The sequence below is a fragment of the Salvelinus fontinalis genome, chromosome 13 (genome assembly GCF_029448725.1).
Source record: "Salvelinus fontinalis isolate EN_2023a chromosome 13, ASM2944872v1, whole genome shotgun sequence".
Lineage (NCBI taxonomy): Eukaryota > Metazoa > Chordata > Actinopteri > Salmoniformes > Salmonidae > Salvelinus > Salvelinus fontinalis.
The window spans coordinates 13,037,076-13,156,932 of NC_074677.1; the positions used below are offsets into that span (position 1 = coordinate 13,037,076).

At 40.9% G+C, this 119,857-nt stretch overlaps 5 protein-coding genes and 1 pseudogene across 10 annotated transcripts; all 6 read right to left on the minus strand.

Moving 5' to 3' along the window:
- Positions 1–988: 988 nt before the first annotated feature.
- tbcelb (tubulin folding cofactor E-like b) lies at positions 989–26,449 on the minus strand. 3 transcript variants are annotated; one of them, XM_055941756.1, is made up of 9 exons: positions 26,231–26,315; positions 25,795–25,948; positions 24,722–24,861; positions 17,891–18,072; positions 16,884–17,146; positions 13,620–13,746; positions 13,047–13,163; positions 12,237–12,307; positions 3,276–3,488 (listed from the first exon to the last, which is right to left on the minus strand). In XM_055941756.1, the coding sequence occupies exons 2-9, from the start codon at positions 25,934–25,936 to the stop codon at positions 3,373–3,375; spliced, it is 1,158 nt and encodes a 385-aa protein (XP_055797731.1). In that variant the 5' UTR covers positions 25,937–25,948; positions 26,231–26,315; the 3' UTR covers positions 3,276–3,372. The 3 variants fall into 3 exon arrangements, with proteins under 3 accessions (XP_055797732.1, XP_055797730.1, XP_055797731.1); XM_055941757.1 differs by lacking the exon at positions 12,237–12,307 and having other exon boundaries at positions 989–3,488; positions 26,231–26,449; XM_055941755.1 differs by lacking the exon at positions 12,237–12,307 and having other exon boundaries at positions 989–3,488; positions 25,795–25,944; positions 26,231–26,320.
- On the minus strand, positions 19,934–24,715 carry LOC129868110 (general transcription factor II-I repeat domain-containing protein 2-like; annotated as a pseudogene).
- Positions 26,450–43,703: 17,254 nt separating the features above from the next.
- Positions 43,704–56,182, minus strand: riox2 (ribosomal oxygenase 2). Its single transcript, XM_055941758.1, has 10 exons — positions 56,041–56,182; positions 55,432–55,860; positions 54,748–54,867; positions 53,216–53,344; positions 48,662–48,765; positions 48,223–48,328; positions 47,710–47,881; positions 44,512–44,600; positions 44,285–44,434; positions 43,704–43,936 (listed from the first exon to the last, which is right to left on the minus strand). The coding sequence occupies exons 2-10, from the start codon at positions 55,852–55,854 to the stop codon at positions 43,778–43,780; spliced, it is 1,452 nt and encodes a 483-aa protein (XP_055797733.1). The 5' UTR covers positions 55,855–55,860; positions 56,041–56,182; the 3' UTR covers positions 43,704–43,777.
- A 90-nt stretch (positions 56,183–56,272) lies between these two features.
- On the minus strand, positions 56,273–61,389 carry tiprl (TIP41, TOR signaling pathway regulator-like (S. cerevisiae)). The gene is made up of 8 exons (XM_055941760.1): positions 61,297–61,389; positions 60,544–60,671; positions 60,134–60,313; positions 59,840–59,939; positions 58,142–58,273; positions 57,804–57,899; positions 57,386–57,448; positions 56,273–57,148 (listed from the first exon to the last, which is right to left on the minus strand). The coding sequence occupies exons 2-8, from the start codon at positions 60,666–60,668 to the stop codon at positions 57,017–57,019; spliced, it is 828 nt and encodes a 275-aa protein (XP_055797735.1). The 5' UTR covers positions 60,669–60,671; positions 61,297–61,389; the 3' UTR covers positions 56,273–57,016.
- Positions 61,390–61,528: 139 nt separating this feature from the next.
- Positions 61,529–67,777, minus strand: LOC129868113 (tapasin-related protein-like). The gene is made up of 6 exons (XM_055941759.1): positions 67,189–67,777; positions 66,596–66,653; positions 65,326–65,676; positions 64,848–65,147; positions 64,037–64,132; positions 61,529–63,506 (listed from the first exon to the last, which is right to left on the minus strand). The coding sequence occupies exons 2-6, from the start codon at positions 66,651–66,653 to the stop codon at positions 63,370–63,372; spliced, it is 942 nt and encodes a 313-aa protein (XP_055797734.1). The 5' UTR covers positions 67,189–67,777; the 3' UTR covers positions 61,529–63,369.
- Positions 67,778–75,962: 8,185 nt separating this feature from the next.
- On the minus strand, positions 75,963–100,326 carry LOC129868115 (uncharacterized). 4 transcript variants are annotated; one of them, XM_055941764.1, is made up of 5 exons: positions 99,956–100,326; positions 81,540–81,857; positions 81,279–81,395; positions 80,719–80,814; positions 75,963–76,589 (listed from the first exon to the last, which is right to left on the minus strand). In XM_055941764.1, exons 1-5 carry the CDS (start codon positions 100,011–100,013, stop codon positions 76,450–76,452), a joined length of 729 nt encoding a protein of 242 aa, XP_055797739.1. In that variant the 5' UTR covers positions 100,014–100,326; the 3' UTR covers positions 75,963–76,449. The 4 variants fall into 4 exon arrangements, with proteins under 4 accessions (XP_055797739.1, XP_055797737.1, XP_055797740.1 ...); XM_055941762.1 differs by having other exon boundaries at positions 81,111–81,395; positions 99,956–100,321; XM_055941765.1 differs by having other exon boundaries at positions 81,111–81,395; positions 81,540–81,641; positions 99,956–100,318.
- Positions 100,327–119,857: the final 19,531 nt, after the last annotated feature.

The window sequence follows — 119,857 nt, forward strand, 5'->3', positions numbered from 1 at the left end:
ACAACTATAAATACCTAGGTGTCTGGCTAGACTGTAAACTCTCCTTCCAGACTCCTATTAAAGCATCTCCAATCCAAAATTAAATCTAGAATCGGCTTCCTATTTCGCAACAACGCATCCTTCACTCATGCTGCCAAACATACCCTCGTAAAACTGACCATCCTACCGATCCTCGACTTCGGCGATGTCATTTATAAAATAGCCTCCAACACTCTACTCAACAAATTGGATGCAGTCTATCACAGTGCCATCCGTTTTGTCACCAAAGCCCCATATACTACCCACCACTGCAACCTGTACGCTCTCTTTGGCTGGTCCTCGCTACATATTCGTCACCAAACCCACTGGCTCCAGGTCATCTATAGGTCTTTGCTAGGTAAAGCTCTGCCTTATCTCAGCTCACTGGTCACCATAGCAACACCCACCCATAGCACACGCTCCCGCAGGTATATTTCACTGGTCATCCCCAAAGCAAACAGCACCTTTGGCCGCCTTTCCTTCCAGTTCTCTGCTGCCAATGACTGGAACGAATTGCAAAAATCACTGAAGTTGGAGACATATCTCCCTCACTAACTTTAAGCATCAGCTGTCAGAGCAGCTTTCCGATCGCTGCAGCTATACACAGGCCATCTGCAAATAGCCCACCCCATATTTGTTTTTCTGCTCTTTTGCACACCAGTATTTCTACTTGCACATCCTCATCTGCACATCTATCACTCCAGTGTTAATTGTTAACTTGTAATTACTTTGCCACTATGGCCTTTATTGCCTTACCTCCTTACTTGATTTGCACACACTGTATACAGATTTTCTATTGTGTTATTGACTGTAGTTTGTTTATCCCATGTGTAACTCTGTGTTGTTGTTTTTGGTCGCACTGCTTTGCTTTATCTTGGCCAGGTCGCAGCTGTAAATGAGAACTGGTTCTCAACTGGCCTACCTGTTTAAATAAAGGTGAAATAAAAAATAAACATTAAAAACAACCATGTGACGATATGGTCCTTAGCCTCTTTATGTTAGCATACAGTTCATTTAAAAAGTCAAAGAAACACACAATACTTTTTTCCTTAGTACAATATTTACTTGTAAATAATATAAAACAAACCTAATTATATAACAATTTCCTCCTGGTTTCTTTGGCATTCATTGATACAAAGAACACTTCTACCATTTGGTGGAAGTTACCAACTATATTGAATTCCTTGAAGTACATACAGTAAGTAGCAGAAAATATCCATTGTTATCACGTAATACAAGAAGTTCTAGGTAAATAGGATGTGAATTAGCGCTGTAAAATAAAGCATTGCCAAAATAAGAGAAAACCATAAAACATCACCATAATAAAGCAAAACGTCCTCATAAAACCAAAGTATCTAAAACATTTATTTCCAGATATCAAGGCGATGGTAAAAGGTTGTAGACAGAAGTGAATTACAGTGCTACGAATAGTCAGATTTAACAGTCTGCAGGAAAACATTGGTACATAAATGATCTATTTGTGTGCATTTAATTTCATTTTAGCCAAAGACAAAATAACATTTTTTTTTTTTACTGGAGGCATTGATGCTTTCAGAAACAATCTTAATCACTAAACAATACTTATCGATCTGATCATCCTCCAATAACTTCATGTAACATCAGATAAACATATATGTACTATAGTATACACTTTTAGCGTAGGTCCCACTAATTTGTTAAAAGTCCATGCAATCCCAAATATTAAATGGCCCACTAAAAAAAATCCATGATCCCAGCCCACATACAGTATTACACACTTTACCATTACCGATCATGCAAACACAACATATTAAATGATCAAGAAGCACCTGAGATTCACCTAAAATAATTCCCAAAGGACAAAAGTCATCCAGTTATTTAAACAAAGCCTAGCTGTGACAGATAGTCACGTTTATTCAGCTTTTGCAAACGTTATTTTCTTAAGTTTTTCCACATAATATGTAATGTAAAAACAGAGGAATTTAGAATAAAAAGGGAAATGTAATTGGTAGAGTAATTGGTAAATAAACCCAGTATGTGGTTCACCTTGGTTTACTGATTTCTCCAATCTATAAGAGTAGATAGCATTTGCATCAGGGAGAGGTTGAGTGAAATGAACCATAGGACTGGGCAACAACAAGATGTGATTTCCCATTGGCCATTTCTCACATCAATCCGCCAATTGGAGAAGGTCTCTGAATCAGAAGACACCTATTGGACAAAATGCACCAATCGGAGAGCACAAATTCTGGGGGTGCATCATTGACCCAGGGTCGACTAAAACAATGGACACTGGTTCCAGTGCAGGTGTGAGACGGGGCGAGAGGACGAGAGAGGGAGCGATAGAGAGAGGTGAGGAAGGCCACAGCCTGTTGGGCGAACCAATTGAAATCCAAGCACAGAGGAAGTGACCGTGACACAGTGGCCGGTGTGTGGTTACCCAGTGAGGTTGGCCTGGGGTTCTCCTTCCAACACCCACTCCCCCTCACATCCCATCCCCACTCCCCTCAGCAAGGGGGTAGAGAGCTGCTCCATTCATGAGGAAACAGACAGCAAGACGACCTGAAGCAACCTGAGCGCAGTGCACCTCCCCTCCTCCTACCAGGTCACCTGTGTGAGTTGAGGTCAGTGATGTTCCGTGTGGTCTCTGTGTGTCACAAGCTCTATTATCCTCAAAGCTCAATGGAGCAAGTCTCTCAGTGCACCACCCTCCAATTCTGACTCAGAGGTTATCTCAGGACATCTGAAGCACGTGGTTCAAAACTGAGTGGGAGAGAGGGGGACTATGCTATTGTGTTAACATTAACTTAAAAACCATAAATATTTCTGATAAAACACTCTTCTGTGCTCTCTTTTGACAGACCAAACGCAATGGAAAATCACAGTGGTGATAATAGCGGTGCTTCGCACCTAGCCATAACTTGACCCCTCAGTGTGATAGTGTGCGTGTAGCATACATGTGTGAGTCGTGTGTGTATACAGTAAGAGGCTTTGCTAATAAACATCTTTACAATCAATGTAATTTAGGAAACAGAATAAACCCATTTAAAAAAAAAGAGACTGCATAGAAAGTTGGTGGCCAGAAGCTGGTCAGTCTGTAATTAAGTTCTGAGTTCTCCACACACGCCACTTCTTAGGAGTCTGAGGAGGTGGATGAGATGGTGCGGCTCTTGGTTTTGGGCACCACCAGGATCTCATCCCCGTCTTGGATCATGTACGAGTGGAGTGCCCGGCTGCCGTACTTCATCTCCTCAGGTCCCAGTGCAGAGCCCAGCTCGCGGGCAATGTAGTACAGTCGCATGCCGTTGGCTGGCAGCCCCACCAGCGCCCTGAGCTCCTTCTTGAGCTCCCCAACCGTCTGCTCCAGCCGCAGGCTCAGCTCCTCCGTCCGCTCGCCCCAGCGCACCTCCAGGGTGGCTGTGCAGGGCGGACGCAGGTCCACCTCTGCCAACGGGGCAAGCTGCCCGTACTTGGACACCAGGACGTGGTACCTTTTGAGATAGGACAGGATGGATGGGAGGTTGGGATTGGTCATTCGTTCGAGAATAGTAGTGATTGGTAATTTGACCGGCACTCTTGTATATACAGTGCCTTCGGAAAGTATTCAGACCCCTTGACTTTTTCCACATTTTGGTACGTTACAACTTTATACTAAAATGGATAAAATAAATAAAAGAATCCTCAGCAATCTACATGCAATACTCCATAATGACAAAGTGAAAAATAGATTTTTTTGAAATGTTTGTACATGAATAAAAAAAATAAAACAGAAATACCTTATTTACATAAGTATTCAGACCCTTTGCTATGAGACTCGAAATTGAGCTCAGGTTCATCTTGTTTCCATTAATCATCCTTGAGATGTTTCTACAACTTCATCGGAGTCCACCTGTGGTAAATTCAATTGATTGGACATGATTTGGAAAGATACACACCTGTCTATATAAAAAGGTCCCGAGCTGGCCGCCCAGTGAAACTGAGCAATCGGGGAAAAGGGCCTTGGTCAGGGAGATGACCAAGAACCCGATGGTCACTCTGACAGATTCTAGATTTCCTCTGTGGAGATGGTTTCCTTCCCAAAGGTTCTCCCATCTCTGCACACCAATCAGGCCATTATGGTACAGTGGCCAGACGGAAGCCACTCCTCAGTAAAAGGCACATGACGGCCCGCTTGAAGTTCACCAACAGGCACCTAAAGACTCTCAGACCATGAGAAACAAGATTCCCTGGTCTGATGAAACCAAGATTGAACTCTTTGGCGTGAATGCCAAGCATCACATCTCAAGCATCACATCTGGTGGAAACCTGGCACCATCCTTACAGTGAAGCACGGTGGTGGCAGCATCATGCTGCTGGGATGTTTTTTAGCGGCAGGGACTGGGAGACTAGTCAGGACTAAGGCAAAGATGAACCGAGCAAAGTATAGAGAGATACTTGATGAAAACCTGCTCCAGAGACTCAGGACTCAGGACCTCAGACTGGGGCGAAGGTTCGCCTGTCAAAAGGACAACGACCCTAAGCACACAGCCAAGACAATGCAAGAGTGGCTTCGGGACAAGTCTCTGAATGTCCTTGAGTGGCCCAGCCAGAGCCCGGACTTGAACCAGATCGAACATCTCTGGAGAGACATGAAAATAGCTGTGCTGACAAAGCTTGAAAGGATCTGCAGAGAAGATTGGAAGAAACTCCCCAAGTACAGGTGTGCCAAGCTTGTAGTGTCATACCCAAGAGGACTTGAGGCTGTAATCGCTGCCAAAGGTGCTTCATCAAAGTACTGAGTAAAGGATCTGAATACTTATGTAAATGTGATATCCGTTTATTATTTTTAATAGATTTGCAAACATTTCAAAAAATCTGTTTTTGCTTTGTCCTTATGGGGTATTGTTTGTAGATTGATGAGGGGAAAAAAGACAATTTAATCAATTTTAAATTCAGGTTGTAACAACAAAATATGGAGAAGGTCCAGGGGTGTGAATACTTTCCAAATGCCTTCAGAACATATTCACACCCCTGGACCTTCTCCCCATTTCGTTGTGTTACAGCCTGAATTTAAAATTGATTAAATTGAGATTGTGTCACTGGCCTACACATAATACCTCAATGTCAAAGTGGAATTATGTTTTTAGAAATTTGTATAAATTAATTAAAAACGAAAAGCTGAAATGTCTTCAGTCAATAAGTATTCAACCCCTTTGTTATGGCAAGCCTAAATAAGTTCAAGAGTAAAAATGTGCTTAACAAGTCACATAATAAGTTGCATTGCATTGACTCACTCTGTTGCAATAAGTGTTTAAGATGATTTTTTAATGACCATCTCTAGCTGCTTGCTACTTTCAGTCTGCTACTCTGTGGCAATATACACCGCTGTCCTGGTCCAAACAAGCTAAAGAAACTATGCCCAAACTGTGGTAAGACCGAAGAACTCAAAAGCGGTGGCCTGTGACATTTGTGATTTGTTTGTTCACATAAAGTGTGGAGATATCCAACCCTTGTCATATAATGAACCTGTAAAGTCTCAAAGTAACATTTAGCTTGTTTGCAATGTATGCTGCTTAAATGCGGTGCCAAACATTGGGTTGCTGGACACAAGCAGGGATGATGAGTGCAATCTAGATGAGATAGTCGACTTGTCAGTTGTGGGGACAGAAAATGACATGTTTGACTGTTTCAATCGGAGAGGACTTCACTGTATCCATGTGAACACATGGAGCCTGCAACCGAAATGAGAGGAATTAAAACTCCTGGCTTCTAACACCTGGGCTGCAATAGATGCTGTGACTGAGACATGTCTTGAATGGTCAATTGAGGACAATGAGGTTGAGCTAACGGGTTATAGCATTCACCGAAACGGTGGCGGTGTGTTTTTACTAGGTATTAAGTGTTTTTTAACCCTTGTTTATAACTGAAAATAGGTCTTGAAGTTGCATGGGTAGATATACTTCTTCCTAAATGTCGTCCTGTCACTGTTGGTGTCTGCTATTGGCCTCCTAAGCAGAATAATGTCTATGATTTACTTGAATGGAATTGATGTGATCACACTGTATTTGCTGATAAGGAATGTATTCTGCTTGGCGATTTCAATACAAATGTGCAGTTATCACCTAAGAACAGTACACTAGTAAATGCCCTGTATAACTTTCATCAGTTATTTGGACTGAAACAACTGATTGTTGAGCCAAACCGGGTGTGTATTGACAGTAAATCAACTTTGGACTTGATTATTGTATCAGACCAAGAGAACATATGTCAGTCAGGACTTTTAAATATTGGTTTTAGTGATCATATGGTAACCTACTGTACCTGTAAGCAATCCAAAATGCTGCTTGGGCCAGGTAATAACTACATGAAGGTACAGTCTATGAAACAATACTTAAAGGAACGTTTTGTAGAAGTACTTGGGAATTTGCTGGTCTCAACCTTGATTAATTTTGATTATGCCTGCTCTGCTTGGTATAGTGGGCTATGAACAAAGTTGAAAAAGAGAATGCTGGTCATGCAAAATAATGTTATCAGTTATATGCTTAATGTCCCCTCTAGGACCCATATAGGGGTACAGGAGTTCTGAGAGGTGGGCTTGTTACCTTTGAAGTGCAGAGTGGACCAACTTAAATTTAATCATATGTTTGACATCTTAAATTATCGTGCTTCAGGCTATATGAAAAACCACATTGATATGGGTCTTTAACCAACACAGTCACAATACCAGAGCTGGTGTTATGTCTTTTAAAATCGCAAGAGTAAACAGTACTGTGAGGAGCATACATACGTTTTTCCATACAGGCATTTGTCTATGGAATAGCCTTCCCTTGGAGATCAAGCAAAGAAAAAGTATAAGCTTTAAAAAGCAGGCAAAGGTTTTTCATTTGGACAAGGTTGTCTAACATGCTGACCAGACTGTACACGTCGCGTGCGCGAGCGTCGCAAAATACATTTAGAAATCCATGTTATTCAATTATTGCGCGCGCCAACGAGCGTCTGCGATGCCAAGAGCAAAAATAGAACTCATTCCTATTTCTGACGCAGATCGTGCTGCAAGTCCTGCCTCTCCCATCTCCTCATTGGTTTATAGAAGCATGTACCCACGTGCCATCTCCTCATTGGTTTATAGAAGCAGGTACCCACGTCCCATCTCCTCATTGGTTTATAGAAGCAGGTACCCACGTGCCATCTCCTCATTGGTTATACCCACGTGGGTGATAGAAAGACAAACTGTTTTGTAGGTAGTCGTGGTAATACAATGAAAGTTTAGATGCGATCCCCATATAATTTAAACGATGAAAAAGCCTGGAAGGAGGAGAGATGACTAGAAACGATTCGGTTGGCCGTTTTATGTGTGGATTAATTGTCGGAGTAGAGATCCTTGTGCATTTCAGGTAAAAGAAAATGTTTATATCCCAGGACAAATTAGCTAGCAACAGCAAGCTAGCTAAATAGGACAAATTAACGTTAGCTAGCAAGTGCAAGCTAACTAGCTAAATTACCATACATGTTTAATGCTTTTCGACCTGTCCCCAAATTAATGTCATTGGTTCAGAGTTTGTTTTGATATTTTAACCTGCGTGTCGTGATCCTGCGTTTGGTGTGGGGGGGGGGGATTAATTCATGCACGGTGGCGCACGCGCGCAGCCGGTTTGGGCAAGGTGTAAGTAAGAGAAACCACTCCACTGCCCCTTGTGCCCCCTACTGCTGGTCAGGTGTATTTATTTGAATGATAGGTATGATGTGCAATGAAGATTGTTTTTTAAGGTTGAAATGTGAAATGAATATGGTTGATTTTTAAGGCTAGGGAAAAGTGCAGTGAATAGTGCCACTTTTTAGGATGTCAATATAAATGAATGTATTTATGGTCGTTTGTAATTTTGTCTAGCCTTTTATTCTTTTTTGTGTTATTGTATTTGCCAATCGAGGACCACGTTGGAAACAAGCGTTTTAATTAATAATTTTAAGTGATATCCTCTGGGTCCACATTGTACATTTTGTTGCATGTCTGTTAGCCAAAATAAATTCAATTCAATCTCATCTCTGTACCCCACACATAGACATGTCTGTAAGGTCCCCGAGTCGAGTAGTTAATTTCAAACACAGATTCAATCACAAAGAACAGTGAGGGTTTCCATTGCCTCGCAAAGAAGGGCACCTATTGGTAGATGGGTTAAAAAAAAGCAGACATAGAATATCTCTTTGAGCACGGTGAAGTTATTAATTACACTTTGGATGGTGTATCAATACACCCAGTCACTACAAAGATACAGGCGTCCTTTAATGACTGTGATAAGCGATAACCGAGGATGGATCAACAACATTGTAGTTACTCCACAGTACTAACCTAAATGAGAGTGAAAAGAAGGAAGCCTGTATAGAATAAAAATATTCCAAAACATGCATTCTGTTTGCAATAAGGCATTAAAGTAAAACTTTTTAAAAATGTGGCAACGAAATTAGCTTTAGGTCCTGAATACAAAGCTTTATGTTTGGGGCAAATCCAACAACACATCACTGAGTATCACTTCATATTTTCAAGCAGGGTGGTGGCTGCATCATGTTATGGGTATGCTTGTCATCACCAAAGACTAGGGAGTTTATTAAGATAAAAGAAACCGAATAGAGTCAAGCACATGCAAAATCCTAGAGGAAAAGTCTGCTTTCTAACAAACACTGGGAGACATCAGCTTTTCATCAGGACAATAACCTAAAACACAAGGCCAAATATACACTGGAGTTGCTTACGACACTGAATGTTCCTGAGGTGCCTAGCTACAGTTTTGACTTAAATCGGCTTGAAAATGTATGGCAAGACTTGAAAATGTCTGTCTAGCAATGATCAACAACCTACTTCACAGAGCTTGAAGAATTTTTTAAATAATACATTTTCAAATATTGTACAATCCAGGTGTGCAAAGCTCTTAGAGACTTACCCAGAAAGACAGAGCTGTAATTGCTGCCAATGGTGATTCTAACATGTATTCGCTCAGGGTTGTGAATACTTATGTAAATTATATATTTCCGTATTTAATTATCAATACATTTGCAAAAGTTCATACTAACAAATTTTCACTTTGCATTATGGGGTAATTGTGTATAGAAGGGTGAAGAATTTTTATTTATTTAAATCAATTCTGAATTTGTGGCTGTAACAAAATGTGGAATAAGTCAAGGGGTATGAATACTTTCTGAAAGCACTCTTCATTATGGGAAACAGACCATTTTAATCCCACATGTTTTGCAGACGTTGTGATGTACTCTGAGACAAACTGTCTTCTCTCAAACAAGCATATTATTTTTGAGTTTAATACACAATGAATATATCTGCAAGATAACACCAACAAAAACAGTGAAAAGGTTTGCAGTTTTTAATAGTCTAATCACCATCTAAGAAAAATGCTTTATCTAACACTGTGGGGGTAAGTTGGGACAAATGTGTTAGTGAATGAGTGTGTGCTCGCTAAGAGTGGTGTGCTCGTTCGGAAAACACAGTGAACCCTCTACCCCTCTCTCAGCCGTGAGAAAGCCCCCCCCTCCCCTCCCCTCCTCAAGGGAACACTGAGGTAGAGATAAGGAACGATTAAATAAAATCCCAGAGAAAAAGCCTTTCTCTTTTCAAAGCTACTATACCATCTGGGCCAATCAAAGCAATTTCCCCTTCCCACCCTCAAAACCCCGCCTGGCCAGGGTTTCAGTGCGTGTGTGTGCCACCGCCATGGGAATTCTACTCCAAGGCCCCAGTCAGTGCACAAAGTGCCATTCTGTGAGAAGCCCATTTCTACTCTCACTTAAAGGTCTCATTTAATGTGGTAACTAACCACTCGTACACCTCTGTAAATAACATTGCGAGAGATAATGGAGGTATGGTAACGCTAAATGCCATTTTTAATGGTCCTAGCTTAGTGTGGTGCCTGAAAAAAGCTGTGGCATTCATTTAATACCCGTGTTTCTATACACGGACAAAAGTATTGGGGCTAATACCTTACCTTGTATCTACCCTAGATCTCTTAGGGACTTATCGTCTGGCATTTCATGCCTCTCTCACTCCCTGTTCTTTAATCCTCCTCAGCTGCCTGGTTGAGAGATGACATGCTAAAAGGTTTGTGTTACGTTGCATTTCCTCACTTCCCCCGGTATGCCCTCAATCCCCTTCCTCTGTCTCTTAATGACCCCAAGCCCCATCTCTACATATCACAAGCCCCTTCCTCTGTCTCTTAATAATGACCCCATGCCCCATCTCTACATATCACAAGCCCCTTCCTCTGTCTCTTAATAATGACCCCAGCCCCATTTCTACATATCACATGCCCCTTCCTCTATATAACCCCCCCTTCTTTACCCAGACCCCTCTGTAGCCCCTTCTTTCTCTCCTTACCTCAAGTGCACTCCTCTCTCCACACCACACCCCTCTTGTAAACCCCTCCCTCTCCTTACCCCAAGCCTCCCCAGTCTCTCCACTCTCCAGCCTCGCATCGTTTCAATCTTCCCAAGCTGTTTCAGAAAGCCGCTTACGACCACCAAAGAGCTCTATTTTCATGTCACCTGACCATAGCACTGGTTCAAATCCAAGTGCCAATTCCGTTTATCAAACTCCAAACTCTATGATCAGTTGACATGAAAATATTTATCTTTGGCCACGCACAACAGCAGTGGTTTTGGTGTTGAAAAACAGAAGCATATGCAGAAAAGTAGCTCGTACCTACTGTAAAATATGGTGGTGGATCTTTGATGTTATGGGGATTTTTATACATTTTTGTTTTACTTCCACTGGCCCTGGGGCCCTTAAGGTCAACGCCATCATGAACTTTACTAAGTACTAGAACATTTTAGCCAAAAACCTGGTTGCCTCTGCCATGAGACTTACACTTGGCCACACGTTTGTCTTGCAGCAAGACAAAATCCACAAAAAAGTGGTTAATTGACCACAAAACCCAATTTTGCAATGGCCATCTAAGTCTCCGGTCTTGAACCCCATTGAAAACCTGTGGTTTGAATTGAAGAGGGCTGTCTTTAAGAGCAGACGAAGGCTATCAAGGATCTGGAAATATTCTGTTTGGAGGAATGGTCTAAGAACCTTCCCAACGTGTTCTCCAATCTCATAAAACATTGTAGAAAAAGGCTGTGTCGTTATCCTCGCAAGGAGAGGGTGCTACAGTATTGCAAACAGAATCTCTTTCTCTGAGCAATTGTATTAGTATAATAATATATTATTTTTAGGTGATCTGTATATCTATAGCTATGACTAAGACTGAGAGACTAAGCCAAGGCTACGGTTATTCAAAGGCAGCTGTCTGTCAAATCTGTGCAGGCTGCCGTGTTCACCAGTGTTCACCTGGAAGGCTGTGACCCGCTCCCCAGGCTCTGATCTCTGAGGGGAGCCGGGGGCAGGCATGGGTTACTCTGGACCCGAAAGGGGATAGCCCGGCCGCCTAAGTCCTGTCCACATCCAACACACACTCGTGCACACGCAGCAGCCTTGGTCAGCTCAAAACCATACACCCCCCCTACACACACACACACACATCCCCCCGCTCAAAGAAACAGGCTAACCACGCTGATTGCGGGCGTCAGCGTGGCCAGGCGCTAAAATACAAATTGGTTCTATTTGTGACGCTCAACACGCCTCTCCCATCTCCTCATTGTTTTTTATGAGCATATACCCACATGCCATCTCCTCATTGGTTTTAGGAGCATATACCCACGTGGGTGAATGAAAGATGAACTTAGGTCCACACTCCGGTAGGTTGTAGTAATGCTGTAAAGTTGGTTGCCAACCGCCATATAAAGTACAAAGAAGAAAAATAAGCCTTAAAAGGAGATGACAGATGACGAGAGATGAATTAGGTTTACCATTTTATCTGTGGATTAATTGTCGGGAATAGAGGACCTTGTGCATTTCAGGTAAAATAAAACAACCCAATTTTTATATACCATGACAAATTAGCTAGCAACACCAAGCAAGCTAGCTAAATTGCCATAAATGTTTAATGCTTTTTGACCTGTCCCCAAATTAATATAATTGGTTCAGAGTTTTGATATTTTGTTCTGATATTTCAACTTGCGTGTCGTGATCGCTTCTGGTGTGGGTGAACAAAATCAACGTGCGTGCGTCCGGTTTGGTCAGCATGTAAGACCCAAAAGCAAGTAAATGCTGTTTAAAAGCAAGGAGAGAGAGAAATATAATTAAACAGAGGAAAAGGGAGCAAAAGAAAACCAAGAAAACGGTTTGCGGCTTTGAAACACTTCCATTGCAGTACCCTGATTAATCTGAGACACTGTGGGGACGCTGTGTTGGTTTGGAGTCATTGGTCCACTGGCAGAAACACACCTGCAGAGAAAAAGAAAACCCAAGCACTCCCCCACCAAAAAAGGCACTTTCCCCACATAATTAGGAGGACAATATTCACACAGAGCCGAGCTACAACAGGTATGGTTACACAGGGAAATGATTCAAGCTCTCAATCTCTCCCTTAAGGGAAAAGAAAAGAGAGAGCGAATGAACGAGTGAAGGAGGAGGAGGTCAAAAAAATAATCTACCTGCCACCTTGTGTATCGGTTTTCCGATCTGAGTATTCAGAGGCACAAAGAAGTCATTGAGTAGGCAGTGACTGGTGCCATTGTCTCGCAAAGGTTACTTTCCCCCAGTCAGGGAGCGCGCTTTCCCCCCCGAAAACCCTTCCCTCGCATTCTCCTAAGGTTAAGTGGAATGTGGCTGGCAAAAAGCGTGGGCCGATTCATTTTTATGCATGCCCCCCCCCCCCCCCAAATAAAATTCCCATCATTGGGAAGTCCTGAGATGACAATATGTTACGGGATGTCAGGTGTGTTAGAACACTGAGGGGAGTGTTAACATAAGCAGAGAGTACCTCTCAGATACCGCCTACCTCTGACTCAAAGTGATTCCTGTCCGCTGTTGAGGTTGTTGTCTCAGAGGAATGCTAGTGCTATTATGAACCAGATGGAGGTTGTTCTTATCAGAAGAAAAATGTGTGCGTGTGTTTACAGTTCCTCTGACATACAGTAGCTCTACCTCAACAGACTGGAGTGTGTATGTGTGTCAACAGTACCTCTGAGGCAGCGTCTCTTCAGAACAGTCCAGGTAATGTCTGATGAAGAACCTCTCAGCGTCTTCCCTCTCTCCTTCCGTCACCACACTCCCATTCAACACAGTCACAGATGGCAACCTGCAAAAGGACAAAGATTATGAGTGTGTGTGTGACACATTTACACAAATCAAACAGGTGTGTATTCAATTGTGTTTGTGTGAACCTCTTCAAAAGGTTGAATACCCCCCCCCCCCCAACTCAAACAAATAAATTATTAACACCCTACCATTGTACTTGTACTTTTCTTGCACTAACACCTGTACTTGCCTTTTCTCACCAGTAGTGACTTTGCCGATAGCTGATTTATTGAAGAATTGTTTTACTTGCTATTGTGACTGTGATATGTGGTTGTCTTTCCTAGCTACCTTAAGATGAAGCACTGACTCAATCACTCTGGATAAGACTAAAATGTAAATGTGTGTGTGTGTGTGTGTGTGTGTGTGTGTGTGTGTGTGTGTGTGTGTGTGTGTGTGTGTGTGTGTGTGTGTGTGTGTGTGTGTGTGTGTGTGTGTGTGTGTGTGTGTGTGTACTCACTGTGCCACAGTGAGGCTGCGTCTCTCTTTGTTGGTGTAAGGCTGCAGTAAGGGAATCCCCATCAGCCTCGCCTCCTCCAGCTTAGGGAAGAAATTCAGCCTCTCTATGTCCTCCCATCGGTTAAGCCCTTTAGGACACACATGTGCAAACACACGCATGCATGCACACACCCACGGATATGGAAATGATCAGCACTCATTCTCTATGGAAGACCAGGATACAGTATTGAGTATGGCGTACAGAAGTAGTACAATGCAATACATAGTCCTAATCTATTTTCACATCAGACAGATCAGAGGGCTCTTTAAGTGATTGAATGAGTGTGTATATTAGTTTAATTTATTTAGCCTATATAAGGGGGTAAAATGCCTTTAAAATGCCAAACGTAGTGTTAAAATACATTGGAATGTAACAGAACTTGAGCTCTTCTCAGTAGGGTTCCCTGTCCTGCATGAGAAAGGTACGGAAGCAGAGGAGTAAGAACAGGAGAAAAGGGAAGGAAACCAGGAATAGTGGATGGACAGTTATTAGGTAGAGGAAAGAGGGATATTTGTGTTTATACAACAGGTGGGTCTAATCCTGAATGTAGATTGAAACCGCATTCCAGAAGGTGTCTATTCCACAAGTTAACACCAGCTAAATTTATGATGTTAAAATGCCTATTTTCTCTGTTCCATCTGACTGAGCAATCCACTGTCTCATCAGCCCAGCCAGGCTGTCTAATCACCACTATAAAAAAGTATCTAGACATTATCTCACATTTTGTTGTTTTCAACAGCGGAGATTTGTATAAACCTTGCCGTCTGTCTCTCCGACATTTGCAACATTGTTCAAATATTCAAATTCAATCTCCAGATGTCCCTCCATAGTAATGAACATTTCGGGAGTTGGGACGCGACACAGGCAGGCAACTTTTCTCAGCCAGTCGAACTCATGAATCAGCATCATTTTTATGGATATATACAGTCGTAGCCAAAAGTTGAGAATGAAAATTCATATTTGTCACAAAGTCTGCTGCCTCAGTTTGTATGATGGCAATTTGCATATACTCCAGAATGTTATGAAGAGTGATCAGATGAATTGCAATTAATTGCAAAGTCTCTCTTTGCCATGCAAATTAACTGAATCTCCCAAAAAACATTTCCACTGCATTTGAGCCCTGCCACAAAAGGACCAACTGACATCATGTCAGTGATTCTCTCGTTAACACAGGTGTGAGTGTTGACGAGGACAAGGCTGGAGATCACTCTGTTATGCTGATTGAGTTCGAATAACAGACTGGAAGCTTCAAAAGGAGGGTGGTGCTTGGAATCATTGTTCTTCTTCTGTCAACCATGGTTACCTGCAAGGAAACACGTGCCGTCATCATTGCTTTGCACAAAAAGGGCTTCACAGGAAAGGATATTGCTGCCAGTAAGACTGCACCTAAATCAACCATTTATCGGATCATCAAGAACTTCAAGGAGAGCGGTTCAATTGTTGTGAAGAAGGCTTCTGGGCGCCCAAGAAAGTCCAGCAAGCGCCAGGACTGTCTCCTAAAGTTGATTCAGCTGCGGGATTGGGGCACCACCAGTACAGAGCTTGCTCAGGAATGGCAGCAGGCAGGTGTGAGTGCATCTGCACGCAGAGTGAGGCGAAGACGTTTGGAGGATGGCCTGGTGTCAAGAAGGGCAGCAAAGAAGGCACTTCTCTCCAGGAAAAACATCAGGGACAGACTGATATTCTGCAAAAGGTACAGGGATTGGACTGCTGAGGACTGGGGTAAAGTCATTTTCTCTGATGAATCCCCTTTCTAATTGTTGTTTGGGGCATCCGGAAAAAAGCTTGTCCGGAGAAGACAAGGTGAGCGCTACCATCAGTCCTGTGTCATGCCAACGGTAAAGCATCCTGAGACCATTCATGTGTGGGGTTGCTTCTCAGCCAAGGGAGTGGGCTGACTCACAGTTTTGCCTAAGAACACAGCCATGAATAAAGAATGGTACCAACACATCCTCCGAGAGCAACTTCTCCCAACCATCCAGGAACAGTTTGGTGATGAACAATGCCTTTCCAGCATGATGGAGCACCTTGCCATAAGGCAAAAGTGATAACTAAGTGGCTCGGGGAACAAAACATCGATATTTTGGGTCCATAGCCAGGAAACTCCCCAGACCGTAATCCCATTGAGAACGGTGGTCAATCCTCAAGAGGCGGTTAGACAAACAAAAACCTACAAATTCTTACAAACTACAAGCATTGATTATGCAAGAATGGGCTGCCATCAGTCAGGGTGTGGCCCAGAAGTTAATTGACAGCATGCCAGGGCAGATTGCAGAGGTCTTGAAAAAGAAGGGTCAACACTGCAAATATTGACTCTTTGCATCAACATCAATGTAATTGTCAATAAAAGCCTTTGACACTTATGAAATGCTTGTAATTATACTTCAGTATTCAATAGTAACATCTGAAAAAAATATCTAAAGACACTGAAGCAGCAAACTTTGTGTAAATTAATATTTGTGTCATTCTTAAAACGTTTGACCATGACTGTACAAAGAACTATCAATAGAAAAGAGGTAAAACAAAAAAGTGCAGCTAGTTTGCTGTCTTTCAATCTTCAGTTTAAGTGGTTGTGTTGTTGGCTAACTCCTCTGAATAAGTGTCCGGACGAGAGAGCACATTTTTTACGCCAGGCGAAATCGCGCATCTTTATCTCATTGTTACGGATGTATCCAAATAAATGTCACAAGAAAACAGCTTAAACCAACGCAAATGCAGCTACTTTGCTGTTATTCTGGCTGCACTGTTTGACGTGACTGTAAGTTAGCCATAGTTGGCTGACTAGCAAGCAAGGGATAAGAACGTTGGCAGCCAGTATGGCAATAGAACATTTAAAATTAACGACTGGGTCGCATCTCTGGCAACCGAACCAATAGAATGTTAGACCAGCCGGCTTGGGTAGCAACCCTAGATTTGTGTTGGGACTATATCTTGTGGAAGGATGAAATACTATGAATAAATTAATCAAATATATTTTAAAATATGGACATATTTTAAATCTTTATTTGAATATGTTGGTAACCCATTGTAAAAAAGTGATAATGCCCTCGAAGCCGGTGTTTGGAGGATATATTGGCCCGGTTTTCCAGCCTAACAACACCCATGCCAATATATCCTCCAAACACCGGCTTCTCGAGCATTATCACTTAGGTATGCTCCTGCTTTGTGTGTGTGCGCACCTGTGTGTGTGTGTGTTTGCATGTGTATGAGACTCCCTTCGCAAACCTGAGTTGTTGAGGTTGATGCTGCGCAGGTTAGGAAACAGGCGCTGCAGTGTGTCCTGAGGTGTGTCCTCCTCCACAGAGCTGAGTCGGTTGTTGGACAACACCAGGGTGTCCAGGCACGGGTACATCGGCCCAAACTTACGGACCTCACTCCACTCCTGTAGCTGGTTGTCTGTGATCTGGAGCAGGCGCAGGGAGGGGCAGGGGACCGGGGACTCAGCAACCTGGTCATAATCATTCAGACAAAGGAAGAGCTCCTCCAATCTGCAGGGGGAGATAGTATGAGAATCAGAGGTAGCTAGGTCGTTCGACAAAGAGTGCCTTTTGCATCCTTTGATATTTTAAGTAAAACTTGTACACCAATATTGAATTTTAAAAACCTGTTATGTTAAATGAAGTGCCCTTTAATATAGACCACACAGAGAATTCAATAAACAGATATAATTTTTTTTATATAAAGTTCTGCATTTTGATATGTCAACCCTGTACCACTTCTAGGAAGTTTCAACCCACTTAATCCCAAAATGTATCCGGGTTTTTACCATCATTGTAAAGCCATAGTTATTGTGTTGCTTTGACAAAGTAATTTCTGAAAATGATTATTTATTTAATGCGATTAGTGATTCATTTGTTCCTCGTTTTATGGTCATCCCTGTTACGTGAACTGATCTCTCATTTTAATACTGTATAACTATACCTTTTAAATATATTTTTTTCAAAACAAACATTGAACATGTAATATCAAATCATAGTGTAAAAACAGGTGAGGTCAACCCTGGTACTTTATTTGGCTCTTAACAGGCACGTACTAGTGCTTTTTTTGTACCTCTTGAGATTGGAAACCGTGTTTATGAAGTTGAACATGTCCTCTTTATGACAATGTTAAAATTAGGTGAAATTAAAAATATATTTTGGACCAAGTTACACTTCTTAAAAGGCACCAAATTGTATTCACGTGTGCCATGTGTCTGGTTTGTGATTCACAGTCCACTATCTGTCATGACTTACTCAGGGGTCTGGCGTGTGAGTGTGTGTACCGTGTCCCAGGTGACACGCGTGTTGATGAGGACCAGGCGGCGGACTCGGGAGAACACCTCAGCCAGGCCTGGCTCCAGTTCAATCCCACTCAGAGGGTTCATACTCAGGTTAAGGAAGTCCAGGTTGGGGATGTTAGACACAATCGTGCAGATCTGGCAACCCAAAAGACAGATTGGAGCCATAACACTTAATAACTGACTGTACTGACAACCTAAAAGACAGATTGGAGATATTATACACAAATCACACTGTATTTGTCACATGCACCAAATACAACAGGTGTAGACTTTCGCTATAACGCAGTTAAAAAAGAAGGATGAGCAAAAAAACAAAGAATTAAATAGTAACACAAAATAACATTGGTTTTGGTTTGTTTCATTCACCCTCCCGGGTGCCTCCTGGGCACCCGGTGTGCAGTGGTCTAGGGCACTGCATCGCAGTGCTAGCTGCGCCACCAGAGTCTCTGGGTTCGCGCCCAGGCTGGGCTGGGTTCGCGCCCAGGCTCTGTCGCAGCCGGCCGCAACCGGGAGGTCCGTGGGGCGACGCACAATTGGCATAGCGTCGTCCGGGTTAGGGAGGGTTTGGCAGGTAAGGATATCCTTGTCTCAGTATGTAAAAATGTAATAAAATGTGTGCACTCTACTGTAAGTCGCTCTGGATAAGAGCGTCTGCTAAATGACTAAAATGTAATGTAAATGTAATTTAAAAGGGGCTGATATAACATTGATTCGACCACAGAAAAAACATTGATAATATAGTGCAAACTAATGGGGCGAACTCAGTGGAGTTCAATCTCGTGCGTCTCTGTGCTGCATGGCATTTCTTCTGCACGGCAGTCCTGGAGGAGGTGCGCGGCCAGTTCTGGTCAAAGGTGCGCGTGCAGCTTTGAGGGAACATTGCATGTGTGTAGGGGTAAAAGTGACTAGGCAATCAGGATAGATAATAAATATGTAGAATAGCAGCAACATATGTGGAATGTGAAAGTGTGTCTGTGGCATCAATATGCACTTGTGTGTGTGTGTGAGAACGTATGTAGTGTGTGCTGGAGTGTCAAAGTAGCATGTGTGAATGTGAGGGTAGAGTCCAGTGAGTGTGCATAGAGCCAGAAAAAAAGGGGTCAATGCAAATAGTCCAGGTGGCCATTTGATTAACTGTTCAGCAGTATTATGGCTCTGGGGTAGAAGCTGTATACTGTAGTATACACTGTAGTGTACTGTGTTAAGAACGATATTCTGATGATTATTCCCGATTGGAAGGCCTGGGCCCTTGAACCATAAACTAGGTCATGGTGTCCTTAAGCAATTAAGAAATTTGAAATGTATAGTCTATTCAAACCCTAGGTCTCAGCCTTGATTTAATGTTTTGGCCCCAGGCATGGAAGGCTGAAAGCGCAAAAAGATAATACAAGAGCGTATAGGTCTGCCCTGCGAACCCCTTAGAGCAGGGGTGTCAAAGTCAAATGGACGGAGGGCCAAATAAAAAATTTAGCTACAAGCCGAGGGCCGGACTGTTCGAATGTTCATTGAAAAAATTTTAAATGACGCATATAGTCTAGTGAACCTAATTGAACCTACTGAAAACCTAACAAATATATTCCAATATGATCAGATAAATAAAGCAATATTTTCTTATGGCTCTGTCAGTTATCTTTAATTTTCAACAGACACAAAAGACAAATTTCCTTTATATAAAAATCCCCATAACATGAACATTAAATGAAAGAAACCGGTATTCAAGGCACCATCAGTAGCCTATATTTTCTATTTTAGCAAAAGTGGGCTAAATTTACTTCAAAGAAAAAAACAATAATAGCAATTTTCTATCATCCACTCAACTGAAATATTTTTAAAATATAATTGGATTGAAATACAATAAAATAAAGTGCAAAAATCTATTAATCAAAAACAACACTTTGTTTAAGGAGAAGTAACATGCAGTGAAAACAAATATTAAACTTTAACTTTTAAACTTGAACTGAGTAAAAACTCTAAATATGTGATTGCACAGTAATGTTCACTTGTTTGAGGTTGAGGGTGATACTTGGTGGTGTCCCATCTTTTCCACAAGTTCATCAATGTTCGGGGTAAGGCTCTGAGCTGAGGAAATCCTCAGAATTGAGTGGAGGTGTTCAGCAGTAAGTCGACTTCTGTGTGATGTTTTGTTCAGGTTCATCAAAGAAAACAGTTGTTCACACAGGTATGTGCTGCCAAACATAGACAACGTTTGAGCAGCCTGGATGCGCAGCTGGGGCATTGTGTCGGGGAGGAAACGGGCGAACTCCGCAGCACCCACTGCCGCATATTTTGCCCTCAGTGCATCATTGCATTGGAGGTCAATCAACTCCATTTGGAGGTTTGGTGGTGAGCTTTCCACGTCAACAGCAAATGGGTTACCGAGCAGTTCCAACCTGCTTTTTTGTGCTTCAAAGTCAGCAAATCGGCGTCGAAAGTCAGCGGCAAGCATACCTATTTTATCAGCCAACTGTGCGCTCGGGAACGCACTGGTAGAGAGCTTCTCTTTCATGGTCTGGCAGCTGGGAAAGTGGCTCAAATTTTCTTTCCGCATCTGCGTCTCCCACAGAGTCAGTTTGGTTTTAAATGCCTTCACTGTACTGTACATATCAGAGATGACATGATCCCGACCCTGCAGCTGCAAGTTCATTGCATTCAGATGACTCGTAATGTCACACAGAAAAGCCATTTCACACAGAAACATTTCGTCTCGGAGTTGTGTTGTGTCTTTCCCTTTGCTGTCCAAGAACAGACAAATCTCCTCACGAAGCTCGAAACATCTTTGAAGCACCTTTCCCTGGCTTAGCCATCGCACCTCTGTGTGATAAGGCAAATCACCATGCTCCGTTTCTAACTCCGTCAGAAATGCCTTGAACTGGCGGTGATTCAAACCTTTGGCTCTGATAAAGTTAACTGTGCGCGTGATGATGCTCATTACATGCTCCATTTTCAAGGCTTTACCGCACAACGCTTCCTGGTGTATGATACAATGATAAGCTGTCAGCTCACCTGTCGCGTTTTCCTCTTGCATCTTTTCCCGTATCTTCGCCACCAGTCCGCTCCTGTGTCCACACATCGCAGGTGCTCCGTCGGTTGTCAAACCCACGAGTTTTTCCCAAGGCAGCTCCATCTCATTTACACATCTTGACACCTCTTCATACAAATCATGCCCCGTAGTTGTGCCATGCATAGGACGTAAAGCCAAAAACTCCTCTGTCAAGCTTAGGCTGGAGTCCACTCCGCGGATGAAAATTGACAACTGGGCAATGTCAGAAATGTCGGTGCTCTCATCCACAGCCAAGGAATATGCAATGAAATCTTTTCCCTTTTTCACAAGCTGCTCTTTTAGATTGATGGACAACTGGTCTACTCTCTCGGCAATGGTGTTTCTGCTCAGACTCACATTTAAAAAGAGTTGCCTTTTTTCTGGGCAAACTTCGTCACAAACTTTAAATCATGCAGTTTTTGATGAAATCCCCCTCCGTAAATGGCCGGGCTGATTTAGCGATCTCTTCTGCCAAAATAAAACTGGCCTTGACAGCAGCCTGGCCTTGTGATTTGGCTTTTTTGAACAGAGCCTGTCGAGATTTGAGGCCTCGTTTTAATTCCTCTGCCTTTTGTAGCCTTTGTTCCATGTCCATATTCTTGTTTTTGTCCGCGTGTTTCGTTTCATAATGTCGTCTCAGATTATACTCTTTCAGTACCGCCACACTTTCTCCACACAGAAGACACACAGGTTTTCCAGCTACCTCCGTGAACATATACTCCGACTCCCACCTTGTTTGAAACCCCCGGTTCTCAGTGTCCACCTTCCGTTTTGCCATTTTTGATGGGTATCTGAAAGTTAATTTTACTGTGATGCTGACGACTGCTGTGCCAATAAATATTGAAATGAAGCAGCCTACTGCTCGCTGCGTCACCGTTGCATTGTGGGAAATGTAGTATTGGTGCGTGTAAAAGATCTGCGGGCTGCCGGCTTGCTGCGGTCTGCGGGCCGGTTCTAATAATAAATCAAGATCATCCCAGGGGCCGTAAAAAACCTTCTCGCGGGCCGGATGTGGCCCGCGGGCCTTGACTCTGACATATGTGCCTTAGAGGAAGGTATCTGTTTTCTCATTTGCATATACCTGTCTATGTCGCTCTATTAAACCTTTGAAACAGCAATATGTAACTTTTTGGGTGACCCACATATAAATGTGAGTTATAGATCTGTCATGCTCATGGAACGCAAGTCTAAGAAACAGTAGATTTTTTCTACGTGCGCTAGTTATATGCTTCCCATTATTACATTCAGTATTATAGTCTTTTACTTTTGTACACCATAGCTGAAAATACAATATTTTTGGTTATGGAAAATATATTTCACAGCGGTTTAGATGGTACAATGATTCTCTACACTATAATTGCTTGTTTTGTCACAAACTGAAATGGTGGAGTGCACCTTTAAATATATAGCCTTATACTTTACATCGAACATTTCTACACACCTTGACCGGTTTTGAATTCCTGTAGTATTTACTATAGTTGTTTTATTTTTTGTTATCTTTTTGGGTCTTTCTTCAAGGAAACCTCCTGAACAAATACTAAAAGAGCAAAAAGTAGGTCGGACTGGGGTCTGAACGGCTAGGTTTAGCACTACTGCTCTTTTTCTATAACTTGTATGGAGCACAATATATTAGTCTACACTTGGCATGTACAGTTGAAGTCGGAAGTTTACATACACCTTAGCCAAATACATTTAAACTCAGTTTTTCACAATTCCTGACATTTAATCCTAGTAAAAATTCCCTGTCTTAGGTCAGTTAGGATCACCACTTTATTTTAAGAATGTGAAATATCAGAATAATAGGAGAGAATGATTTATTTCAGCTTTTATTTATTTCATCACATTCCCAGTGGGTCAGAAGTTTACATACACTCAATTAGTATTTGGTAGCATTGCCTTTAAATTGTTGAACTTGGGTCAAACATTTTAGGTAGCATTCCACAATAAGTTTGGTGAATGTTGGCCCATTCCTCCTATGGTGTAACTGGTTTGTAGGCCTCCATGCTCGCACACGCTTTTTCAGTTCTGCCCACACAATTTCTATAGGATTGAGGTCAGGGCTTTGGCCACTCTAATACGTTGACTTTATTGTCCTTAAGCCATTTTTCCACAACTTTGGAAGTATGCTTGGGGTCATTGTCCATTTGGAAGACCCATTTGCGACCAAGCTTTAACTTCCTGACTGATGTCTTGATGTTACATCATTTTTCTTTCTCATGATGCCATCTATTTTGTGAAATGCACCAGTCCCTCCAGCAAAGCACCCCCACAACATGATGCTGTCACCCCCGTGCTTCATGGTTGGGATGGTGTTCTTCGGCTTGTAAGCCTCCCCTTTTTCCTCCAAACATAACAATGGTCATTATGGCCAAACAGTTCTATTTTTGTTTCATCAGACCAGAGGACATTTCTCCAAAAAGTACGAACTTTGTCCCCATGTGCAGTTGCAAACCGTAGTCTGGCTTTTCTATGGAGGGTTTGGAGCAGTGGATTCTTCCTTGCTGAGCGGCCTTTCAGGTTATGTCGATATAGGACTCGTTTTCCTGTGGATATAGATACTTTTGTACCCGTTTCCTCCAGCATCTTCACAAGGTCCTTTGCTGTTGTTCTGGGATTGATTTGCTCTTTTCGCACCAAAGTACATTCATCTCTTGGAGACAGAACGAGTCTCCTTCCTGAGCGTTATGACGGCTGCGTGGTCCCATGGTGTTAATACTTGCGTACTATTGTTTGTACAGATGAACGTGGTACCTTCAGGCGTTTAGAAATTGCTCCCAAGGATGAACCAGACTTGTGGAGGTCTACAAATTTTTTTCTGAGGTCTTGGCTGATTTCTTTTGGTTTCCCCATGATGTCAAGCAAAGAGGCACTGAGTTTGAAGGTAGGCCTTGAAATACATCCACAGGTACACCTCCAATTTACTCAAATTATGTCAATTATCCTATCAGAAGCTTCTAAAGCCATGACACCATTTTCTGGAATTTTCCAAGCTGTTTAAAGGCACAGTCAACTTAGTGTATGTAAACTTCTGACCCACTGGAATTGTTATACAGTGAATTATAAGTGAAATAATCTGTCTGTTAACAATTGTTGGAAAAAGTACTTGTGTCATGCACAAAGTAGATGTCCTAACCGACTTGCCAAAACTATAGTTTGTTAACAAGAAATTTGTGGATCGGTTGAAAAACGAGTTTTAATGACTACATTTTACTATAGAATTATAAAGTATTCGGTAGTATACATGACTCATGATGTATAGTATTCTACAGTATTCTACAGAATACTATATAATTCTATAGTAAACTGTACTACTATAGTAAACTGTACTATTTTTTATGTGGGCATTGGCACTGATTGACAGATGAAAGTCTTGTTTGTTGGATTTGTTTGTTCAATGACACTAATTGTTTTTGGTGCCGTTATGTTTTGCGTGGTATGGTAGTGGACACTGTCCATTTGCTACATGTTTCTTTAATTCTAGCCAAGAGATGCTGGACATGACAAATAACCAACTATTGGACTTTTAAAAAACTGTCCAGATAAAACAACACCTTAGATGTGTAGAAAATAAGGCAAACTTTTATCAAAAAAGTTAACAATCTCTGAAAATTATGAAAACAATGAAAAATGTGTAATATTGGCCGTGTCCTGCCAGCCTTCATGCTAATAACTAGCTGCTAATAAATAGATGGTGCATAACATGGTAGCAAGGGTGAGGAGGATAAGAAGAACTACAGTACCCACCTCCCCCCAGTCCTGCAGCTGGTTGTGGGACAGGTCCAGCTCCACCACGTGGGCACAGAAGGTGGCCACCTCAGCCTTGTCCCCAGCTTTACTGATGCCACAACCGTCCAGGACCAGCACACTGGGCAGGTTCAGACGATCTGGAGCGAGACAACAATCTTTCTAGTGAATAATTGTTCTTTATTGAATCAAACTGTACCATCAATAAGAATCACATTCACATTACAGGGGACAACAACCTGGTATCACTTATTGTCATGACTTATTTTGGCATCACTACATAGGCAGTATCCTTGGGGCGCTAAGGCATTAGAGAATGACTCATGATGTGTAGATACCCTATATAAGGGATATAGTGTAAGTAGGCCTACATGGAGTTTACAGTATTCCTGGGTAACTAGAAGATGATAACTTGTGTGATTTCCCTGTATAACACATGCAAGTAAGCCTACATGGAGTTATTAATGTTTCATTCAGGTGTTTTTGTAAAACAGAAAGTAGGCTGTAAAGTGTGGCCCTTGACTCTTCTACCTTGAGAAATAACAACTTTTTCAGTTCATTAGACTATAAATCACATCGCACCCACCAACTCAGTTTAGCAGGTAACATAACAAATGCTACAGAGAAAAGATGCATAGGCCACCATATCCCTGAGTTATTACTCAAAGTCAGCGCACTAAGTCGGCCTTCAAATGCTTGTCGGAACTGGGAAACTTCACAGTTATGAAGTCATAAGTCCGACATGACTGTGTTCAAGTGGTTTTGAAGTCAGAATAATTCCTCAAACAATGAGATTTTATCTAGCTAGAGGAGTTAGCTAACATTGCTAATGATAAAGTTAGCTAACTTGTTTAACGTTGCCAATATGGTCAAACTAGCTACATTATCTACATTGATAAGTTTGACAATGTCAAAAATGTATTTGCTTTATAATCGTCACAACTAGTGTAAAATTATCTCCAACATTACCACTCGGAAGTGGTTGTTGTCCAGTCGGAACCTCATATTTCCTACTTGCGAGGAGCATTTGAAGGCAGCATAATCTACGGATCTATAACACCTTAATCTCTGACCTTTGATGGGCGACCCCTGTGAACTAGACAGTACCACGACACCCATGCCGTTCCCACGACAGTATGGGAAATTCTCTGGGTTGTACTTCTCACTGACCACCTGGACGAAGGAGCGCCCCTCCTCTTCATCAGATGACTCCATGGCCCCAACTGTCTGATCAGAGAGAGCGAGAGGCTTACACCCAGGGGTATGGTTACAAAGTACAGTAGAACCTTTTGGGTACACCACATGTCCATGCCAATCAGACTTGGAAACACTTGGTATAGCATATAGAGGCTACTATAGGACTTTACAGATAAAGCACATGGCTTTAGTTACATGCCCTTTCAACTGACTTGTCTACTGCTAGCATACATGCTAACAAGTCAAATCTTGTTCATTTACCAAAACATTGACTTAAGGTTAGCAGAGAATATTTACGAAATATTGACTCACCAATATGACTCCTCTACGGGTAGTTGGTGTGGACCACAGGCCACAAGTTGGCCACAAGTTGGTGTGGACCTCAGGCAGACACCTCTGGGCTGTAGTGTTGTGAGGAGGTGCTGTCTCTCTCCGTCTCTGGCACCGGCCAGGCCTGGTGGATGAGGAGCAGCCTGGTGGATGAGGAGGCAGTACCAGGGGCTCACGCAGCACAGGCCTGGTAGACTGCGGCTTAGGGAGAGAGAGAGGGCCCATGAGGGGGGGAGAAAAAGAAAGAGAACGCGTGTCACATGAGCTAAAAGAGTGACCCCATTATCCTTCCACATTGTGACATCATCTCAATGAAGTAACCATAGATATATAATGACCTTTTCAATAGAAGTAACAATGATTCACTCTACTCTAATGTTCTTTAACCTATCCTGTTGAACTCTCATTTGATTTAATACTAGTCTGACAGAAACCACTGATCTCTAACATTTGTGGTTCACTTAGCCTGCATAAGGTTTACACAACAGTCTATTTGTTGAGTCAAAAGAAAAGTCCATACACTCTCTCCAACTCCAATGGTCATGGAGTGCTACTGGGTACACAGGCTTTAGTGAAAGCTTACAATAAAAAATGAAATATTTTTAAGTGCAGTAAAAAGGGCAGTAACTGCAGTCGACTGTGGTATTTTGGATGCAGTAATTGCAGTTACACATTTTGGATGCAGTATTTGGTGCAATATTTTTTTTCAATTTCAAATAATCAACTAATGATGGTCTTCAGTCTGACTCTGAACCACAATTAGTTGAATTAAGGCCTGGTCTGTTTCTGCTGGGCTGGAACAAAAGCCTACACGCTCAGTGGCTCTCCAGGTATGAAGTTAGAGATCTGTCATCCCTTTCGTAAGGACACAGGTGTCTGAGCAGGTGTCGGATTCTTACAGTGCTTCCTAAATGATCAGACTTATCGGTTTCGCTATCTGGTTGGGTTAAGCTCTGTCTGTCTGCAAACTGATTCTCTGGCCTGGACCCATCTGAACTAACAACCTACCCTTTTCACACTATCATGCTGACTCGAACCGTACAGAACTAACCTAACTCAGGTATTTTATTTTCACTTTGCCCTTTCCAGCACTATGGTGGATACGTAACCAGGCCAGCGCAGTTCAGCTTGGCTCAGTAGTGTAAAACAGCCAATAAACCAGTAGGCATATCTCAAGTGGTTTTGTTCCCAGCCCTGAGCCGTCTGAGACAACATGATGACACCATACAGACAGGGTTCTGTCAAGAACCTGTGTGAAGTCCAGTTAGAGAAGGTTTCCCATATCAGAGACCCTCTGGTTTCAATCTCCGATACACCTGGGATCAAAGAAGTGTCTCCTAATAGCCCAGATCAGGTGCTTCTGACGGCAAACTGGGATTACACTGAGATAACTTTGTGTTTGAGTATGAATCCAGGAAGATTAGCCCTGATAGTCATGGGTATTTTAGCTCATTGTAAGGGCCAAGAGAGTGACAGTGGTACTTCAGGTGCAACATTAGTTTATAGTTACATTATCAAGCGATCTTGGCTGGCATTTTCAAGTTTGTCCGATAAAATAGACTATAGCAATGTGATTTTTGGTGTTCTAAACCACAACCATAGCCTGCTTGCCTTGACAAGTCAGCCAAACTTGAGATAACTCCAGTTATTATTGAAGAGCATATCTCAAATTCTTTAACACACTTGTTGACAAAGTGAAATGCTCAAACATAGGCTACTACCTCAAAACATGAACATATGCCATATCATAAGGACACAACAGAAACAGGTTTTGGATGTCAAGGTTACATGTGACAAAACTGAACGATAATCTCCTATAGCCTGTGAGCACGACTTCCATTACAAAAGACTACCGGTAGGGTATATGTATGCATGTATATTTATTATTATTTTGTATTTTAAATTTTTTTTGGTAGGGTATATTAATGAAGAGCGGAGTACATGGTTGGCCTATGGGAGAAGGTGGGGGTAGGGGTCATGCGCACAGCTGCCATGACAACACCTTTGTGCCCAAACGCGTAATATGGGGGGGTCGGGGGCATTAGAACAAGATATAACAATTAGTTAATCATTCTTGAACGTGGCCAATGTGACTGTGACGTAATTGCAGTGGATTTCCTACATTGTTAGAAAACTTGCTATTCTACTTGAATAAACTCAAGTTCTTGGGGATAAAAAAAAATATATGTATAGAAAACTTGCACAGTTCTATACGTTTCTGTATTCTGAACCGGTTTTCATGCTGTGCCGCAGCAATTTTTTTGAATTGATAAAAACATTCCCCGAAATCAAAATGACTGAAAAAAAAAAAATCGACAGTGAATAAAAACACCCAAAATGCATCAAACTACATTGCTTTGAAAACAAGCTGTATAAATCGATATGATCAATGGAGTATTCTTTGATTGCGACAATGAGATGTGCTTGAAGTAACAGGTTGTAGGCTACTTGTACAGTACTACGGGGACATACATGCTCATTTACTGTAGCTATGATTTAGGGAATATATTGTAACCTAAAACAATGGTCCTTAACAATAATCATCGGGAAATATACCTACGCAGTCAGACCATTGAAATATATATAATTCGATTCCACTTACCGTTCTCTGTCGTTCACTTCGAATGTTTGTTATTTTCGTTCGGTTAGGTAAGGGTCGTCACTAGTTACAACAGCCACAAAGTCATAAACCCCGCCTATTTCTACAATTTCTCTTGTTAAAATATGATTTTAAGTCTAACCGTAACCTTAACCACACTGCTAACTTTATATTAAGACCAATAAGATATTTTACGATATAGTTTACAGCTATGGCTGTAATATCTACTATAGTCGAAATATTAGGTGACACTCAAAGACCCACCCCCTTCGTTGAGGAAGTGACGCAACTTAAAAGAACAGTCAATCAACTCTCAAAAGAAAACACTTTTTAAAAGTCCGTTTTGCAGATATTTTACAGATGATGACAAAAAAAATGTTGTGGAGAAATACTGTGCAAATGACTAAATACAATTCCCAAACGCATTGATGAAAAAAATCCCCAGTGTTACGCAAATGGGCATATAGGACCTATGAACACACTGGAATAATGGAATAACTGTGATTCATCACACATCATGCTTATCAGGAACAGAAAAAACGAACATTTTATGACGCAATGTTTTTATATATTTAATATAATCCAGAGCCATATATAGCTTAGTATGGCTCTGAAATAAAGAGTGAAAAGCATCTCCATGTCTCGCTGTATCAGCCATAAACCTGACCTGAGTAACGTCAAAGTGTGTAGATATTCTCCAAAAAATAAGACTAATGTTCAGAGTTCACAGACACACAAGTAGGTCAATGTATTGAATCTGAAGAGAGACACCTTTAGTTCCCTCTACTGGAGAAAGAGGTAATTGTTCTGCTTGTGTGTCTTCAGTCAATATAAATAAATAGTAATGGCGTCTTTTTGTAGGCATAACTATACCTTGGTTGTCCAATCTCATCTCTTTTATTTATTTTAGCCACAGATTTACTAGCTGTATTTCTTAACAAATCTGAGAATTTAAAAGGGATACGTATTTTTGGTAAAGATATAAATATCAGTCTATTAGCAGATGATACTGCCCTTTTCCTCAAGTATAGAGCGGCTATTCCCTTGGCTATTGACAGAATCAAGACATTTCAATGGCCTCTGTATTGACTCTCAAACTTAACAAATGTGATCTCATGCCAATTCATTGCTGTGACTCCGTCAACATTGCCTCCATACCTGTTAAAAATTGTGAAAAAAAATTGTTTTGACCCGCTTTTTCTCCCCAATTTCGTGGTATCCAATTGTTAGTAGTTACTGTCTTGTCTTATCGCTACAACTCCCGTACAGGCTCAGGAGAGACGAAAGTCGAGAACCATGCGTCCTCCGAAACACAACCCAGCCCAACCAAGCCGCACTGCTTCTTAACACAGCGCGCATCCAACCCTGAAGCCAGCCACACCAATGTGTCGGAGGAAACACTGTACACCTAGTGACCTGGTCAGCGTGCACTGCGCCCGGCCCGCCACAGGAGTCGCTAGTGTGCAAATGTGCAGGGCAAAATCTTTCTTAAAGAAAATACTTTTTTTCTTCCTTAAATCCATTGAAATGTTAAGTTATTTTTGTTTGGTTTTTCATTATTTAATTTATTTTGGCTCGAACCCAGAGTGGCACAGCTAGCACTGCGATGAAAAAGGAAGTTCAATATTTAGGAATTGTTATCACTAAAAACGTTTCAGATAGAGAATCTTTAAACGTTGATAATAGGATTAATTCCATGAGAGTTTCATTAAGTCAATGGCTGCAACGTGATATCTAAATTTTGGGTGTTATTCTTTTGTCCAAGACTGATGGTTTATCTATAATCATTTAGTCCCCTTTTCTTTCTTCTAAAAACATTGAAAACAGTCAATTCTGTTATATTTAGATTTGTTTGGAGGAATAAAACACATTATATTTGGGAATCTCAATTAGTGAAAGACTATGATCGGGGAGGTTTACAGGCTATTGATTTTGAGTTGTTAGTGGGTGCTTTTAGAATTAAATGGTTGAAATTGTCTGTTTAATCCTACCTCTAGGTGGTATCATATCCCTAACAGTCTGTTTTATCAACTTAAATTCCGGAATGAAATGTGATTTTGACCCTCCAAAATTACCTGTGAAATTGTTTAAGTTTCACCAGCAAATTTAATTTTTCTGGCAAATGATATTCAAGCACAAAACATGGATTTGGAATAATAGAGTTATTAAAATTAATAGGAAATCCATTTTCAAAGGCCTTTGGTTTGACAAAGGTATTCATTTTGTATGTGATTTGTTCGACAACACAGGAGTTTCTGCAGTTTTATGAATTAATTGGTACATTTCAGGTTAATATTAATCAGAGAGAATATATGAAGGTTTGCAAAGCAATTACACTTCCTTGACTTTGACATATTAAGAACACTGTTATATTATGAGGTTGTTCCCTCTTTTCCAAGTTTACAAATTAATGACAAATTAATACAAATCTACAATAAGTGGATACGTTTGGCAGTTAATGAAGTATTTTTTGGTAATTATAATTCAATATATTGCTATTGAAGTAACCAACCCATGCTATGGTCAAAAACGACTACCTTTTACCTTAATTATCCAGTTATGTCAAAAGTTAATGAAACTAATTTTAAAATATTTTCTTCCATCTACCCTGTTAAGGATTTCTTGCACAAAATATTAAATTTTGGCAAAATGCCTTGTGTTTTTTGTTCCTCTGATTCAGAATATATAAAGGATAAAAAAAATTCATGTAGCCTTTTTAGTAAACTATGGATTGAATTTCATGAATGGTTGTGTATAAATTCTCCAGAATTATCTTTGATGATGTTAAATGGCATTATGCTTATCCTTCTAATTCCGTAACTATTTTATAACATTATTATTGTCTTGGCCAAATATGATATTCACAAATATAAATGGGGTGGAAAAATTCCTATTTTATTGTTCTTTTCATTTAACTTGTTACAATTTTATAAAACCCTCAAATTTGTGAAACCTGAAATGTTGGAAAATTATTAGAATTTATATCTCTGAATGTCTGTTAATGTTTTAATGCCTTGTCACATATAAATTATGTCCTGAATTATTATTATTACATTTTTTTCTAGAGGGGGTGATGGCCTGGTGTTTTGTTTTATTTTATAAATTGTATTCACAGGAATGTCCCTGTATTGATGTGCAATATTGTTATTATTGTTGCAATTTATTTATTTTTTATTTTTTAAACTCTACCATGGTTCATTGGACAAATCCTATGGAGAAAATTAATGGCATTCTTGTTGGGTTTTTGGATAAACACTGAAAAAAAGTTATGTGGTATATACAGGTTTAGGAGATTTTATACGTTTTGTTCTATGAGATAACCTTCATCAGCTAACGTAACTTTTTGTGAATTTTTAAGCATTTATGTAATAAAAAACACAAAGCACATAATTCATAAAAGGTCATGTTAACTGACTGCTATTAGCATATAGAACCAAATGTATAAGATCTCCTAAACCTGTGTTAACCTCAGATCTCATTTTCAGGGTTTATTCCAAAACCCTATTCATTCCCAATTTATTTTCCCATAGGGATGGCTGAATGAACCCAGATTTTAGCATTACAAGCTGGCAAGCTCTATTTTGTCTAAAATAGGTTCATTAGTCAAGGCTTTGATCAACAGTGTTCAGCTGCTGGTCAAAATAATTTAGAGCAGCCAAATTATTATAGATGATGTCCCACACTCTGTAGCTCGTGTGCATCAAAGGCTTTTTGTCTTTTAACAAATCACTACCAAACCAATCAGGTGGTTGTTCGACAAAATGAAGCTTCGGACGTCATTTATCACGTGCTTCTGATGACGTTTTTGTAAACATTTATTTTATTGCCAATGAACAAATACATTAAGGCATAATATACAGTGGGGCAAAAAAGTATTTTGTCAGCCACCAATTGTGCAAGTTCTCCCAATTAAAGAGATGAGAGAGGCCTGTAATTTTCATCATAGGTACACATCAACTATGACAGACAAAATGAGGGGAAAAAAATCCAGAAAATCACATTGTAGGATTTTTAATGAATTTATTTGCAAATTATGGTGGAAAATAAGCATTTGGTCAATAACAAAAGTTTTTCTCAATACTTTGTTATATACCCTTTGTTGGCAATGACAGAGGTCAAACGTTTTCTGTAAGTCTTCACAAGGTTTTCACACACTGTTGCTGGTATTTTGGCCCATTCCTCCATGCAGATCTCCTCTAGAGCAGTGATGTTTTGGGGCTGTTGCTGGGCAACATGGACTTTCAACTCCCTCCAAAGATTTTCTATGGGGTTGAGATCTGGAGACTGGCTAGGCCACTCCAGGACCTTGAAATGCTTCTTACGAAGCCACTCCTTCGTTGCCCGGGCGGTGTGTTTGGGATCATTGTCATGCTGAAAGACCCAGCCACGTTTAATCTTCAATGCCCTTGCTGATGGAAGGAGGTTTTCACTCAAAATCTCATGATACATGGCCCCATTCATTCTTTCCTTTACACGGATCAGTCGTCCTGGTCCCTTTGCAGAAAAACAGCCCCAAAGCATGATCCACCCCCATGCTTCACAATAGGTATGGTGTTCTTTGGATGCAACTCAGCATTCTTTGTCCTCCAAACACGACGAGTTGAGTTTTTACCAAAAAGTTCTATTTTGGTTTCATCTGACCATATGACATTCTCCCAATCTTCTTCTGGATCATCCAAATGCTCTCTAACAAACTTCAGACGGGCCTGGACATGTACTGGCTTAAGCAGGGGGACACGTCTGGCACTGCAGGATTTGAGTCCCTGGCAGCGTAGTGCGTTACTGATGGTAGGCTTTGTTACTTTGGTCCCAGCTCTCTGCAGGTCATTCACTAGGTCCCCAGGTGTGGTTCTGTGATTTTTGCTCACCGTTCTTGTGATCATTTTGACTCCACGGGGTGAGATCTTGTGTGGAGCCCCAGATCAAGGGAGATTATCAGTGGTCTTGTATGTCTTCCATTTCCTAATAATTGCTCCCACAGTTGATTTCTTCAAACCAAGCTGCTTACCTATTGCAGATTCAGTCTTCCCAGCCTGGTGCAGGTCTACAATTTTGTCTCTGGTGTCCTTTGACAGCTCTTTGGTCTTGGCCATAGTGGAGTTTGGAGTGTGACTGTTTGAGGTTGTGGACAGGTGTCTTTTATACTGATAACAAGTTCAAACAGGTGCCATTAATACAGGTAACGAGTGGAGGACAGAGGAGCCTCTTAAAGAAGAAGTTACAGGTCTGTGAGAGCCAGAAATCTTGCTTGCTTGTAGGTGACCAAATACTTATTTTCCACCATAATTTGCAAATAAATTCATAAAAAATCCTACAATGTGATTTTCTGGATTTTTTTCCTCATTTTGTCTGTCATAGTTGAAGTGTAGCTATGATGAAAATTACAGGCCTCTCTCATCTTTTTAAGTGGGAGAACTTGCACAATTGGTGGCTGACTAAATACTTTTTTGCCCCACTGTATATTCAAATAGTCAGTGGGAATCAGAGCACACAAGGGTTACACCATAGCTAAATAAACAAACCAAAATACAAAAGCAAATAAATAAACCATCATAAAATAAAGGCTACAAATTAGACATAACTTAAGCTATGGGGTCTTCTAATAAATCTAATTTATTAATCAATTTCATGTTAAGCGGAGCGACACAGTGGAACCCAAGAGCAGACTCAGATGAGGAAACAGGGATGAATGAACCAAAATATTAATTGTTACACAGGGAGATATGGAGTGCAGATCCGGGGAAGCTCGGATGAGTTGCAGAAAAAACAGATGTGGAGACTGAGGTTGGAGTTAGCTGAGTAAAACAGGGTAAACAGGTCCTGAGGGGAATCCAAGGTAGTGGTGGTGAGTACAATCCAGAGCAAGGGAGTTGGGTGGTGAGATGTGGAACAGGAGACAGAGAGGTAACTACAATGAGAGGATAAACAGTGTCAGGCAGGAAACCAGGCACAGCAGCGTAACAGGATCTTGCGTAATCATAAACGGCCAGAATCATGAACTGACTGAGCAGAGATTACAATCTGGCAGAGTGGACGTGGCAGGACTGAGTATTTGTAGAGGTCTTGATTATGCAACGAGTTGCAGCTGGTAGGGATCTGCTCTGACTCCAGCACACCTGTCTCCAACCACACAATCACACAGAGGGAGAGGGAGAGAGAGAGTGTGTACAGGTCAAGAAGACACCGGATGAACACCAGAGGGCGTAGCAGGAGCAGATGTGACATTTCCAGAGTCTTTTGACAACTTTTTTTCCATACACATTTCAATGAATCAAAATAATTAACATATTATTTCTGGAAAACAATAAGCAAAGGCTGTATTTACTTTTCATGAATATAACATTTACCAAAAATAAGTAAAACATATTAACATAGAAATTCTATGTTCTTATCTTCCAAATGTTATACCGAAAGTTACATTATCTCTAGTAAACTGGGTTATTGGACAGATTTTTTCTTCTTCTAACCAGTCATACATATCACTCCAGGATGTGTTCCTGTAAACAAATGGTCTGTTGTTTCAAATTCTGAGACACAAAATATGCAGTTATTGTGACCAAAATTGAATCTATGCCTAAGGAATTCTCTCAAGGGATATATATCATTAAATATTTTTAAGTGCAATTCCTTCACTTTAGGCGGTACAGGAAAAGACAAGTAATTCATACATTTCCTAATAATGGGCTTAGAATAAATTAGAGATATGGATTTTTTGCTGAATTGCATAGGAAATAAATTGTTGGTTTAAAGTTGATGGATTAATTTGTTTGGCCATTTATCACTTGTGAAATCATGCCCATCAATCAGTAATGACGGCAAATGAGGGATGTCAACCATATGAGGTACTGTGTTTTTAACAATGAGAGCAAAATACTTTGGGATACTCTTGAAGAGATAACATATCTCCTTATAATGCTGTTCACCACTGTAGAGAAGTGTCCATTTTTGTTCATAAATGTTTTAAATTCTTTGTAAGAGAGGACCTTGCACTTACAGATGACATTGATTTTGTAGAAATTCCCTGGTAAAAAAGTGGTAATGGATGCATCTATCGGCCACCCGATTCTGACATTGGTAGTTTCATTGATATCCTTTTTTATTTTATTATTATGATATATATTTTTTTGCCCTTTTTCTTCCCAATTGGTAGTTACAGTATTTTCCCATCGCTGCAACTCCCGTGCGGACTCGGGAGAGGCGAAGGTCAAGAGCCATGCGTCCTCCGAAACACGACCCTTCCAAGCCGCACTGCTTCTTGACACACTGCTCGCTTAACCCGGAAGCCAGCCGCACCAATGTGTCGGAGGAAACACCGTACAGTTGGCAACCGAAGCCGGCGTGCATGCACCCAGCCGCCACAAGGAGTCGCTAGAGCACAATGGGACAAGGACATCCCATCTGGCCAAACCATTCCCTAACCCGAACGACACTGGGCCAATTGTGCGCCGCTTCATGGGTCTCCCGGTCGCGGCCGGGATCGAACCCGGATCTGTAGTGACACCTCTAGAACTGATCAGTGCCTTAAAACGCTGCGCCACTCGGGAAGGCTTCATTGATATCCACGCATCAACTTTGGATTTGATTCATAATGAAGGTTAGATTTGTTTTCTATTTTGTGACTATAAATAAACTTATTTAAAAGTAAGAACCACTCACCGACATCTGATGTTTTAATACTTTATTCTCCAACTATCTGTATCCCCTCATCTATAAGCCCACAAGAGTGATCAGTTCATCTGCCACCCTTATTGATAATATAGAGTCTGCTTACCATACTTTCCTCACATCTTTCAATTCTGTATTTTACCACAGCTTTAGTTAAATCACGTAAGAGAACAGCAGATGGGTTCTGGAAACCTTGGTTTACAACCGTTTTTTAAAAATCCTCAGTTAAAGTCCTGTATAAAGAGTTTTTCAAAATCCCTCTCCCCTGAATTATGCAAATTCCAAAAAGTATAAGAACAAATTTACTCATCTACTTTGGATATCCCCCCAAAATTATTTTACAAACAAATTCCAAAAATCCTTAAATAATAAAGTCAACTTGGAAAATCCTCAATCAACTCTTGAATAAAAAGACATCTACAACTATTCCATCTCAATTTATTGTTGAAAAGAGGACCTACAGTGATCCTGATGTTATTTCATGTTAATTGTATAACATTTTTGTGAATGTAGGTTCCTCTCTGTCAAACAAAAAACTGATGGAAATCCTTTGGATTACATTAAGGGACATTTCCCTTCTCTTCAGTTTGATGTAATGATGTAATGGAGGTGATGGAGATAATTGTTAACTTTAAGATATCAGCAGCAGGTCATGACGAGATTGGTTCCTCTGGGGAAATCAGTATCTTCCTCGATTACTGAGCCTCTAAAATATATCTCCACCAAATCAATGCAAACTATTATTGTTCCTAAAGATTTGAAAATTGCCAAAGTTATTCACCTCTATAAATCTTGCGACCCCAGATCTTTTACAAATTATTGCTCAATATCTGTACTGGCATGTTTTTCTAAAATCCTTGAAAAATTGGTGATTAAGAGAATGTTGAAACATTTAAATCGACACTGTATTCTATATGAGCACCAATATGGTTTTCGTAAAAACTACTCCACAGATATGGCTCTTTTGCAACTTGTGGATCAAATCTTTACAGCCCTGAACAACAATGAATACACTCTAGGCAACTTTTTTTAAACATTTATCCAAAGCGTTGGACACGGTTGATCATGAAATATTACTTTCTAAATTGCATTATTACTGTTTTCATGATTTTATATAAAATTGGCTATATATTTATGTTTATGTTAGAGAACAATATGTTTATGCAAACGTTTAAATAATTTGTTTTATTTAGAATAGTAAAAGCTTCTGTCTTAATTAAGCATCCTAAATAATGCCATAGATTCAGTTTTTGAAAAATAGACAACTTCAAGGCAAAAAAAGTGGAAGCATGATGTAAACCTAGTATTCCAACTGATTATAAACTACTAACATGCTGACCAGACCGGACACGTTTCAAAATAAATTTAGAAATCCATGTTATTCAATTATTTTACCCACACTGCTCGCGCACGCCAACGAGCGTCAGCGATGCCAAGAGCTAAAATAGAACTCCTTTCTATTTCTGACTGCAGATCACGCTGAAACTCCTGCCTCTCCCATCTCCTCATTGGTTTATAGAAGCAGGTACCCATGTGCCATCTCCTCATTGGTTATACCCACATGAGTGATTGAAAGACGAACTGATTTGCCGGTTACAAGTGCAAGCTAACTAGCCAAATTGCCATACATGTTTAATGCTTTTCGACCTGTCCCCAAATTAATGTCATTGGTTCAGAGTTTGTTTTGATATTTTAACCTGCGTGTCGTGGTCGTGTTTGGTGTAGGGAGACAAAATAAATGCATGCACGATGGCGCATGCGCGCAGCCAGTTTGGGTTCTGTGTAAGGCCAACGACTTATCGCTGCGCCACGGAGTATGTATGAAAACAGCGGAGGAAAAAAACGTATATCTGAACATCACACGCTGCTATTTATTGCTGACCAGCAGATGTCACTAATGAATATTATGAACAGATAATGATGCTCTGAGTAATGAACCGTTTTTTCAGCAACAATTTGGTGAAAGGACACGTAGCTTTAAGAAAGCTTCGGTTTCCCATCAATACTAAGGGTCCGTTCGTAAATACACTCTGGCTATCTACTCCGATTTCAGAGCACTCTCGTCTGAGCGCAGAATAACTGATGAATTTACGAACGCTCAACACGCATTGAATGTGGCAGGTGTCAGTAAACGTGGCAACGGTTACAGTCACCAACACTCTAGATAACATGAAAACAGACATGTTTTTTTTTTTTGGTAATGGATCAATAAAGATGCATGTATTATTGTGTTGGTTAAATGAAATGTGTTGTCTCGTCTTGGCCATTTGTAGTGTGGAGATCCCAGATGGATGCCTGGTATTCTATTGTTGTTGTGTTTGCTTCTCAAAAATCGACAGTGAGTGAACTAAAAAGTGTTGGTGGGGTCTCCACTCTCCAGGCTGTTCAATCTTGGTTTCATCAAACCAGAGAATCTTGTTTCTCATGGTCTGAGATTCCTTTAGGTGCCTTTTGGCAAACTCCAAGCTCCAAGCATGTACCTTTTACTGAGGAGTGGATTCCGTCTGTCCACTCTACCACAAAGGCTTGATTGGTGGAGTGCTGCAGAAAAGTTTGTCCTTCTGGAAGGTTTTCCCATCTCCACAGAGGAACTCTGGAGCTCTGTCAGAGTGACCATCAGGTTCTTGGTCACCTCCCTGACCAAGTGAGGGGGAATAGTAGCCTAGCTGGACATTCATGGCAATTGTTAGTGGATGGTTGGTTGCCCTATAATTCTGTTACTTTCAACATCTTGATGGGATGTAATGGACTTAAAAAATAAACAGTGTCCAGCATAGGTTACCTAAATGGGCTTTACATTTTTCTAATAACAAAAGTAGCCTACTTCCTATTTCATAATGGATGTCTCTGTATGAGTTCCATTAGGCCTACATAGTTTCATAAGAGTTTCTATTGTAAACGAATTGAGTTACAATTGTATCCGTTTATTTCAAATTGCAATTTTCTCATGTAAACAAATGGCACAACAGCCCATTTACAAATAACTATTTTGTATCTTTGAAACAAATTTTCAAAACTAGAATTACCTTCACACTGTCTTGCCTGCACCGGTAGAAAATATTGACAATTTGTTTTGTAATCAATCGTAAAGAGTTTCAAACCCCTTGTACAAAACTACGAAATGCATGCTAATTCTGGCCAATAAGGTAAATGAGACAGACCACGTTTTGTGGCTCACTGCCAAGCTGTGTGGTTGCTACTTCTCCGTTAGATGGCGCCGTTGCTGCTGTATAGCAGCGAGCCATTTCACTACAAGGTTGACAACGCATAAGGGGGAGTGAACGAGTGCACACTTCTGGAGAAGGGTAGAGAATCAATGCATCAATGTAACAGTATAATTTTAAACCGTCCCCTCGCCCCGACAAAAAGGGGCGCGAACGAGGGACCTTCTGCACACATCAACAACAGTCACCCACGATGCGTCGTTACCCATCGCTCCACAAAAGCCGCGGCCCTTGCAGAGCAAGGGGCAACACTACTTGTAGGTTTCAGAGCAAGTGACGTAACTGATTGAAACGCTAGTAGCGCGTACCCGCTAACTAGCTAGCCATTTCACATCCGTTACAAAAGCAACAAACAGACAAATTTGAGACTGATCCCCTTCACACTTTTTTATTGCAGAATTGTGATCTGTGATGAATGAACATTGACACTCGTTCATTTTGAATAATGATTTTAAGTTAAGAATTAAAACAAGTTTAAACACTTCAATGAATCAACATTGAATGAATCAAAACCTAATAAAAAAAATGTACACATAATCTAACTTGTTTGTAAATGTTAGACATCTTAGTGAACATAATTTCAGATGAATAAAAAAGTCCATACCAGAGGTGACCAACCTTGCTCCATTCCCTGATATACTGGGTAAGCAGACTTCTATTCCAGCCCAGCAATAATACACATTATCATAAACTCATTAGGTTTGATAAGTTGAATCAGGTGTGCTAGTGCTGGGCTGGAACAGAAGCCTGCACACCTCCAGGAGAAGGATCGTCTTGCTACAGTTGTAATACGTTTGTAGCCTAAGTTGTGTATGACTTGTAAATGTATTGTTGAATAAAACATTTGCTACCATAAGTGCACATACAACCCAAGGCATACAACGATGTGCCAGAAGTCTCTTGGGACATTCACTGGGCCCTCTTCATCTGCAGACATGCTTTCACAGCTCTCCATATCTGAGGACAGACATCACAAAGAAACAGGCTTCACTTTTTACAATTAGACAGCCCTGACTATTATCTCTTTGTCTGTCTTCAGTTTTCCTCTCTAGGGACTAAAACTGGAGAATATTTTCATATTGTCATCCCACCCTATAGTAACTAGTCCACCTACACCCTTTTAAGACAGCTGAAGCAGGAAATCCTTTCACCCTCTTCCATTGCTGTTATCTATACTGAACAAAAATATAAACACAACATGCAACAATTCCAACAATTTTACTTAATCAGTTAATTGAAATAAATAAATTAGGCCCTAATCTATTGCTTTCAGGACTGAGCAGGGGAGGGCATAGTCCCACCCACTTGGGAGCCATGCCCAGCCAATCAGAATGAGTTTTTCCCCACAAAAGGGCTTTATTTCAGACAGAAACGCTCCTCAGTTTCATCAGCTGTCCGGGTGGTTGGTCTCAGACGATCCCGCAGGTGAAGAAGCCGGATGTGGAGGTTCTGGGCTGGCGTGGTTACACAGGGTCTGTGGTTGTGACGCCGGTTGGACGTACTGCCAAATTCTCTAAAACAACAGAGTAACATTCTCTAAAGTAACATTCAATTACTTGGCAACATCTCTGGTGGACATCCCTGCAGTCAGCAAGCCAATTGCACGCTCCCTCAAAACTTGAGACATCTGTGGCAGTGTTGTGTGACAAAACTGCACATTTTAGAGAGGCCTTTTATTGTCCCCAGCACAAGGTGCACCTGTGTAATGATCGGCTATTTAAATTGGCTTTTTTAAATAAAAAATGCCACACCTGTCAGGTGGATGGATGATCTTGACAAAGGAGAAAAACTCACTAACAGGGATGTGAACAATTTGTGAACATTTTAGAGAAATAATATTTTTGTGCATATGGAATATTTCTGGAACGTTTTAATTCAGCTCATGAAACATGGTACCAACACTGCATTTATATTTTTGTTCAGTACAAATGCATTTGGAGCATTCATTTTTAATTTACAATAATAGGCAAACGTCAAGATAACAAGCTAATATGAAGTTAACGTTAGTTGGTGATATTTCACTTAGTTCTGTAAAGTTGGCTAGCTAGCTAACAAGCAGCTCAATAGCATACACAGCTAGCTAAAAATACTTTTTTTTTTGGAGAAAAAAAAATTCTAAATGTATTTACTTACTTGAATAGGTTCACGCCTACGTCCATGAAGCGGCCAATCTTTTAGAGCGAAGTTGTCAAACTCATCCCTTCTCGTCGAAGCATAGCCCTTTGCAGCGCAGATTGACGAGGGCGGACATTTCTGAACTGACCAAGACCCACCTCCAACAACATAAAACCTCACATTATTTTGGCAAAAACAAAGACGATTTAGCTCAACCAGTGGCATATGGGCTTGTTAGGTGAGCGCTAATGCCGTCCTGTGATAACCAGTGGTCACTTTGTCAATAGCGCAAAATATTTCGCTTGTCCATTCCGAGCACGCCTCTCCAGGGTGCTATTGGAGACGCGAGGCTTCACCAACTTTTCGTACCCCCAAAATATTTTAACATAAATCATGTAGCAGATACAGATTACATCATGCAGGTTTCTCCGATCAAATAGCCTAACCTAAATGGCACCCAATTAAAAAAAATATTAACAAACATCCCCCGAAAACAGGACAGGTCAAAGTAAAATGGACAATCAGTATACTCACAACTGCGGTCCAGGAGTTTCCCTTACGAAAAAAGATTGCAGTCAGAGTGCAGTATGACTAACTGTAGTATGCTGCAAATACTGCGTCCAAAATAATGTTTTACTGCAGTAATTTTGCAGTGTAACTGCATATATTCTGCAATCACTGCGTCCAAAATACCAGTCGACTGCAGTTTCATAACATTTTTTTTGTGTGAGGGTTCACCCCGTGGGCTAAGTAGTCATGATGGTTTCAAGTTTGTATCCATCCATTTTTATGAACATATCGAAAAATAAAATACATCTGCATTTCCAGCTGTGTACACACATTGATTCTCATTGTAAATAGGCCCAGGATAACTCCTGAGAACGTTGGGTAGCTGCTGATATTGATCTTATAAATAGCCACATTCATTCGTCACAGGAATCGGGACTAAAGCCAATGCAACGGACTGTTCAACAAACGGTGGCCCTACCGCAGATGGGCATTCATAAAATTCCACTGCAACCAGACATGCAGCCTAAACCCTAGTGTAAGTAAGGACCGATGCAGACGACTTTTAGGCGTATTTTTTGCAGCTTTTGGTGTTTTACAAACATTACGCCTACCACATTGATGGGCATTCATAAAATTCAATTGCAGGCACACTGTAGGCTACACCCCAGTACACACAGACCGATGCCTTTGACATATTTTGGGGGTCCTGTCCATACCGGCCTAGATTTCAACATTGGTTTTTAGTCCTGACCAAATCTGAACCAATCATATACATCTATATTTTGTAGAGATTTTGTCCAGTCTGGACAAGCCTTGATTTGGGCTGTATACTTCTTTGTTTGGTTCAGGTTTCAACTTTCATTCAGAACCTAAATTGAACCCAACTTCAACTTCTGGAAAATAAATATTTTCAAACTTGCTTACTGTGACTATTCAATTTTTTGGGGAAGGGGGGAAATGTTTTTTTGTCATGCATGGGTGGCAGAAAGGCCAGGTCTGATAACTGCTGCTCTCCCCAGAGCACATATCATCCAGCCTAAGTTCACAGATCTCTTCAACTACAGTGTACCTGTGGAACCAAGAAAGTCTGTTTGCATACAGACACTTTGCATTGGAATCTCTGGGGGTGTTAAGAGCCTGTGAGCACTCAGATCGAGCCAACCACATCCCTGTGTCTACTCCCCCGCTTTGCCCAAGCAATGTTGATGTGTTTCCAGTCGATAAAGTGTGTTACAATATTACATTTACAGTTGTTTCAGATCTGGAAACAGACACACACACACACACACACACACACGTGCACACACACACACGTTTAAACGAGATGAAGTAAACCGTAGAATAAAGGACTCTTGATTTATTGTGTGACCAAATGGAGAGCAGTGGTTGTTGGTGTCAGAGTATGCAGTTGGGGTATTAGCACACCTCCAGCAGGCCCTCCGACCAGAGCACCAGGGCCATCTGGACTTTGTCATTGTCCAATTGCCTTTTTAGCTGAGACACAGGGATGGGCTGTCCCGCCTGCAGCTGCCTGATGGCCGGGAGGTCTTCGAAGGGGAAGGTCATGCCGGGGGTCTAGGAGATAGGCGGAGAGATATGACGACAGACAGAACTTTACAAACAGCTTCAGACATGACAATGCATTTTGCCTGTGTAATCAAAATATCAGGAATTGGGCCTTATCTACAGACATATAGCTCCTGATTCTATACTTTGATAAGGGTCAATATGAATTACAGTAACAAAAACATCTTCATTCATAAACCATTCAAATCCTGGCTGACTGGCAGTGTATAATCAATCTACTTTAAGAATCCTATATAATATCCAAATGGTAGAGGTACTTTAACTCAAATCCTATATCCATACATAATATTGTATTGTCAACTAAATACATTGTCTATGCAAAATATGCCAGGTTACCTCAGAGGGTGCATCTTCCTCCTCTTCACCACTATCATCATCACCACCACTATCATCATCATCATCATCACCACTCTGTCCCATCATGTGTTTCTCCCTTCTGTTCCTCAGAGAGTGCATCACATCAACCACCAACGATACCGACCCATCCTAAACACACAAACACACACTTTAGTCCAAGAGCAGCTAGGTAAAATATGTAAACTGTTACAACTGAAGGTACTTACTGATGAGCTTTGACACGTCTCTAAAGACACCAGGATGTGGTCTTTAAACCTCAGACACACCGTATCTTCTAAAGCAGGCATCTTTCCAGCTGTGAAGAACACACACACAGACACACACAGATTTGATCTAGAGAGAAGGACCTAGGCTAATACATGTACACTCATGCCCAATTGCACATTAAACTCCTCCTGGGAACTTCTTGTAGCTCTGAAAGGATTGGATATACTCTTGTTACTTATTATATATATATATTTTTTTTTAACCTTTAATTTAACTAGGCAAGTCAGTTAAGAACAAATTCTTATTTTACAATGGCGGCCTACCCCGGCCAAACCCTTAACCCGGACGAAGCTGTGCCAATTGTGCGCCGCCCTATGGGACTCCCGATCACGGCCGGTTGTGATACAGCCCGGGATTGAACCAGGGTCTGTAGTGACGCCTCTAGCACTGAAATGCAGTACCTTAGACCGCTGCGCCACTCGGGAGTTGAAACTTAATACTCTTGGTTCTGAAGGAAGGTACTAAAGTTTTGTGCTGCTTTCTTCGCCTTGGCCATGACAGGTACCATATTACTGAGTTAAATCTTTCAGATCTACAAGAGGAAGGCTTTGACCATGGAATAAGTCTCCTTCCTTTATTATTTACAGCGCATTGGTTCCAAGCATTGGTTCCAAAAGGTTTGGTTTCAGCAAGATGATGACTGGTCTTTCTATTAACTAGGATACCAGTGATGATTTTCTACTCTGGACAACTTATTAAAGCTGTTGAAAACCTCTGGAATGTGATCAAGAGGAAGATGGATGGTCACAAGCCATCAAACAAAGCCGAGCTGCTTAAATATTTGCACCAGGAATGGCATAGTCCCCCAACATCAATGTGAAAGACTGGTGGAGAGCATGCCAATATGCATGAAAGCTGTGATTGGAATAACCCTGATTTTCACCAAATATTGATTTCTGAACTCTTCCTAAATTAAAACATTAGTATTGTGTTGTATTGCATTATTCGAGGTCAGACAACACTGCATCCTTCTTGTTATTTTGTCCAGTTGTCATTTACTGAAAATAAATAGTCTAAACGACAATATTTTTATTTGTAATTTGGAGAAATGTTGTCAAAAGTTAATATAACAAAAATGTTCATTTTGCCCAAACACGTACCTATAAATAACAAAACCAGAGGAACTGATCATTTTGCAGTGGTCTTCATTTTTCCCAGAGCATCATGTACAGTTGAAGTCGGAAGTTTACATACACCTTAGCCAAATAAACTGAGTTGAAATGTTTCACAATTCCTGACATTTAATCCTAGTAAAAAATCCCTGTCATAGGTCAGTTAGGATCACCACTTTATTTTAAGAATGTGAAATATCAGAATAATAGTAGAGAGAACGATTTATTTCAGCATTTATTTCTTTCATCACATTCCCAGTGGGTCAGAAGTTTACATACACTCAGTTAGTATTTGCTAGCATTGCCTTTAAATTGTTTAACTTGGGTCAAATGTTTTGGGTAGCCTTCCACAAGCTTCTCACAATAAGTTGGGTGAATTTTGGCCCGTTCCTCCTGACAGAGCTGGTTGCAAACCGTAGTCTGGCTTTTTTATGGCGGATTTGGAACAGTGGCTTCTTCCTTGCTGAGCGGCCTTTCAGGTTATGTAGATATAGGACTTGTTTTACTGTGGATATAGATACTTTTGTACCCGTTTCCTCCAGCATCTTCACAAGGTCCTTTGCTGTTGTTCTGGGATTGATTTGCACTTTTCGCACCAAAGTACGTTCATCTCTAGGAGACAGAACGCGTCTCCTTCCTGAGCAGTATGAAGGCTACGTGGTCCCATGGTGTTTTTACTTGCGTACTATTGTTTGTACAGATGAACGTGGTACCTTCAGGCGTTTGGAAATTGCTCCCAAGGATGAACCAGACTTGTGGAGGTCAACAATTTTTTTCTGAGGTGTTGGCTGATTTCTTTTGATTTCCCCATGATGTCAAGCAAAGAGGCACTGAGTTTGAAGGTAAGCCTTGAAATAGATCCACAGGTACACCTCCAATTGACTCAAATTATGTCAATTAGCCTATCAGAAGCTTCTAAAGCCATAACAATTTTCTGGAATTTTCCAAGCTGTTTAAAAGGCATAGCCAACTTTGTGTATGTAAACTTCTGACCCACTGGAATTGTGATACAGTGAAATAATCTATTCGTAAACAATTGTTGGAAAAATTACTTGTGTCATGCACAAAGTAGATATCCTAACCGACTTGCAAAAACTATAGTTTGTTGACAAGAAATTTGTGGAGTGGTTGAAAAACTACTTTTATTGACTCCAACCTAAGTGTATGTAAACTTTCGACTACAACTGTACATAAATCTAAATGATTACATCTTAGTCATTTAGCAGACACTCTTATCCAGAGTGAATGACCGTAGCAATTAGGGTTAAGTGTCTTGCTCAACGGCACCGGCATATTTTTCAGTCTGCTCGGGGATTCAAACCGGCAACCTTTTGGTTATTGCCCCAATGCTCTTAACCGCTAGGCTACCAGCCGCACAATTGTATAACATTGATGTCCTTACAATTAAGTGCTTGAAAAAGTCCATGAATTTGACTTGCCAATGTCTGTATGAACCCTGTTTAAAGGATGTATAGTCCTAGGCCTATGTAGTATAGGTGGAGTTATGGATCAATTTGCATATATTCCTCTAAGTACACATGAGCTGCATGGAAAATCATTTGTTTCAAACCAGTTTGAAATTTTGATCCCAATGTCACACATTGGCCCCGTTATTTATAGAAAGACCCCGATCCAGAACAAAGTGGCTAGCGATACTGTACCTATCCATATTCAATGCCCCAACACTATTCTCCAGACCTTACTATAAATGTTACTCTCCCAGCTTAGCTCAGATTCAGCAAGCGTCAGGACAGATGTTAACAAATATGTTAAGTCTGTCAGAAAAACTTAAGAGGTGTATTCTAAAGTATCAATGCACATCACTATTTAAATGCATATCTGTAGCCTGTACAGAAACATCACTTCTTAGTAGAAAAACACCACTGTCCATTTCTCATTCAAATTCATTTATATCTCAGAATATGGCTGTGTCCAGTTACTGTTTGACATTCTATGGGCAACACACACCGTCTGTAATAAACATTCTACTCATTGGACTTTTAAATATTATTCAGCAAGACACACCTGACGATGTGATGTCATCTTTCTCTGGTGTATAAGGTGGCAGTCTGTGGAGGGCAAAGTCCCTCTTCATGTCCCCGGCACGGAGTTCGTGTTCACCCCTCTCCATCTGATCTGCCACGCTCCTCAATAATGAGGCCAACTGCCTGCTTGTGTCTGGGGCTGCGTTGGCTCCCTGGTACACACACAATGTTATAGTGCTTAATAGATAGCAGTAGATAAGACTGAACTACACAGATAGGCCACTATTTCAATAGGCATACATTGTAATTTCTATGATGAAACTAAATTGCAGAATTTAGCAAAACATGCAACCATAGTGACAACTAAAGTTTAGACATTAAACTCATTGTTCAGTGCAAATTCCTTATTCCTCCTTTAGGTAAATCACTGAACTGTAAGTTATCACTCACATTCACCAATCTGACCATGGCAGATGAGTGTTTCCCTCAAGGAAGGACAGAAGGAAGGATGAAATGTTTAAGTGTTGGAACAGACTACGGAAGTGGACCTCACCATCAAGATTCTCCTGGGCATGCCTACCCTCCTGGTGATGTCACTGGTCTTAAGGGAGTCATACAAGAAATTGGGAAACACGTTGGCCAGATAGTCTCCCCATGACCTGAGGTGAAAAAAGTTGAAGTAACTTTACACATCAAGATTATGAATTTCCATTGTTTCAAATTAGAGAATGAAGAAGTGGTGCGGCTGAGATAGCGTTGAGGTTAGAGAGGTATAGCCAGTTCGAAACCCAGGGGAAGATCTGTCAGGCTACGAGTTGGCAAATTCTGACTAAGGCCATTGATGGCTGAAACATCATGATATTAATAGCTGTATAAATAAAATATCAGGTTTTTAATAGTGAGCATTGTGCGTATTACTTTTCAAGGAATGAGTTCGCAACCAGAGGGTCGCTGGTATCAATTTCTTAGGTGCCACAGTGAGTCTCACGTACGTGTTCTGGTAGGTACTGAGGGTCAGGTGAGTAGAATGATCCACTCCCACGGGGGTGTCCGCCTGATGGATGGTTCCTCTGGGAAAGTAGAGCAGATCACCTGCCTATGGAAAGAAAGAACAAACACCCCCCCCACTTAACCTCAAATAGCTCAAGCCACAAGTCACACTATGTTGCAAAAATACTCCAATGAAGCATTTTCCAAATGTGGATCAAGACTCATAAGTGCACTACTGCAGATTACTTTCGGGTTGTGGCCTTTGACTGGTCTTGCCTAGAGAGACATTGGTTTTGTTTAGTCGACAGGACACCCCTAAAGCTCTAGCCTGGTCACAGCACAAAAATGTTTGTGATTCAGTACCAATAGTTGGTGAATTAATGGTGCCGGTTGGTTGTACTTGTTATCAGACAAGTGTGTCTTCTTATACATTTTATCTCACTAAAGCTCAGTAGTGCTTGACCCTTGTCCCTGGGACCCATGTTGCTGACCCTGTGCTGTGTGTAAAGTACGTGCTCTGGGGTGAAGTTTCTCCTAGGTACAGATCTAGGATCAGCTTCCTTTCTCTCAAGCTTAACCTTTAATTGGCAATCTGCAGTTCAAACAATATCAATGCATGGCCACCCTGCCAGTTTTGGTCAAATTCATAGACAAAGCTATGGATGCAAGGACTGACCGTCCATGGTATTAAAATGGTTAAAACTTGTTTTGAAGCTACACAGTGTTTGTTTACAATTACATTGTTTGCAAACAATGAAGTAAAACAGGCTTAAATGTTGGGTTCTGATAGTGTATGAAAGTTAATCTAAGCTCATGAGGCATTTATAGTTGGGCCGGGACAACATCAGTAGCGCGATACTCAGTATCGTGGCAAGGAAACAAAACACGAAGCGGGTAAAACTTCTCTAGGAAAACAGCCCTACTATTAGAAATAAACATCATCATGTTGTCATCCAGAGTCACATTTCTTTATTTTCCAAGCACACAATATTTGACATATAGCAAGTTTTTACAGGACCAAAGAGTCTAGTCTGTGATACTGGTAAAGAAAATAAAAACAAATGCAATATCACATTTACATAAGTATTCAGACCCTTTACTCAGTACTTTGTTGAAGCACCTTTGGTAGCGATTACAGCCTCGAGTCTTCTTGGGTATGACGCTACAAGCTTGGCACACCTGTATTTGGGGAGTTTCTCCCATTCTTCTCTGCAGATCCTCTCAAGCTGTCAGGTTGAATGGGGAGCGTCGCTGCACAGCTATTTTCAGGTCTCTCCAGAGATGTTCGATTGGGTTCAAGTCCAGGCTCTGGTTGGGCCACTCAAGAACATTGACTTGTCCCGAAGCCACTCCTGCATTGTCTTGGCTGTGTGCTTAGGGGCATTATCCTGTTGGAAGGTGTACCTTCGCCCCAGTCTGAGGTCCTGAGAGCTCAGGACCAGGTTTTCATCAAGGATCTCTCTGTACTTTGCGCCGTTCATCTTTGCCTCGATCCTGACTAGTTTCCCAGTCCCTGCCGCTGAAAAACATCCCCACAACATGATGCTGCCACCACCATGCTCAACCGTAGGGATGGTGCCAGGTTTCCTCCAGACGTGATGCTTGGCATTCAGGCCAAAGAGTAAAATCTTGGTTTCATCAGACCAGAGAATATTTAGGTGCCTTTTGGCAAACTCCAAGCGGGCTGTAATGTGCCTTTTACTGAGGAGTAGCTTTCGCCTGGCCACTGTACCACAAAGGCGGAACACAATGCAAATAGTCCGGGTAGCCATTTGATTACCTGTTCAAGAGTCTTGTGGCTTGGGGGTAAAAGCTGTTGAGAAGCCTTTTGGTCCTAGACTTGGTGCTCCAGTACCGCTTGCCACGTGGTAACAGAGAACAGTCTATGACTAGGGTGGCAGAAGTCTTTGACAATTTTTAGGGCCTTCCTCTGACACTGCCTGGTGTAGAGGTCTTGGATGGCAGGCAGCTTGGCCCCAGTGATGTACTGGGCCGTACGCACTACCCTCTGTAGTGCCTTGCGGTCGGAGGCCGAGCAGTTGCCATACCAGGCAGTGATCCAACCAGTCAGGATGCTTTCGATGTTGCAGCTGTAGAACCTTTTGAGGATCTGAGGACCCATGCCAAATCTTTTCAGTCTCCTGAGGGAAATAGGTTTTGTCGTGCCCTCTTCACAAATGTCTTGGTGTGCTTGGACCATTCTAGTTTGTTGGTGATGTGGAACTTGAAGCTCTCAACCTGCTCTACTACAGCCCCGTTGATGAGAATGGGGGCGTGCTCGGTCCTCCATTTTCCTGTAGTCCACAATCATCTCCTATGTCTTGATTACGTTGAGGGATAGGTTGTTATTCTGGCAACACCCGGCCAGGTCCCTGACCACCTCCCAAAAGGCTGTCTCGTTGTTGATCAGGCCTAGCACTGTTGTGTTGTCTGCAAACTTAATGATGGTGTTGGAGTCGTGCCTGGCCATGTAGATCTGTGCCTCGACACAATCCTGTCTCTGAGCTCTACGGACCATTCCTTCGACCTCAAGGCCTGGTTTTTGCTCTGACATGCACTGTCAACTGTTGGACCTTTATATAGACAGTTGTGTGCCTTTCCAAATCATGCCCAATCAATTGAATTTACCACAGGTGGACTCCAATCAAGTTGTAGAAACATCTCAATGATGATCAATGGAAGTAGGATGCACCCGGGCTCAATTTCAAGTCTCATAGCAAAGGGAATACTTATGTAAATAACATTTTCAAAAAATCTGTTTTAGCTTTGTCATTCTGGGGTACTGTGTGAAGATTGATGAGGAAAACACTTCATTTAATCCATTTTAGAATAAGGCTGTAACGTAACACAATGTGTAAAAGGTCATAGGGTCTGAATACTTTCTGAAGGCACTGTACAGTCGTGGCCAAAAGTTGAGAATTACACAAATATCAATTTTCACAAAGTCTGCTGCCTCAGTTTGGATGATGGCAATTTGCATATACTCCAGAATGTTATGAAGAGTGATCAGATGAATTGCAATTAATTGCAATGTCCCTCTTTGCTATGCAAATGAACTGAATCCCCAAAAAACATTTCCACTGCATTTCAGCCCTGCCACAAAAGGACCAGCTGACATGTCAGTGATTCCCTCGTTAACACAGGTGTGAGTGTTGACGAGGACAAGGCTGGAGATCACTCTGTTATGCTGATTGAGTTCGAATAACAGACTGGAAGCTTCAAAAGGAGGGTGGTGCTTGGAATCATTGTTCTTCCTCTGTCAACCATGGTTACCTGCAAGGAAACACGTGCCGTCATCATTGCTTTGCACAAAAAGGGCTTCACAGGAAAGGATATTGCTGCCAGTAAGACTGCACCTAAATCAACCATTTATCAGATCATCAAGAACTTCAAGGAGAGCGGTTCAATTGTTGTGAAGAAGGCTTCAGGGTGCCCAAGAAAGTCCAGCAAGTGCCAGGACTGTCTCCTAAAGTTGATTCAGCTGTGGGATCGGGGCACCACCAGTACAGAGCTTGCTCAGGAATGGCAGCAGGCAGGTGTGAGTGCATCTGCACGCACAGTGAGGCGAAGACTTTTGGAGGATGACCTGGTGTCAAGAAGGGCAGCAAAGAAGCCACTTCTCTCCAGGAAAAACATCAGGGGCAGACTGATATTCTGCAAAAGGTACAGGGATTGGACTGCTGAGGACTGGGGTAAGGTCATTTTCTCTGATGAATCCCCTTTCCAATTGTTTCGGGCACCCGGAAAAAAGCTTGTCCGGAGAAGACAAGGTGAGCGCTACCATTAGTCCTGTGTCATGCCAACGGTAAAGCATCCTGAGACCATTCATGTGTGGGGTTGCTTCTCAGCCAAGGGAGTGGGCTCACTCACAATTTTTCCTAAGAACACAGGCATGAATAAAGAACGGTACCAACACATCCTCAGAGAGCAACTTCTCCCAACCATCCAGGAACAGTTTGGTGACAAACAATACATTTTCCAGCATGATGGAGCACCTTGCCATAAGGCAAAAGTGATAACTAAGTGGCTCGGGGAACAAAACATTGATATTTTGGGTCCATGGCCAGGAAACTCCCCAGACCTTAATCCAACTGAGAACGTGTGGTCAATCCTCAAGAGGCGGGTGGACAAACAAAAATCCACAAATTCTGACAAACCCCAAGCATTGATTATGCAAGAATGGGCTGCCATCAGTCAGGATGTGGCCCAGAAGTTAATTGACAGCATGCCAGGGCAGATTGCAGAGGTCTTGAAAAAGAAGTGTCAACACTGCAAATTTTGACTCTGCATCAACTTCATGTAATTGTCAATAAAAGCCTGACACTTATGAAATGCTTGTAATTATACTTCAGTATTCCATAGTAACATCTGACAAAAATATCTAAAGATACTGAGGCAGCAGACTTTGTGAAAATTTATATTTGTGCCATTCTCAAAACTTTTGGCCACGACTATATATCATTAATTTAAAAGTCCCAAAATGTATGTCGCAATTTCCCCCAATAAATGCAAACCGACCCCAGATTACGGGCAGCTTCACCCTGCTCCTAACGTACCTTCAGTATGATGTCGTGTGTGGGGCTGCCGATGCGCTCCTCAAGCTCCACGCAGTACTCTCTGGCCAGGGGCACCGTGGGGCTGTACAGACGCCAATGTTTCTCGCCCTCCAACTGGAGGATAAACACCTGGGGATAAATACACATATTTAGCAGATGTTATCGCAGGTGCAGCAAAATACTTGTTTCTAGCTCAAACAGTAATAACAAACATTACAAAACAATACACACAAATCCCCAAAATTCTAAGAAAGAAATGAAGAAATAGCATAATGAGCCATGTCTGTGTCCAGAATATAAATATATACACTGAACAAAAATAAAAGCAACATGTAACAATTTCAAAGATTTACAGTTTTTAAGGAAATCAGTCAATTGAAATACATTCTTTAGGCCATAATCTATGGATTTCACATGACTGGGAATACAGATATGCATCTGTTGGTCACAGATACCAAAAATAAAAAAAGTAGGGGTATGGATCAGAAAACCAGTCAGTATCTGCTGTGACCAGCATTTGCCTCATGCAGAGTGACACATCTCCTTTGCATAGAGATAATCAGACTGTTGATTGAGGGCAGTGGAATGTTGTCCCACTCCTCTTCAATGGCTGTGTGAAGTTGCAGAGTTCCAGAGCATGATGAGCACCCAGATGAGCTTCCCTGAGATGGTCTGTGTGTTTGTGCAGAAATTCTTTGGTTGTGCAAACCCACAGCTTCATCAGTTGTCCGGGTGGCTCATCTCAGACCATACCGCAGGTGTAGAAGCTGGATGAGGTCCTGGGCTGGCGTGGATACACGTGACTGCCGTTGTGAGGTTTGTTGGACCTACTGCCAAATTGTCTAAAACGACACTTCTGGTAGAGAAATTAACATTCAATTCTCTGGCAACAGCTCTGGTGGACATTCCTGCAGTCAGCATGCCAATTGCATGCTCCCTCAAAACTTGATACATCTGTGGCATTTCGTTGTGTGACAAAACTGTACATTTTAAAGTGGACTTTTATTGTCCCCAGCACAAGGTGCACCTGTGTAATGATCATACTGTTTAATCAGCTTGCCAGATCTGTCAAGTGGATGGATTATATTGGCAAAGGAGAAATGCTCACTAACAGGGATGTAAACGCATATGTACAACACAAACTTCGGAGATCTATTATTTCAGCTCATGAAACCAAAACTTTACATGATGCGTTTATATTTTTGTTCAGTATATATATATATATATATATGGTGTGTAGACAGTATGGACAGTATATGAATAGGAAAGCTATGTACAGCAGTAGTTATATAGGATTACTAGAATACAGCATATATATATGAAGTGGGTAAAACATTATTAAATATTGTCTAACCCTCAAACTATACTACAAACGTTGCAGCCAGGATTATGTTCAGTAGGGAACACCGTAGCAAAATTATTTGAAACGTAAAGTACAAATTTTTGTTTCTTATGGGTAGCTATGATATGTTTTGGTTCCCACTGAACACTACCCTGATGTGGACCATTTTGGGGCCAGTTCAGTGTTGTACCTCCACGTCGTCGTAGTGTGGGGGTAGCCCTTGGGAATCTTGTGGGGTGATGTAGACGTTGGAGCCCACAAGAGCGCCGAAGAAACACTCCAACTTCTCCTGAATCCGCCACAACTCGTCCTGGAGACACACAGTTAGTTAGAGAGCTGGCATCTTAGAATCTCCAAATAGAATAGTATTGGGTTCAGCTCTGCACAAATATGGAATGATCAAGATGTTCAGATATTTCTGTGCAATAGATTTTAATTCCTGTTGTGTTCACCAACATATCCTAGTTCAAGGCTTTCAAATAAAATAGGCAAATCTGAGCTAAACAACATCTTAGCTAAAGGATATCTGTCACTACCAATCCCTTTCTGTTACCACAGAGCCACTGCCACAGTGCTGCATTAACTAGGACCGTCACTCCTTTTTCTACAGGGATGCAGTTTTGGCAGGCCAAGATCTAATAATACCTTATTCAACTGATCAACAGTCATAATTAATACAATCAAGCTGAATCAGGTGTGAAGGTAATAATGCTAGACTGGGACAAAACCCTTCCCCACATACTGTGGCCCTACAGGAGCAGAGTCAAGTTCAGTAGGCACAAAACATGTTCTCGTGTTTCATACTATCACAGACCAGAACCCACGATTCAGGAGTACAAAACACTGTGGATAAACACATGTCCACTACTCTCACCTTAAACCTCTGAGGCTGGTGGAACTGGATGGTGGCCTTCTGGTTGAAGTCCTTCTTGAGCTGGCTGTAGTTGACACGGCCTTCCTTGTTCAACACAGTCTTGTTGCCCTGGACGCAGCGGCACACATTGAGGTCTCTGGCATATGTCAGGCCCTGGGCGCACAGCCCCTTCAGGTCTGAGAGCTGGAACAGAGACTTGTAGTAGGAGGCCAGGCCTGGGTCAGACCTCTGGAGGTGGAGGGGCTTCTTCTCCCAGTAGTCAGTGAAAAATTCCTCCTGTCCCACTGGGGAAATTATGCTCTGGAAGACAGTGTCTGGGGTGTCGAAGCAGAAAGGAGAGGGGGCGCCATTGGAGTCTGTTTTCCTATGTTTGGGAGCGACCTCTTCATCTCCGGCTGCTGCTTTTCTTCCGTTCCTGGGCATCTTTAGCTGAAAGAGAACGTTAACGTTACATCAGTGGCATTAGATTAGAAGATAACTAGTTAGCAGTTTCAATTTTGCAAATGTTAGCTAGCTAATAACATAGCTTATGGGCTAACGTTAATTAACGTTAGCTAGCTTGAAAACTGTAGCTAACGTTATATAATGCTAAAACATAGCTAACATTACCTGTTTTGCTTATGTTCCCACATTCGGATTTAACACATATTAGCTATAAACTCTCCCTTTGCCCAAATCAGCTTGGTTTGATAGCTACACATGTGAGAATGGTGTTCTGTCCTGCAGCATAAAATGTCCGAAGGTAAACAAGTACTTTCTATTCCGCTCTGGTGATTCATATCTCTAGTGTGGATTATTTCGAAATTGTATTCAATACAGAAATGATACGCAACCACTACAATAAAATGTATTACAACATTTAATGTTGGCATGTTAAGGCTAAAGACTTTTATTAGTTGACATTTATCTTGAATACAATAAAACAAGCAGAGCTGAGCAGGTTCTGTAAGGAGCCCGTTCTATTACAACAGCTAGCTAGATCAAAATCTTAGTTTGAAAAAGGGGAAAGGTAGTGAGATGTCATTAAAGTGAGATGCAAAACAGAGGGGCTCCTCGACTTCAGCAGTGAGCTCTCCTCTAATCAAGATCCAATGTCCAGTAAAAGATTAAACACATACAAAAAGTGAATTTATTTACACTGGCTCTTTCAACATTTTGATAACATGAGGAATGGATCTCTATAATAGCTATCTCTGTGATAGACAAACCAAGTCTGGGTGTATTTAACATAGCACAACATTCAAATATCAGACTACGTTATGTGGAATTCAACATACCCATTATGTGGAGTTCTAATATAAAAGACGCAATTATCACAATTTTCCGACCAAAATATTTGCGTTGAGGAAATGTGAAATAACGCAAAAAATAAGAGGCCACTTGAAAATGCCAAAATTAAGTTCCATTAACTGTTGCTTTTCCTGTGTATGGAGGGAGGCAGGTGCAGTGTTTTTCAGTTTAAAAAAAACAATGTATTTCTTTGTAGAGCGGAGGGAGAATGAACTCTGCCCTCGTTGGCCGACGCTCATCTTAAGTCCAGACAGGAGAATTTGATGTCCAATCACAGGACCCAGCCTGCTCTCCATCACTGGGGGGCCTCTGTGTCCCCTGGATGGGGGCCTGTCTCAGGGAGCTCCAACTTCTCGCACTCGGTCAGCTTCAGAGTTAAGTGCTGGGCGATCTCGTTGGGGTCAGTATACAGAGCAGCAGGGACGTTCTGGAAGGCAGAGAGAGAAACTAAATGCCGTTGTCTTTTCTAGATATTGCCATTGACTAATTGTTCTCCATTTACAATAGTGGTATGATTGCATCAGCTGCACAGTGACATATACACATGTAGCATGAATGTTTTGGACAATATTTTAGTGATGTCACTGCACGATGCTGAGCTTGCTGACTTGCCAGCGGACTTCCGCTACACATGTACTTTTCAAACAGAGAAGAAAAATCTCACCTTCAATTCTGAAATTTTGCTTTCCCGAGTGCTAAACTCTCTGATCATGTAATTCTTTCCAGTCTGTAAAGAAAACCTTTGTAAGCAATGAGTAATTTCATAAGTAGGCATAGCCATTATTACATTTACATTTAAGTCATTTAGCAGACGCTCTTATCCAGAGCGACTTACAAGTACATACATTCATACTTTATTTTTTTGTACTGGCCCCCCGTGGGAAACGAACCCACAACCCTGACGTTGCAAGCGCCATGCTCTACCAACTGAGCCACACACCCCAGACATTATGTAGTTGAAGTTACATAGTGATGTCCATTTCCTTCTAAAGTTATCCACAGAATTTGACTCCAATGCACATCCATTCTGGTGGTTACCGTTAATCAATTGCCATTTCCCAGGAAAGCCCAGTCACACTTGCCTCGTGATAGAGCCGCGTGTCATTTATCCGGATCAGAACTCCATCCACTCGCAGGAAGAACCGCAGAAGCAGGAAGAAACTGGTGGGCATCACTCTCTGTATCACACACAAGTGGGTAACAAGAGAGTAAGTCACTCCTCAGAACAAATGATGCAAGCGTTTAAGAAAATCCATTAAACATAAGTACTGTAGGTGAATATAAAAAGGCTTTTTTATTCCCGGTCTTACAGCTCCCGCAAGGAAATGTCCTTTGGTGCTTGTCACACAGCCACAGACATCATATGAGGCGAATGTGCATCATCATAAAGTGTCAGTTCCTGTCTAACAGTGGCACTCACTATTTTGACGCTGATCATGGACACGCCGTGGTCGTGAAGCTCGTCCTCAAACAGCAGTACGTCATCGAAGAACATGATTTGTTCTCGCGCCTTCAGCTTCTCCATGTCGATGCGCTCCAACGTTTCTGTCGCCTGATGGAAGAATTTATTAGTACAAACCGTAGCAAAAAACAAAACGTTTTGCAACTGAACATTTTTTTATTTATTATTGGACACATTCAGGTAGGTAGGTCTCTCGTTGTTTCGGCATGTTTGCCTCAATTTGATTCCTAATGAATAAGGCAATAGACAGCTTGAGATAAGATAATGAATATTATGCCTATGCGAAAGAAAAATTGCATTCCAGGCATACTATATTGCAGTTGTTGCATTGCATCAGCCGATGGTTGTGTTCCACATCATTGACGGTGCAGTCGGCCGTCAGAGACTGACATACCATATGGTGTGGTTAGTTGATATGTTAATCACCGAGAGATCTGGCAGGCGTTTGCAATATTGACGACCTGAAACGCAGCCAATGACTTGGGGGTGAATCCTGTCTTCCACTTACAGTACCAGTCAACAATTTGGACAGGGTTTTTATTTTTTTTGACAATTTTCTACATTGTCGATTAATAGTGAAGACATCAAAACTACGAAATAACATATGGAATCATGTTGTAAAAAAAAATATATATATATTTTATATTTGAGATTCTTCAAAGTAGCCACTCTTTGCCTTGATGACAGCTTTGCACACACTTGGCATTCTCTCAACCAGCTTCACCTGGAATGCTTTTCCAACAGTCTTGAAGGAGTTCCCACATATGCCGAGCACTTGTTGGCTGCTTTTCCTTCACTCTGCGGTCCAACTCATCCCAAACCATCTCAATTGGGTTGAGGTCAGGTGATTGTGGACACCAGATCATCTGATGCAGTACTCCATCACTCTCCTTCTTGGTCAAATACCCCTTACACAGCCTGGAGATGTGTTGGGTCATCGTACTGTTAAAAAACTAATTATAGTCCCACTAAGCACAAACCAGATGGGATGGCGTATCGCTGAAGAATGCTGTGGTAGCCATGCTGGTTAAGTGTGCCTTGAATTCTAAATAAATCACAGTGTCACTAGCAAAGCAAAGCACCCCCACACCTCCTCCTCCTTCACGGTGGGAACCACACATAGAGATCATCCGTTGAGGTGTTCTTGCCATAATATGGACTTGGTCTTTTACCAAATAAGGCTATCTTCTGTATACCACCCCTACCTTGTAACAACACAACTGATTGGCTCAAACGCATTAAGGAAATAAATTCTACAAACTTTTAACAAGGCACACCTGTTAATTGAAATGCATTCCAGCTGACTACCTCATGAAGCAAAGGGTGGCTACTTTGAAGCATCTCAAATAAAATATTTTGATTTGTTTAACTTTTTTGGTTAGTACATGATACCATATGTTTTATTTCATAGTTTTGATGTCGTCACTATTACTCTACAATGTAGAAAATTGTACAAATAAAGAAAAACCCTGTAATGAGTAGGTGTGTCCAAACCTTTAACCGGTACTGTATGTCAAATATACATTTAATCATGTATCAATGTGAGACTAAATTAAATTTTGACTTAAATTCAAATTAAGATTTGCCCCTTATTTTGTAATGTGTTTGTTTGGGATATTGTATTGTATCCACAGTGTGAACTGAAAGGCCTTTCACCCTCATCTGCTGGTCCTCTCCTAACAAAGTGCCTCTGTAGTCTGTGGTATATGTCCAGTCGTAGTGTTTCACAGCCTCTTTGGAGTGTTCAGAATCGGCCCTGGAAATACAACCACATGACAACAGTTTCAGGTCCATTTTCCATATCGGGACTGGTAATCGACTGATTATTCAACACTTTTTAATCGAAAACAATTTAAAAATGCCATTTTTTGTTGTTGTATTTATTTCACAAGCATATAGACAATGAAGGTGGATAGTGTTATCACAGTGGTATTATGATAGTGGTTGTACCTGCTCTCTTGCCATTCCTGTGCACAGGCCACTTTCACAGAGTCCTGCATGTTGTTGACCCTCTTAAGGGCATCGATGGCATTAAACTCAATGCCATAGCCGTCTGTGTGCTGAATGCGTAGAACATTGTCCCCAAACAGCATCTCTGGGAGTGAGGGCATGTGCATCTCCTCCCCTAACCTGGGACAAAACTGTCAAGATTGAAACCTGAACAACTAACCTCAATGTAGCGAGCCAAGTAAGTTGACAAGATTTGAATGATTAATGTTGGTGTGCAAATATTTAAAGTACAACCAAGTCGATAAACAAGCTCCCCAATGTAGACTAAACCTTAAGAATACTAAACAGACAACATTAAAGAAAAAGTTTAGTCTGACACAAAAATCGACAAAATACTTGGAACAGTTTACCGTTCAATGTCCTTAGACTTCATAATGTGGGTTTTTGCTGCAGTCACTTTCCATGGTCCGAATATGAAGTCTTGCTTACTGCTCTTAAACCCATGGGTCATCATGGCTGACAAATTGGCCAACATCAACTGTAAATACAGTCAAACCCCAAATCCATCAGAGACATAAGTAAATAAACAGTACATGCAAGTACAGAGTACATTGCATATCGACCATTGCAGAACTGTAGATAGTTGAGTACGTTCAGCCCTCAGAAATTACCTAGCAATCCAATGTCTTTATTGGCGAGTTGTAAAAGTAGTTATCTAGCTTGCTAGGATATAATTATATGTTTAGCTATTACAAGATAATTACACCCGCTGTACAGGCTTGCTAGTTAGCTAGCTAGGTAGTAACTTTTCTAGCCTACCTAACTAGCTATTACAAAATTCAACGTTATATAAAATACGAAGCAGGTAGCTGACAAAACAGCCAAACGTGTTTATGGAAAAGGTGTCGACAACGACAATGCAATAACTAGAGTATGCATTCCACAACCTTATTTACCTAGCTAACGTAGCTAACTGAGCCTCCGGATGTTAGTGACAAGCTGGCTGTTTCAGCATCACTTCAATCATCATCACACTAACTTGTCATCTTAACTTCATTACTAATGGATATACATCCAACATCAATACCCTACTGACAAGACACTTCATGGAAATAGAAATCAAAGATTCAATACAAAAGAAATTTAAAAGTTAATCCACTTACTCCAGTATTTTGATTGTCAGCGAAAGTCCATGAAAGAGAGAGCTTCACAAAAATGCTTCCGACGTACTTTTCATTCTACTATTATATGGTTCCGCATCCAGTAATACTGTAAATTTACACAAAAAAATAAATATTGCTTTGTTGCTACATGTCCTAAATGTATGATAGAATGCTGTGTTTATATAAGTTGCTCTCTAAGGGAGGTCTCCATCAAAAATACATTTCACGGAAATAAAATGTAATATGTTTTTTAATGCCATATAACTTTTTAAATTTTATTTTTGTATTTATTTTATTTCACCTTTATTTAACCAGGTAGGCTAGTTGAGAACAAGTTCTCATTTACAACTGCGTCCTGGCCAAGATAAAGCAAAGCAGTGCGACACAAACAACAACACAGAGTTACACATGGAATAAACAAACATACAGCCAATAACACAATAGAGAAAAAGGAAGTCTATATTCAATGTGTGCAAATGAGGTAAGATAAGGGAGGAATTGGCTTTGGGGGTGACCAGTGAAATATACCTGCTGAAGCGTGTGCTACGGGTGGGTGCTGCTATGGTGACCAGTGAGCTGAGATAAGGCGGGCTTTACCTAACAAAGACTTATAGATGACCTGGAGCCAGTGGGTTTGGCGACGAATATGAAGCGAGAGCCAGCCAACGAGGGCATACAGGTCGCAGTGGTGGGTAGTATATGGGACTTTGGTGACAAAACAGATGGCACTGTGATAGACTGCATCCAATTTTCTGTCTTGAGTGTTTGAGTGTTGGAGGCTATTTTGTAAATGACATCGCCGAAGTCGAGGATCGGTAGGACGGTCAGTTTTACGAGGGTATGTTTGGCAGCATGAGTGAAGGATGCTTTGTTGCAAAATAGGAAGCCGATTCTAGATTTAATTTTGGATTGGAGATGCTTAATGTGAGTCTGGAAGGAGAGTTTACAGTCTAACCAGACACCTAGGTATTTGTAGTTGTTCACATATTCTAAGTCAGAACCGTCCAGAGTAGTGATGCTGGACGGGCGGGCAGGTGCTGGTAGTGATCGGTTGAAGAGCATGCATTTAGTTTTATTTGTATTTAAGAGCATTTGGAGGCCACGGAAAGAGAGTTGTATGGCATTGAAGCTCGTCTGGAGGTTTGTTAACACAGTGTCCAAAGAAGGACCAGATACAGAATGGTATCGTCTGCGTAGAGGTGGATCAGAGAATCACCAGCAGCAAGAGCGATGATGTATACATCATTGATGTACACAGAGAAAAGAGTCGGCCCGAGAATTGAACCCTGTGGCACCCCCATAGAGACTGCTAGAGATCCGGACAACAGGCCCTCCGATTTGACACACTGAACTCTGTCTAAGTAGTAGTTGGTGAACCAGGCGAGGCAGTCATTAGAGAAACCAAGGCTGTTGAGTCTGCCGATAAGAATGTGGTGATTGACAGAGTCGAAAGCCTTGGCCAGGTAGATGAATACAGCTGCACAGTATTGTCTCTTATCGTTGGACATTATATCGTTTAGGACCTTGAGCGTAGCTGAGGTGCACCCATGACCAGCCCGGAAACCAGATTGCATAGTGGATAAGGTACGGTGGGATTTGAAATGGTTGGTGATCTGTTTGTTAACTTGGCCAGGGTAGGGGTGGCCAGGTGGAAAGCATGGCTAGCTGTAGAAAAATGCTTATTGAAATTCTCAATTATCATGGATTTATCAGTGGTGACAGTGTTTCCTAGCCTCAGTGCAGTGGGAAGCTAGGAGGAGGAATTGTACTGGGCTGCTACCCAGACATAGAGAGACTATTACTGGTATCAATGACAGTCGTCACTGGATTATCTGAGATTAACATAATCAGAGGCATTACAGTATGGACAATCATTCAACATCAAATTGTTAGAATAGATAGCCTACGAGCAAATTCAGATTTTTGTATTCCCCAGTCAAGTGTCCCAAACATGGTGGTTCTGAGAAAGTCCTACATGATTCATCTGCAGCTAGGATCCCATCCTAGGATTTGGTACATCAGGTGGTACTGTCTATGGCCCTATTGGTACAGTACTGCTTGTTGATCCCTTGTCTATGTTGGTATAGCAGTGGAGAGAGTGATTGGATGATGGTCTCCCAGTGTTGAGTAGATGATGTTCTCAGTCACGGAGGAGACAGTGTGGACAGGTTCTTGGGATGTTTCAAGAGGAAAAAGGTGTTTGACTCTCTCTGGATAAAAATCAATTTGACATTGATAAACTGGACCAAATGCACTGTAACAAAATATGTTCGATTGGGAAATATGTCACAAATAATTCCCCTAGAAAAAGCCTGACTCCCAAACATTACTGTATGTTTATGACTTGTACTGTAATTGGAAATGTGCACTAATAGATAACAGTTTTTACTGTTTTCTAATGCATTACACATCTAGTGCTTGATACTTAAAGATGCACTCTCAAACTCTTGTATAATTTCAGCCAGTAGTTTGAAAGTGGTGCTCACGAGCCAAGACGGGTCCCTGTTTTTTGTGTACTACGTCATCCAATTGTGTACTACATCATACATTTTGTGTCATGTTGCGAATTTTGCAATTCGTATTATATCATATGAATTTAGCAATTTGTGTGATGTTACAAACCTCATTCGTGCAATATGTTATGAATTTGTTGAGCTTAAGATCCCAGAGTGCATCTTTAATATATCATATCATGCTATCACGATGTCAAGCATGCGAAACAGGAAAGCTAATTACTCACTGAAATGTGTACACTTGAAGATCATGATGATAAGGACCACTAGAATCAAGACTGCTCCAATGCTGACCACAATAAATAGCCAACTCACTGGGAAACCTAAAAAACATCAGGGAAAGTGTGTGATATTCATTAAATAATGAGAAAAAATTATTGATATACAGTACCCCAAAACATAATTATTGCCAGAAAGAATAGAAGTTAGATCAGTATATTGAAAAATGGATCCGCCATCCTTTTAGAATGGTGATTGAATGGTGGTGAGCTCCAAAAGTATTGGGACAGTGACACATTTGTTGTTGTTTTGGCTCTGTACTCCAGTACTTTGAATTTGAAATTATACAGTGAATATGAGGTTAAATTGCAGACTGTCAGATTTAATCTGAGGGTATTTTCATCCATATCGGGTGAACCGTTTGAAACATAACCAAAACAAACAGCAAATGCATCCAACAAATTTGTAGAGTCACAAATTGGATGTAGTCGTTATTTGATACGAATATGGGACCAAATACTTTTTACTACTTGAATACACATGTAAGTGAATTTGTCCCAATATTTTTTGTCCTGTAAAATAGGGGGACAATGTACAAAAAGTGCTGTAATTTCTACAGTTAATTTCAAATCCAAAGTGCTGGAGTACAGAGCCAAAACCACAAAAATGTGTCAGTGTCCCAATACTTTTGGAGTACACTCTATCACAAGATATTATGGAAAAGTTGTGTAGAGCACCAACATTATATTACATAGATATAGAAATCAACCGAATACATTGTCAACTAGTAATCCTGATTTATTAACACTTAGCTCTCACCCTTGGACATGACTGTGTGACTGACAGTGATGGGATGGCTGAGGGAAGAGTGGTTGACCCAGCAGAGATAGAGGCCAGCCTTGCTGGGTCCTGAGGACAGAGGCAGGTAGGAGTGGACGGTGATGGAACCATCTGTGTTGACCTCTCTCTGCCTGTCTGAAAGTCTGGTGTTGAGGAGCTGACCATCTCTAAACCACACCTGCTCTATGGTCTTTGGGTAAAACCCCTGAGAGGAGCACAGCAACATGGGAAGTCCACTACTGGGCTCCTTTACATCAGACACAGACACTGCAGGAGGGGCTGGATGCACAAACAGAAAGTTGCAGATGCAGAAATAAGTGTAAACAAAGAGTTTAAACTGTAGACAAATTATTTTCAATTTGGAGGCAAGTAGCATTCACATATCATGTGATCACAGAGTCATAATGGTTTTACATGTAGATTGTAGTTCTATCAAGTATTTTCAGAGATCACTAACCTGTTACACAAATAGTTATGTTTTTTGAGAAAACTTGTGCAGGTGGAGGTGCAGCTCTTTTCACTTCACAAGAGTAAAGTCCAGAATCATTTATCTGTAGCTTCATCAGTGAAAAGAAGATTTCTCTGGTCTCATTATTCCAATTAATTTGTATGCTTTCTTTACATGTCTTCGACACCAGCCACTCTTGTATGTTAAACTGAGAAAAGCACAGCACCTCTGTTCCTTTTATAGTTACTGTAAATATTTCAATGTCATTGGGTAAATTGTGGGAGCAGTGGATCGTCACTGAATTTCCTTTGTGTAGTATGACTGCTGTTGGATTTGACAGTGTAGTTAGCTTCTGTAAACCTGTAGAAAAATAGATCAATTGTAACGGTCTTCATCCGAAGAGGAGGAGCAGGGATTGAACCAAAATGCAGCGGATTGTGAAGACATGATATTTATTAAAGTAACGACGGAAAACACGAAAACGAAATACACTTGACTAATAAACAAAATAACAAACGGAGTAGACAGACCTGGACATACGAACTTACAATAAAACACGAAGAACGCACGAACAGGGAAAATAGCCTACACATAAATGACGATGAACAAACAACCCGAACAGTCCCGTATGGTGCGACAAACACTGACACAGGAGACAACCACCCACAACGAACACAGTGAAACAACCTACCTAAATATGACTCTCAATTAGAGGAACGCCAAACACCTGCCTCTAATTAAGAGCCATACCAGGCAACCCCTAAACCAACATAGAAACCGAAAACATAGAATGCCCACCCAAACTCACGTCCTGACCAACTAACACATACAACAAATTAACAGAAATAGGTCAGGAATGTGACATCAATGTTGATTTGAGAAAACAGGTGATAAACTGGTTCAGGTGATGATACGCCTCATGACAATTGTACAACTATTTTAAGCCACTTCACTTCCCAGCTCCATACTGGCTGGGACAAATGTATTAAGTCAATAAATGTAGGGTCTGTCTACTGTATTTACCACAAGTGTAAAACCAAACAGCAATTCCCTCAGCAATCACTTTTCATTTCAGTTCCATAATTTTCATATTTCAGTTGTAAAGGCACTGATTCTGTCTTATGCAATCATAAATTATAATTTGACCAACGATACTCCACCCCCACCCCTCCCCCTTAGAACAAAACTGTACCTTAATAAGCGTCCACAGTTTTCATAGTAAGTGCAGTCTCTAAATGTATCATGTATGAATAGGTTTTGTCAAAGCATTTCACATTACCTGAGTGGAGACTCAGAAGCATTGCCAAATGCAGAACAGAAGAATAGAGCACCGACATCTGTTCCAAAAAGAGCAACGACAAAGATAAGATAGTTACTTAAACACTAAATTTCAGTGGTTTTTCAACCTTCACATCCTGTGATTACAATATGTTCAGTACGTGAAGTGTGGCTTGTATCAAACACTGAAAACATGCATGGAATGACAGAAATGTTTTTTGTGTAGTTTCCAAATTAACAAATACATTTTATTTTGAATGCTAGACATTAAAGTATGTTGAGTATTGCAGTTCTATCGCAGTTTTTGTTGCAAGATTCTGACACAGAAGTGTGGAGTCTTGTGGACCTAAAGCATATTCACGTCTCTCAGGGCATAGATTTAACAGAAGATGAATACAAAATATGCCCCGTTCAAGAAGCATTCCGTTCTCATATTCGACTGATTTTTCCATAGTGCAGTTAAAATAATAACATTTTTAACATTAAAATATACATTTTTTAATTACGATGGAATGAACAAATCTGTTTGAATACACCATATCTATTAGTTAAAGACACCTGCATCCAAATCCTCAAGATATGCACTGTACTTACGTCCTCTGTGTGGCTGTGTGAACCACTATCATTTATATCACCATTGCATCTCTCGTGTCAATTTCCTCACAGAGCAGGTTCAATGTGTGTGAGTCTAGTGCTTCTGTGCTCAAAATCTCATGTTAGCTTGAAGGTGGGTGCTAGCTACCCTCTACCACACAACACGCCTTCAGTGACATTATGTACATTTACAGACCCATTTACAGACCCAATGTGATCTTTTCACCATTGGGTTTAACTACTGATAATGGTTTAACTTGTAGCCCTAGTTGTAGTTAGCATAGTGAATCCAGAATTAGCTATTTTCACAATTTTTCAATCAACATTAGTGGATGTTGCATTCATTCTGGATTCACCAGTCTAAGTTGTAGTTGTACTCTAAAATACACAAACAACCGTATTAGCTTTAGAAATAACTTTCACATACTATAATTAAACATTGAAACAGTTTGCAACAGCATGCAGATACTCAGCTAATGTCATGAAACTGTGAAAAAAACTCCACATCAAAAAGCATACTGCAGTCAACGATGGAGAAAACTGCAGAAGTGGCCACAACATTACTGAGTGGTGGTTGTGAGAGGCTGCACCATAGTTGTTTTCAGTTAAGTAAAAGTAGACCACAGCATTGACAACAATGTTGACACTGAAACAGGAAGTCAGAGTTGTTAAGCCTTTTCTGGCACAACCAATGCGTACTTATATATAACTGAAAAGTCATGAATCTGCATGTGTAACGCAGATGAACAGTACATTAAACCCGTTTCCTGATTTTTTTTTAGCAATACATGTTTACAGGATTGATATATTAGGTTTGACTTTTTCATCTCCAAGTCAGAAAATGTATATAATGCAAAGCTCATACAAAATAAGTCCTAAGCAGCAGTTGAGGACGTTACATTCATTGGCCCAAACACTCTTATCTAGAGTTATTCACACATGCACATTAAGGTTTTATGCCACATTAAAAATGACATCAAGAGGAAAACGTTATGTACAATGTAATTATATAACTGGCAACCATCAAATTTATGTCCAGAGTGAATGTAGGGTAGTGTAACGGCTGTCCTCGCTGACAGAAGGAGAGGACCAAAACGCAGAGTGGTTAGTGTTCATTATTTTAATGAAAGTAAACTGAACACTTCAAGATACAAAAACAACAAACGAGAATCAAACCGAAAGCAGTCCCGTGTGGCACGAACACTGACACGAAATACAAACACCCACAAACACACACGTGAACCCCGGTTGCCTAAGTATGATTCTCAATCAGGGACAACGATTGACAGCTGCCTCTGATTGAGAATCATACCAGGCCGAACACAAAACCCCAACATAGAAAACAACACATAGACAACCCACCCAACTCACGCCCTGAACAACTAAATAAATACAAAACAAGAGAAAACAGGTCAGGAACGTGACAGGTAGGAGTTTATGGGTGATTGTCAGATATACTAAATAACTATTTCTGTAGCTTGGACATGTTCAAGGGAGCTAGTATTCAAGACACACTGGTCCAATGTTTGATGGATTCAACAATACCTTGATCTGGGATAGTAAAGCATCATACAACAATACTACCACATTTGAAAATTGGCTAAAGGCTACAAATATCTATGAACTCAAATAAAAAGAGGAAAAAGGATGTCAGAGTGAGATTAAAATGGTTTTGTTCTCATAAATGCATTGTTCCTGGATGGATGCAGTGGTCGCCTGTCTCTGTTGGGTTTGCATACTTAAACTGATGTTTTCAAACACATTGTTGTTGTATGAGACGGAATCCCCTTTATCATTGGTCCTCTGTCGACCTGCATGGGGAGAAGGCCAATCAACTAATCACATTTAGGGTTGAAGCTCATGCTGAATAGTTGCCTACTGCTAAGTGTCAAAAGACTTGTTAAGGTGTTTGGCATCACAGGCAACATTTTTGTGGTGCAAAATAACACAGATCTGTGCAGAAAAGTATCAAATTAAATCAAATGACAGTTTTTGAACAGAGCTGACAATTTTGTACCACCATAAGTGAATACGTTATTTTGTATCCAAGTGTTTGGTAGACTATCATACAACATGTTAAATAAAGCTCATATTAAAATTGCATTTTGCTTGTGGGCTGATGTCATATTAAGGTCTGAGGCGAGCTGTGCTGAGCTCAAGGGCCACCCATTTTTTTCTAGAGCAGGGTTGGACAACTGTCAGCCCAGGTGCCGGAAACAACCCAGCCTTGCCTTGTATCTGGACTGAAATGTGAGTTATAAATCTGTCATTCTCATTGAAAGCAAGTCTAAGAAGCGGTAGATCTGTTCTATGTGCGCTATTTCTATGCTTCACGTTTTATGTTCAAACAGCTGAAAATACAATGTTTAATATGGTTATTTAAAATATATTTCACAGAGGTTTATATGGTATAATGGTTCTCTACACTCTGAGTGCTTGTTTTGTAACATAAACCTGAAATTAGGCTAATTATTTTGATGACCAGGAAATGACAGAGCAAATTCTGCATTTTGCACCTTTACATTTTTATATGGGATCATTAAAACACTCACAAATCTAATATGGTGGCAAAAATGGTGCCGGTGTGACATACTGCATATTTGCTGCGCTAAAATAAAGTATAAAAGTCCTGATTCAAAATGTCAATTGGTGATGGAAAATACAATTATGTCCTGAAATGAAGACAGACACACACAGGTATATGCACAGACCTCACAGAGTCCATCTGCTGACCTCTAGTGGAAATAAAAATTAAGCATGTAGTTGCATGGCCTTCATTGAACCTGTTATATCACACTCAAAAGGCAGTTTAGATTATCCAATCAGTTCTAAACCTTCAAGACTCCTGTTGGATGAGATTAAACAGTTGTGATTCAAATAACATCATGTAACATAACACACTAAGTCCTAAAATGGAAGCTAATGTGACTTGTGGTTTAGTGCCATAAATAGGTAGCCTATAAAACAGAATGTCAACACAAGACAGCAGGCAAAGGCGTCAAAAGCAGGGGTGGTGGGAAGGTAGTCATTTCCTCTGACTTCATGAGGGGGCTAGATCTTGCTCCGATGACAGTAAATATCACTTGGAAATATAAGGACATTCTGTTTCCAAGATATCTGTCTCTGGGTTAAGGGTTTACTTCTGCTTTCTCTGTTCCAGATTCCAGTGAATCCAAAGTATTACTGAACACAAATATAAATGCAACATTCAACAATTTCAATGATTTTACTGAGTTACAGTTCATATAAGGAAATTAGTCAATTTAAATAAAATCATTAGGCCCTAATCTATGGATTTCACATGACTGGGAATACATATATGCATCTGATGGTCACAATTACCTTAAAAAAGGTATCTTTGACCAGATATGAAAACCAGTCAGTATCTGGTGTGACCACCATTTGCCTCATGCAGAGCAACACATCTCCTTCGCATAGAGCTAATCAGGCTGTTGATTGTGGCTTGTGCAATGTTGTCCCACTCCTCTTCAATGGCTGTGCGAAGTTGCTGGCTATTAGCGGGAACTGGAACATGCTGTCGTACATGCCAATCCAGAGCATCCCCAAATTCTCAGTAGATGACATGTCTGGTGAGTATGCAGGCCATGGAAGAACTGGGACATTTTCAGCTTCCAGGAATTGGGTACAGATCCTTGTAACATGGGGCCATGTATTATCATGCTGAAACATGGGGTGATGGTGGCTGAAGAATGAGACGACAATGGACCTCAGGACCTTGTCACGGTATCTTTGTGCATTCAAATTGCCATTGACAAAATGCAATTGTGTTCGTTGTTGATAGCTTATGCATGATCATACCCGAACCCCACCATAGGGCACTCTGTTAACACAGCGTTGACAACAGCAAACCGCTTCCCCACACGCGATCTGCGGTTTTGAGGCTGGTTAGACCTACTGCCAAATTGTCTAAAACGATGTTGGAGGCGGCTTATGGTAGAGAAATTATCATAACATTCTCAGGTAACAGCTCTGATGGACATTCCTGCAGTCATTCCTGCAGTGAAGCTTATTATGTAAGCTTTTATCTCATACTTTTATAGCCTACTGGACTCATAGAGAGCTACTCTCTCAAGTTATCTTATTGGGGCAGTGACTCTTTGAACTTACAATGGCTAGCCCCAAGTCGTTCTATTTTGTTCTTGTGCTTTATGCTATTTGCCTCATGACTCCTGTGTGCTTTGTTGACTATGAACTTGCTTGTTTACCCAACCGAGGGACAGACTGTTTGTTCCTACACTCAGGACTCTGAATCTCTATTGGTTACACCAAGCATGGGCAATTATTTTCCATGGAGGGCCACATTAGAATATATTTTTGCCATTGCGGGCCAGAATCATATTACTTTCACATTTTAGGGAAGACCCAGATGCAGACAGTGTCGAAGTAACAAAAGTTTATTAATAGAACAGGGGCAGGCAAAGCGACAGGTCAAGGGCAGGCAGAGGTCAGTGATCCAGATCAGAGTCAAAAGGTACAGAACGGCAGGCAGTCTCAGGGTCAGGGCAGGCAGTGGTCAATAATCCAGGGCGGTGTGACAAGGTACAGAACAGGAGGTAGTCTAAGGGCAGGTACAATGGTCAAAACCGCAAAAACGAAAACAGGAACTATAGAAAAAAGACAGGCGCAAGGGGAAAACTGCTGGTAGGCTTGACGGACAAAACAAACTGGCAACAGACAAACAGAGAACACAGGTATAAATACATTGGGGATAATGGGTGACACCTGGAGGGGGTGGAGCCAAGCACAAAGACAGGTGAAACAGATCAGGGTGTGAAATCTTTGAAAAACGAATTTTTGCACAATTTCTAGCAAGCTACTATTTGTAACTGTGACGTGTGTGTCAGCCTGTCAGTCACTGTCTGTCCTCGTGCAGTTGTTATTTATACGTGCCTTCAAAATAAATGTCCCACAAACGGTGGGAGTTGAATCATTACACAAAGGCGAATATTCATTGTGCTTTTCATTTGAATAATAAATACATTTTTCAAAATGTTACTATCACAAATTCTTTATGTGATCTGAGCATGATTCTGCTGTCCATATTGAATCAGGTCGCGGGCCGCATATGGCCCCTGGTCCGGCCTTTGCCCAGGCCTGGGTTACACGGATTCTTGGCCTGCCATCCTATTCAAACCACCTCTCGCCGGCTTTGTATTCATGTTAACTGATGAAAGTTCTGTACAATATGATCTTGCTGCCATCTGATGCACATTCAACTGTCATAAATCAACACTGCAGAGCTCGCCCTGTCCTCTGCCGTGCCCTGATTGTATTACTGCTGATGATATCTGGAAATGTGCATGTACACCCTGGCCCATCAGCTCCAATTCTGACATCTGTTTCACTGATTTATGCTCTTGTTAAAGCCTGGGTTTTCTGCACATGTGTTTTCTGCACGTGTGTTGGTCATTACTGAGACGTGGTTAAGAAAGTGTGTTTTGAACACTGATGTTAACCTTTCTGGTTATATCCTTTTTTGGCAAGACAGATCTCCCAAAGGTGGGGGAGTGGCAATCTTTACCAAGGATCACCTTCAGTGCTCGGTTGTCTCCACCAAGTCTGTCCCCAAATAATATGATTTGCTGGTTTTAAGCATTAAACTTTCAAATACCTCTTTGTTGACTGTTGCTGGGTGTTATAGTCCACCATCAGCATCGGCCTGTACCCTACCTGCCTTAAGTTCTCTACTGGCCCCTTACACTAATTCTGAATTTGTCCTGCTAGGCCTTAACCACCTGACGAAGTCCAAAAGCAATGAGACTCCCTAAATCTGTCTCAGATTATTACCAATCCCACACGGTATGACTCCAAACACCCAGAAAAGGCTACTCTTCTCAATGTTATCCTCACAAATAATCCTCTCTCTGTCCGAGTCTGTAATACCAACATGTTTTAAGCAGACCACCATAGTGCCTGTGCCCAAGAACACTAAGGTAACCTGCCGAAATGACTATCGACCCGTAGCACTCACAACTGTAGCCGTCGCTGGAGGCTCTGGACTGGAGACTGTCGTTGAAGGCTCCGAACTGGAGACCGTCATTGGAGGCTCCGGACTGGAGACCGTCGCTGGAGGCGACGGGGACCGGCGACTGGGGACCGTCGTTGGAGGCTCTGGACTGGAGGTCGTCGCTGGAGGCTCCCTGCCATGGATCATCACTGGAGGCTTCGTGCCATGGATCATCACTGGATGCTTCGTGCCATGGATCATCACTGGAGGCTTCGTGCCATGGATCATCACTGGAGGCTTCGTGCCATGGATCATCACTGGACCGTGGAGACGCACTGGAGGTCTGGAGAGCAGAGCTGGCACAACCCATCCTGGCTGGATGCTCACCCTAGCCCGGCAACTGCGGGGCGTTGGCATAGGACGCACTGGGCTGTGAGAGCGCACCGGAGACACTGTGCGTAGAGCCGGCGCAGGATATACTGGGCCGAGGAGGCGCACTGGAGGTCTGGAGAGCAGAGCTGGCACAACCCATCCTGGCTGGATGCTCGCCCTAGCCCGGCAACTGCGGGGTGCTGGCACAGGACGTACTGGGTTGTGGACACTCACCGGAGACACTGTGCGCAGAGCCGGCACAGGATATCCTGGACCGAAGAGACGCACTGGAGGCCAGATGCGCTGAGCCGGCACCATCCGTCCTGGCTGGATGCCCACTCTAGCCCGGCCGATGCGGGGAGCTGGAATATAGCGCACCGGGCTATGAGAGCACACTGGAGACACTGTGCGCTTTACCGCATAACACGGTGCCTGACCAGTACCACGCTCCTTATGGTAAGCATGGGGAGTTGGCTCAGGTCTATACCCTGGCTCTGACACTCTCCCTGTGTGCCCTCCCCAAAACATTTTTTGGGACTGCCTCTCGTGCTTGCTCCGCTGTGCCAACTCCTCATAGCGTCGCCGCTCTGCTTTAGCTGCTTCCAGTTCCTCCTTAGGACGGCAAAATTCACCAGCCTGTGCCCAGGGTCCCTTGCCTTCCAATATCTCCTCCCATGTCCATTCCTCCAGAAAGCCCTGCTCCTCCCGGCCACGCTGCTTGGTCCTTTGATGGTGGGAAGTTCTGTCACGCTTGTCTGAAGAAGTGGACCAAAGTGCAGCGTCGTAAGCGTACATTTTCCTTTTATTTGAGTAAATGTCGCCAACAAAACAGCAAACGAAAAAACAACTGTGAAGCTTACAGGGCAAGTGCCATTAACAAAAGTCAACTTCCCACAATGACAAAAGAGGAAAAGGCTGCCTAAGTATGATTCCCAATCAGAGACAACGATAGACAGCTGTCCCTGATTGAGAACCATACCCGGCCAACACATAGAAATACAAAAACATAGAAATCAGAACATACACTGCTCAAAAAAATAAAGGGAACACTTAAACAACACAATGTAACTCCAAGTCAATCACACTTCTGTGAAATCAAACTGTCCACTTAGGAAGCAACACTGATTGACAATAAATTTCACATGCTGTTGTGCAAATGGAATAGACAAAAGGTGGAAATTATAGGCAATTAGCAAGACACCCCCAATAAAGGAATGGTTCTGCAGGTGGTGACCACAGACCACTTCTCAGTTCCTATGCTTCCTGGCTGATGTTTTGGTCACTTTTGAATGCTGGCGGTGCTTTCACTCTAGTGGTAGCATGAGACGGAGTCTACAACCCACACAAGTGGCTCAGGTAGTGCAGTTCATCCAGGATGGCACATCAATGCGAGCTGTGGCAAAAAGGTTTGTTGTGTCTGTCAGCGTAGTGTCCAGAGCATGGAGGCGCTACCAGGAGACAGGCCAGTACATCAGGAGACGTGGAGGAGGCCGTAGGAGGGCAACAACCCAGCAGCAGGACCGCTACCTCCGCCTTTGTGCAAGGAGGTGCACTGCCAGAGCCCTGCAAAATGACCTCCAGCAGGCCACAAATGTGCATGTGTCTGCTCAAACGGTCAGAAACAGACTCCATGAGGGTGGTATGAGGGCCCGACGTCCACAGGTGGGGGTTGTGCTTACAGCCCAACACCGTGCAGGACGTTTGGCATTGCCAGAGAACACCAAGATTGGCAAATTCGCCACTGGCGCCCTGTGCTCTTCACAGATGAAAGCAGGTTCACACTGAGCACATGAGCACATGTGACAGACGTGACAGAGCCCGGAGACGCCGATGAGAACGTTCTGCTGCCTGCAACATCTTCCAGCATGACCGGTTTGGCGGTGGGTCAGTCATGGTGTGGGGTGGCATTTCTTTGTGGGGCCGCACAGCCCTCCATGTGCTCGCCAGAGGTAGCCTGACTGCCATTAGGTACCGAGATGAGATCCTCAGACCCCTTGTGAGACCATATGCTGACACATGCACATTTGTGGCCTGGTTTAATCACCCAAAGACATAGTAAATCTCCTCTGTCAGTGTTATCTCATAGAGGCCCATCCTCAGTAGAACACACACACAATAGTTAATAGAATACTCTATTCTGTCAGATAAAACAACCATTATAATGCAATACACGCATTATAACATAATCTTGCAATTTCCATGACAGGCTGCGCCATAGCTGTTTCCAGTCTCGTGAAAGCAGACCACAGCATTGACAGCAATGTTGGCACTAAAACAGGAACTCAGAGTTGTTCAACCTTTTCTGGAACAATCCATGTGTACTCGTAATAACTGAACAAGTCAAGAAAAGTCATGAATCTGCAGGTGCAACGCAGATAACCAGTACATTAAATCAGTTTCCTACATGTTCATTTAGCAATGAATGTCCACAGGATTGATATTTTAGGTTTGACTTTATTCATCTCCAAGTTAGAAAATTCAGAACATGCAAATCTCATACAAAATAAATCCCAAGCAGGTGTTGAGGACATTACATTCATTTACCAGTAGTCATTGGCCCAAACACTCTTATCCAGAGTGATTCACACATGCAAAGTAAGGTTTTATATCACATTAAAAAGGACCGCAAGAGGAAAACGTTATATACAATTTAATGATATCAATGACAACCACCCAATGTATGCCTAGAGTAAATGTTTGGAAAGAGTTTTTGGGTGATTGTCAGATATATTTTAACCTGTTAAACTCTGAACCCCCCAAAATAATAATCAGAAAATAGAAATTGACATATAATTTGAAAGCTACAGGCCTTGTCTTTTTGGAAATCAAGCTAAAATCTTACTGCTGACAATGTCATAATGTCACATCTATGAACTGGGATGAAAAGAGGAACAAGGATGTCAGAGTGCGATTAAGATTGTCTAGATCTCATAAATGCATTGTTCCTGGATGGATGCAGTGGTCGTCTGTCTCTGTTGGGTTTGTGTGCTGAAACTGAAGTTCTCGTACACCTTGTTGTTGTATGACACGGAATCACCTTTATCATTGGTCCTCTGTCGACCTGCATGGGGAGAAGGCCAATCAACTAATCACATTTTGTGTTGACTCTTATGCTGAATAGTTGCCTACTACTAAGTTACAAAATACTTATTGAGGTGTTTGGCATCACAGGCAACATTTTTGTGGTGCAAAATAGCACAGATTAATCAAATTAAATTACAGTTTTTAAACAGAGCTGTAACAGAGCTGTAACACCATAAATGTATTTGTATCCATATGTTTTTAGACGATCATGCAACATATTAAATAAAGCACACACTAAATAGCATTTTGCATGTGGGCTGATTGATACCTTACTACCCTTGAAAAACATTGGTGACTCTCAATTTAGCTTCATTTTTCACACCTCTGTTGTGTTGTATGACAAGTTTCAGCTGTGCTGAGCTCAGGGCCACCCATTTTGTTTTCTAGAGAAGGATTGGGCAACTGGTGTTCCGGGGACATGAAAGGCTACTTAAAACCCTCTTAAATCAAAACATTTTGCCAAAAATAGTGCCGGTGTGACACACAGCAACTTCAATGCGCTTATCTAAGTCTAGAAGTGATTCATCATTTTGATATGTGGTGAATGGAAAATAACATTTTGTCATGTTAAAGGTTAAAGGTCCAATATCAAATAATTTCCGGGTAAAAATTAAGAACATTACTGTGATTGATTTATATTATAATGGTCAAAAATAAACAAAAAATAGCTTCCTAGCAAAGAGCAATTTCTCAAGCAACAATTTTGCTAAGACTGTCTGGGAGTGGTCTGAAGGGAAAACTGAAAACTAGCTGTTATTGGCAGAGAGGTTTGAAACTCCCTTTCTTATTGGTCTATTAATTAATTTAACGCCTGGTGATGTCACCAGTCAGGCCAAAACTCCATTCCACCAAAACAGGCTGATATTTCAACTCTTGCACTAAAAGGGCATTATAATAATTTTCACAATTTCACAGTATTATTCCAACCTCATAGTATGGAAATACTGTATTTACTGTACAGTGCGTTCAGAAAGTATTCGTCCTGCTGAAAGGTGAGTTTGTCTCCCAGTGTTTGTTGGAAAGCAGACTGAACCAAGTTTTCCTCTAGGATTTTGCCTGTGCTTAGCTCTATTCCCTTTCATTTTATTCTAAAAATCATCCTAGTCCTTGCCGATGACAGGCCTACACATATGATGCAGCCATCACCATGCTTGAAAATATGAAGAGTGGTACTCAGTGATGTGTTGTGTTGGATTTGCCACAAACATAACGCTTTGTATTCAAGACCAAAAGTTTATTTCTTAGCAATTTCTTTTGTCAGTATTACTTTTTGGAATATTTGTATTCTATATAGGCTTCCTTCTTTTTACTCATTTATGTTAATATTGTGGAGTAACTACAACATTGTTGATGCATTCTTAGTTTTGTCCTCTAACAGCCTTTCAACACTGTAACTGTTTTAAAATCATGGTGAAATTCTTGAGTGGTTTCTTTCCTCTCTGACAACTTAGGAAGGGTCGCTGTATATTTGTAATGACTGTGTGTATTGATTCACCATCCAAAGTGTAATTAAAAACTGCACCATGCTCAAAAGGATAGTCAATGTCTTTTTTTTGTTTTACACATCAACCAATAGGTGCCCTTCTTTGCGAACCATTGGAAAACCTCCCTGGTCTTTGTGGTTGAATCTGTGCTAGAAATTCACTACTCGACTGAGGGACCTTACAGATAATTGTATGTGTGTATCATGTTAAACACTATTATTGCATACAGAGTCAATGCAACTTATTATGTGACTTGTTAAAACCTCTACGGACCCCCCCCGGATCCGGGATCATTCTCATCAAAAAAGCTGACTAAGATAGCCTAGCTTAGCGCCACAGGGATATCATATAATATAATTTCATGAAATCACAAGTCCAATACAGCAAATGAAAGATAAACATCTTGTGAATCCAGCCAATATTTCCGATTTTTTAAGTGTTTTACAGCGAAAACACAACATATATTTATGTTAGCTCACCACAATATCCAAAAACACACCGCCATTTTTCCACCGCAAAGGTAGCTTTCACAAAACCCACAAATAGAGATAAAATTAATCGCTAACCTTTGAACAACTTCATCAGATGACAGTCTTATAACATCATGTTATACAATATATTTATGTTTTGTTCGAAAATGTGCATATTTATAGCTATAAATCCTGGTTTTACATTGTGAATATGGCGCCAAAATGCACCAAATTGTCCGGAGAAATTTTAGACAGTCACGTAATCTAACCAAAAACCTCATCATAAACTTTGCTAAAAAATACATGTTGTACAGCAAATGAAAGATACACTGGTTCTTAATGCAACCGCTGTGTTAGATTTTAAAAAATAACTTTAGTACAAAGTACAGCATGCAATAATCTGAGACAATGCCCAGCCATTCTACGCCATGTTGGAGCCAACATATTCCACAAAAATACGAAATAACATTATAAATATTATCTTACCTTGGATGATCTTCCATCAGAATCTAGTGCAAGGAGTCCTAGTTCCACAATAAATCGTTGTTTTGTTTTAGAATGTCCATTTCTTCTGTCGAATTAGCAACTTTGGCTAGCATGGTGGAGCGCACATGTCCATGAACTCTTGGCGCATGGAACGAAAAATTGGTCAAACTCAGTTGAAGATCCATCTTCATGATGTTTTTCTCATATGTATCCAATAACGTCCAAGACGGAGCATTTCGTCGTGTCTACCTAACGCATTGCAGAAAACAATATGGTGCTCTCTGGTGCGCAGCAAAATACTGCCAATATGGTGGACCTGTCACTCCAAAAGCTCTCATTCGGTCTCACATCAAGCTAGACACCCCATTCAACATTCTACTACCTGTTGACATCTAGTGGAAGGTGTATGAAGTACATACAGATCCATGAATAAAAGGCAATTGAATAGGCAAGGCCTTACACAGAGACCCTTTTTCAGAATTTTCACTTCCTGTTTGGAAGTTTGCTGCCAAATGAGTTCTGTTTTACTCAGATATAATTCAAAAAGTTTTAGAAACTTCAGAGTGTTTTCTATCCAATAGTAATAATATGCATATCGTATGATCTAGAACAGAGTACGAGGCCGTTTTAATTTGGGCACGATTTTTTCCCCAAAGTGGAAATGGCGCCCCCTATTTCTTTAAGCACATTTTTACTCCATAACAAAGGAGTTGAACACTTATTGACTCAAGACCTTTCAGCTTTTCATTTTTTATTAATTTGTAATCATGTCTGTAAACATAATTCCACTTTTACATTATCAGGTATTGTGTGTAGATCAGTGACACACAATCTCAATTTAATCCATTTTAAATTCAGGCTGTAACACAACAAAATGTGGAAAAAGTCAAGGAGTATGAATACTTTCTGAAGGAACTGTAGGTCTATGCAGAGACCTCACAGAGTCCATATGCTGACTAGTGGAAATGAAAATGACTCACCTGTAGTTGCATGCCCTGCATGGAATCCCCGTTATATCACAAACACAAAAGACAGTTTAGACTATACAGTCTTAAACCTTCAAGATTTGTGTTCGATATGCTGAAACAGTTGTAAACTAAGCTGTGCAAAATTCACACAGACTTATCATTGTGTGGTGGTAAAAGAAAGACAACTATAGCATCAAATTATAATATAATGTAATATAATAATATAATGAGTCCTAAAATGGAAGCTGATGTGATTCGTGGTTTAGTCCATAAATTGGTAGCCTACAAGCCAGGATGTCAACACAAGACAGCAGGCAAAGGCGTCAACAGCAGGGGTGGTGGGAAGGTATTTTCATTTCCTCTTTGAGTATGAGGGGGCTGAATTTTTCTCCAATGAGAGGAAATATCACTTTGAAATGTAAGGTGACGCTGTGGCCAAGATTTTGTCTGTAATTAATGGTCCACTTCTGCTTTCTTTGTTCCGGATTCCAGTGAATCCAAACAACAAACCACAATTTAAAGTGAACTGGTTACAAGACCAGAGTGACTTGAGAGTTACCTCAAATGTTCAAGCCTGTGAATAAAGCCATTGACCACGGAACTTACACGGCCTTTTGTGTAAATAGAAAAATATGTATAAATTGTGTAAGCTTAAGAAAGCACTGAACCAAAAAATCACTATAGACTACAAGACTTACATTTGTAAATACTTATGGTGACAGCTGCGATGGCCACAACCCCGATGGATGTGCTGACACAGATGATAGTCAGAAGGTTCTTCTCATAGTAGGTCTCTGAAACAACAAGACCATCAAGGGTCAGAGATTTACCGTTATAGATAGTGTCATCAATCAAAGTGTCCAGCCTGCCATATGTGATTGTGAAGCTTGGGGCAAAATAACAACCTGATGGAGCTAACCCCACTGTTCACTATCTGTTTATCACAGTTTTTCTATGAATCTTGTCAGGTTACACTTAACAGTCAACCAATGAATTAGAGGGAGACAAATAACAAAAGCAGAAGTTAATTACTATTAAAAGTAGACTGCACTACTTAACAGTGCATTGATTATGTTTGAATGTCACCCACCTAGTTCCCTTTTGGGATGTCTGATGCTCAGGTTGGTGTTATTGGCTAAGAGTCTGACATTGCAGGTGATCGTGTCACCCTCTCTCCACACTGATTGGCACAATGTCAGAAAGCTGCTCTGTTTAGAGAGGCTGTGGTTGGTCAACGGTGTCTCCGGTGAATCCTGACCTTGTCGGGTCCAAGTGAAGTTGACGTCCTGGGCGTCAAGGCCCTCCAAAGTACAGAGAAGCTGGATGCAGCCAGGATCACTGCTGTTCTGCCTCTCTAGGACTAGACCTGGAAGCACTGCAGAAGAGAATAGCACAAACTAGAACGACAGTGAAAAGACTGTAAATGCAATTCTAATATCCTACTGTATGCTTTGATTTAGAGACATAAAAAACAGTAAACACGTGTTTATAAAGTGATATCTTCAACGAGATAAATTACCTGTAACTTGAAGATCGACATTGGAGGATTTCTCAATGGTTGGTGGTGGTATGACTCTTGATATTAAGCAGGTATATAGACCAGAGTCAGTGCTCTTTGGTTCTGTAACATACAGTTTAGGAGGTTTTCCAATTACCTTGAATTGAGATTTACAGGATACGACTGAACTGATTTCTCTATTCACATTGTATTCGCAAATAATGCCAGGACTTCCAATTTTCGTCCATTTAAAAACAACTTTGCCATCAAATCCAAAGGGTGAGGGACAAGGAAGGTGGGAAGGACTGCCTTTGGTTGCTCTAACGATCTCCTTAACACCTGCGGGATCAAACAGTATTTTTTTTCAATCCAAAGTTAACACAATAAAATAGGACACAGGTTATGTGCTCACTCATATTCAGGATACTGTACACTCATGATACTATGTGAGAGTAGAGGAAATGAACAAAAATACAAATAATGGTAATAACAACTTGAGTTCATCCCATATTAAGATCATGCCATATTAGGCCATACTATTTACGTACTTCCAGTACTGAAAATAGCTATAGGAAGTGGTTCAAAGTTGATGTTCCAGATTAATGCAACCAAAGCAAACCAAGGCTCCTCAGAGGAAGGGGTTTACTAACACATTCATTTTTTAAGCTATGTTGACTATGACATTAGCTAATATGGTGACAATGAAGTAGGCTGTGTGTAGAGTTGAGCGCTTATGGTATGAAGGTTTGGCTTGGAAAGTTTTTTTCGCCTGCTCACAGAGAGCTGTTTTGTTGTGCACTGAAGTCCACAAGCGAAGGGAAAATTATACAATGATAAAAGTGATCATGCTGTTTGTATGTCGCTGTATTGAAAGTGAACTGTGTGTGCAGGTGATCAGGGGTGTATTCATTCCGACGATTCTGTTGAAAAACGTTTCTTAAACGGAAGCAAACGGAATGGGGATAAACATACAGTACCTCAATTTGTCCAATACAAACTCTCGTTTACAACTGTTTGTACTATTGATTACACCGTAGATAAGCTAGATGCAGGCAAGAGTGTGCAAAGCGGTATTGAATTGTCGGTCACCTTGATTACTCAAATTTTTCTCACAACCTGTGCACCTACGTTGTAAACTTGAATTCATAGGCTAGATGGTGTCACGCCCAGACCATAGAGAGCCTTTGCTTTTCTATGGTATAGTAGGTCAGGGCGTGACTGGGGGGTTTTTCTAGTTATTATTTTCTATGTGGGGTTCTAGTTTCGTTTTTCTATGTTGGTGTTTGGTTTGATTCCCAATTAGAGGCAGCTGGCTATCGTTGTCTCTAATTGGGGATCATATTTAAGTAGCATTTTTTCCACCTGTGTTTTATGGGATATTGTTTTGAGTTAGTGCACGTAGCACCTCTGTAGTAACGGTTCGTTGTTTGCTTCTTTCTTTGTTGTTTTGTGCGTTTTCAAATAAATATTATGTGGAAACCATATCGCGCTGCAGTTTGGTTCGATAATTATTCCAGCGAACGTGACAGATGGAAGCAACCTCATGATGGGTATAGGGGACATTTTTGTATCATGTAGTAGCATAAACATATCGGTGTTACATTGAGCTGGGTGAATGGAATATGAATGACAGTCATCCAATATGCTGTAATAGAAATAAGGCCATCCTCATAAAAAACAGCACCGACCGCTACTGAAACAAAGCAAACCCAAATAGCTGTTACAATATAATATTCATATCTACATTGACTGGTCAATAAATAACTGGTTTTCAATTGTTACAGTATGTTGATTCAGACAACTAAACCACTGAATGGACTAATCACCCTGAAATACTACTGTAACTTACAATTTTATACAATGAATCATTGTAGAACTGTACAACTAATAGATGCACCAACCAAAATGCAACAATAAGACAGAAATACTCACCGGTAGAGAGGGTGAGGGTGGTTAGGAGAGAGAAAGCTTGTTGTAACAGCATTGTGAACAGGCAGACCTACACCCTCTAGCCAAAGACTCTGTGTACCGGTATGTCTGTATGTCTTTCAGACACACTAGCTGATCATGAATGCAAGTACGCATGCACACTCACACAAACACTCACATTCCCTGTCATGTCTTCCTGTCCGATGGAGGAAAACACCCACTGCAGAACTAAGCAGTTCACAAGTGCCAAAACCACAACTCTTTCCTTTCTACAAGATACCATTTCCCCCCAACAATGTAATAATTTTGATCCATCTATCACTCTAAATGACATGATCCACAACTAATAAAGCTAAAATATGATGCGCACACAACTCTCAGAATTAGTATTTAATTTGGCTAAAATCCTAAGAGACATGTAAAGTTACTTTAAAGTTCTCAGTTGGTACAGAACGTGTGCTAGAGTAAGAACCACTCAGAGACCTACTTATTTTGCTCTTGATTGGTTGAGGCCATACCACCTGCTCGTCAACGGTCTGCACATTCGCAGTTTCACAGAGAGATCAAAGAAACCTCGACTGAAAGACTGGTTGGAACTCAAAGTATATGAAGGAAATAACGGAACACTGTGAAACAACCTGTGGTTAGTTAGTGGACAGACGTTTCCTACAAGTAGCAGTTCCCTCAAGTAGTTTATTGCACAAACTCAAAACTTAGAAAGCAGTGTCGGAAGTTGTCAAAAGTTTTTAGACATCTGTTGGAGCTAGAGCTCGTTACCGGTTCTAGGTTGGCAACAAACAAACACTGCTCACAGGAAGTGGAAACATGCTATACTGTAGCATCATGCATCAACAAATCTTTATTGCACATTTGGAGTGTAAGATTATACTTCACCAGGGTAACAATGGAGTGCTTACAGGGAGTGGAAATGTACCATTAAGTTGTGGCATCATGATATAAAAGGATATCTAAAGACTCTAAACAGAGACCCTATAGTGCTTGGGTACACTACATTATGCACACCTGAGCTGCAGAAGCAGCACTTCACAGACCAACCAACACACAGACGAAAATCTAAAGTAAACTTTCCAGCGACAAGATTAGAACGTTCCAGGTCTTAAAAATCTGAAAAATTAAAATCATTTTAACACCACCAATCAGAAGGTTGTGGGTTTTACGAAGTTATTCATGGGTTTTACAAAACACTTCTCTGATAACCTACAGAATTACAACCTATCAGACACTGTCTCAGAGATGGCTAACTCTGGAGATCCCTTCCATCTCCACTTCCTTGTGGAATGGTCTACAGCAGTGGTCACCATCCAGTCATTCCTATTCGATCACCAAATATTTCTGAAAAACCAACTATAAAGGCTTGCTCCTTTTTATTTTTTATTTTTGTATTGCACTGTTGGAGATAGGGGCACTTGATTTTGAAGCTCTGTGCATCAGGGTATTTGTATTTATTATGCATCCCCATTAGCTGCTGCCAAAGTAGTAGCTACTCTCCCTGGGGTCCAGCAAAATTAAGGCAGTTTATACAATTTTAAAACATTAGAATAGATTTCACAACCACTGTGTGCCCTCAGGCCCCTATTCCACCACTACCACATATCTACAGTACTAAATCCATGTGTATGTATAGTGCGTATGTTATCGGGTGCATGTGTGTGTGTGTATGTTCCTGTGCCAGTCTTTGTGTTGCTTCACAGTTCCCGCTGTTCCATAAGGTGTTTTTTTATCTGTTTTTTAAATCTAATTTTACTGCTTGCGTCAGTTACTTGATATGGAATAGAGTTCCATGTAGTCATGACTCTATGTAGTACTGTGTGCCTCCCATAGTCTGTTCTGGACTTGGGGACTGTGAAGAGACCTCTTGTGGCATGTCTTGTGGGGTATGCATGGGTGTCCAAGCTGTGTGCCAGTAGTTTAGACAGACAGCTCGGTGCATTCAACATGTCAATACCTCTCATGTTTACTGTAAAATAGCATTGTATCTGGTCAAACACATTTTTTTCCAGAGGTTTACTAAGGGTTGGTAACAGAGTGATTGGTCGGCTATTTGAGCCAGTAAAGGGGGCTTTATTATTCTTGGTTAGCGGAATGACTTTAGCTTCCCTCCAGGCCTGAGGGCACACGCTGTCTAGTAGGCTTAAATTGAAGATGTGACAAATATGAGTGGCAAAATCGTCTGTAATTATCCTCCGTAATTTTCCATCTAGATTGTCAGACCCTGGTGGCTTGTCGTTGTTGATAGACAACAATTATTTTTTCACCTCTTCCACACTGACTTTACGTAATTCAAAAGCACAATTCTTGTCTTTCATAATTTGGTCCGATATACTTCAATGTGTAGTGTCAGGGTTTGCTCCTGGCATGTCATCCCTAAGTTTGCTTATCTTGCCAATGAAAAAGTCATTAAAGTAGTTTGCAATATCAGTGGGCTTTGTGATGAATGAGCCATCTTATTCAATAAATGAAGGAGCCGAGCTTTTTCCCCCAAAATGTAATTTAAGGTTCCCCAAATCTTTTTATCTATCATTCTTTATCTTTGTTTCATAGTATAGTTTATTTTTTATTTTTATTTAGTTTAGTCACATGATTTCTTAATTTGCAGTACGTTTGCCAATCAGTTGGGCTGCCAGACTTAATTGCCATACTTTTTGCCTCATCCCTCTCAACCATGCAATTTTTCAATAGCGTTTTTACAGTAATTTTCTTAATGGGTGTGTGCTTATTAGTAACTGGAATAAGTAGTTTCATAAATGCGTCAAGTGCAGCGTCTGGTTGCTCCTGATTACACACCACAGACCAGCAAATATTCTTTACATCATCATCATATGAATCACTACTTCTTGTATGACCTCTTATATGCTATATTAGGCCCAGCCTTTGAAACTTTGGTTTTCCTAGATATGGCTATTATATTGTGATCACTACATCCTATGGATTGGGATACTGCTTTAAAGCAAATATCTGCAGCGTTAGTAAAAATGTGATCAATACATGATAATTTAATTCCTGTGCTGTTTGTAAATACCCTGGTAGGTTGACTGACAACCTTCTCCAGGTTGCAGGCACTGGTTACAGTTTGAAATGTTTTCCTGAGTGGGCAGCTTGATGATAGCCAGTTAATATTTAAATCACACAGAAAATATACTTCTCTGTTGGTATGTCACGATCGCGTTGACATGAACGAGAGGACCAAGGCGCAACATGATTTGAATACATCTTCTTTATTTCCCAAGACGAAGATGATCACCAAACACTTATACAACACTAACAAACCAACAAACGATCGTGAAACTTCAAAGGTAAGTGCACACAAACTACTTACGTCGACATATACATAAACAATGACCCACAAACAGCTAAAGCCTATGGCAGCCTTAAATATGGCTCCCAATTAGAGACAACAGAAATCAGCTGTCTAATTGAGAACCCATTCCGGCCACCATAGACTTTCCTAAACAACTACACCCAACATAGACACAGCTAGACACATACACTCAACACAAAACCATGAACTACAACCAACACCCCCTCTACCATATAATACCCCAAAATACACACATACCCCATGTCACACCCTGACCTAACTAAAATAATAAATAAAACAAATACTAAGGCCAGGGCGTGACATGATATCACATACATTATCAAGCATTTCACACATATTATCCAGATACTGACTGTTAGCACTTGGTGGTCTAGAGCAGCTTCCCACAGAATGGGCTTCAGGTGAGGCTGTAGCCATATTACTTCAACAGTTGTAACGGCTATCGTCATATTCCTCCTCCTCGGACTAGGAGAGGCGAGAAGGATCGGACCAATGCGCGGAGTGGTTAGTGTTCATGATGAATGATTTATTATAACGGAAACGCTGAAAATACAAAAAAAAATAAACGAAGTGCAGAAAACAGATACAGTACCATGTGGTGAAAAACACAAACACGGAAACAAACACCCATGAAACCCAGGCTGCTTAAGTATGATTCTCAATCAGGGACAACGATTGACAGCTGCCTCTGATTGAGAATCATACCAGGCCTAACACAAAAATCCCAACATAGAAAATCAACCATAGACAAACCCACCCAACTCACGCCCTGACCAACTAAAATAAATACAAGACAAAGGAAAACAGGTCAGGAACGTGACAACAGTATTTAACATTAGATCGTCTCTAAGCTTTACAGGAATGTGGTTCTGAATATAGTCAGCGAAAACCGCTTTTTGGAAGATGTTTTAACCATGTATTGCTACCAATGTATCATCAAAGGTATTATCTAAGTAAGTTTCAGAGATAGTCAGAATATAAATCTGTTACCAGCAAGTTATTGACTTCATGGACCTTGTTTCTTAGGCTACATATGTTAATATGGGCTATTTTTAGCACTTTTCTGGGTTGCTTGATTGTTTTTAATGCTCTACTGGGAAGCTTATCAGAGGTAGACTTACTCATGTTATTTACAATGGAGCTGATAGTGCAGGGTGAGCTGTATAAAGTGGTCTTCCTACTATTACACACTGCCTCAGTGCTAACAGTGTAACTCTGTTTTATAGGCTCATGATTATTGCTTACAATAACTGTAGGATAAACAGATATATTTGGTGCAATTGGGGGTACATAAATTAAATTACTTACATTGTGTTTGCTAATGCCCCTAAGATCATGTACTGTACATTTGATGCAGCATTATGAAGACTCATTGTCACAATGGTAGGGATTAATAACTGAGCTGGTCTTGGATCATTTACCAGTCATTGTTTCAACGCAGCCTTGAAATGCCAAGATGTCCAGGAGCCAAGATGATTTGGATGGACTCAATCATTCCTATAGAGTATCTTCTGTTTCCAGAAGTTGTCAAAGTTATCAATAAAAGTGACTCCAGCAGAGATACAGTAGTCTTTTAGCCAGATGTGTAATGCCAGCAGTCTGCTGAATCTTTCACACCCGCGGCCCAACGATGGTACTAGACCTGATATTATTGGCCATTTTTTGGAGTCTTTTAATGCTAAAATTCCCATTCTGAACCATTTCATTTGTCTGTAAGACAAACTCTGCCTACTTGGCAGATCTGTGGCTAAATCGAGTGTGTCTACTGCACTGGCCAATCGGATAGCACAAATCACCGTGCCTACAGGGACCACGGCCACAGTAAAGTTTAATACTAGCCTGATATTTTGTAACTTTTAAAACAATGACCAGAGAAACTGTCAAAGAATACTGCAGAGCTGCTGTTTTTATGAATGAGTTCATGCCTAAGCTTTTATTCTGCACTGTCAACACTTTTTTTCAACACTATCACAAAACAGAACTAGCTTCTCCCTAGTTCCACTCGCGCTACAGCTGCAATGAATGAGTAGACAAGTGTATTGAAAGCCTTCTGTTTTTATTATTATTAGCAGCTCGTCATGTCTATTTTCATATAAATTATCAATTCATATTTCACTTTCTCTGGTCATAGGAACAACATGAATTTGTGCATGAGGCAAATGCTGACTTAACTTGAGTTTCGCCATCAGGTGGAAGAAGGTGTCCCCTCTGGTCAGTCTCACAGCTGAGAATAATGCCATGGTCAAAACAACTGGGAACTCGGAAATAGCTGACTTCAGTGAGTTCAAGACAACTGGGAACTCAGAAAAAAATTTGATCAGACTGGGAAAAATCCTTTTGAACGGTCATCCATCTTGGAATTCCAAGTTGGAAACTTGGGCATCTTTCTAGAGCTCCGACTTTCCGACTTGAAAATAACTGATGTCATGATTTGATCTTGCTTTATTCCGAGTTGTCTTTGTGAGGACAGGGAGGGAACATTTAATGAATAATGGACATGAAACGAAACAAGGACAGCGTCTGGACAAGGAAACATAACAATAATGCTCACACGGGGACGAAACTGAGGAATAGACAGATATAAGAGAGGCAATCAAAAACGTGAAGGAGTCCAGGTGAGTTCAAAGAAGCACTGATGCACGTAACGATGGTGACAGGCGTGCGTAATGATAGGCAACCTGGTGCCCTCGAGCGCCAGAGAGGGGGAGCGGGAGCAGGCGTGACAGTCTTGAAAGCACCATGACCATCAGATGCTGTCACTGTACCATCACTCCAGTAAAATAAAAATACAATTATTTGCCAATTATTTAAATGTATGCTGAGCTGTGCCTCACAAGTGCTACACCAACTGATAGGTTTTCTACATAGGACCACAATGGAGACCAGATTATCCTAAATATATCAGATTTCTGGTGTAAATAAAAGTTAAGTTTCTTTACGGGTAGAATAGCAGAAGCTTGAGAAAGCCGCATTCTCGCAGATGGTACTTCAGGTGTGGACCATAGTTACAATTATTGTTTTGGCTAAGGAAACAAAGGTATTGAACAGATGTTCAGAATCAAAACACAACGTTACAATCAAAGTAGAGCGAATATAAGGTGAAAAAGCAAATTGTCTACCCAAGATCTTCTGGATGTGTAAATGAATATAATTTCAATAAGACTGGATTCTGCTACATTACCAAAAAACGTGCATGAAGGTGCCAGTATCCTGTTTACATTTGAAACATAAATGATGGAAAACATTCTGTGAAGGTAGACAGGTATAAAGTAGGTTCTATTAAAAAATTGAAATATAGTTATTGGATGTTTATGGAGGTGCATTTGGGGTAGATCCTTTCGCAGATAGAATGCATGTCCAATGTCTCTCTCCCAAACATCTCTCAACGCATCATAGGATGAGGCACATCTGTTCAATAAAATAGAATATATGTCGGAGAATAAACCTCTCCGAACAGTAGGATTCGTAAATAGTATTTCAACTTCAGTCATTTGAAAACTGTCATGCCCTGATCTGTTTTACCTGTCCTTGTCTCCACCCCCTCCAGGTGTCGCTTATTTTCCCCAGTGTATTTATCCCTGTGTTTCCTGTCTCTCTGTGCCAGTTTGTCTTGTATGTTTCCAAGTCAACCAGCGGATTTCCTGTTCTCCTGCTTTTGGCATTCTCCTTTTTCTAGTCCTCCCGGTTTTGACCCTTGGCTGTTACTGGACTTTGTACCCGCCTGCCTGACCATTCTGCCTGCCTTGACCACGAGCCTGTCTGCCACTCTGTACCTCCTGGACTCTGATCTGGTTTTGACCTTTTTGCCTGTCCATGACCATTCTCTTGCCTACCCCTTTGGATTAATGAACATTGTAAGACTCCAACCATCTGCCTCCTGTGTCTGTAGTCTGTATAGTTCATCAACTTTCTTCTTTCTTCTTTCTCTATGAAGTGTCTAAGTTGTAGGTACCTAAAAAAAGATTTGTTGGGTAAGTCAAACTCAGTTTTTATCTGTTGGAACGACTTAAGAGTGTCCTGAGTAAATAAAGATGTAAGGTCAGCAATACCCTTCGTCTTCCAGTCCAGAAGTCCAATACTCCTTTTTTTTGGGGGGGGGGGGGGGATCTGGATTAAGGGCAATCGGTGACCAGAGTGATATATGGTCTGGAATCTGCAAGTACGTCCTTGCATCTTTCCAAAGCTATGAGTGTATTATGTACTGTCAGATAATTGTCAGATAAGGCTAATGCACTTGGATGACATGCTATTGATTCCATCCAAACCCAAAGTGAGTGGTGTCTGTCTAGGCACCAACTAATCATGTGTTTGATCTGAGCAGACCAGTAATATAGTTTCAGATTTGGCGAAGAGACTGCTCCTAAATCCTTCGGCTTAATTAGTTTGGTAAATTTGGTTCTAGATTTCTTATTGTTCCAGATATATTTAGATATATTGGCATTCATTTTCTGAAAAAAACGACTGAGATAGATTGCAGGGGATATTTTGGAATTGAGGAAGGACATTCATTCTGCCAAAAAAGAGAGTTTGGTAGGGTAGACCAGTTAATTAGGTCCTGTTAAATCTTAGTGAGCAAAGGCATATACTTTTAATGAACACGTCTTTAAGATTTGGAGTAATATTTTATATTCTTCAAAGTAGCCACCCTTTGCCTTGATGACAACTTTGCATACTCTTGGCCTTCTCTCAAACAGATTCATGAGGTAGTCACCTGGAATGCATTTCAGTTTACAGGTGTGCCTTAAAAGTTAATTTGTGGAATTTTTGTTCCTTCTTAATGCGTTTGAGCCAATCAGTTGTGTTGTGACAAGGTAGAGGGTATACAGAAGATAGCCCTATTTGGTAAAAGACCAAGTCCATATTATGGCAAGAACAGCTCAAATAAGCAAAAAGAAACAGTCCATCATTACTTTAAGGCATGAAGGTCAGACATTACAGAACATTTCAAAAACGTGGAAAGTTTCTTCAAATGCAGTTGCAAAAACCATAAAGCGCTATGATGAACTGGCTCTCATGAGGACCGCCACAGGAATGGAAGATCCAGAGTTACCTCTGCTGCAGAGGATAAGTTCATTAGAGTTACCAGCCTGCAAAATTGCAGCCCAAATAAATGCTTCACAGAGTTCACGTAACAGAGACATCTCAACATCAACTGTTCAGAGGACACTGTGTGAATCAAGCCTTCATAGTCGAATTGCTGCAAAGAAACCATTACTAAAAGGACACCAAGAAGAAGAGACTTGCTTGGGCCAAGAAACACGAGCAATGGACATTAGGCCGGTGGAAATTTGTCCTTTGGTCTGAGGTCCAAATTGGAGATTTTTGTTTCCAACCGCCAGGTCTTTGTGAGACGCGGTGTGGGTAAACAGATGATCTCCGCATGTGTATTTACCACCGCAAAGCATGGAGGAGGTGTTATGGTGTGGCGGTGCTTTGCTGGTGACACTGTCTATGATTTATTTAGAATTCAAGGCACACTTAACCAGTATGGCTACCACAGCATTCTGCAGCAATATGCCATCCCATCTGGCTTGCGCTTAGTGGGACTATCATTTGTTTTTCAACAGAACCATTTTTTATTTTTTATTTTTTTATTTCACCTCTATTTAAGCAGGTAGGCAAGTTGAGAACAAGTTCTCATTTACAATTGCGACCTGGTCAAGATAAAGCAAAGCAGTTCGACACATACAACAACACAGAGTTACACATGGAGTAAAACAAACATACAGTCAATAATACAGTAGAAAAATAAGTCTATATACAATGTGAGCAAATGAGGTGAGATAAGGGAGGTAAAGGCAAAAAAAGGCCATGGTGACAAAGTAAATACAATATAGCAAGTAAAACACTGGAATGGTAGATTTGCAGTGGAAGAATGTGCAAAGTAGAAATAGAAATAATGGGGTGCAAAGGAGCAAAATAAATAAATAAATAAATAAATAAATACAGTAGGGGAAGAGGTAGTTGTTTGGGCTTAACTATAGATGGGATATGTACAGGTGCAGTAATATGTGAGCTGCTCTGACAGCTGGTGCTTAAAGCTAGTGAGGGAGATAAGTGTTTCCAGTTTCAGAGATTTTTGTAATTCGTTCCAGTCATTGGCAGCAGAGAACTGGAAGGAGAGGCGGCCAAAGGAGGAATTGGCTTTGGGGGTGACCAGAGAGATATACCTGCTGGAGCGCGTGCTACAGGTGGGTGCTGCTATGGTGACCAGCGAGCTGAGATAAGGGGGAACTTTACCTAGCAGGGTCTTGTGACCTGGAGCCAGTGGGTTTGGCGACGAGTATGAAGCGAGGGCCAGCCAACGAGAGCGTACAGGTCGCAGTGGTGAGTAGTATATGGGGCTTTGGTGACAAAACGGATTGCACTGTGATAGACTGCATCCAATTTATTGAGTAGGGTATTGGAGGCTATTTTGTAAATGACATCGCCGAAGTCGAGGATCGGTAGGATGGTCAGTTTTATGAGGGTATGTTTGGCAGCATGAGTGAAGGATGCTTTGTTGCGAAATAGGAAGCCAATTCTAGATTTAACTTTGGATTGGAGATGTTTGATGTGAGTCTGGAAAGAGAGTTTACAGTCTAACCAGACACCTAGGTATTTGTAGTTGTCCACATATTCTAATTCAGAACCGTCCAGAGTAGTGATGCTGGACGGTCGGGCAGGTGCAGGCAGCGATCGGTTAAAGAGCATGCATTTGGTTTAACTTGTATTTAAGAGCAGTTGGAGGCCACGGAAGGAGAGTTGTATGGCATTGAAGCTCGTCTGGAGGGTTGTTAACACAGTGTCCAAAGAAGGGCCAGAAGTATACAGAATGGTGTCGTCTGCGTAGAGGTGGATCAGAGACTCACCAGCAGCAAGAGCGACATCATTCATGTATACAGAGAAGAGAGTCGGCCCAAGAAGTGAACCCTGTGGCACCCCATAGAGATGACAATGACCCAACACACCTCCAGGCTGTGTAAGGGCTATTTTACCAAGAAGGAGAGTTATGGAGGGCTGCATCAGATGACCTGGCCTCCACAATCCCACGACCTTAACCCAATTGAGATGGTTTGGGATGAGTCGGACCGCAGAGTGAAGGAAAAGCAGCCAACAAGTGCTCAGCATATGTGGGAACTCCTTGAAGACTGTTGGAAAAGTATTCCAGGTGAAGCTGGTTGAGAGAATGCCAAGAGTGTGCAAAGCTGTCATCAAGGCAAAAGGTGGCTATTTGAAGAATCTCAAATATGAAATATATTTTGATTTGTTTAACACTTGTTTGGTTAACACATGATTCCATATGTGTTATTTCATAGTTTTGATGTCTTCACTATTATGTTGTTTCTTGGGCTCCCGAGTGGCGCAGTGGTCTAAGGCACTGCATTTCAGCGCTTGTAGGCGTCATAACAGACACTCTGGTTCAAATCCAGGCTGTATCACAACCAGCTGTGATTGGGAGTCCCATAGGGCTTCGCACAATTGGCAAGGTCATCTGATGCAGAACGCCGTCCAGGTTTGGCTGCTGTAGGCCGTCATTGTAAATAATAATTTGTGACCAGCCTAGTTAAATAAAGGTTAAAAAATTATAATTTAAAACTTTTGAACGGTAGTGTAAAGGAGTAATCCGTTTGGATAAAGGAATTATAAATAGAATTTACACTTGTTTTAGATTGGTTTTACCTTATAATCGCTGTGTTGTTTTCTCCCTGTTAATTATAATTATAATGAAATATAACTTATTTTGAACAAATATGCCGCTGCTGAGGACTTTACTCTTGCCCTTGCATTTTAATACCACTAGGTGGCCATACATCCATTTTGGCCAATGTGTTTGCAATACTGCAGTAGTGTTCAGATAGCAAATTGTCTGAGGGCTTGAAATAATCACATTTTCCTACTTCAACACCGCCACAAATTCCTCTTTTCATGAGCATTGTATTTGGTACAAATCGTTCCCTTAACTCTAGACCTCTAGTTGAATCTGATAATGAATGGTGTGACTGTTGAACAAGTTGAGGAAACTAAATTACTTGGAGTTACCTTAGATTGTAAACTGTCATAGTCAAAACATATAGATTCAATGGTTGTAAAGATGGGGAGAAGTCTGTCCATAATAATGCTCTGTTTTTTTGACAGCACACTCCAAAAAGCAAGTCCTGCAGGCTCTAGTTTTGTCATACGTTGATTATTGTCCAGGTCAAGTACTACAAAAAAAGACATAGTTACGCTGCAGCTGGCCCAGACCAGAGCGTCACGTCTTGCTCTTCATTGTAATCAGAGGGCTAATATAAATACTATGCATGCCAGTATCTCTTGGCTAAGAGTTGAGGAGAGACTGACTGTGTCACTTCTTTTTATAAGAAACATGAATGTTTTAAAAATTCCAAATTATTTGCATAATTAACTTACACACACCTCTGACACACATACTTACCCCTCCAGACATGCCACCAAGGGTATATAGTCCCCAAATCCAGAACAAATTTAAGAAAGTGTACAGTGTTATATAGAGCCATTATTGCTTGGAATTCCTTTCCATCTCAAATTGCTCAAATGAACAGCAAAGATGGTTTTGAATACCCCCCAGATAAAACAGCAGCTAACAGGCACAATGCCTGTCCCTTATTTGACCTAGATATTTTGTGTGTATGTCTTGATATGTAGGCTATGTGTGCCGTTTTTATCTTTATGTAGTTCTGTCTTTGAGCTATTATTTTCTATTAATGTTCTGTATTATGTCATGTTTGTGTTTTGTGTGGACCCCAGGATTAGTAGCTGCTGCTTTCACAACAGCTAATGGGGATCCTAATGAAATGCCAAATATCACATATTACATTTGACAATTTTTTTTTTTTTACTGAGTTACAGTTAATTTAAGGAATCAGTCAATTTAAATAAATTCATTAGGCCCTAATCTATGGATTTCACATGACTGGGCAGGGGCGCAGCCTTGTGTGGGCCTGGGAGGGTATAAGCCCACCCACTGGCTAGCCAGGCCCAGCCAATCAGGGGAAAAAATCCCCACAAAAGGGCTTTATTACAGTCCAAAATGCTCCTCAGTTACATCAGCTGTCCGGTGGCTGTTTTAAGACAATCCCGCAGGTGAAGAAGCCGGACGTGGAGATCTTGGGCTGGTGTGGTTACATGTGGTCTGCAGTTGTGAGGCCGGTTGGACTGTCAGGTGACACTCCCCCCGGGGAGGCTCACTCCCCCCAGTGAGCTCTGGGAGAGAAAAATCATGTTGTCATGCCCTGACCTTAGAGAGACTTTTTATGTCTCTATTTGGTTTGGTCAGGGTGTGATTTGGGGTGGGCATTCTATGTTCTGATTTATATGTTTTTGTATTTCTATGTGTTGGCCGGTTATGGTTCTCAATCAGGGACAGCTGTCTATCGTTGTCTCTGATTGGGTATCATACTTAGGCAGCCTTTTTCCCTTTTGTCATTGTGGGAAGTTGTCTTTGTTAGGGGCACTATAGCCCTTGTAAGCGTCACGGTCGTTTTTGTTATTTCTTGTTTTGTTGGCAACATTTTACTAAATAAAAGAAAATGTACGCTGACCACGCTGCACCTTGGTCTTCTTCCGACGAGCGTGACAGTTTGTCCCATTTTGTGAATTCTTGGTTGGTGAGCGGACGGACCCCAGACCTCACAACCATAAAGGGAAATGGGTTCTATAACTGATTCAAGTATTTTTAGCCTGATCCTAATTGGTGTGTTCAATTTTATGTTCCTTTTGATGGGATAGAAAGCCCTTCTTGCCTTGTCTCTCAGCTCGTTCAAGGCTTTGTGGAAGTTACCTGTGGCGCTGATGTTTAGGCCGAGGTATGTATAGTTTTTTTGTGTGCCCTAGGGCAACGGTGTCTAGATGGAATTTGTATTTGTGGTCCTGGCAACTGGACCTTTTTTGGAACACCATTATTTTTTGTCTTACTGATATTTACTGTCAGGGCCCAGGTCCAACAGAATTGGTGCAGAAGATCTAGGTGCTGCTGTAGGCCCTCCTTGGTTGGGGACAGAAGCACCAGATCATCAGCAAACAGTAGACATTTGACTTCAGATTCTAGTAGGTTGAGGCTGGGTGCTGCAGACTGTTCTAGTGCCCTCGCCAATTTGTTGATATACAGTGGGGAGAACAAGTATTTGATACACTGACGATTTTGCAGGTTTTCCTACTTACAAAGCATGTAGAGGTCTGTAATTTTTTATCATAGGTACACTTTAACTATGAGAGACGGAATCTAAAACAAAAGTCCCAAAAAATGTGCTATTGCCTGTGTGAGAGATGGTAAAATTCCTAAAAAATCTCCACGTGTTATTACAAAAAGAAACTGGAAGCGGTTTGATATTTAAGGTTTTTTACATGGTGTATCTAGCATTGAGTGTAATAGAATGGAATTAATCATTGATGTTGAACTAGCCTTTTCTTACTTCCACAACGCATTACAGGATGTATGCAATAGGCATGCCCCTTTAAAAAAATTCAGGATTAAGGGCAGAGAGAACCCTTGGTTTACTAAGGATCTTACTGAAATCATAAGGGAACGAAACGCTATATGGGCTAAAGCAAGAGGGACTGGTTTGGCAGATGATTGGAAGGCTTTTAAACATCTTTGAAATATGGGTGTGGCTATGATTCGTAAATTGAAAGCAGACCACTACCTGAAATCTACATCACAAATTTTAAATAATCCATCCAAAGTTTGGCAAGTAGTGAAGGGTTTGGAGTGCAAAAAAGATACACAGCTTCCCAAACAATTGTTGGTCGATACACAGATTGTAACTGAGAGAACCTCCATTCTGAAGCCTTGAATATGCATTTTTTAGATGCAGGCAGTTTATTTGAAAAGGTCAAAGGTATAATTGAGCCCCCTATAAATTTACCTGACACCCCTGTGCACTCCTTCACCAGGTTCTCCTTTTCATCCTTCTCTGTTTCAGAAGTGTGTAAAGCCCTGAAAGAAATTGATTTTAAAAAATCCTCTGGCCCTGATGAACTAGACCCCCGCCTCCTACACCTAGCTGCAGACATCATTGCTCCCCCCTTAACATGTATTTTTTAACCTCACGCTTGATGTTAAGGAAATCCCCAAGTTATGAAAATCTGCTTTTGTACTGCCTCTCCTAAAAGGTGGAGATCCTTCGTTACTTGACAACTATCGACCCATATCAAAATTGTCTGTACTGTCAAAGGTACTGGAGTCCTTAGTTAGTAGGCAGCTAAAGGCCTACTTCCAAGAAAACAACAACTTAAATGGAATGCAATCAGGTTTTAGGTCTGGCCACAGCACTGTTTCAGCAACATTGAAGGTTTTAAATGGCATCCACTGTGCTCTTGATAAGAAGTTACATTGTGTGTCTGTTTTATTTGATTTGTCGAAGGCTTTTGACACCGTGGACCATGCTGTATTAGTGCAAAGGTTAAAATGTTGTGGAAATACTGGTCATGCTCTAGATTGGTTTATAAATGACCTATCAAATCGTACACAATGTGTAATGGCGGATGGTTGTAAATCTGAGTCCATAGAGGTGTGCTCAGGTGTTCCGCAAGGTTCTATTTTGGGCCCACTGTTGTTCATTTTGTATATCAACAACATTGGGGATCTTATTGATCTCACTGGTATACACTGATTTATAAGACCATATTGGGTAAAATGCCATTTTATCTCTGTTCTTTTTTAGTCAGGTCAGTAAATAAATATAAATTACGGTCCCATTCTGATTTGCTTCTAACAGTACCAAAAATTAGAACAGGACATGGTAGAAATAGTTTTAGTTACTTAGCTCTGTGGTCCTGGAATTCTCTCCTGAACATTTTAAAATGTGATGATCTAGTTTCGTTGGTGGAGTTTAAACACTTGATTAATGTATCACACATAGAAGAGTGTAATTGTTTTTAGGCCAGCTGTTTTTAGTCAAGACGTTTGTGTTTTTAATGTACAATGTTTTTGTTGTACTGTATGTGTGTTTATAGTTTTGTTTAATCTTGTGTTAGTGTATGTAAGTTGTTTTGTCTAAAACGTTGTTCCCTCTGCTGCTATTGGACCAGGTCTCTCTTAATACAGAAAACACCTGTATAAATAAAGGTATAAATAAATAAATAAAATTAACTGTCATGGATTCCCCCGGTACTGCTGCTCATCCTGTTCACCAGCTTCGGAGGTCTGCGTCACCCGCCTTCTAGGCGTCACTGAACTGGATCATTACCACCAACCCTGGACTGTCTTGTCTCATTACGCACACCTGGTTCACATTCCCCCTGTTTAGTATGGTTATATGTGTGCCTGACAAATGATTTATTTCATGTTATTTTATTTAAAATGGCATACTTTGTGCGACATACTTGTCCATAGCTGCTGTTTGAAGAGTTGAGACACTGAAGGATATTTTGTTTGATTTATTTGGGTTTTTCATTGAAGTAGTTATTTTACTTTTAGAACTGTACTTATTTTAAGCTTTTTGTTCTTGCAAAGATATTGTAGACTCAGGCCAGGTGCACATATTTAATGACTATATAAATGTATCACAAAGTCAAATTAAAAGGTCAATTCAATACGGAGACCAACTTTGTGATGGTTCTCAATGGAGATTCTTTTAGATGTGATCACACCATGTTCATTGTATTTATGAAAACTACACCCATACAGTGTACAGTACCATTGTCACCTACTGACCTTTCTTGATATTGCTGGTTGTAAGTACGAATACCTGCATACATACTGGACTGGTAAGGAGCACTGCTATAACTATTATTAGTAGTAGAATTATAATGATTTAAACATTTGAACAAGTTGGGAAAACCCTTCAGTTAACTACTGTACCTATCAATTATCCAGTTGTAGGAATTATGGTTCCTCAATATACATTTAACAACGTATGCTATGTGTTACAGCACTACTTTTGGTGTCCCCCTCAGGAATTGCTCTTGAGAAAATTTAATGTAATTGTCCCCTCCAAGGTTGATCTCAGATTTTCGCCCCTGTATATATATATATATATATATATACACATGTTTATTTTGGGCTTTGTCCCCGTCATGTTCATGACGTACGCTATTTTGGATAGAGAAATACCAAAAACGATTTTCGTATTCCTGCGCCTGTCTCCGATCATTATACAATGTGACAGTAACGTTAGCTAATTTACCAAGTCCAGCTAGGCTAGCATACTAACTAATGTTACGTTACCTTTAATCGCAAATATTCCATTTTGCTGTGAAGGAAAAAAACTATGGTATCGCATCATTTCTCAGCAGTTGTAGAAATGGATTCCCCATCAGTTCAGCTTGAAAATCCCTCTGATAATCTTTGGTCACCGCAAGCATAATTCTTGATAGCCACAAGCCACTGGCATCATTGGGGTAAGTCTCTGTTAGGTAGAACGGTGAAAGATAGCACAGCCAGACACAGAACATCACAAGGGCATGATGTGCAATGTAGTGAAAAACTAACATTAAAACAAAATCTTGCCTAGAGAAGATCTGAGATTACTGTGTGTTGATCGTTCAAAATAAACAATGCCAAGTTTGTGGGCACGCCCCATGTACACTACCGTTCAAAAGGTTAGGGTCTCTTAGAAATGTGCTTGTTTTTGAAAGAAAAGGACATTGTTTGTCCATTAAAATATCATTTTTAATAGAATATCTACATAGGTGTACAGAGGCCCATTATCAATAACCATCACTCCTGTGTTCCAATGTCACGTTGTGTTAGCTAATCCAAGTTTATCATTTTAAAAGGCTAATTGTTCATCAGAAAACCTTTTTGCAATTATGTTAGCACAGCTGAAAACTGTTGTTCTGATTAATGAGCGCTTCTCTTTGAAATGGGGTCTGTTTGAATGGCCTAAAATGAACAGCTTTGTAAGCGTAACAAAAACACGGCATGCTAGCTCCGTTCTGCTTGTTGACGTGGTTGTTGACGTTCACTGCCAGACAAGTCAAAACAATTTTACTAATTTTCGTGGCAATAAAGCTTTTTTTTTTTTACATTTTCGACCCAATTTGGATCCAATTCTCCCTCATCTGGGACATATTTTGGGCTGAATCTGGTCCACCTCGGATCCAAATCGGATTGGGTATTGATTTTTGTCGGTCTCGATTGGGAATTTCACGGATCCAATTCGCTTCAGATCTCAATTTCGGGATTTGAGAAAACCTCTACTCCCTGCAACCTAAAAATAAACATTCCTAGAACAGGCAAAACTTTCACTTCTGTTCTCAGAAAACACGTTAAGTTTTACCATTCAGGAAACTTATGGCTTTGTTCTCACAACCAATGTCAAACCAAAAACACAACTTCCAAGGGACCATAATGTGCAAGCTGGGTTGCACTATTAAATGAAGGTTAGTGAAAACACGTTGTTGTAATAAAATACAAAATATCTGACATTGCATATCCATTTGAACATTTGTTGTACATTTAAATGGATGAAAGCGCAGTGGTAAGACATTTTGATGACAACTAAACCAAACCTCTGACATTGTTTTCCATTGGAATTTGGTTGTGCTTCTAGATGTATAGTGATAACAAGTCGGGAATTCAACTACTGGCTGTCTTGTTGAGTGGTTGAATAAAGGTTGAAGTCTCATTGTTCAACATCTCAACCAAATATTAACCACATTTCTAAGTTGAAATGACATGGTTTGGCCAGTGGGGAATTTACAGGCTGTCAGTATGCAATATTATGAAGATAACGAGGGAAAATGCATTGTACAAAAGATATACACGTCATTGCTATCATGAGTCATTGCCACAACCTTTTCGTACACTTCTGTCATGTTTTGTGATTTCGGAGAGCAGGGCAAGGAATAACGTCAGAGCTCGTTCATGTGCTATCAGCTGATTGGAGAATGAATTCCGATTTGCATGCATACTGCCACATAGGAGTGAAATAGTTACGGGAAAGACGTGACGAAGAGGACGAAGTTTATTGTTCAAAAATATCAAACAAGTCTGAGTAGTGAACGTTACGTTTCAGTATAGGATTTTTCTTTTCCATTCTCTCGCAATGGAATGTCGAAATGTAAGTATCGAACTCTAGGCTACATTTGTTTAAATTTGAAATGTTGAACCTAAAGTCTTACGTTTTAGGCTACTTTGTTAGATGTATTTCACAATGAATTTAACGGGAGACAGGTTAAACTAATGGATATAGTAAATGAATCTGATAAAACGACATTCAGACATTGACATGACGTTCCAAGGCACCGAAATGCGTACAACAAAATTGACGTTCCAAAGTCAATGTGTTTTTGGTGCGTTTATGAAAAGAAAACTACTCCAAAACAAAAGCTGACCAGAGACTCAACACAAAATTGCACAAAGAATTTGGATCCATGTAGAGATGATGAGACAAAGTAATTATTTGGTTCGGCTAGCCTTCTAATCATGGAGGTGGGAGAGCAGTTGCAGGCTCAGACTGGCATTATTTGATTGATTTCAAATCAGTAGTGCATAGAACTGTTGACAGATAATGTGTTTAACTCATCAGATGTAATTTATATTTTCAACAGTTTTTGTACTGTTTTAGTAAACTGTGTTTTCGGCTGTATTTGTAAGAAATTGTAATAGAGACTGGAAACTAGTAATAACAACATTTCAACATAAGCCATCTTTTATACAAAATACACATACTCCTCATTTCTCTTGGACATATGCTGGACTTATTAAGACACCAACTACAGACACACACAATTCCCCTCCCCCATGATAACCACAGACACACACAACTCAAGGTTGGAGCTCAAAACAAAGAACTATCTCAGGAACCAATGGAACGTTGACATCAGGCCTGTTCAGGACTACCCAAGACCCAGATCGACCAATCGGAAGGCCAGACTTCCAGATCAACCTACTTTGCTTGTTGTATATATAAAACTGTACAACTGTTTAAACTGCCTCTTTTCCGGACGATTTCATAAGAATCAGACAGAAAGAGCCGTGCCGCACGCTTTGCCTAATATTTTTTACACTTGAATAAATCTGCCTTATTATACAATTATCCACCTCGTCCTATGACTCCTCTTGTTCTCCTGTCTCCAGTAAACGTTTTATCAACATATGTCATTTTCAGTCCAATGTTCATTTGCGTAATAATTATTGGAAAGATTTAAAACTATGCTAAAACATGATGATAATGCCAACCATGGGCGGACTGGGACAAAAATTCAGCTACACAAGCCCACATCTCATCGGTGCCACTCGCAATCCAATGCCTGTACCCCAATGGTCAGCCAAATGCTCAATATAGATTATCATGACAAATTGCTCAAATGTCATAAAAAAGCAGGTCCATGGGCTGCCGGCAGTGTCATAATGTTTGTTTTTTAAATTATATATTTAATATTTCAACCAGCCGACCCCAATAAAAGATGGTCCGGCCCTTCTGGCATTTTCCAAAATTGCCAGACTGCCAAAAATCGCCATGGTGCCAACATTTGATTGAGGGTGGTGAAAAGATCTTGTGTTTGGACTGGTTCCAACAGATAACGTTAACCTACTGACCTTCGGTATAATAAGCACAGGCACATGCAAATCACTCAGGAAAATCCAGGCTAGAATGAGGACAAACATTTGGTTAACTACTGTATTACCTGTACTCCAATGACTGGTTTGTGCAGTAATGCAGGTATAATGCATTATACACTGCATGACCAAAACTGTGGACACCTGCACGTCAAACATCTCATTCCAAAATCATGGGCATTAATATGGAGTTGGTCCCCCCTTTGCTGCTGTAACAGCCTTCACTCTTCTGGGAAGGCTTTCCACTAGATGTTGGAACATTGCTGTGGGGACTTGCTTCCATTCAGCCACAAGAGCATTTTTTATTTATTTATTTATTTAACCTTTATTTAACCAGGTAGGCAAATTGAGAACACGTTCTCATTTACAATTGCGACCTGGCCAAGATAAAGCAAAGCAGTTCGACACATACAACAACACATAGTTACACATGGAGTAAAAACAAACATATAGTCAATAATACAGTGAAAAAAATAAAAAAAAAATAAGTCTATATACAATGTGAGCAAGTGAGGTGAGATAAGGGAGGTGAAGGCAAACAGATATATGTATAAATAAATAAAAATATAAAAAGGCCATGGAGGCGAAGTGAGTACAACACAGCAAGTAAAAAAAAAACTAAAAAACTAAAATAAAAATAAAAACACTGGAATGGTTGGTTTGCATTGGAAGAAAGTGCAAAGTAGAGACAGAAATAATGGGGTGCAAAGGAGCAAAATAAATTAATAAATAAATACAGTAGGTAAAGAGGTAGTTGTTTGGGCTAAATTGTAGATGGGTTATGTACAGGTGCAGTAATCTATGAGCTGCTCTGACAGCTGGTGCTTAAAGCTAGTGAGGGAGATAGGTGTTTCCAGTTTCAGAGATTTTTGTAGTTCGTTCCAGTCATTGGCAGCAGAGAACTGGAAGGAGAGGCGTCCAAAGGAAGAATTGGTTTTGGGGGTGACTAGAGAGATATACCTGCTGGAGCGCGTGCTACGGGTAGGTGCTGCTATGGTGACCAGCGAGCTGAGATAAGGGGGGACTTTACCTAGCAGGGTCTTGTAGATGACCTGGAACCAGTGGGTTTGGCGACGAGTATGAAGCGAGGGCCAGCCAACGAGAGTGTACAGGTCGCAGTGGTGGGTAGTATATGGGGCTTTGGTGACAAAACGGATGGCACTGTGATAGACTGCATCCAATTTATTGAGTAGGGTTTTGGAGGCTATTTTGTAAATGACATCACCGAAGTCGAGGATTGGTAGGATGGTCAGTTTTACAAGGGTATGTTTGGCAGCATGAGTAAAGGATGCTTTGTTGCGGAATAGGAAGCCAATTCTAGATTTGACTTTGGATTGGAGATGTTTGATGTGGGTCTGGAAGGAGAGTTTACAGTCTAACCAGACACCTAGGTATTTGTAGTTGTCCACATATTCTAAGTCAGAGCCGTCCAAAGTAGTGATGTTGGACAGGCGGGCAGGAGCAGGCAGCGATCGGTTGAAGAGCATGCATTTGGTTTTACTTGTATTTAAGAGCAGTTGGAGGCCACGGAAGGAGAGTTGTATGGCATTGAAGCTCGCCTGGAGGGTTGTTAACACAGTGTCAAAAGAAGGGCCAGAAGTATACAGAATAGTGTCGTCTGCGTAGAGGTGGATCAGAGAATCACCAGCAGCAAGAGCGACATCATTGATGTAAACAGAGAAGAGAGTCGGTCCAAGAATTGAACCCTGTGGCACCCCCATAGAGACTGCCAGAGGCCCGGACAACAGACCCTCCGATTTGACACACTGAACTCTATCAGAGAAGTAGTTGGTGAACCAGGCGAGGCAATCATTAGAGAAACCAAGGCTGTCGAGTCTGCCAATGAGGATGTGGTGATTGACAGAGTCAAAAGCCTTGGCCAGGTCAATGAATACGGCTGCACAGTATTGTTTCCTATCGATGGCGGTTACGATATCGTTTATGACCTTGAGCGTGGCTGAGGTGCACCCATGACCAGCTCTGAAACCAGATTGCATAGCGGAGAAGGTGTGGTGTGATTCGAAATGGTCGGTAATCTGTTTGTTGACTTGGCTTTCGAAGACCTTAGAAAGGCAGGGTAGGATAGATATAGGTCTGTAGCAGTTAGGGTCAAGGGTGTCCCCCCCCTTTGAAGAGGGGGATAACCGCAGCTGCTTTCCAATCTTTGGGGATCTCAGACGACACGAAAGAGAGGTTGAAGAGGCTAGTAATAGGGGTGGCAACAATTTCAGCAGATAGTTTTAGAAAGAAAGGGTCCAGATTATCTAGCCCGGCTGATTTGTAAGGGTCCAGATTTTGCAGCTCATTAAGAACATCAGCTGACTGTATTTGGGAGAAAGAGAAATGGGGAAGGCTTGGGCGAGTAGCAGAGGGGAGGGCAGTGCTGTTGTCCGGGGTAGGGGTAGCCAGGTGGAAAGCATGGCCAGCCGTAGAAAAATGCTTATTGAAATTCTCAATTATAGTGGATTTGTCGGTGGTGACAGTGTTTCCTATCTTCAGGGCGGTTGGAAGCTGGGAGGAGGTGTTCTTATTCTCCATGGACTTTACGGTGTCCCAGAACTTTTTTGAATTTGTGTTGCAGGAAGCAAATTTCTGCTTGAAAAAGCTAGCCTTGGCTGTTCTAACTGCCTGTGTATATTGGTTTCTGGCTTCCCTGAAAAGTTGCATATCACAGGGGCTGTTCGATGCTAATGCAGAACGCCATAGGATGTTTTTCTGTTGGTTAAGGGCAGTCAGGTCAGGAGAGAACCAAGGGCTATATCTGTTCCTGGTTCTAAATTTCTTGAATGGGGCATGCTTATTCAAGATGGTGAGGAAGGCATTTTTAAAAAATGACCAGGCATCCTCTACTGACGGGATGAGATCAATATCCTTCCAGGATACCCCGGCCAGGTCAATTAGGAAGGCCTGCTCGCTGAAGTGTTTCAGGGAGCGTTTGACAGTGATGAGTGGAGGTCGTTTGACCGCTGACCCATTACGGATGCAGGCAATGAGGCAGTGATCGCTGAGATCTTGGTTAAAAACAGCAGAGGTGTATTTGGAGGGCAAGTTTGTTAGGATGATATCTATGAGGGTACCCGTGTTTACGGAATTGGGGTGGTACCTGGTAGGTTCATTAATAATTTGTGTGAGATTGAGGGCATCAAGCTTAGATTGTAGGGTGGCTGGGGTGTTGAGCATGTTCAAATTTAGGTCGCCTAGCAGCACGAGCTCTGAAGATAGATGGGGGGCAATCAGTTCACATATAGTGTCCAGAGCACAGCTGGGGGCAGAGGGTGGTCTATAGCAGGCGGCAACGGTGAGAGACTTGTTTTTAGAGAGGTGGATTTTTAAAAGTAGAAGTTCAAATTGTTTGGGAACAGATCTGGATAGTATAACAGAACTCTGCTGGCAGTCTTTGCAGTAGATTGCAACACCGCCCCCTTTGGCCGTTCTATCTTGTCTGAAAATATTGTAATTGGGGATAAAAATGTCTGAATTTTTGGTGGTCTTTCTAAGCCAGGATTCAGACACGGCTAAAACATCCGGGTTGGTAGAGTGTGCTAAAGCAGTGAACAAAACAAACTTAGGGAGGAGGCTCCTAATGTTAACATGCATGAAGCCAAGGCTATTACGGTTACAGAAGTCATCAAAAGAGAGCGCCTGGGGAATAGGAGTGGAGCCAGGTACTGCAGGGCCTGGATTCACCTCTACATCACCAGAGGAACAGAGGAGAAGTAGGATAATGGTACGGCTAAAAGCTATGAGAATTGGTCGCCTAGAGCTACTAGAGCAGAGAGTAAAAGGAAGTTTCTGGGGGCGATAAAATAGTTTAAAGGAATAATGTACAGACAAAGGTATGGTAGGATGTGAATACAGTGGAGGTAAACCTAGGTATTGAGTGATGATGAGAGAGATCTTGTCTCTAGAAACATCATTGAAACCAGGTGATGTCATCGCATATGTGGGTGGTGGAACTGCAGGGTTGGATATGGTATAGAGAGCAGGGCTAGAATCTCTACAGTGAAATAAGCCAATAAACACTAACCAGAACAGCAATGGACAAGGCATATTTACATTAAGGAGAGGCAAGCTTAATCGAGTGATCAATAAGGGTCCAGTGAGTAGAGGTTGGTTGGGGTCGTGGCGATCCAGACAGCTGGCCGGGTATATGGCTATCGGTAGCAGCATAGGATGGAGGTCTGTTTGTAGATACCTCGTGCGTTTCCGTCGGTAGGTTCCGTGTAGTGGGGTTTTGTTCAGATAGCAGCCGATAAGACAGCTAACGATTAGCGGGCCTCAGATGAGCGTTCAGGTAACGCCGGGACGGAGGTGCCGGTTGGATAAATCCCTCGGGCAGATAACGTCGGCAGTCAGTCGTGAAGGCCCGGTGGGGTTCCGTATCTGCAGCAGCAACAAAGAAACGGGTCCGGATGGTGATGGAACTCCTCAGCTGGCTAGCTCCAGCATGATTTGAGTTAGCTCCGGGGTCGACGTAAGCCAATAGTCACACGGTATGCAGCTAGCTAGCTGCGAAATCAAGGTGCAAGTGTCCAGAGGCTGCGGTTGGAATCCGGGGAAACTGAGAGAAAAAAAGTCCCGGAATGCTCCGGTCCGAGTCGCGTTGCACAAAAGTGCCGGTAGATTATCGAGCTAAAGGAATAGCTGATGACCGCAAAACGTGGGCAGCTGAAACACCAACGCTAGCCAGCAAACCGGCTAATTTCGGGGCAGCTACAGATTAGCTTCTGGCTAGCTATCGGAGTAGCTTCTGGTTAGCTTTCAGGCTAGCTTCTGAATTAGCCCCTGGCTATCTTCCACGATGGATTTTCAGATTGAGGTAAATAATACTAATTGTAATTGGTGAAGCGGGTTGCAGGAAAGCTTTTGCAGGAAAGCTTTTGTAGTTGAGTTCTTGGATAATAAAATAAATAAAAGATATGTGAAGAAAAGGTGTAAATATATATATATATACAGGACACGACACGACAACCCGGAAAAATACGTCTGAACTGCTAAGCCACCTTGGTATCGGCCAAGTGAGGTTGGGCACTAATGTTGGGCAATTAGGCCTGGCTCGCAGTCGGCATTACAATTCATCCCAAAGGTGTTCGATGGGGTTGAGGTCAGGGCTCTGTGCAGGCCAGTCAAGTTCTTCCACACCGATCTCGACAAAGCATTTCTGTATGGACCTCGCTTTGTGCACAGGGGAGTTGTAATGCTTTAACAGGAAAGGGCCTTCTCCAAACTGCTGCCACAGAATCGTCTAGAATGTCATTGAAGGCTGTAGCTTTAAGATTTCCCATTCACTGGAACTAAGGGCCCTAACCCAAAACATGAAAAACAGCCCGAGACCATTATTCCTCCTCCACCCAAACTTTACAGTTGGCAAAATGTCGGAAACTTTCCGCTAAATTTCCAGAATGTTTACGGATATTTTCCATGAGAAGTTAAGCACGGGAATTTGGGGAATTTTGCTTAAATTCATCATATAAGCTAACTTTATCAGTGAATCCTTTTTGTGGGATACACAAGGCAATTCTAGGTCTTGTGGAATATTTTGGTTAAACTATTGCAACCCTCTGCATGCACAGTGCATTCTTCCATCACATGTGCAGTGCACTCTTCCATCACATGTACAGCTGATTCGCAAGATCTTGCACACTAATGAGATGCTATTGAGCCCACACTACTACACTGTCTGAGTCAAGAACTACATGCTTTCTGGTAAGTTTTGATTACAATACTGGATGATTACAATTACAATACTGGAGTGAATATATTTTATATGACATACATCATTTTTTGTTAACTAGTAAATAGTAGCCTACAGCAAAGTGTGTTTAAATCATTTATAACTTGTTAACAATTTCTGCTCGTTAGTTTTTGCTACCATGTGAGTTTTAGCTTGCTTGAAGCTGCTAACTAAAGAGTGTTAATTCACCTGTTTCCATACATGATTAATTTGACAACATTTACAAAGGAGTTGTTTAATCTAACTGCTTAACTATTTATCTGTACATGGAATTGTATTTGGGGGTTTTTTACAAAAAAAAATCTAATCTTTACAAGAAAATGCCACAGATGTGTGGAGACATTTCATGTAGAAGGTTAAGCTGTGCACATTTGCAAATACTGTGCCAAATCATATGTGAAGAATGCAACAAAGATGCAGAATCATCTGGCCAAGTGCATAAAGTTCCCTCAGCGCTCACAACAAGCAACCTCTGACAAAAGTCCTTCTACTTCTATTCGAGGTGAAAATGATGAATCGGACACCTTATCGATAGCACCAGCACATGGTCCCTGTGAATCAGAAGTTTTTTTGACTCAATGGAGGAACGTAGTCAGAGAAATGCTGATGAATGTCTTGCTCGAGCTGTGTATGCAACTGATTCACCTCTGATGCTCACAGGCTAGGTGTATTGGAAGAGCTTTTTGAATGTTCTTCGCCCAACATACATCCTTATAACCAGACATGCTTTATTTACTAATTTGCTGGATGCAGAGTTCAACAGTTCAAGTGACGGTCAAGCAAATCATTGAGAAAGCAGACTGTATTGCAATCATCTCTGATGGGTGGTCGAATGTTCATGGGCAAGGAATAATTAACTACAGCATCTCCTACCCTCAACCAGTATTCTACAAGAGCACAGACACGAGGGACAACAGACACACCGGTCTCTACATTGCAGATGAGCTGAAGGCAGTCATCAATGACCTTGGACCACAGAAGGTATTTGCACTGGTGACAGACAATGCTGCGAACATGAAGGCTGCTTGGTCTAAAGTGGATTCAATGCATGTGCTGATCATGCATTGAATCTGCTCCTGAAGGACATCATGGCACTGAAAACAATGGATATACTCTACAAGAGAGCCAAGGAAATGATTAGGTATGTGAAGGGTCATCAAGTTATAGCAGTAATCTACCTCACCAAGCAAAGTGAGGAGAATAAGAGCACCACATTGAAGCTGCCCAGCAACACCCATGGGGGGGGTGTTGTCGTCATGTTTGACAGTCTCCTGGAGGGGAGGAGTCTCTCCAAGAAATGGCCATATCACAGTCTGCCGACATGGACAGCCTCATCAAGAGGATCCTCCTGGATTATGCGTTTTGGGAGAGAGTGGTAAGCAGCCTGAAACTCCTGAAACCTATAGCAGTAGCCATTGCACGGATTGAGGAAGACAATGCCATCCTGTCTGATGTTCAGACTCTGCTTGCAGATGTAAGTGAAGAAACCCATACTGCCCTGCCCACTTCACTGTTGCTCCAAGCAGAGGAAACTGCAGTTCTGAAATACATCAAAAAGCGTGAAGACTTCTGCCTGAAGCACATACACGCCGCAGCGTACATGTTGGACCCCAAGTATCCTGGCAAGATCATCCTTTCTGGTGCAGAGATCAACAAGGCCTATGGTGTCACCACTACCGTGTCTCGCCACCTTGGCCGGGATGAGGGCAAGGTTCTTGGCAGTCTGGTAAAGTGCAATTTCAAGAAAGGGCTTTGGGATGGAGATGCAATATGGCAGTTGTGCCAACATATCTCATCAGCAACCTGGTGGATGGGACTTTGTGGATCTGAGGCTCTTTCCCCTGTTGCCTCCATCATCCTCCAAATCCCACCAACATCAGCCGCATCAGAGCGCAACTGGTCCTTGTTTGGGAACACACACCAAAGCACGCAACAGGCTGACCAATACAAGGGTTGAAATATTGGTTGCCAAATTTGAGTTTTTTTGAGCCTGACAACAAGCCATCTTCAACAAGGTTGGAACGTGACAGTGAAGATGAGGCCTCAGAGTCTGATGTTCAAGAGGTGGACATTCAGGAGGTCCAGGGAGAAGACATGGAAGCCTGATAGGAAGACAACCAAAGCTTTAGTTTCATTTTACAGATTAATGTTGAAAACGTTTTTGGGAGATGCGATGGATCATTGGAGATTATTCAATATTCCCTTTCTTTTGTTATTCAATGAAATCATCCCATGTGAAGAGTCAACTCATGTAATTAAATTTCAATTTATAACTAAATTGTTTTTTAAATTTCTATTGGAAGGATTTAATAATTTGCAATTATATCTACTTATGATAAGGTAAAATGTTTGTTTCTGTCTCCATATGATATGGGAAATATATCCAATGCAATTGTTTTTTGATGAACTGACTTGTTGGAAAGGTGGCATCCTATGACAGTGCTACGTTGAAAGTCACTGAGCTCTTCAGTAAAGCCATTCTACTGCCAATGTAGATTGCATGGCTGTGTGCTTGATTTTATATACCTGTCAGCAACAGGTGTGGCTGAAATAGCTGAATACACTCATTTGAAGGGGTGTCCACATACTTTTGTGTGTATATATAGTGTAACACAGGTATAATGCATCGTAAGACTTGTCATAAGCATGTATAACCCCTTATAATGTCTTATCATCTCACAAGGACCTTGGCTAAATACCAGCCACTTTGAGTTAGTTTAAATGAAATGTGGACACATTGAGACATAACACATCCCTTGTTTATAAGACATTATAAAGGCTTATAAATTGTTATAACAAGTTATAAAGCACTATACCTGCAGGCTTTAAGTTGAATACCACGAAGTTCATAACCTGGTGTCTGCACAAGCCTTTACAGTACACAAGGCTGCCCTGTGTACTGTAACCAGTTCAGTTGTAGATTCTTGATTTCTATGGCATAGTAACATGACAGCTTAACCTTTTACTGCAGTGGACTAAATCAGGGTCACACATCAGGTTTCTTGGTAGTCTTAAACAAATCTACTTTGAAACAAAGGTATACACCTCACACATATGGTTATGGGCTTAAAAAAAGAAGAAACCTGGCAGATATAGAGTTGAAATGTATTACATATTGAGTTTGCATCCCAATATTACACTTTATATACTTTATATCATAGAAGACTGAAATATAACAAAACTGTTTGACATAGAAACGCCATATTTTTGTCGTTTTTCTCTTCAAAATAATTCTTATTCATTATGAAATTATGAAAAATATGAATAACATTCCATCCATAAGGTCACTAGGTCATTTGACTGCAGGAAAGGGCTACAATGGCAGCTGTATAATGTGTAGCATAATCACTGAACTTCACTCTGTGAATCATTTTAGAAAAGGAGATCTTCAAAAGCAATCCAACACTGACAACTTATTCTATTGGGATTTGAGCAAAGAGAGATATATTCAGTTGGGGTGGATGATTTCATGCAAAGTGTTTGGCTTTCATTTTTTTCCGGTAGGGATAGAAGCAGTTGGTACGTTACACAACTCATCCTTGCTGAACTGTGTGGGCTTGAAAGTTGTGTGTTTGAAGGAGGACCCCAGACTTTCAAGAAACTTCCATTATCTGTGTATAATTTGAAGACTTGCTATCATGTGCTTGTGAATAGAGTAGACAGATGGTAATTTGTATACTAACTCTCACCAATCATTTGACCTGCATAATTTGAAGATCCGTTATGTCAGAGATGACTTGGTCAATGATTGATAATTACATAAGTATATATATATAAACTATATATATCTTGACACGTAGCTTGGATATTTTGAGCTAGGGTACATTTCTGTTATGTTTCTGCCCAACAACATGGCATTCTATTTGAATATTAAAAAGATATTGGGTGCCACTTGACCTAAATATTCCCTCTTCAATCTTGTTTCTGCTCATAGTATACCGCCTAAGATGTGTTTGGTAGCTGAACAATGGGTCTTGGCAAATGTAACTGCCATTTCAGTGGTAACCACCTTGCAAACCACTCCTCGTCTTTTGGTTTTTGTTTTGTGACCACATCATTGAAATAACTCAGGTCAACAGGTATAATGCATTATAACTTGTAAGTAGGTATGAGCCCTTATCATGTTTAATTATGCACTCATTAATGCCTAGGGCTGATTATTCAGGACGAATCAGGAATAATGGTAAGATATCATACGGGGTAATATGTGCTTATATCAATAATGCATAATGATTATGCATTATTACTGTATCATAATGAATAATGGCCTTTGTCCTTAAGTAAAGTTTCATTGTCTCTCGTCAGATGGCGTCAGTCCTCCGTGACGCTTGTCCGTCAAACTGATCTGTCTTGTCGAACGTGGAACTCGTATTCAGATTTGATGGTAATACTTTCTTATGTTTTGGCAGCCCGTTGTAGCCAGACTACTTTTGATTTATCCCATTACCCTTTGCGAGATACGAGACAGATCCGTGCAGGCAGAATCCATTTTTTATTTTTTTATTTTACCTTTATTTAACTAGGCAAGTCAGTTAAGAACAAATTGTTATTTTCAATGGCGGCCTAGGAACAGTGGGTTAACTGCCTTGTTCAGGGGTAGAACGAAAGATTTTTACCTTGTCAGATGCAAGACAATGGTAAAGTGTTGGAGGCCATTATCTAAAGATGGGGGAAAAAAACATCACCCACTAGAGTGGCCTATCGATTTACTTCTGTGAAAGTCAGATAGTTTAGGCCTCAGGAATATATTCCTTGGCATGAAATTCACCTGAGGATCTTGCTTTAATTTCAGTAAACTACCATTATTGACTAGCAAGCTTCATTAGACAAGGAATGCTTCTGACCGATAACAAACATCAGCTGTGTCCAAAATGTCACCCTATTCCATATATAGTGCATTACTTTTGACCAGGGCCAAAAGGGCTCTGGTCAATGTAGTGCACTATACACTAAATAGGATGGCAATTGGGACATAGTCATCCCCTAACAGCCAAGAAAAAATAGATGTGCAGATGAAACTCAAGTCCCCATAGGACCTGGCTGGAGAGGCACAGACAAAGCACAGGAAGCTATTTTCTTTGACAATTGATTTTGTTCCTTAGCCTATTCCTTAGAGGTGAACAATGCGCTCTGAGTCTGTTTATGCACTCCACAATGATATGACAATACAATGCCCAATGTCACTGTATGTTATTGGTATAGAATGATAAATTGACTTGTAAGCACACAAAAAAATTCAGTTTACATTTTTTTTATTAGGGTATAGTTTATTAATGTTGATTATCTAGTATTTTACATGTGCAGACTGATCATTAGGGATAAGCAGGTCTCTGTTGTAGCCTATGTACTGGTACTATACCTACAGTTGAAGTCAGAAGTTTACATACACCTTAGCCAAATACATTTAAACTCAAATACGTTTTTCACAATTCCTGACATTTAATCCTCGTAAAACTTCCCTGTCTTAGGTCAGTTAGGATCACCACTTTATTTTATAAATGTGAAATGTCAGAATAATATTAGAGAATGATTTCTTTCTTTCATCACATTCCCAGTGGGTCAGACGTTTACATACACTCAATTAGTATTTGGTAGCATTGCCTTTAAATTGTTTAACTTGGCCCATTCCTCCTGACCGAGCTGGTGTAACTGAGTCAGGTTTGTAGGCCTCCTTGCTCGCACACGCTTTTTCAGTTCTGCCCACACATTTTCTATGGGATTGAGGTCAGGGCTTTGTGATGGCCACTCCAATACCTTGACTTTGTTGTCCTTAAGCCATTTTGACACAACTTTGGAAGTATGCTTGGGGTTATTTTCCATTTGGAAGACCCATTTGCGACCAAGCTTTAACTTCCTTACTGATGTCTTGAGATGTTGCTTCAATATATCCACATAATTTTCCTTCCTCAATAAGCAATCTATTTTGTGAAGTGCACCAGTCCCTTCTGCAGCAAAGCACCCCCACAACATGATGCTGCCACCCCCGTGCTTAATGATGGTCATTATGGCCAAACAGTTTTATTTTTCTTTCATCAGACCAGTTTGCAGTTGCAAACTGTAGTCTGGCTTTTTTTTTATGGCGGTTTTGGAGCAGTGGCTTCTTTCTTGCTTAGCCGCCTTTCAGGTTATGTAGATATAGGACTCGTTTTACTGTGGATATAGATAATTTTGTACCTGTTTCCTCCAGCATCTTCACAGGGTCCTTTGCTGTTGTTCTGGGATTGATTTGCACTTTTCGCACAAGTACATTCATCTCTAGGAGACTGAACGTGTCTCCTTCCTGAGCGGTATGACGGCTACTTGGTCCCATGGTGTTTATACTTGCATACTATTGTTTGTACAGATGAACGTGGTACCTTCAGGCGTTTGGAAATTGCTCCCAAGGATAAACCAGACTTGTGGAATTCTACAATTTCTTTTTCTGAGGTCTTGGCTGATTTATTTTGTTTTTCCCATGATGTCAAGCAAAGAGGCACTGAGTTTGAAGGTAGGCCTTGGAATACATCCACAGGTACAACTCTAATTGTCTCAAATTATGTCAATTAGCCTATCAGAAGCTTCTAACGCCATAACATCATTTTCTAGAAACTTCCAAGCTGTTTAAAGGCACAGTCAATTTAGTGTATGTAAACTTCTGGAATTGTGATACAGTGAAATCTGTCTGTAAGCAATTGTTGAAAAAATTATCCTAACCGACTTGCCAAATTGTAGTTTGTTAACAAGAAATTTGTGGAGTGGTTGAAAACCAAGTTTTAATGACTCCAACCTAAGTGTATGTAGGTGTGTATGTAACTGTATGTAACTATGTAACTTCCGACTTCAACTGTATACTGGGTTATAACCCTTGTCATATGTACTATACCTATACTGGATTCTATCCCTTGTCATATGCACTATACCTATACTGGTTTATAATCCTTGTCATATGTACTATACTTATACTGTGTTCTAACCCTTGTCATATGTACTATACCTATACTGTGTTCTAACCCTAAAGCTAGTGAGGGACATATGAGTCTCCAGCTTCAGTGATCTTTGCAGTTCGTTCCAGTCATTGGCAGCAGAGAACTGGAAGGAAAGGCGGTTAAATATACCTGCTGGAGCGCGTGCTACCGGTAGGTGCTGCTATGGTGACCAGTGACCTGAGATAAGGCGGGGCTTTACCTAGCAAAGACTTATAGATGACATGGAGCCAGTGGGTTTGGTGACGAATATGAAGTGAGGGCCAGCCAACGAGAGCATACAGGTCGCAGTGGTGGGTAGTATATGGGGCTTTGGTGAGAAAACAGATGGCACTGTGATAGACTGCATCCAATTTGCTGAGTAGAGTGTTGGAGGCTATTTTGTAAATGACATCGCCGAAGTCAAGGATCGGTAGGATAGTAAGTTTTACGAGGGTATGTTTGGCAGCATGAGTGAACGTTTTTTTTTTTTCTTTTTTTTTCTTCTAGGGGTGGATCAGCTTAACATTGCGGAAAGAATGTTGCTTCCAATGTAATTGTCTGCATCATTTCCAATCCCCCATATTTTTTGGGGTAAATATATATATCCATACACGTATGCATACATATACACATATATACATACACATACCTACATAGACATACATACTTTTTTAAAAGAGTATACCTTTATTATTATTCCCCGCAAACCCTACCACCGATCCCCCAATTGGAGTAAACTGATCAACATTTCTGTTTTTACCTTCAATTTATACATCTTATACATATTTTACAGACACAGTCTACTTTATAATAGTTCTCTCTTGTTTGTTATTAGTCCTTCCTCTATTTCTGTTGTCCATCCAGTTTGATTTCCACTTGTAACTGTGCTATTTCACAAAAGCTCCGCACCTATACACATTTCACAGATCCCGTATGCCCTGCATTGTTTATCTTGTTATTAGTCCCACCATTCAGCTCCACTCAACCCCACTCAACCCTTCCCATCTATCTTCCAACATCATCCATTTCGCATTTTTATTTGCCATATATTTTTCAACTGTGCTGTGATGCTTCACAAAAGATTTGAATCTTCCTATTCTCATAGCTTCCACGGATTGTAAATTAAAAATAAACATTTTTGCTAAAATAATTATTATATTATTGATTGATTGACTATGGCTTTTCAAATCCCCCAGTATTGCTATCTGTAGCGTTAGTTCGACGCAAATGTTGCAATTCTTCAGCCATTCCTGGACCTGTGACCAAAAACGAGCTACATACGGACAATACCAAAATAAATGATCTAATGACTCTGCCTCCTCACAGCAGAATCTGCAGAGCTGGGAAGATTGTATCCCCCATATATATAACATTCTATTAGTTGCAAGAATTTTGTACAGTAATTTAAATTGAAAAATTTGAAGTTTTGAATCCGGCGTTGTTTTGCGTATCAATTCATAAACCATGTGCCATGGAATGGGTACATCGAAAATCTCTTCCCAACTATTTTGCAATTTATATGGCACAGCTGTCAGTTTTTTGGTCCTTAAATTAAATTGGTATATGTTTTTATTTATCACACTTTTCTTTAACCATTTATGTTCTTTAATATAGGGCCGACATACAAGTTCCTTACTTTTTTCCCCTTCTACTTGCCTCTTCCATTTTTGTGGTAATGCTGCAATTAATTGGTTGTAATTTTGGGTAGAGCAGACATTTCCATATGTCTGTGTTAGCTGCATGTGTGACATTACTCCACCAGTCCTATTTATGATATCATTCACAAAAATGATACCTTTTTTAAACATTTCTTCGATAAATACAGTTTTTTTATCAATTACTATATTTGAATTTAACCACAATATTTGTTGTACTATTTGTTCCGTCCTTTCAGGTGGATTAAACTGAAATTGCAACCAACTTTCTAAGGCTTGTTTAAAAAATAAAGATATTTTGGAAATTATTTCCTTTTCAAGCAACCGAAAGTGAGCAGGTGTAATCTGAATAAAGGGAAAAAGGCCCTTCTTGAACATAGGATGAGACATTCGTACCAATCTACTAGAGAACCAGTTTGGATTTAAGTATAACTTTTGTATGACTGATGCCTTTAGTGAGAGGTCTAATGCTTTAATATTTAATAATTTCTGCCCTCCAAATTCATATTCGGTATATAAATAGGCCCTTTTAATTTTATCTGGCTTGCCGTTCCAAATAAAATGGAATATTTTTTGTTCATATAATTTAAAAAGCAGGTCACTAGGTGTAGGCAAAACCATAAGCAAATAGGTAAACTGTGATATGATTAAAGAGTTAATCAGGGTGATTTTCCCACAAATAGACAGGTATTTTCCTTTCCATGGTAGCAAGATCTTATCTATTTTTGCTAACTTTCTATAAAAAATTATTGGAGTGAGATCATTTCTTTCTTTTGGGATTTGTATACCGAGTATGTCCACATCTCCGTCAGACCATTTAATTGGTAAACTACATGGCAATGTAAAATGTGTATTTTTTAGTGATCCAAAACGTAATATGGTACATTTATCATAATTTGGTTTTAATCCAGAGAGGATAGCAAATGTATCTAGATCCTCTAAGAGGCCGTGGAGAGTCTCTAGTTGTGGTTTTAAAAGAAAACATGAATCATCAGCGTACAATGACACCTTAGTTTTTAGGCCCTGGATTTCTAATCCCTTAATATTAATGTTTGATCTAATTTTAACAGCTAACATTTCGATGGCAATAATAAATAGATATGCCGATAGTGGACAACCTTGTTTTACTCCTCTAGATAGTTTAAAACTTTCTGAGATGTAGCCATTATTTACTATTTCACACCTAGGGTTACTATACATAATTTTAACCCATTTTATAAGAGATTCCCCAAAATTGAAATATTCTAGGCATTTATATATAAACTCCATTCGTACTTTATCAAAAGCCTTTTCAAAATCAGCTATGAAAACCAGGCCTGGTGTTCCCGATATTTCATAGTGTTCTATTGTTTCCAGTACTTGCCTTATATTATCTCCAATGTATCGTCCATGTAAAAAACCTGTCTGATTTATGAGGGTATGTTTGGCAGCATGAGTGAACGATTCTTTGTTGCGAAATAGGAAGCCTATTCTGGATTTAATTTTGGATTGGAGATGCTTAATGTGAGTCTGGAAGGAGAGTTTACAGTCTAACCAGACACCTAGGTATTTGTAGTTGTCCACATATTCTAAGTCAGAACTGTCCAGAGTAGTGATGCTGGACGGGCGGGCAGGTGTGGGCAGCGATCGGTTGGTCATTTAGTTTTACTTGCATTTAATAGCAGTTGGAGGCCACGGAAGGAGAGTTGGATGGCATTAAAGTTCGTCTGGAGGTTAGTTAACAGTGTCCAAAGAAGGGCCAGAAGTATACAGAATGGTGTCGTCTGCGTAGAGGTGGATCAGAGAATCACCAGCAGCAAGAGCGACATCATTGCTGTGTTCTAACCATTATCATATGTACTATACCTATACTGTGTTCTAACCCTTGTCATATGTACTATACCTATACTGTGTTCTAACCCTTGTCATATGTACTGGTACTATATCAATACTGGGTTCTGTTCAAATATTTTTTATTGAACACACACAGGAATGGTGTATAGGTATGAAAGGCAGGTATACAATTTTTAACTAAACATAAAAGAGCAGACAGAAATAAAAAGATCCAGAGTTCTGGGTACAAAACAATTATTACAAAACAAGACATACAGAACAAGGACAGGTAGAAAGAAAGAGGGTGGGTGTCACTCCCCCCCTTATTCCCCCCCTTTATCCCTCCCCTCCTTTATCCCTTCCCCTTATTCCCCTCCCTACTGCTCGGGTGGCGGTGCCAGCACGTGCTGCCCAGAGG

Coding starts and splice junctions, on each gene's coding strand:
- tbcelb (XM_055941757.1), bottom strand. CDS start 25,936: ATGGAGTCATCTGATGAAGAGGAGGGGCGCTCCTTCGTCCAGGTGGTC. Junction 13,747..16,883: donor CATCAACCTCAACAACTCAG/GTTTGCGAAGGG, acceptor TGTGTCCTAAAG/GGCTTAACCGATGGGAGGAC. Junction 13,164..13,619: donor CGCAGCCTCACTGTGGCACA/GTGAGTACACAC, acceptor GTCCTTTTGCAG/GTTGCCATCTGTGACTGTGT.
- riox2 (XM_055941758.1), bottom strand. CDS start 55,854: ATGCCCAGGAACGGAAGAAAAGCAGCAGCCGGAGATGAAGAGGTCGCT. Junction 54,868..55,431: donor ACCAGCCTCAGAGGTTTAAG/GTGAGAGTAGTG, acceptor GTGTGTCTCCAG/GACGAGTTGTGGCGGATTCA. Junction 48,766..53,215: donor CACACGACATCATACTGAAG/GTACGTTAGGAG, acceptor TTCTTTCCATAG/GCAGGTGATCTGCTCTACTT.
- tiprl (XM_055941760.1), bottom strand. CDS start 60,668: ATGTTGGCCAATTTGTCAGCCATGATGACCCATGGGTTTAAGAGCAGT. Junction 60,314..60,543: donor AAGTCTAAGGACATTGAACG/GTAAACTGTTCC, acceptor GTTTTGTCCCAG/GTTAGGGGAGGAGATGCACA. Junction 59,940..60,133: donor CAGGAATGGCAAGAGAGCAG/GTACAACCACTA, acceptor TTGTATTTCCAG/GGCCGATTCTGAACACTCCA.
- LOC129868113 (XM_055941759.1), bottom strand. CDS start 66,653: ATGTCGGTGCTCTATTCTTCTGTTCTGCATTTGGCAATGCTTCTGAGT. Junction 65,677..66,595: donor GCTTCTGAGTCTCCACTCAG/GTAATGTGAAAT, acceptor ATTTTTCTACAG/GTTTACAGAAGCTAACTACA. Junction 63,507..64,036: donor CTTCAAGTGTACACATTTCA/GTGAGTAATTAG, acceptor ATTTTTATCCAG/AGAGAGTCAAACACCTTTTT.
- LOC129868115 (XM_055941762.1), bottom strand. CDS start 100,013: ATGATGCGATACCATAGTTTTTTTCCTTCACAGCAAAATGGAATATTT. Junction 81,396..81,539: donor TGTCGATCTTCAAGTTACAG/GTAATTTATCTC, acceptor TCTCTTCTGCAG/TGCTTCCAGGTCTAGTCCTA. Junction 80,815..81,110: donor ACATCCCAAAAGGGAACTAG/GTGGGTGACATT, acceptor TTGTTGTTTCAG/AGACCTACTATGAGAAGAAC.